At 43.1% G+C, this 144179-nt stretch overlaps 1 protein-coding gene and 1 pseudogene across 1 annotated transcript; both read left to right on the top strand.

Moving 5' to 3' along the window:
• Positions 1-70853: 70853 nt before the first annotated feature.
• On the top strand, positions 70854-140619 carry KDM7A (lysine demethylase 7A). The gene is made up of 20 exons (XM_068973047.1): positions 70854-71047; positions 106218-106303; positions 112295-112412; positions 116391-116551; positions 118378-118519; positions 118810-118996; positions 119951-120113; positions 123764-123851; positions 125027-125133; positions 126383-126474; positions 129728-129817; positions 131533-131742; positions 133248-133372; positions 133586-133740; positions 134983-135080; positions 135586-135734; positions 135904-136112; positions 137463-137548; positions 139392-139665; positions 140256-140619. Exons 1-20 carry the CDS (start codon positions 70854-70856, stop codon positions 140348-140350), a joined length of 2829 nt encoding a protein of 942 aa, XP_068829148.1. The 3' UTR covers positions 140351-140619.
• Positions 96596-97290, top strand: LOC138080172 (large ribosomal subunit protein uL16-like; annotated as a pseudogene).
• Positions 140620-144179: the final 3560 nt, after the last annotated feature.

Genomic DNA, 144179 nt, shown 5'->3' with positions numbered 1-144179 from the left:
GATTGAAGGCAAAAGGAGAAGGGAATGACAGAGGATGAGATGGTTGGATGGCATCACTGACTCAAAGAACATGCGTTTGAACAAACTCCAGGAGTTGGTGATGGACCGGGAGGCCTGGCGTGCTGCAGTTCATGGGGTCGCAGAGTCAGACACGACTGAGCGACTGCACTGAACTGAACTGAGTGTGTATATATCAGAGCTGTTCTCCCAGTTCATCCCACCCTCCCCTCCCACTCTGTGTCCACGTGTCTGTTCTCTACCTCCGTCTCTATTTCTGTTCTGCAAATAACATTTTGGTTTTGATTAGGTTTCATCAGTTCAGTTCAGTCGCTCAGTCGTGTCCAACTGTGTGACCCCATGAACCGCAGCACGCCAGGCTTCCCTGTCCATCACCAACTCCCTGAGTCCACCCAAACCCATGCCCATTGAGTTGGTGATGCCATCCAGCCGTCTCATCCTCTATCGCTCCCTTCTCCTCCTGCCCCCAATCCCTCCCCACATCAGGGTCTTTTCAAATGAGTCAGCTCTTTGCATCAGGTGGCCAAAGTATTGGAGTTTCAGCTTCAACATCAGTCCTTCCAATGAAGACCCAGGATTGATCTCCTTTAGAGTGGACTGGCTGGATCTCCTTGCAGTCCAAGGGACTCTCAAGAGTCTTCTCCAACACCACAGTTCAAAAGCATCAATTCTTTGGTGCTCAGCCTTCTTTATAGTCTAACTCTCACATCCATACATGACAGCTGAGAAAAACCATAGCCTTGACTAGACGGACCTTTGTTGGCAAAGTAATGTCTCTGCTTTTGAATATGCTGTCTAGGTTGGTCATAACTTTCCTTCCAAGGAATAAGCGTCTTTTAATTTCATTGCTTCACCATCTGCAGTGATTTTGGAGCCCAGAAAAATAAAGTCTGACATTGTTTCCACTGTTTCCCTATCTATTTGTCATGAAGTGATGGGACTGGATGCCATGATCTTAGTTTTCTGAATGTTTAGCTTTAAGCCAACTTTTTCACTCCCCCCTTTCACTTTCATCAAGAGGCTCTTTAGTTCTTCACTTTCTGCCATAAGGGTGGTGTCATCTGCATATCTGAGGTTATTGATATTTCTTCCAGCAATCTTGATTCAAGCTTGTGCTTCCTCTAGCCCAGCGTTTCTCATGATGTACTCCGCATATAAGTTAAATGAGCAGGATGGCATACTCCTTTCCCGAGTTGGAACCAGTCTGTTTTTCCATGTCCAGTTCTAACTGTTGCTTCCTGACCTGCATATAGGTTTCTCAAGAGGCAGGTCAGGTGGTCTGGTATTCCCATATCCTTCAAAATTTTCCACAGTTTATTGTGATCCACACAGTCAAAGGCTTTGGCATAGTCAATAAAGCAGAAATAGATGTTTCTCTGGAACTCTCTTGCTTTATCTATGATCCAGCAGATGTTGGCAATCTGATCTCTGGTTCCTCTGCCTTTTCTAAAACCAGCTTGAACCTCTGGAATTTGACGGTTCATGTATTGAAGCCTGGCTTGGAGAATTTTAAGCATTACTTTACTAGTGTGTGAGATGAGTGCAATTGTGTGGTAGTTTGAGCATTTTTTGGCATTGCCTTTCTTTGGGATTGGAATGAAAACTGACCTTTTCCAGTCCTGTGGCCACTGCTGAGTTTTCCACATTTGCTGGCATATTGAGTGCAGCACTTTCACAGCATCATCTTTCAGGATTTGAAATAGCTTAACTGGAATTCCATCACCTCCACTAGCTTTGTTTGTAGTGATGCTTTCTAAGGCCCACTTGACTTCACATTCCAGGATGTCTTGCTCTAGGTGAGTGTGAGTGATTATCTGGGTCGTGAAGATCTTTTTTGTACATTTCTTCTGTGTATTCTTGCCACCTCTTCTTAATATCTTCTGCTTCTGTTAGGTCCTTGCCATTTCTGTCCTTTATTGAGCCCATCTTTGCATGAAATATTCCCTTGGTATCTCTAATTTTCTTGAAGAGATCTCTAGTCTTTCCCATTCTGTTCTTTTCCTCTATTTCTTTGCATTGATTGCTGAGGAAGGTTTTCTTATCTCTCCTTGCTATTCGTTGGAACTGTGTATTCAAATGGGCATATCTTTCCTTTTCTCCTTTGCTTTTCACTTCCCTTCTTTTCACAGCTATTTGTAAGCCTCCTCAGACAGCCATTTTGCTTTTTTGCTTTTCTTTTTCTTGGGATGGTCTCCTGTACAATGTCACGAAATTCCATCCATAGTTCATCAGGCACTCTGTCCATCAGATCTAGTCCCTTAAATCTATTTCTCACTTCCACTGTATAGTCATAAGGGATTTGATTTAGGTCATATCTGAATGGTCTAGTGGTTTTCTCCACTTTCTTCAATTTCATTCTGAATTTGACAATAAGGAGTTCATGATCTGAGCCACAGTCAGCTCCCAGTCTTGTTTTTGCTGACTTTATAGAGCTTCTCCATCTTTGGCTGCAAAGAATATAATCAATCTGATTTCAGTGTTGACCATCTGGTGATGTCCATGTACAGAGTCGTCTCTTGTGTTGTTGGAAGAGGGTGTTTGCAATGACCAGTCCGTTCTCTTGGCAGAACTCTATTAGCCTTTGCCCTGCCTCATTCTGTACTCCAAGGCCAAATTTGCCTGTTATTCCAGGTGTGTCATGACTTCCTACTGTTACATTCCAGTCCCCTATAATGAAAAGGCCATCTTTTTTGGGTGTTAGTTCTAGAAGGTCTTGTAGGTCTTTATAGAACCATTCAACTTCAGCTTCTTCAGTGTTACTGGTCGGGGCATAGACTTGGATTACCGTGATATTGAATGGTTTGCTTTGGAAATGAACAGAGATCATTCTGTCGTTTTTGAGATTGCCTATCTCTAAATCAGTCACTGTGGCCAGGCCTGAGTCAGTGCCTCAGCTCTAGAACCAGGTGTTGAATGCACACAGACTAAGGATGGAGAAGGGGGTTCTCCTCAGGGTAAGCTTGGATTTCTATTACCAGGAAAAGCATGAATAGGTGCTAGGCAGTGAAGTATGTAGCCATCCACTAGAATGTTATTCTCCCCCCATAGTTAAAGAGTTTCTGGAAGATAGCAAGTCTGGTTTTCTTTCCTGTATTCCAGATACCTGGATAGCATCAAGCCTTCAAATAAATATTTCCTGAATTATTTTGAAATTTTAATATGATTTAGTCCCTGAGGACTTTATCCACCATAAAAACTGAGCCCCAGTTCCTGAACCAAGATGTGAAACCATAGCCCATCCAGACATTACTCTTTGTTGAGGTTGTTGTTTTCTGGCCGCATAGCTTGCAAGACCTTGGTTTCCCAACCAGGGATGGAACCCAGGATCAAAACAGTGAAAGCCCCGAGTCCTAACCATTGGATTGTCAGGGAATTCCAGAGATGCTGCTCTTTGTAAAGCCCTATTTAGGTAGACCAGTTTGCCATCTGTTGTGAGCTCTTTCTGAAAAACTTCCATGAAAGGGAACTGAGAAAAAAGGCTCATGTTGGGGTCCACGTGGCAGGAAGGAAAAACTGGGTGAAACTGAGGAACAAAGAAATACATTTCCATTTCCCCACTTTGTCCCAGCACACGGACACAAATCACAATATATCTGCAGGGACAGAGTATCATTACTCTCAAGTGCCCAGGGGCCCTGGTGGAGAAAATAAGATTCTGAGCTTAGGCACGTGTCACCCCGGGGTTTAGGCCTGCAGGGTTGTACCTTAAACACCCGCAGAGGGGCCTTGTATCCCAGACACCAGAAGAGCCAGTGCCCAGAGGGTGAAATCAGACAGCCCTTTAGCCAGATGAAGCTGGACTTGGTAACCACACTGTGGAGTTTAATTTGCTGACCTAGATGTAGTTTGCAGCCCACAAAACCTCATGCCACAGCAAAGCTTTTCTTGTGCTGAGACAGCTGGCAGAGCATGGCGTTGCAGTGACTCAGTTCTCAGTGAAGGGACTGAAGACATTAGAGGCAGAGTTAGAATCCTAAGACCACAGTCCCAAGAGACCTTCCTGTTTATTCCAGGGTGAGAGAAGAGGAACCTTCTGTTTGTGGGCACTCATGTTTCATCAGAAGGGACGAGGCTGGGACTGTGGGGCTGGGCTGTGTGTACCCAGTCCACACATGATGGTCAGACAATTATACTCAGACTGATCATTCAGCCTTAACCACACGGGCCAAAAGCATTTTTGGAAAGTGGGTCTTCCAACTCCGTGAATCAAGTCACATTTCTGTTTGCCTTCCATTTTGGAATTGGGACTAGTTGACATGAGGAAGCTGACATCAATAAAACTGGAGTTGAAAACTGTGGGTTCTGAGGACTTCCCATTAAACAGCAGATTGAACATGTATATAAACTTCAGCCTCCTCTCCAAGCCCCACTAAAATATGAGCAAAGAGACTTGAAAAAAAAAAAAAAAGACATGCATCCATGGGCTTTCCTGAGGCTCAGTGGGTAAAGAATCTGCCTCCAATGCAGGAGACAGAGGAGACGCAGGTTCACTGCCTGCGTCAGGAAGATCCCCTGGAGGAGGAAATGGCAACCCACTCCAGGACGCTTGCCTGGGAAATCCAATGGACAGAAGAGTCTGGGGGGCTACAGTCCAAAGGGTCACGAAGAGCTGGACATGACCAAGCACAAGCACAATCTTAAAAACAAAACCCAAATATATCTGTAGGAGAGATAAGAGTAGAAAGAAGGATCAGAAAAAAAAAAATTCTAGCTGAAGCCTATTGATGTTCTAGAGAAATACATTTACTTCAGAGATATTTCCCTCCTGTGAAACACATATCTAATAATAAGTTGTTAGATATTGTTACATTGATCAGTGACAGAGATGCTCACCATTTTTATGTAACGTGTCTACATGCTGTATTGGTGATTTAACTTTACATAATCTTTGTCCTCAAAAGAATACATCTTAGAGTATATTGATAGAAAGGTGTCAAGGGATTTAAATATATCCATGCGAGTTTTTAATATCAACCAGTACTTTTCAATCCTAGCAGCGCATTAGAATCACTTTTGTGTGCTTATTAACAGTGAGAATCTTTGCTAAAAATATATATTCCTAGGCCCTTCCTCAGGTTTATGAAATAACAGGATTGTGGATGGAGGAATTGCTAAGAATCTATTTTTCCTTCAACTATTTATTTTGAGAATTTCAAACTTAGAGAAAGGTTGAAAGAATATAATGTTCATCCTCTACCTTCTACCTAGATTCTACAATTATTAACATTTCAAGACTTTCTTTTTTTTCCTTTTCTTTGTCTCTCTCTGGCTATAAAATTTTCTGCTGAGACATCTGAAAGTAAATTTCAGACATCTTGACATTTTATTCTCATTGTGGGTCAAATTATGTTTCCCCCAAGGAGAAGTCCTAACCCCTGGTACCAGTGAATGTGACCTTATTATAAGCAGGGTCTTTGCAGATGTAATCAGGTTAAAATGAGAGAATATTGGGTTAGGGTGGGCCCTAAACCCAATAACTGATGTCCTTATAAGGAGAGAGAGATTGAAGTCCCAGAGAAACACACAGGAAAGGACAAGTGACCACAAAGGCAGAGATGGAGTTAGTGCTGTCATAAGCCAAGGAACACCTCAGATTGCCAGCAAACACCAGATGCTAGGAAGAAGCAAGGAAAGATCATCTCCTGGTGCCTTCAGACACAGCATGGTCCAGCTGATACCTGGTTTGAGACCTCTAGCCTTCAGAACAGAAAGAGGATACATTTCTGTTGTTGTAAACCACCTAGCTTGTGATGTTTGATATAGAAGTTTTAGAAAATTAATATAACCTCTACAACCTCTAAACACAGGAATTCCCCAAAGCCAGATATTTCATAGGAGTAAGAACATTCTTTTCATATCAGTGCCACTACCACATCTAAGAAAATTAAGACTCATTCTATAATTTCCAATTCATAATCAAAAGGATCCAATTGCACTCAAAATAACTTTTGCAGACTTTCTTTTTTGGTCAGGATCCAACCAAGGTATCTTATATTCATTTGATTGTTATATTTCTCTAATTTCTTTCATTCTATAGTAATCTACCTTTAAAATAAAAAAAAAGAAAGACATTAATTTTTCAAGTATCCAGGTGATAGAGAAAAAATTATTCTCAAACTATACAGAAAAAAAAAACTATAAAGAAGACTTTATGCACGATTATTACAACAGGGGAGAGAGAAGGAGTTCAACTCTGAATACAGCCTGGTTAGGTGGGGATGTATGGCCGAAAGGCAGGTGAGGGAGTCAGTGTATGGTGATGGAGACAAGATGTGGGGAGGGGGATCTTGCTAAACTGGCTTAACAGGATTCTCGCTAGAGATAGGTGGAGAGCTTAGACCTGATCATGGGTAGAAGAGGAGGAACTTGATCAGATATTAAAGGAGATCAGATAGCGGGGTGGCTTGACTGGTAAAGAACCCACCCACAAAAAACAGGAGACCCAGGAGATGCGGATTTGATCCCTGGGTCGGGAAGATCCCCTGGAGAAGGAAATAGCAACCCACTCTAGTATTCTTGCCTGGAAAATTCCATGGACAGAGGAGCCCGTGGGGTCACAGAGTCGGGCACCACTGAGCACGTATGCACCACCATTACCACCTGCAGAGAGTGGCTGGGGTAGGCCCAAGGTGGGGTGGAGGCCTTGATGAAAGAGGGTGCAGAGGAACCTCACGAAAGTCTGGTTAAAGAGAGAGCCTTTGTCATAGCTTTTAAGTGTCTTATACTGTGTTCCACACTGTGAACTTGTCTTACTGATTTCTCTTGGTATAACTTAACTGTTCCTCTCTCCCCATATTTTCTGTAAACTGGAGTGTAGGTCATGAGGCCTGGTTAGAAGTATGTTCATCACTTCAACAGGAATAATTCATAGGTGGTATTGTGTATTTTGGATTATAGCATATCAGAAGGTGTGTAATTGTTGCACTATTAGTGCTCAGTTTGATTGCTTGGTTAAGATGGTGACTACCAGATCTCTCCAGAGTAAAGAGAAGTTTTCCATTTGTAAGTAATTTGTAAGTCATCTATGGGTGTTACTTTAACCCAATATAAGTATTTTACTGTTTCACCCAGTAGTTCCATTGATGATCTTTGCTTAGATCACTTACTTTATTGCAGGGTGCGAAATAGTGATTTCCAATTCTATCGTTCCTTTCAGTTTTATTGACCGGTATTTCGCTTTTGTTTTGATTATTGCAGTGATCATGTGGATTTTGTTTTATTCATTGTGCTACCAATTGTAGTCATTATTTATTTTGATGCTCTGGTTTCCTCAAATTTGGCCAGTAAGAATCCTTTTCAGCTAGCTCCTATGTTTTTTGAATACTTCTTTGTTTTCTGACACAATTTGATGCCCTAGGCTCACTTTCCCTGCCTGAGATTTGGGATTGGCTATTTGTTCAAGGGATAGAAAACATGGCCATCCTCCTCAATTACTTATAAGTAAGATGTCACTTTCCTTACCACTTAAAATAAGCTTAATACTGGCTCATTGTTTATTATTACTGTGTGCCAGGTACTCTGCAAGTGTTTTCCATGCATTCAGTTCAGTCGTGTCTGACTCTTTGCGACCCCACGAATCACAGCTCGCCAGGCCTCCCTGTCCATCACCAACTCCTGGAGTTTACCCAAGCTCATGTCCATCAAGTCGGTGATGCCATCCAGCCATCTCATCCTCTTTCATCCCCTTCTCCTCCTGTCCCCAATCCCTCCCAGCTTCAGGGTCTTTTCCAATGAGTCAACTCTTCGCATTTAATTCATGTACAAATTCTTTGCGGTAAATACTTTCACGTATCCCCATTTTCAGATGAGGACATCAGGGTGTGAAGTAAAGCAAATTGCACAGGGCCATTCGGCTAGCAAGTGGAGGAGTTAAAATCAGAACTCAGATCATTCTGATTCCAAAATCAAGCTTGGAATCCCCGTGATATATTACCAATTTTGCTACAAAAAGAGAAACTACTTTAAAAGTGCTGAACTTCATAATATAGATAACACAAAACAAAAGCCTCATGCTTTAAAATGATACCTATTACACAAAATGTAAAGAAAGAAATCCTTGAGAAATTTGGTAACGTTCCCATTCATTCCAAAATGCCAATAATCACCGTTTAGGGTAGCCTGGGTGAGGACTGGAATGTGACTGGCAGCTCAACAAGAAGCCTTATCATGGAGTAAATTGGAGCAGGGACTCTGGACCAAGTCATCGTTACAGCCTTCCAAGCGTCTCCCAGTTGCAACATTTTTCTGTTTCTGGGGTGATCTGTTTAGTGCTTCAGGTGTCCAGGTTAAAGAGAGGGATAGCTAGGGGCTGGAGGGAGATCTGTTGTGATTATGTAACTGTGTCCTGGTTCTCAATGTCCTAGGGTGCCAGGAAAGATAGGGGGGACTTGCCCAGTCAAGGGCTGTGACGCCTGGAAGAAGGGGCCCCTTTTTCTAATCTGCACAAAGGTGCCCTGTGGGCTGTAGAGGCTCTACCCAAGTAAAGTCCTCCCAGCTTGAGACTGACTGTTTTGAGTTCAAGGGCAAGAGACTCCCCATTATCTCGTAATGAGAGAAAACTTTCTGCTCCCAACAGGAATTTCCAGTTAGAGTTATTAGCTTAGGTATAACCTGAAATTTAAATGTAATTACATTTCTCTTAGAGCTGAGGTTGCTCCTAGCAACCTGCCAGTTCCCTTCCCAGGAGGAAGGGCGTCAGCCTCTTACTCTTTTCCTTCTTTTCCACCTTGACCTCAGCGTCCAATTAAGCCTGTGTTTAGTGAGGAGCCTTAACCCAGACACCAAGTCTCCGGCCTGTCTGTCCCCATGCTCTCCCTCCCTGGGTCTTTGCCTGGGGGCGGGGAGAGGTACCCGAGTACTGTGGGCAGTGGTGTGGGATATTGCAGGGAGCGATAGGTGGGGGGCCCATTAAGATAAAGAGGAAGAATAAACAGAAGCAGATGTGCCTTTCACCCAGGTCCCCAGCTGACTGATAAGAGCTAGGCTCTGGAGCTGGGCCTGGCCTCCTGGAAGCTGGGAGCTGGGACAGGCCCCTCCATTCTCATCTCTCCATTGGATCCTGTTTCCCTTCCTGGGGGAACGGGCCAGAGGGGCTTTCCCTCCATTGGAATGCAAGCCAGATATATTCACAATCTATTACCAATGCCAGTGACTCCTTCAGATTGAAAAGATGCGTCCAGACACCATTCTCCTGTGAACTATGAAAGTGGAGACTGTGCACACACACATACACACACACACCTCACACACACCCACACTCATACCCATCTAAGATTAAGGCTAAGATTAAGAAGCCTCAGGCTGTCCCCAGTCCCCAGAACGATGGTCCCCCAAAGCTATGGGCCCCTCTCCATGGGATGTGTTGTCTAAGCTTCACTACAGGGCTCTGGGCCTGAGGGAGAATGAGTGAAAGGGGAAATCTCTAGAAATCCTCCTGGCCCTAAAATTTCTCTGACTCTCAGAGCTGTTTAAGGCTGCCCATCCCCAATCCAGAAAGGATCAAACCAATTGAAATTCTGTACCTTTAAGGGTGTGGGCTGGCACTGGGGTTGGGGCTAGCCATGGTCTGCACACCCCCTCCCCGGGACACCCCCTTCCACCCGGCCACCAGCATAGCGTTCTACAGCACTGTTTCCCTGTGAAAAAGAAAAAAATTATCATGGACCCTGAACAGATTTAAAACTTTGAATTTTTAATATTACCCCAATATGTGCACATTTCAACCTCAGTATAAACTCCATATGTGCATAAGTTGTCCATAATCATAAAATTCAAGCTGGAACGAAGGGAGATGCCAGGGTCTCACCCACCCACTCCCACCTTTGGGGGTGTCTCCTATAGGGGCTTCGGTTTCTTCCAGACAGACCCAGTGTGACCAACTGTGCTTCCTGGGTGATCCCTGGGCTCAGGTCTCACTGCCCCGACTCCTGTCCCTCCAGCCTGGGGGAGGTGGGGCCCCCTGCCGTTGTTCATCTCTGGGTCCCCATACCCTCCCCTCAATGGACTCCTGGCAGGCGGGAGGCAGAGAGGCAGCCTATGATAGAGGTGTGTTAGGTAGATGTCTCCAAAGCCTATGCTAAGAGGGGGACTCGCAGGCTGAGCGTTTCCTGGTGACAGCAGCAGCAAGGGCAGCAGGACTGGGCAGAAGGTGTCGAAATGCAGCAGAGATGCCGTAGAAGCCCCTCCTCCCTCCATCCCAGAGTCGTCCCAAACTGAGGCCGGGCTTGTGACCTCACCCCACCCCCACAGCAGTGAGCTGGCCTGGGGACTGTCCCTGTTGGCCAGTAGACGTGGTGGCTCCCTTGAGGAGAGGTCTTTCCTGGGAAGGGACTGGCTGGGAGCTGCCCTCAGTCCCAAAGGGGAACCTGGGCAGAGGCCACAGCATCCACCTCCGGTTCAAAGCCCAGCTCTGCAACTTCTAGTTATGTGACCTTGACCAGCTTCCTTATCCTTATTCAGTCAGCATTTCCTTATCTGTGATGAGGGAAACTGGGAGACCTTGTTCCTGCCATGGGACAGCCTCCACCCGTGTCCTGCCCACTGCCCCCCGACTCCTGGGAGCTGGGTGACCTCGCTCTCCCTGGCTTTTCCAGCTCGGGACAGAATGAGGAAACAACCAAGGTCCTCTGGCAGCCTGGCCTCCTGGTTCCCCCTCAGCTCCTTCCCAGGGTTTGTGTCGGGGGGGCAGGGGAGTCAGAGTTCTGGATCTGGTGTTCCTGCCTTCAGGCAGTGTGTCAGGCTCTGGTCCCTGGAGCCCCACAGGAAGGAAGGGGTGGGTGAACCAGGGCAGAATCCTGTGCCCCATCCCCAAATCCCACCTGCATTCTCAATAGTAGGAAAGATGGAAAGAAAGAAATCGAGTAAAGTGGGGTATGTGGAGGAGTACAGTGGCACCTGACTTCTTTAGGGACCCCTGCTACATACAGGGACTCGAAGTGAATGAGAAAAGGTCCCTCCTCTGGGGGACACAGCCTCATGAGTGCTCAGCACAGTGAACAGTGCCTTTGTGCAGACTAGAAGAATGCCCCCGGTCCTCTCGGCGCATGCGAGGGGCGGTGCAGGACCTGCCCAGCCTGATGGGGTGGCCCTGTAGAAAGGCTTCTGCCGATGCTGCGGACTCCTTGCCCAGCCTCTGCCCTGCCAGCTTTCTCCGCCCACACCACACTGCATAGCCTTGGGCTCTGTGCATTTTGTGTGGTTGATGGCCTTAGGATGGACAGTCAGGTTATACATATATATATGTGCCGCAGAGCCTATCTTTCCAACATCAGACATCTCTCTCTGCCTTAGATGTTGCTTTCTGTGATGACACCCATAGATTCATTGAGCCCTGGAACTGCAAGGGACCCAGAGATTACTAATCACTGCTGACTGATAAGGCCAGCAAGTCTATTCCCTTGGGGACAGACCATAGACACAGAAGCACCCCAACTCAAAGCCTTTGCCCCCCCTCCCCCACCCCAAGCTGGTTCTGTACACATGTCCTGCCTGTCTCCCTTGCTCTGCTTAGAGTCCACATCTAGTGATCCATGTCCTTGGACATGGACCACAGCACCCTCTCCATAAGACAAGTCAGTTGGAGAGGTGGCGTGGGCTGAACAGAAGTCAGAAGCTGGATGAGTTCTGGGGGATTTAGCTGGGTTTATTCAATCCAGAACCCACTGTGGACCCTTATGGCTTTTCTTGAAAGAAAAAAAAGAAAAGGTTACAATGAGTCTGCATTCCTTCTGGGCAGCACCTGGCTAGAGCTGAGAGGTGTACCCCCAGAAGATGTGCAGGAGTGGCCTGAAGCCCAGCGTGGTGGGGTTTGTGTATCCCAGAGTCAGCCAGCCGGAGATTCAGTCCAGGAATGCTTATTAGCTATGAGGCCTTGGGAAGGTTATTTTTCTGTGCCTTCATTTCCCATCTGTCAAATAGTGTCAGTCGCTCAGTCATATCTGACTCTGTGACCCCATGGACTGTAGCTCTCTAGGCTTCTCTGTCCATGGGATTTTCCAGGCAAGAATACCAGAGTGCATTGCCATTCCCTTCTCCAGGGGATCTTCCTGACCCAGGGATCGAACCCAGGTCTCCCACATTGCAGGCAGATTCTTTAGCGTCTGAGCCGCCAGGGAAGATGATGACAATGGGATCCATCTTACAGGGTTGTTAGGAGGATTAAGTCATTACCTACCTATAACAGCACATAGTACATAGTATTTGTTGTATAGGAGGAGAAGAGGGCAACAGAGGATGAGATGGTTGAATGGTGTCACCATCTCAATGGACATGAGTTTGAACAAACTCCGGGAGACAGTGAAGGGCAGGGAAGCCTTGCGTGCTGCAGTCCACAGGATTGCAAAGAGTCTGAGTAACTGAACAATAACAACATAGTATTTGTTAGCTATCATTAATGACAACAGGTGGGTTTCCATTGGGCAGAGTAGACATTAATGTAAGGTTTCCACAAACATTTTATTGCCTCAGTGACCCCTGGATTCTCGGCAATAGATTGTAGCTGGGTAAGGAGATCCAAGCAGGAAAAGTCTTCTATGAGATCCCCTCTCCTCAGCAAAACAGCCCTCCGGACTGCCTAGGGTGTGTGGTAGCAGCCTGGACTCTAGGTCTTGCCCAGTTCAGAACTCTGTGTCCGCCAAGGACACGCTGGGAAGGACTGTGAACAACCAGTTTTTCTTCCCATCTGGGACCTCCAAGAGCATATCTTGGAGACATATCCCAAGGCATCCTCATTCCTCTTCCTAAGACATTACAGTCTGTCAACAACAAAATCTTCCATAGCATACTGGGTATTTTAATTTCCAGTTTGACTCTTGCTTGGGGTAATAAGTTCCATGAACTTACCACCCACCAAGTGAAGTCTGATTTTCTATTATTCCGAAACCACATTCTCTCTAGCTTTATCCAGAGCCCCCTGGTTATAGCTCGGGATTGGGTGAATGAGTTCACTGACCATAAAGTTCATGATCAAACATATTATTCCTTCTTAGCCTTTATCTTTCCAGATAGAAGAACCCTCAATGTATCACTCTATATTTTCGGCAGCTTCCCTATTCCCTTGGCAACTTTGGTTGGTCCTTTTTCTCGTTGCCCACTGTCTTTCCCGAAGCACAGAAATCACACAGGATGGAAATCCCTCCTCAGCCACAATTCCCCCTCTGCTGCATTCTATTATACTGGGATACACTTCCAAGAACCAAATGAGAATTTTCATTTGACACAAAAAAATTGTAGACATTTGATTGAAGAAAACTGGGAAAAGAGGGGATTGGGAGTGGGTAAAGAAAGAGTAAAAGCAGGCAGAGCACCAGCAGAGGGTTTTGCCATTGAATAAAAGGTGAGATCTTTTTTGTGGGAACAACGAAAGGTGAGATCTTAGATGTGCGAGTGGCATCTTACCCAACGATGCCCTCCAAGGGGTTAGGTGGGGGCTACAGCCCAGTCCTCACCCACTCACCGTGGTCCTGGGGTGCTGGGCTGCACCAGCCAGAAGAAACCCCTTGATTTGTGTAAAGACAAAGTAACTATTAGTAGCCCTGCCCATTCCTGCATTGGTCAATATGGGAGCAGCGGTGTCCGCTACAGGGAGGGCAGAAAATCCCAGGTCAGAGCTAGGGCCTGGGTCCTGACATGCTCCACCAGAAACTTTTCTTCGTAATCTATCCAGGGACCCCTTAATGAGCATCTGCTGTGTGCCCAGCACTATTTTTAGGTGTTAAGACAAACATGGTTCCTGCTCTCACAGAGTGTATGTTGTAGTCAGGGGCAGCCAATTAACAAAGTAAATTTAGACACCACAAGCATCATAATAGTCTAGTTCAGGGATTGGCAAACTACGACCCTTGGGCAAAATCCAGCCCGAGGCCTATTTTTGTAAGGTCCATCAGCTGAGAACAATTTTTATATTTTTAAGGGATTATAAAACAAAATAAACCCTTAGGAAATAAAAAAAACTAACGACCTACTCTTCAGCCCTTTACAAAGTTTGCCCAGCCCTAGGTGGTAGGGTGGTCTAGAGCAGCCGCCTCCAATCATTTTGGCACCAGGGACTGATTTCGTGGATCACAATTTTTCCACAGACTGGGGTGGCGTTGTTTCAGGATGATTCAAGCACATTACATTTATATTGAAGTTTATTATTACATCAGTTCCACCTCAGATCATCAGGCATTAGATCCCGGAGGTTGGGGACAGTTGGTCTAGAGAACACTGCTGGAGACCTCTATAGCAACCATCAGCATCTCCCTAGTAGTTGACAGCCTAGACATCTGGGTGGGAGAGGACCTTAGCTGCCTAAGCCTAATTTGGGTCCTTTCAGCAGTGACTGGTTCAGGGATATGCTGATCAGCACATGGGAGTCTCTTAGGTTAATCAGTGGGTTAGGTAAAGTCTAGGACTTTCCTTTGAGTGTTGGAGGATAAGAAACTCTCTTTCTGCATGAGGTGGGACAGAGGTGAAGCCAGGAATTGCTGTAGCCGTTTTGCTAGCATGAGGACAGAGCTGACCCACTTAAGAGGGGAGCATCCAAAGAATCATAGAGACACAGATCCAGGGCCCTGGAGCCTGATTGGCTGCTGGGCATTTTAGGTCCAGAAGCCACTATATTCTGTTCAATGTTTAAGCCAATCTGAGTTTCTTGTTTCTTTTGACCAACAACATTCTAACTGATATAGATGCCCAAGGTAAAAAGGAGGTGATGTTTGAGCTGAGATGTGAATGACTGTAAAGATCTGGAGGGAAATCCTTTTCAAACAGAGGAAGAGGTAAATGGCAATGTGCAGAAGTGGGCATGAGCCAGGCACAGGTGAAAAGCAGGACAGTCAGTGAGTCCTGGGAAGCCCTCATGATATCTGATGAGGTAGAGAAGCAGGCTGGATCTTGATGACCAGGAGAGGATCTTAGATATTGCTTTAAATGCAACAGGAAGCCATTATTTGTTTAATTTTTAAATTTGATTTTCATTTACATACAGCAGTAGAATGCACAAAGCTTAGGGCATGATATGTGCCTAATGTTTTTAGCCCCCACAGGTCATATATGGAATTTCAAATTCTCCAGTAGCCACATTAAAACAAAAACAGAAACCCAGGTGTAATTAATTATAATAATATATTTGATTTACCCCCCCAACAGATCTAACATACTGTTTTAATATGTAATCAGTGTTAAAGGTGTTACTGAGCTATCCATTATCTTCTGGCTAAGCCTTTGAAATCCAGTGTGCATTTTACACTGACAGCACATCTCAGTTTGGACCAGCCACATTTCAAGGGCTCAAGAGCCATACATGACTGGTGGCTACTGTACTGAACAGTGCTGGTCTAGAGGGTAAGCATGATAAAGAACTGAAGTAAACAGTTTCCACTGATCAGAATAGAAGTTATGTAAGATGTGAGTCACTGACCTTATCTCTCTTTAGAGTACATACTGCTACTTCATTGACCACACTAAAGCCTTTGTGTGGATCACAACAAACTGTGGAAAATTCTTAAAGAGATGGGAATACCAGACCACCTAACCTGCCTCCTGAGAAACCTATATGCAGGTCAAGAAGCAACAGTTAGAACTGGACATGAAACAACAGACTCATCCCAAATTGGGAAAGGAGTACATCAAAGTTGTATATTGTCACCCTGCTTATTAACTTTTATGCAGAGTATATCATGAGAAATGCTGGGCTAGAGGAAGCACAAGCTGGAATCAAGACTGCCAGGAGAAATATCAATAACTTCAGATATGCAGATGACACCACCCTTACGGTGGAAAGTGAAGAAGGACTAAAAAGAGCCTCTTGATGAAAGTGAAAGAGGAGAGTGAAAAAGCTGGCTTAAAACTCAACATTCAAAAAACTAAGATCATGGCATCCAGTCCCATCGCTTTATGGCAAATAGGTGGGGAAACAATGGAAACAGTGTCAGACTTTATTTTCTTGGGCTCCAAAATCACTGCAGATGGTGACTGCAGCCATCAAATTAAGAGATGCTTGCTCCTTGGAAGAAAAGCTATGACCAACCTAGATAGTATATTAAAAAGCAGAGACATGACTTTGTCAACAAAGGTCCATCTCGTGAAAGCTATGGTTTTTCCAGTAGTCATGTATGGATGTGAGAGACCATAAAGAAGGCTGAGCACCAAAGAATTGATGCTTTTGAACTGTAGTGTTGGAGAAGACTCTTTAGAGTCCCTTGGACTGCAAGGAGATCCAACTAGTCCATCCTAAAGGAAATCAACCCTGAGTAGTCATTGGAAGGACTGATGCTGAAGCTACAATTCTTTGGCCACCTGATGTGAAGAACTGACGTATTGGAAAAGACCCTGAGGCTGGGAAAGATTGAAGTCAGGAGGAGAAGGGGACAACAGAGAATGAGATGGTTGGATGGCATCACTGACTCAATGGACAGGAGTTCGAGCAAGCTCCGGGAGACGGTAAAGGATAGGGGTGTCTGGTATGCAGCAGTCCATGGGGTCACAAAGAGTCAGACACAACTGAGCGACTGAACAACAACTTTTAGTTAAAGTAAGGTATCACCCATTCTCAGTTCCCTAGCCCTATACTCCTGTGAAGTCTTAGATGACTCAACATAGTATTTTCTTTCTTTGAGGAGTTTTAGTTCCCCTTTAGGCTCTCTAATGAATGGAGTTGTCATTCTGCACATCCTTAGGCAGTATCAACATATGAGTGACAAGTTCCTCGTCTAACCAATCACCTGTCAGTTTCACCCTTGGGATATCTCAAACTTCCTGATCAAAGTCTTTCTACATCTGTGGGTTCCCAACTTGGCTGGTCATCTGAATCATTTCAGAGTATTTAAAAGAAGACAAAACAAATTACACAACTAGGACCTCCTGAAGCACAATCCAGAGTTGTCTTCAGTAATGTGCATTTAAAAAAATGATCAGCAGGGTCTTCCCTGGCAGTCCAGTGGTTAAGACTCTGAGCTTCCACTGCAGGGTATCATGAGTTCCATCCCTGGTCAGAGAACTAAGATCTCTAGGTGAGTCTTGGAACAATAACATAATAAAAAAAAATCTCAGATGACTGATATGGGCATTCAGTCTCCGGCACTATCGATTTTGCTGACCAGGCCAGAGACTTCGTCTGTGGCAGAGACACAGCAAGTTCCAGAGTGACAAATCCTCTGGGAGCAAAATTCCTTTTAATAATGCCATTGTGGGACTTCCCTGGAGTCCCGTGGTTAAGACTCTGCTCTCCCAACGCAGAATGCAGGTTCAATCCCTGCTTGAGGAACTAAGATCCCACATACTTTACAGCCCCAAACGAAAACAGACCTCAAGGTCACTGTGGCCAGGGAAGGGGTGGGGCGGTTTCATTTCCTCAGTGCTGAGGTGATGACGGTGGCTGTGGGGGAGGTCTCACCGGTCCCCTGGAGTATAGCCTATATTAGGCAGGCAAAGCCTGGCCCAAGGAGCAGGAAGCAGTATCTTCAGTTGTGGACCAATAGAAGACAGAGACTGGCCCCGGGGATGTAGGTGAAGAGGAAATCCACAGGTGCTAACCCATCCTCATTCTTCTCATTCTGCTTTCCCCTATGGTATTGACTTTCCCGGTGGTGATCCATGGACACTCCTCTTCACACCCAGGTGTATAACAGCATTGCTAAGCTGCGTTTCAAAGGGCAATTTGAAAGGGCAGTGACTAAGGCTTAAAAAAAAAAAAATTAACCTAGCCCTTCTGGATTTCATTTTAATTGCTGGGTGTGCCCTGGGCACCAGTATCATAGAGCAGAACTGGTTTCCTTCCTTTGATAAATTTAAAGAGCCCTGGATTTGCAGCCTGGACACCTGATTTCTAGTCCCAAAGCTAACAGCTGTGTCACTTTGGGTATATAATTTAATTGATCTGGCGCCCCACTTCTCTCCCTATTAAAACATGAGTAATAATACCCGTCTCTTAGGTAATAATGATTGCCGAATAAGATCACGGTTGTGAGAGCAAGTTGGAAACTGTAAAGCACTACACAAACATTAACGCTAACGTTTATCGTAGGCGAAACAACGCGGCACGTAGAAGAGCCGCGGAAACCCCTTGGCAGCTTCCGCGACGCTCAGGACAGGAAGCGCATTTCCGTCCCTCGGCCCTCCTCCCTTTCTTCCTTTGCCCCCTCCACCCACTACGGCGCGTGCCTTCCAAACAGCAGGCGCTCTAAGCCGAATGACTGAGTAAATGAACTCGCTCTGGGTATTTCGGTCCTTGATACACACAGATCCTAGACTTCTGGGAAAGCAGCCTCCGAGAAAAAGCGCTTGGCCGGGTCTCCATCGGTGTTTCCAGTGGCAATGCCTCGGCAGGCGGCACGTTTCCATTGGCTGGGGAGCCCCCTGCGCGTGTTTTTCATTGGCTGACTGCGGCTGGGATGAGGAGAGACGGCTCCTCTGAGGTTCACCGCCGAGAACCACTCAGGGCCGCTTGCGCCTTCGCCGCCCCCCGGTCCCCATCGACCCCTGGGAGCGCGCTTCTCCGCGCGCTCAGTCTGTCCCGGCTCGCAATTCTAATCCTAGGCCCGCCATCTCCAGTCTCTGCTCAAATCGCCCCCTTTGGGAAAGGCTTCCCAGGTAAACTCAGCCACACCGGCCCCCTGGAAGACGTCTTTCTGGTCCTCTACTCGGAGGCGGAGCGTCACTCTCGGCGCCACGCGAGCTGTGCCTTTGTCACTTTCTCAGGCCCGCACCCGGCGGCGTTAAAACGCTTAGGCGTCTTCCCGACGCTTCCCCTTGCCGGAGAAGTGAAGAATGCTGGGGCGTAAATGCGCTGGGCCCCAGTGCACAACCGAATAAAGTGGAACATTTCTTTCATCACTTACAGAAAGTGTTTTCTCTCGGCAGGAATAGCATCTCCAGCTCCTCAGAGCAAGCTTATTTTAACATCGCCTAGCTAGAAAACATGGGTGAGCTGGGGGCGCTTTCTAGCGGCTTCCCTTCTCCCGCCGCCCCCCGCGCCCCCGCACACGCACTTCCCATCAGCCTGCATTGTTCCCCGAGCGGCGAACCCCGCAGCCCGGCCGGCGCGCCAGGGCAGCCCCCTCGCCCGGAATCAGCGGCTGCGGTTCAGGACACCCCTGAGCGAGCGGCGCGGAGAGCTTGGCGGGGGCGCGGGCGGGGCCAGCGCTGCCAATCACCGCGCGGCGCACGTGCGGCACGTCTGCGCATCCGGCCCCCGCCCGGCGCCGGCTCGGCTGGGGGTGCGGGGGTGGCGGTGGCTAGGGGTGCGCCCTCGGGTGACGTGCGGGGGTCTGGGGATGCGAGCGCTCGGGGGCCGGGGCTGCGTCGTGGTCTCGGGGATGGGAGCGTGCGGGGCGGAGGGTTTCTCAGGGGTCTGGAAGGTGCCGGCAGGAGTGGCAGGGATGGGGTGTGACGGCACTGGGGGCGGGGGTGGTGAAAGGGGAAGCTTCTGAGTTTGGGGGGGGGCGGGGGAGTACGGGCACGCCAAATGAATCTATCGGGGCACCCTGGGGGCTCACATGAGGGTCCTCCGCCGCTCGCCCACCCCCCCAACTCCCCGCGCCGCCGCTCGACCTCCCCCCTCCCCCAGCTGTAATATACAAGGGAGCTCCGGGAAACTGCCCCGACGGCCTCAGCCTGCCTGTCGCTAGAATCTGGGCCACAGATAGGTGGAGAAGGGTGTGATGACCCGCGCATCTTTCTTGCGGTAGCTTAGCCAACGGCCGGAGGGCAGGGAGGCGGGGCTGCAAATGCTGGATCCAAGGCAGGAGAAGGCAGATCTTTTTTTAGGTGCCTCCTTCACCATCGGACTCATACCCCAATCCCGCTCTAAAAAGGAGTGTTTTACTTCTGGCTGTGACTTTTAAACACAGAAGCATAGTCTATATAAGCCAGAGGACGGGAGCCCAGGAATCAGAGCTGTCGGTGTGGACTTGACAGCGGGCAGAAAGGAAGACGGGGCACTGCCGTCACGGCCCACTCTGCGATGGGGCTTTCTGGCTGCAGGGAACTTAGGAAGGCGAAGGACCAACATCCTCAAACATTGGCATCTTCATTCTCAGGTGTCCTCTTTGGGTCCCAGGGAAGTCTGAGTTGGATGCGAGAGGCAACTGGTTGGATGGAGCTGTACCTCGCTGTGAGGCCCCTGAGGTGTATTGCTGTTTACCGTCCTTGTAAGACTCTAACAGCTTCCGGGAGAGGAACTCCCTTTGAAGTGGGGGCCGCATTTCGGCTCTTCTGACTTCGCGTTGTCTCCTTTGATGTGGGGTGACGCCAGGCTTAGCAGAGACTGGCTACCGGGATCAAGAGATCAAACAGCGCTCCAAGTTCACCTCCACCGGGACAGACGTCTTGAGGGGCCGGTTGACATACTCTGGAAAGGATCTCACGTTTTCCCCTTTCTCGTTGGTTTTTAACTAACGCAGTGCATATTTTTCAAATGTTTCGTTCAGTTCTCTATGTCTGTGAAATGGAAATCTTGGGCTAAAGTGCTCTACCTACATGGCTTCATTTAATCCTCATAACAAAGCTATTACATGGGTCTTATCCTCTCTTTATAGAGAGAACTTGAAGGCCTACGGCCAGGCAGCTGTGGGAATGAGCCCTCCTTCCTGAGCACCTCCTCACTAAAAGTTAATTGGGTGAATCAAACGAATCAAGCCTCACAAAACACAACAGTGCCTGGACCACAGTCTGCCCATGATGAAAGGTTAGCTGTTCTTTTCATCACTGTTATTATTACAAAGAAGAAGCATAAGACTTCCCTCTGTTGCGTTGGCAAGTTCTAAAGGAATTGTAGGCAGCAGACCTGGTGAATTATTTTATTTATTAAACTCTTTCTGAGCGGGGCTGTGTAGCATGTGGGGTCTTAGTTCCCTGACCAGAAACTGAACCCACACCGCCCAGCACTGGAAGTGCAGAGTCCCAGCCACCGGACCACCAGCAAAGTTTTTTAAACTTTTTATTTTGTATTGGTGTATAGCCAATCGTGGTAGTTTGACGTGAACTGCAACGGGACTCAGCCATACATATATGCATATCAGTTCTCCCCGAAAGCCCCCTCCCATCCAGGCACCACATAACATTGAGTTCCTTGTGCTATACAATAGGTCCTTATGGGTTATCCATTTTGAATATAGCAGTGTGTACATGATCTTCCCAGACTCCCTAACTATCCCTTCCCCTCCGGCAACCATAAGTTCGTCTTCTGTCTCTTTTTGTTTTGTTTTGTAAGTTCATTTATATAATTTCTTTTTAGATTCCACATACAAGGGATGTCATACAATATTTCTCTTCCTCTGTCTGACTTACTTCACTCTATATAACACTCTCTAGGTCCTGAATGAATTCTTTTAGAAACTGGTAGGGGTTGGCTGTTTTCTACCTTGAGCCATCTCCAAATGGCTCTAGCAGTGGAATTCTTGACCAAGATGCTCCAAGACAACCTATACAGTGTGTTTTCCCGTGGAGACATGCTCCCAGACTTGACCTGTCCTTCCTTCCCCATGGGAGAAAGTTCTCACAAACACGTGGTCAGGCCTCAGCGGCGTGCTTGTAGGCCTAAGAGTGTCAAATGATATGGGTAATGTAACTTAGCTTGGTCTTAAAATTTCATAGAGCAAATCAACTCAACATTATTTACTGAATCATTTACTTTTTAAGACGTGTTTACTCAGCCATATAAAAGGAACGAGTGTGACTCAGTTGAACTGAGATGGGTGAACCTAGATCCTGTTATACAGAGTGAAGTATATCAGAAAGAGAAAAACAAATATCGTGTATTAATGCATATATATGGAATCTAGAAAAACGATACTGATGAACCTATTGGCAGGGCAGGAATAGAAACACATGTAGAGAACGGATTTGTGGACTCAGTGGAGGAAGGTGAGGTTGGGACAGATTGAGAGAGGAGCACTGATATGTATATACCACTACATGTACCATAGATAGCTAGTGGGGAGCTGCCCCATAACACAGGGAGCCCAGCCCAGCGCTCTGTGACAACCTGCAGCAGTGGGATGGGGAATGGGAGGCAGGCTCGTGAGGGAGGGGAGCTTAGATAGATAGATAGATAGATAGATAGATAGATAGATAGATAGATATAGGCTTTCCCGGTGGCACTAGTAGTAAAAGAACCTGCCTGCCAATGCAGGAGATGCAGGAGATACGAGTTCGATTCCTGGGTTGGGAAGATCCCCTGGAGGAGGAAATGGTAACCTGCTCCAGTATTCTTGCCTGGAGAATCCCATGGACAGAGGAGCCTGGCGGGCTACAGTCCATGGGCTCGCAAAGAGTCAGACATGACTTAGCGACTGAGCACGCACGCACTGGACTAGTGAGTGGATGGTAAGGACTCCTGCTTACGACTGTCCGGCTCAGACGCATGGGGATGGGAACGTTCGTTCTTTTGTGCTGCAGATTGAGTACAAGTTCTTGCTGTGGGGAACTAGGGGCCTCCTGGGCTGAGTCCTTGTGAGGGGTAACGGAGCTGGCTGAGTCAGAGGGAAGGGGGGGACAGGTATGGATGGGGGCTGAGCCGGGCAGCTGAGGGAAATGACATGGTGGACGACACAGGGATTGCTGTTGTGTTAGCAGGAAGCGAGAGTGCTTTGCAGAGGTGTGTACTCAGGGGAGCAGAGAGGAGGGATGGGCCCTTGCCGAACTGAATCAGGAGCAGCAGGTGGTGAGCCTGAAGCCTAAAATGTCGCGTGCCTGCACCCTGGCCAATTTGTGTCAGAGCGTAGTGATGACATCTCCCGGTTCCACCACAGTGTCATGGGTTGAGTTGTGTCCCCCCTTCATATATTGAGTCCTGGCCTCCACCGCCTCAGAATGTGACCTTATTTGGAAATAGGTTCATAGCAGCTGTAATGTGCTCGTTTAGAATGAAGTGGGAATTCCCTGGCTGTCCAGTGGTTAGGACTCCGTGCTCTCACGGTTGAGGGCCTGGTTTCAACCCTTGATCAGGGAACTAAAATCCCACAAGCCAGGTGGCACTGCTGAAAACAAAACTTTATGAAAAGGGGAGTTTGGAACACAGATAGGCCCACAGCGGGGCTTCCCTGGTGGCTCAGACGGTGAAGAATCTGTCTGCAATGCAGGAGTCCTGGGTTTGATCCCTGGGTCAGGAAGAGCCTCTGGAGAAGGAAATGGCCACCCACTCCAGTATTCTTGCATGGAAAAATCCCATGGACTTCCATGGCCATGGGATTGCAAAGAGACACGACTGAGCGATTAACACACACACACACACACACATGCACACAGGGAGTGAACATGTGAACACATGCCTTGTGAACATGAAGGCAGAGATGGGGGTGATGTGTCTACAAGTCAAGGAAGGCAAAGGATCACCAGCAAATCATGTGAACTACAAGAGAGGCCCAGAGGAGAGTCTCACTTACCGTCTCAGAAGGCATTACCCCTGCCAACACCTTGATCTCAGCCTCTGCCTCCCGCAGAGTGAGACATTAGTGGCTGTTGGTTACGCTGCTCAGTCTGTAGCACTTGGTTGCTGCAGCCTGGTAAGTAATACACATGGCCACGTATCTGATGACTTCCTGGGTAGAGCAGAGCCCTGAGGTTTTTGAAATCCTGCTTTGTGTTAATAGAAGCCAAGAGGATCTGTTTTATATAAAATTATCTCCCCTCTCTCTTTCTCTAACAGAATCATACATGGACATAGTTTAGAAAATGAAATGAGGGACTTCCTTGGTGGTCCAGCGGTTAAAGACTCCACACTCCCAGTGCAGGGGCATGAGTTTGATCCCTGGTTAGGGAACTAAGATCCTGAACGCTGCACAGTACAGTAAAAAAAAAAAGTGAAATGGAATAAATCTATTAAAATTGTGATGAAAAACAGCCATCACCCTCATTCACTGCCCCCCGGCTCTCTCCAGAGACAGCCAGTCCCGATAGCCTTTATTCTGGTGTTTAACTCTCTTGTTCCAAATAATATGTTTCTGTTACTATTGCTTGATTTGTCAGTTTTGGACACCACCCGGTTACTTCTAACTGTGGTAGCCAAGGAGTCACCTGCTCCCGCATCACAACCTTTGATGAAATGATTAGTTTTCATGTTATTAGGACTGGACAAGTGCTATGGGCTTCTGAGCCAGGCAGTGCTGTAGGCCATTCCCACTTCACCTGCAACCCTTGTCTTCCCCTGGAGTGGTAGCTGCTTTGTGTTTTCATTCACCTGATTTTCTCTGAAACTCCTCCTTCCCCACCTGCTCTCCCATCTCTGCCACACCACTGTCACCATTTCTCTCCAGGTACCACCCCCACTGCCCACCCCGCTCCCACCTAGTCCTTCAATTTTTTCCCAGGTTATGGTCTCTGGCCTCCTACTTCAATGTGATCAGGTGGCTTCGGCCGCAGGGCAGCCCAAGTGCTGGGAGGGAGGAGGTGCTGCCTTTTAAAAGCAGTTGGCAGTTTTCTGGCTTTTTGAAGTGGATGTTTCAGTTCAGCTCTGGGGCAGAGTTTCTATTTCCTGAAGGCCACCCGATGGGCAGGTGTGCCTTGTTGTCCTAGGGGAAGCTGGCAAGATGCTGTTTATGTCGCCCAAGTACAGAGGTTCACAGGTCCAGTTTGAGCCTGTTCTCATTCATCAAGCTGAGCCAGGTCTGAATCTGGGGGGTGCAAATTATTGAGACTTCTGAACTCACTCCTGTGGAAATTGGTGTTTTTCTTAATTGGTTTGTTTTGAGGGGGAAGGGATATGTATTTGCTGGAAGTTGCTTGTAGGAGTGGATGAACGGAAGGTGCATTTTTGCCACCTGTGAATAGAGTCAGCACTGCTGGGTCATCAGGGTGTGAGGCTCTGGGGTGTGGCAGCAGCCCCCCCACCCCACACACAAGCCTGGAGCCAAATAGGCTCCCCAACGTTCGCCCTCGTGGCCCCAAGGCTCCTACAGGTGGTTTGGGGGCTGTGGACCTCAGTCAGAGAAGCCAGGGCAGAGGAGGGGCATGTTAATGACAGGGACTAATTGGGGGACCCTTTTAAGGGCTCCCTGAAAGACCCAGGGGAGACTTTGCAGGGTGGGGCAGTGGGCCTGCATTCAGATTCATCTGGGGCCTCAGAATCATCATGACTTGGAGTCCCAATCTAAAAACTACCTGATTTCTACTCCAGGCTGCTGAAAACTGGGTTTGAAAGTGAAAGTGGCTCAGTCATGTCTGACTCCTTGCGACCCCATGGACAGTCCATGGAATTCTCCAGGCCAGAATACTGGAGTGGGCAGCCTTTCCCTTCTCCAAGGGATCTTCTCCACCCAGGGACTGAACTCAGATCTCCCGCATTGCAGGCGGATTCTTTTACGAGCTGAGCCACCAGGAATGATACTGCATCAGCGGGGTGTTTTTTTACCCCTATTTTATGGATGGAAGATCAAAGTTTTGAAGAGGCTTATATCCTTCAGTGACAGAGAGGGAACTGGACCCCAAGTCCATTGCCTTCCTACTTCCACTGAATATGAAATTCAAGTCACAGGAAAGATTACAGGGGACATAACAGCCTCAGTGAACATGTAACAGGTCTGAGGGACAAAGGTATCACATGAATCTGAGCAAACTCTGGGAGATAGTGAAGGATAGGGAAGCCTGGCACGCTGCAGTCGATGGGGTTGCAAAGAGTCGGACATGACTGAGCGACTGGACAACAACATCAATAAATCACATTTTAAGGGGGACAAGGGTAAACTCAAGCATTTCCTAGATTGAAATAAGCTTCATAAAAACAGATCAGGTGGCTGCTTTTCAACATTGTATCCCAGTGCCTAACAAGATCTGACACAAAGTGGGTGCACTATCATTTATTTATTGGATGTCGTCGTTCAGCTACTAAGCCATGTCCGACTCTTTGTGGCCCCACGAACTGCAACACGCCAGTCTTCCCTGTCCTTCACCATCTCCCTGAATTTGCTCCAACTCATGTCCATTTATTGGATAAAGGAATGAATTGGGGAGATGATGAAAGACCTGGAAGCCAAGTCATTTAGGAAGTAGCTGAAAGAGCTTAAAGCATGTAGGCAGGAGAAATGTCTTCACATCTGAAAAGCCCCCATGTGAGAGAGGGATCAAGCGGATTCGTGTAAGTCCAGAGCAAGGCAGAGAGAGCCCAGGGGCAGGACAAGAGCCCGCGGGCAAAATTAGAGTGAGAGCAATCTTGGCTCAACAAAAAACTTTGCAGCAGTGAAAACTGTCAAAAACAAAAATGGAAGGCTTTGGAATGACTGTCAGCTCTAGCATTTTGTAAAAGCAAAGGGTATGCTGTGGGAAAGATTGGGAGCCACAGTACTTAGGCTGAGTCTACAGAGAAAGCAACTCAGCTAGCAGGTGCCAGAGAAACCAGGCCCGTCTCCCCACTCACTCCCAGGAGACCAGGCTTCTGGGAACTTCTGGGGCCCTTTGTGCACTCCTAGGAGGAACAGAGGGCCTTTGAGCCCCGTGAGCCTGTCTTACTGCAGAGGCGCAGAGATGAAACCTCAGCCATGTCAGTGATACTTGAGCACAGCTCACAGGGCAGATAAGAGGAAGAAAGCGCTGAAGATCACCGACTGGCAGACCTGCCATGTGGGGAATTTCGGGGGAAGGTGTCCCAGCCCGGGTTGTGGCCAAGTATGGAAGGAGAAGTGAAGACATTAAGCACGTCTTCACTTAAGACTCTTTGTGACCCCATGGACTGCAGCGTGCCAGGCTTCCCTATCCTTCACTGTCTCCCAGAGTTTGCTCAGATTCATGTGATACCTTTGTCCCTCAGACCTGTTACATGTTCACTGAGGCTGTTATGTCCCCTGTAATCTTCCTGTGACTTGAATTTCATATTCAATGGAAGTAGAAAAGCACTATACTTGGGGTCCAGTTCCCTCTCTGTCACTGAAGGATATAAGCCTCTTCAAAACTTTGAAAGGAACCACGGGACTTGTTGCCTGATTGAACATGGTGGGGAAACGACGGGAGGCTGAAAATAATTCTGAATGTGAAACTCAAGACTGGTGGTTGTACATTCAGGGAAGAAATTGGGAAGGAGAGACTGTTTCTGATCCAGGTAGGCTGTCAGTGAGATGCTGAGGGTGAGATGCTTTAAGATGAGTCTAGAGCCTGGGTGAGACGGTGGAGCTGTGAACCCAATGAGATAGTAGAAACTCAGTAGAAATTGAGAAGGTGAGGTCTTGTGGACAGAACTGTTCCGAGGGGAAGAGTTGAAGAAAGGGAATGAAGCCCAAAGAGGGTGCACAAGAGTCACATTGTCCCAGAATTCAGGGTCCCTGGCTTTTAGGTATACTCCCAATTACTATAATAGTTTTCCCTTTGATATTTTCTTATACATGAGAGCTATTCCATTCTGACCTCACAAGGCTGGTCATTTCCAGAGGTGGTGTGCCTGTGTTATTCCACATTCTCCTGGCCTGATTCTCCTTGGAATTTAGAGCCTGAGAGGAGGACTGGCTGGCAGGTTACAGGCAGACCTCAGAGATGCTAGAGGTTCCGTTCCAGACCTCTGCAAAAAAAGCGAATTTCACAATAAGGCGACTCACATGAATGTTTTGGCTTCCCAGTGCGTATAAAAGTTTTGCTTACACTATCTTGTAGTTGGTGCAATAGCAAGATATGCATCCCTTAATTTAAAATATTTTATTGCTAGAAAGATACTAACAATCACCTGAGCCTTCAGTGAGTCATAATGTTTTTGCAATAGTAACGTCAAAGAGGACAGAGCACCAAGAAAAAGAGAATAATAATACAAACGTTTGAAATATTGCGCAAATTACCAAAATGTGACACCAAGATACAGACTAGCAAAGGCTGTTGAAATAAAGGGTACCAGTAGACCGGCTCCATGCAGTGTTGCCACAAACCTTCAATTTTTTTTTTTAAAATACAGTCTCTGGGAAGCACAATAAAACAAGACGTGCCTCTCATTTATTTTGCAAAGAGATTCCAAGGAACAAGAGAGAGGACTGGGGAAGTGAAACAGGAAGGGGAAAGGTCCATCCTATTGGCTTTGGGCAACTGGACTTTGGTGGCTCAGTGATAAAGAATCTACCTGCTAATACAGGAGACACAGGAGACAGGGGTTCAGTCCCTGGGTTGGGAAGATTCCCTGGAGAAGGAAATGGCAACCCACTCAGTATTCTTGCCTGGGAAATCCATGGACAGAGGAGCCTGGCATGCTGCAATCCATGGGGTCACAAAGGGTCAGACATGACTGAGTGACTAAGCAACAACAACAGATTGGAGCTTAATCTCCCTGGGGGCTGCATAGCCCACACCTAAGCACTGATGACACCACCCTTATGGTGGAAAGTGAAGAGGAACTAAAGAGCCTCTTGATGAAAGTGAAAGAGGAGAGTGAAAAAAGTTGGCTTAAAGCTTAACATTCAGAAAACGAAGATCATGGCATCTGGTCCCATCACTTCACGGGAAATAGATGGGGAAACAGTGGAAACAGCGTCAGACTTTATTTTGGGGGGCTCCAAAATCACTGCAGATGGTGACTGCAGCCATGAAATTAAAAGACACTTACTCCTTGGAAGGAAAGTTATGACCAACCTAGATAGCATATTCAAAAGCAGAGACATTACTTTGCCAATAAAGGTCTGTCTAGTCAAGGCTATGGTTTTTCCAGTGGTCATATATGGACGTGAAAGTTGGACTGTGAAGAAAGCTGAGTGCCAAAGAATTGATGCTTTTGAACTGTGGTGTTGGAGAAGACTCTTGAGAGTCCCTTGGACTGCAAGGAGATCAGCCCTGGGTGTTCTTTGGAAGGAATGATGCGAAAGCTGAAATTCCAGTACTTTGGCCACCTCATGTGAAGAGTTGACTCATTGGAAAAGACTTTGATCCTGGGAGGGATTAGGGGCAGGAGGAAAAGGGGACGATAGAGGATGAGATGGCTGGATGGCATCACTGACTCGATGGACATGAGTCTGAGTGAACTCCAGGAGTTGGTGATGGACAGGGAGGCCTGGCATGCTGCGATTCATGGGGTCGCAAAGAGTCGGACACGACTGAGCGACTGAACTGAACTGAACTGAAGCGTTGTTCGCTCAAGGGGAGGGGGAGGAGGATGTTCACTGGTTCTTGCTTCCTGAGAGTCACCATTGTCCCATGGTGAGGGGATTCCTGCAGGCTACCAATGACAGACAACAGCAGAGAGACCCTGGGCCAGAAAGCAAGAGATTTGGGGTACAGCTGAGACAAGGCATTGTAGATGACCCTCCCATGCAGCTGACTGTCAAAGCAAGAGCTGGAGCAGAGAGGGTATGAGGCACAATGTCCCATCCGTGCAGGTGTTCAGCATCGCTAGGGGGACTTCCCTCATCAGCGCTAACAGCACCAGGAGGAAGAGTTCTCCTAGGTTCTCCACCTATGGTTCCCACCATAGTGCTCAGCATCACGGGTGAGGTCATCTCTCACCTGCTCCTTGACCGCTTCCACTGTAGCTAATCTCTTCTGTGGGCAGGTACTGCCCTTCTCTTGTCTTCCCCGACAGCTCAGTTGGTAAAGAATCCGCCTGCAATGCAGGAGACCCCAGTTCAATTCCTGGGTCTGGAAGATCTCCTAGAGAAGGGATAGGCTATCCCCTTCAGTTTTCTTGGGCTTCCCTTGTGGCTCAGCTGGCAAAGAATCCACCTGCAATACAGGAGACCTGGGTTTGATTCCGGGGTTGGAAAGATCCCCTGGAGAAGGGAAAGGCTACCCACTCTAGTATTCTGGTCTAGAGAATTCCAAGGACATCCATGGGGTTGCAAAGAATTGGACATGACTTAGTGACTTTCACTTTCACCCTTCTCTTGCAGTTTTTATAATCAAGATGATTGCAAATGTCAGGATTCACCTTGATCAAAAGATAACCTTCTTTTTGCCTCATTTTGTAAGTATGGGAACCAATACAGCACTTTCCATCCCTGTTAGCTGCCCCAACAGTTCGGCTAAGGCATTAACCAGTGCCTGTGTGTCTTCACACTGACTGGTGTTTACCATCTCCCCACTTCACTCCTAGGACTGGGGTCAGAGCTCCAGAGATGCTGTAGTCCTTGCATGACTGTGGAACTGCCAAGTTCAGACAGAGCTGTGTTTCCTAAGCTGTGTCTCATCTGTGGGAAGTAGGTGGAAATTTCCTACATTCTGGTCTCTTCCAGCCAGACTGAATTTGTTGCTTGAATGGAAAACTTTGCTGAAGTTTTCAGGATCCCATTCTAGCTATTTCTATCACTGTTGGATTCTAATCTCCTCATATTTATTCTTTTTGCCTCACTCATAGCTACTAAGTGTATTAATAATTTTACTGAGTTTCTATGGACAAGGTTAAGTAGTCTCTTTTCATGACTTCTTGCAATTTTCACTGACCCCTGTTTGAGTTTCTTAATCACACAACCTCAGGGGTTTTCTGAGGTTAAGGGAATAAGGCAGCTTGAAGGCTCAGGAAGTGGTTGGGCTTTGGGATTTCTGGAAATAGAGCCCATTTGTAGACTTAGACATTCTTGATGAGCCTATATTGGTGACTTAGATGACCTGGTACTCCAAGGACTGAGTAATGCAGCTAGGCTGGGCTTCTGCCTCAGGAAACACGGCACACAGGGGCTCTGAGAGTGAATGGAAGGTTGCTAGTCATACTTCCCAGGCCATAGAGTTGGGAATTATCCTTAGGGCCTAGAGAAAACTTTTGAACCTGCTCCTGATTTGTATCAATTATTTCAGATTAAGCTGCAACAACAGCAACTTAACCAAGATATACTAAATAGTCTAGTTGCTTTATGTCAGCTTCACCATCTTAAGGGACCCAGGCTCCTTCCAGAACTGTCTGCTCTCCCTAGATAGTGTGATACATCCTCATGGTCCAAATTGACTGCTGGAGCTCCAGCTATCACATCTGACTTCCAAGCAGTAGGACAAAGACTTTCTGGAAGAACCATACTATGCTTTTGCTTACAACTCATTGGCTAGAACTTAATGGCCAGATGAAGTTGAAGGAAGACTGGGAAAATTAATCCTTTAGCAGGGTATGGTGTTACTCAGAATAAATTTGGAGTTCTGTTATCCCAAGGGGGAGAAGGAACATTACTGTTGGGTTGGGCAGGCAGCTAGAAGCCTGTATCAGAGAAAGCTGGATTTAGAAGCTGTAAAATTATCATCTTATTACAATTTATAATTCACTTCTTTGTGTGACCATAGACAGATCACTTTACTTCTTCGAGCTTTAGTATCTTCATAAAAAAAGTGAGACTTTATGATCAATAATTGAGGTTGTTAAATGGTTCCATGAAGTCCTGGGGTTTCTTGGAATTGCCTCAGAGGTGAACGGGAGGTACCAGCTGAGGCAGGAGAGGAGCCCATGAACATCTCTCTTATCGGATTTGTTATGTTACCATGGAGCTCAGCAGCTCTAAGTCTCCATGGCCTGGGGGGAGACACTTAGGTGCAGAGTTTCTGGGTTTCAAGAGGAACAGACTGGACAGCTTATGTAGGCTCAGATTTCTTTGGTTTGGGGTACAGAGAGAGGCATTTCTATAATTCTGAAAATCCAGGGAGGCTTCAGAAAAAAAGCCTGGTTATACTTTTATGAATCTGTAGGTAATCAGACATAATTTTCTTGACTCAGGGACTTAGGGTGTATTTCCTAAGGGCTAGAGTGAAGAGAGGAGAAGGCAATGGCACCCCACTCCAGTACTCTTGCCTGGAAAATCCCATGGATGGAGGAGCCTGGTAGGCTGTAGTCCATGGGGTTGCTAAGAGTCAAACATGACTGAGAGACTTCACTTTCACTTTTCACTTTCATGCATTAGAGAAGGAAATGGCAACCCACTCCAGTGTTCTTGCCTGGAGAATCCCAGGGACGGGGGAGCCTGGTGGGCTGCCGTCTATGGGGTCGCACAGAGTTGGACACGACTGAAGCGACTTAGTAGTAGTAGTGGTGAAGAGAAAATGGTCTTCAGAATAAGATCCAGGCTTATTTTCTTCCTCTGCCATTTGCTGCTTATTCTCAATCTCTCTGAGTCTCAGTTTGCTGCTGCTACTGCTAAGTCACTTCAGTTGTGTCCGACTCTGTGCGACCCCATAGACGGCAGCCCACCAGGTTCTCCCGTCCCTGGGATTCTCCAGGCAAGAACACTGGAGTGGGTTGCCATTTCCTTCTCCAATGCATGAAAGTGAAAAGTGAAAGTGAAGTCTCTCAGTCATGTTCGACTCTTAGCAACCCCATGGACTGCAGCCTACCAGGATCCTCCATCCATGGGATTTTCCAGGCAACAGTACTGGAGTGGGGTGCCATTGCCTTCTCTGGAGTCTCAGTTTGCTCATCTATATAATGGGTTTAATAATGCCTGCTGTGAGAATTAAATGTAATCAAGTATGTAATGATTAGTAGGCTGTGCACATTCAGATGAAAAAGAAAGGAAAAGTGTTAGTCACTCAGTTCTGTCCAACTCTTTTCAACCCCAGAATATTCAGTTAGTTTACTTTAACATTACCCCTTCATAAGAGGGTCCCCACCACTTAGGCAGCTAGGGTAGAGCAGAAAGGCCTAGTCTTATGGATTCTGCCAATGAGTTTCAGTTAGCTCAAGATAAAAATGATGACACTGGGGCTTTGAAACATCACTTTGAGCACTGTCTGGGCTGAGCCCCTATCCCATAGGGTTTGTGTAGTGCTCTAGAAGCAAACAAAATGAAAGTGAAAGTGTCAGTTGCTCAGTCACGTCTGACTCTTTGTGACTCCATGGATTGTAGCCCACAAGGCTCCTCTGTCCCTGGAATTCTCCAGGCAAGAATACTGGAGTGGGCAGCCATTTCCTCCTTCAGGGGATCTTCCCAACCTATGGATAGGACCCGTGTCTCTGCATTGCAAGCAGATGCTTTACTGCCTGAGCCCTTATGGAAGCCCAGGCCAGCTGGCCAGTTCAGTCACTCAGTCGTTTTCGACTCTGTGACCCGTGGACTGCAGCACACCATGCCTCCCTGTCTATCACCAATTCCTAGAGTTTACTCAAACTCATGTCCATTGAGTCTGTGATGCCATCCAAACATCTCATCCTCTGTTCTCCCCTTCTCCTCTTGCCTTCAATCTTTCCCAGCATCAGGGTCTCTTCAAATGAGTCATTTTTTTCACATCAGGTGGCCAGAGTATTGGAGTTTCAGCTTCAACATCAGTCCTTACAATGAATGCTCAGGACTGATCTCCTTTAGAATGGACTGGTTGGATCTCCTTGCAGTCCAAGGGACTTTCAAGAGTCTTCTCCAACACCACAGTTCAAAAGCATCGATTCTTTGGTGCTCAGCTTTCTTTATGGTTCAACTCTCACATCCATACATGACTACTGGAAAAACCAGAGCCTTGACTAGATGGATCTTTGTTGTATGTTTTTAAACTCTTGCAACTTTCCTCTCTACTGTTCCTGTCCCCCTTCCCGTGGCTGTCTCAGTTCTGCTCCTGAGGGCTGCCCCAGTTCTCTCTGATTTACGTGATCCCCCAAATTAGAACACATCCCCTCTGTCTTTATACCAAGAACATACCACTCACTCAGTGCAACCAGGTAAAGAGACATTATTCAAGTTTATAGATGCTTTCAGGGAATTACCTCACAGGTGAGAAAGCAGAAAGCATGGAGCACCCTTCCCAGGGACCTGTGACCTGCCGGCCACTGGCCATGTGGAATCTCTTCCCAGCACCTCTCTTCTTGGCCAGTCTCTCTTGCTTTGTGGCTGCAGCCTCCTTGCTTCCCACCTAGAATCTCCTCCCATATTTTAGCTTCTTTTAGTCAAAAGGCCCACCCCAATGTTCTGTTTCTGGGGTCACCAAAGGCCCATGAAAATAACTCTTACTCTTTACGCTGGGCAATTTCAGTTCCGTGTTGACTCAATGTTCTCTTTTTGGCGAGGGCGAGGGTGGGTGCCTGGGGGTGCCCCCCCCGGACTTACCCAGCAGGCCCTTATTCCCCATTCCATCCCGGGGGCTCCATCATTAGCCACAGGAAATACTGGCAGATACTCTGAGTTCAACTCTTCTTTCATGAGTCAGTGATTGAAAGGAATATCCTAGGCTTCCCTCCCCACCGGGAGCACCCGTGGAAGGAGTATGATGTTTTCTAGCGCAAACTCTTGGGGTTGTGGTTTGTTTGTCTTGTTTGTCTCCCCCTTACATTTCTGTGACCTGTCTGCAGAGCTGACCCCTCAGACCACAAGTTCCTGCTCAACATCCTGACCCTCTCCTCCCTGGGCTGTCGTCACCTTACTGTCTCATATTTTCTTGCTTCCTCTGTGCCTATTCTTTCTTGTCTCCTCCCAGGGCACCTCTTCATCTGATTGTTTCTTTTCTTTTTAAATTTTTATTTATTTTTTGGCCACTGCACAACATATAGGATCTTGGTTCCCTGTCCAATGATTGAACCTGTGCCCCCTGCAGTGGAATCTCAGATTGTTAACCACTGAACCACCGGAGAAGCCCCTAAAAAACTTTTATGTAAAAATACTTTCATGCTCTCCACCCCAAACTGTCACAACATTGTTAATCAGTTAGACTCCAATATAAAAGAAAGCTTCTTACTTTTAAAGGTTAAAAAAAAAATACTTTCAGACTTACCAAAAGCTGTTGCATAACAAATATACTTGACACTCTGAACTGTACACTTGAAAAGTGGTTAAGATGGTAAGTTTAGTGTTATACATTTCTTTATTACAATTTAAAATAATAAAAAAAAGAATGCTGTTTGAAGTCTTAGGCTTCCCAGGTCGCTCAGTGGTAAAGAATCTGCCTGCCAATGCAGGAGACACTAGTTTGATCCCATTGAGAAGATCCCCTGGAGAAGGAAATGACAACTCACTCCAGTATTCTTGCCTGGGAAATCCCATGGACAGAGGAGCCTGGCAGGGGTCAAAAAAGAGTCGGACACGACTAAGTGACTAACATTTGAAGTCTTAGTTACATTGCAAAGGAAAGGAAGGGGTAGAAATGAGAGTTGAAATTTTTGGAGAACAACTCACAAGTCAGTTTGACACTACTTAGTAAATGCCTAGCCTTTAATACACACCTCAAAACAATTCGGGATTTACAAAAAGTTGAAAACAATGCCACAAAGAATTCCAGAATATCTGTACCCAGGTTCCCCAAATGTTAACAGCTAACATTTTATCACATTTGCTTTATCCTTATCTGTTTACCTATCTATCTATCTATGTTACTTTTCCCCTGAACTATAGAGAGTAAGCTATAGACATAATTCTCCTTTAGCTCTAAATACTTCTATTGGTATTTCCCAAAAAGGGCTTTATCTTACACAGTACAGTGACAAAAGTCAGATCAAAATTATAAAACCCCTGATTTAGTACTAATGTCTATATTGACTATAAACTTTATCTCAAATTTTGCTAATTATCACAGAGCAATTGTATCAACTGTATCTCGTAGTTCCTGCTACAGGATCTAATCTAGGATCATACACTGAATCCTTTAGTTATTATGTTTGTGACTTAGTCCCCTTTAATCTGGAACAGTTCCTTAGCCTTTTCATGCCTTTCATGATCTTGAAATTTTTGAAGAGCACAGGCCAGTTATTTTGCCCTGTCTTAGTTAAATTTTTGGAGAAGGCAATGGCAACCCACTCCAGTGTTCTTGCCTGGAGAATCGCAGGGACAGGGGAGCCTGGTGGGCTGCTGTCTATGGGGTCGCACAGAGTCGGGCACGACTGAAGTGACTTAGCAGCAGCAGTTAAATTTTTAGGTCTTTGAAATATCTCATCTTGTTTCTGGAGTTCCTCCTGGATGTCCTAGACCAATGAGAGCTGTATGCCAAAAACTGGCCACCCTGCCCCTAGGGATCATTTCTGTGAGTCACCAGAGTCTTGATTACTTTCCTAGCTAAATAAGAATGCTGTAGAATGTCCTTCGATATGGATTTGTCCTATGTTCCCTCATGATTAGACTCAGATTATGAATTTTGGGCAGGAATGTCACAGGAGTGATGTTGTTTCCTTCCCAGTGATTCATATCAGGAGGCCCGCGATGTCTATTGGCCCCATTAGTGGCCATGTTCATTTTGATCATTGGGTGACGGTGGTATCTGGCAGGTGTCTCCACTGTAAAGTTACTTTTGTTAGTAACTTCAATGTTTTTACATTGTAAAGTTACATTCTGGTGATAATAAAGATGTCATGTATGGAAGACACTTTGAGACTATGTATGTTTCTTTTTCAATAATATTTTTCTTCATCATTTCATTTTAATTTACTTACTTTTGGCCATACAGCATGTTGGATCTTTAAGGTTCCCCAACCAAGGATTGAACACACGTTCCTTGCAGTGGAAGCCTGGAGTCTTAACCACTGGACCCCCAGGGAAGTCCCAGGATTATGAAAATGCTTACGTCTTCATGCTCCCCCGTCAGCCTCCAGCTCTTCTCACTCGGCCATGCGCGTGGCTTCGGCTACTCTGGGTGCACCCCTCTCAGACCTCTGTCTTTGGCTGAGATGGCTCCTGCAGACACAACTCCCTCACCCGTGGCCGCCTTAGAGTCAGCACCGCTCTTCCTGTCCAGGGTCTTGTCTCTCATTCCTCCTCTGTCCCTTGATGACAGCTTATGGCACCACCACGTTCCCATCGTCCATCATCCTGGCCTCCAGACCCCTCCCCTTCCCCTCACACTTCACGCCCAGTCAACCACTAAGTCCCATTGATCTTACATTCCCAGTCCTTTTACTACTCCCTTGGTGCAAGCTGTTATCATCACATCCTTGGAATCCTGCCATGGTTGCCCCTTCCTGCCCAGGACCTGCCATCCCTCTCACTCATTCTCCATCAGGTGGCTGAGCAAGCTTCCCAGAGTATAGCCCTTGATCATGAAGAGCAGAGCAGGTGCCGTGGGTACCACTCAGACCCCCCGATGGCTCCCCATCGCCCTCAGGATGCCAACCAGCTTCTCTGTGATTGGGCCCTGCCTCTTCCTCCAAACTGCCCCAGTCACTTTGACCTTTTCAGTTTCCCTGAGGCTTTTCTCATGTGAGATCTGCCATTCCCACTTGAACCCATTCACCAGCTCTTGTTGCCATTCAGGATGCAGCTTAGACTCTCTATCGCTCGCTGAGGAAGACAGTCCCTGCACCCCTGGACATGAATTAGATGCCTTTCTAGTGTTCCCCTAGTACCTTGAACTTGCTCCATCCCACTGTGACACTGATCACATCGGTGAAATGGATTAGATCTGCTTGGATACCTTCCAATGGGCTGGGAGCTCCCCTGGTCCAGGAGGCATGTCTCACCATTTCTTGTTGGGCAACTTGCACATTATCTGGCTCCAAAGCACGTGCTCTGTAAACATTTGCTGCCTGGGTGAATAGATGAATGAGCAGAGGGGCGAGTGAAGGCAGGACTGACACGGCTGCAGGGTGGTGTTGATCTAGGAATGTAACCAAGTCTCTGGCGACTTAGTTTCTAGGGACAGGGGGGCCCGTTCTTGGGGTCCAGCTCTCACAGGTTTAGGGCATCCAGGGGGAACACCAGAAACAGGAAGAGATATTTCAGAGACCTAAAGATTTAATTAAGGCAGAACACTCATCAGATATGCACAGTGCCTGTGATCCAGCAGGACTGGGTTTCCAAGTTGTACATGACTTCAAAGCAACAGGTTTCCAAGGCCTGGGTGACTCAGATAGGGTTGGGCTCCTGAGTTCAGGAAGGTAAAGTGCCAAGTAAGAAAGCAATGAGCAAGCCTTCTGCCCAGGTGGCCAACCACATGGCCAAAACCCTCCATTGACTTGGCAGCCAGTTTAGCCTGTGGTTTCCTAGGGAACTGAGGGCCAATCTGTAGGACAGCTTGGCATGGAGCTGGGGACAGTTTTTGAGGGCCAGATGGCCAGACTCTGGGTGTTGTCAGTGTCACAGGGTGGGTAGCTGAGGGTCTTCAGGTTAGGACTCAGCACTAGGGCTGGGAGGGTCTGAGAAAGGCTAGAAACTCACCAGGTGAGGGGCATGGGAACACATAAGATCTGGAGATGTCCATCACAGTTGGCAGTTAGGAATGCGCAGAGCCAGAGCCTGGTAGGGAGGCGAGGCCCCATGTCCTAAAGTCAAGGTAAGAAAGTGACTTAGAGACTTGGGAGTGACCACATGGTTGGCTTCTGGGTCTAAAATATTATTTGCCCCATGAAAGAAGGAACTTATCTCTCTTTTTCTCTGCTGTAATCTGCACTGCTTAGAACACAGCCTGGAATGAAAGACACACTATCTCATTGAGAGCCAGTTATGGCTCTTGAAGGTCAGGGCTGATGGTGGCCCTTTCAGTCCCGGGAGACAGGGCAGTCTAATGAGAGAACTGACCAGATATTTTTTAAAAGTTTATTTACTAGGATTAATATCTACATGAAGCACTGATGGTAAAAAGTCATGAGGAATAAACTTGTAAACAGTCATGGTCCTGCTTCTTAGGTGGTGCTAGTGGTAAAGAACCCCAGCCGATGCAGGAGGCATAAGAGATGTGGGTTCGATCCCTGGGTTGGGAAGATTCCCTGGAGGAGGGCATGACAACCTACTCCAGTACTCTTGTCTGGAGTATCCCAAGGACAGAGGAGACTGACGGGCTACAGTCCATAGGGTCACAAAGAGTCAGACACGACTGAAGCGACTTAGGTCCCCAGCACCTCAGACACCAAGCCCAGGTGTTAGAGGGTGAGGTTGTTTTGTCAGGGATGCCCCATTGCTAAGGCGACCTTGGAGGAGGGAGGCGGCTTCAGTGGGAAGCTGGTGGGCCAGGAGCGAAACTCTAGACCTGACTTGTCCTGAGAAGGCAGGAAATGACTAAAACTGAACCCAATCACCAGATAGTTTCTATCTGGATCTTACTCAGTGCATATGTAGATTAAAGGAGTTCCGAGCATGCGCACTGGCAGTCTGAAGCAGCCTGAGTTGCGTAACAGCGAGGGGAAACCGTTTGTCATATGCGGTTGGCGATGGGCGCAAAATACTCCATCTGTTGGATTTTTTCCCCAGTGGCAGCAAGAACTGGGAGGTAGGCACATCTGCACAGAGAACCGAGGGGCTGACAGACGAGAGGAAAGGCCTGTATTGCTTACATGAGCTAGCAGTGCAGGGAGGGAGCCCCTGCCGCCAGGAACGAGGGACTCTTGGACTCACAGGCTCCTGGGAGCTCTGGAGAAGAAGCCTCTGACATACAGGGGATGGGGAAGCTCAGGTCGGGACAGGGAGACAAGTTAGAGAACTGGGCAGACTAAAGCCAGGTCTAGGGAGAAGGCTGCATGAGAAGGAGGAAGAAATTGCAGGATCTGTTCCAGCCCAGCTCTGGAATGGGTAGCCCATTCTCTGTAACATAAGTGACCCTCTTAATGCCTTTCAAGGCTTGGTATCACCGCCATCATCTTCATCTTCCTACCCTTCATCATCAAAGTACCATTCATTGAGGACTTCCTTTTTGTTCAGTTACCTCACTTAATTTGCACAAAAGTGCTGAGGCCGGAACTCCTTGAGGAAACAGGCTCAGAGAGGTTCAATGACCTGCCAGAGGTGACTGTTACTAGGTCCTTAGTTGGTGGGTTGCAGAGCCAGACTTTGCATTAAGGTCTGATGGACTCCAAACTCCGTAAGGTAGCTCAGAAGCTGGGGGCATGGACTGTGGAAACAGACTTGCTAGTTATGTGGCCAGGGGCAACTCCCTGACTCAGTTTGCTCATCTGTAAATGGGAATGATGGTGATACTAGAACCAGTTCATAAGGTGCTACTGAAGAGCAAGTGACAAACTGGAAAATATACACAATGGATAATGTTTTAGAACAAAAAGTTTTGGAATATTTGGGACACACTTATACTAAAAATTACTCTTTGCTTTGTCTGAAATTCTAATGGAACCGAACATCTGGTGTTTTATCTAGTCACCCTATGGAAGGGGGCTCCCAGGCAGGCTTGACCCCTTGTCCAGCTCAGAATTCTTGACTTTAGTGGAGCTGGGTCCTCCCTGGCCTCCCAGCCTCCTGGTTTCTGGTCCTTCACTTTCATGCCTCCAGCTCTCTCCCCTCCTGGCCTCCTGGCCTCAGGGCCTTTCCTTCCTTCCAGCCTCTTCCGGGGCGTCTTCCTCCGTCTTCCTGTATCTTCCTCTCACTGATAGAAGCCAGTCCATCAGCTGCTCATTCAGGTGCGTGACTCCTGTCTCTCTTAACTGGGCGCCACGAGCCTGTCACACAAAGCTCTGTCTTTCGTGTTCGGCACACATACAAGTTTCAGTAAATTCTTGCTTCATGAGCAGTTACCGAAATGGAAGCAGCTTCCTCAGGGAGCCACTTCTGTTTTCCTAGAATGGCTGGGGTTGTGCAGGCAGACTAAACGAGAAAGTCTCTGTGTCTCTGGAGGACCCCAGTTGGCCCCCCTCCCTCTGCTCTGCAGCCCCGTTTCACTTCTCCTTCGCACAGAGGGGAGTGGCTTGGGCAGAAGTTTGTTTTTTCCTCCACCAAGAAAGTGGCCCCTCCCTTCCACTGCAGTAAGGAAACACAGCCCAGCCCAGGGACCCTTAGAACACAGCAGGAGGAGGGGCCCTCACAGATGCTCGTCCAGCTTTGTCACACCTCGTCTCAGGTGGCATCAGGCCTGCCTGGCTCCTTCCCCTGTTCCTTAGCCCAGGGTGAGTCCTTGAATGGATACCTTGCCCTTGATACTCTGCCCTTCCATGCTTGCCCTTGTCTTTCCTGGCCAGGTGTGGCCGTTGGAGGCTGCATCACTAAAGCCAACCTTCCAAAGAGTGAGCCTGAGTCACAGGAGGGCATATTAGAACACTTGTAGCTGGCCCTACCCATGGATTTTCGGATTCAGAAGTCTGCACTGTGAGAATTTGCATGTCTATCAAGTTCCCAGGTGATGCTGAGGCTGGACCCAGGGTCATGCTCTGGGACCCACTATGTGTACCAAAGGTTCTGGGTCAGCAGCAGGTTGAGCTTCTGAGAGGTGTTCTTGACTCTTGGCTTCCTGATCAGAAGACGAGGGATCCTGAGTTAGGATGACAGTCTTCCGCAGGCAAGTTTTTTATGGCTGGTGTCCCTGTAGCATGAAGGACTGAGTTCGGTTGTGGCAGAGCCACTTGGTAATCCTGTCTGGGCACACTGTCAGGAACCATGGAGTGGTGATCGAGGGATGCTTAGAGCTGGAAGGGCAAGACTTTCCCACAATGTATTTATCACCCAGTGGAGACACACAATGAGAAGTAGAGGTAATGATTAGTCACTTTCAATGTAATCACATCACTCAGTAGTGGGTTCTGAGGGTGCTGCTGGGAGCAGGTGGACTCAACTCTTGAGCTGAGTCCCTACCAGGAATTGCCCTCCTTGTTCAAGATACCTCCTTTCTCCAGGGACAGGTCACATCCCTTGACTGGTCAGTGCTGGGGTATGGCCTCCTTACCTCAGTTCTGGACACTCTGAGGGGCTATCCCAGCTCCAGAGCTCCCTGTTGGGGAGTGAGGCCTTTTTTAATGACCCCTCACAGCTCAGCTCCTCCCTCTGCCTGAGTCTGCAGCCTTCACTCCTCGCCCATCATTAAACCTGAGAGCCTTCCCAGTAAACCTCCTGCGTGCCAGCATGTGTCCAAGTCTGTGTGCCTGGGAAACTGAGACATCTGTCGTTGTTTGGTCGGTAAGTCATGTCTGACTCTTTGTGACCCCGAGGACTGTTACACGCCAGGCTTCTCTGTCCTTCACCATCTCCTGGAGTTTGCTCAAACTCATGTCCATTGAGTCAGTGATGAATCCAGCCATCTCATCTTCTGTTGCCCCCTTCTCCTCCCACCTTCAATCTTTCCCAGCATCAAGGTCTTCTCCAACGAGTCAGGCTCTTTGCATCAGGTGACCAAAGTATTAGAGCTTCAGCTTCAGCATCAGTCCTTCCACTGAATATTCAGGGTTGATTTCCTTTAGGATTGACTGGTTTGATTTCCTTGCAGTCCAGGGGACTCTCAAGAGTCTCCTCCAGCACCAAAGTTCAGAAGCATCAGTTCTTCAGTGCTCAGCCTTCCTTATGGTCCAATACTCACATTCATACATGACTACTGGGAAAACCATCAGTTCAGTTCAGTTCATTTGCTCAGTCATGTCCGACTCTTTGCGACACCATGGACTGCAGCATGCCAGGCCTCCCTGTCCATCACCAACTCCCAGAGTTTACCCAAACTCATGTCCATTGAGTTGGTGATGCCATCCAGCCATCTCATCCTCTGTCATCTCCTTCTCTTCCTGCCCTCAATCTTTCCCAGCATCAGGGATTTTTTTAAATGAGTCAGTTCTTTGCATCAGGTGGCCAAAGTATTGGAGTTTCAGCTCCAACATCAGTCCTTCCAATGAACACTCAAGACTGACTTCCTTTAGGATGGACTGGTTGGATCTCCTTGCAGTCCAAGGGACTCTCAAAAGTCTTCTCCAACACCACAGTTCAAAAGCATCCATTCTTCAGGGCTCAGCTTTCCTGTTTATCTCTAAATCTGGGGAAGGTAGGCCAGAGAATGAACACTTCTAGAAGTCAGAGGAGGGTTCTGTCTTTAGGACCTGGTATTCATATGAAGAAGATGGGGCAGTGATAGGGTCTGGAAGCATTTTCCTGCCCTCTGCACTGGCTCCTTGCTCCTGAGACCCTGGAAGCCTGAGATTTATAGCTTGCTCCTCTCCTGGGACTTTAACTCAGTCCATCTGCTCACTCCCCTTCCACCCAGACTCTGGTTCCTTTCGCATTCTTCCTTGTACTAAGTCCTAAGGTATTACTACAGAGAAGATACTCATCTGTCAGTCATGACCTTTTATCACCGTAAAAGCCACTTGGGTAGATACCATCATCAGGAAGAGATGTCTGGAAGGAAAACAACACTGAAACTATGCAGGGAATCTTTGAAGGGGTCCCCTGATAAGGCGCTGTGAGCATTTACAAAAAAACAAAGAAGCTCTTGAAACATAAGGTGCCCAAAGGACTTCAAGATGTAAGGATTGCTGTCCTTGATCAGAATGACTTCTGGGCTTCCGTGGTGACTCAGTGGTGAAGAATCCACCTGCCGACATGGAAGACATGGGTTCAATCCCTGGTCCGAGAAGGTCACACATGCCACAGAGCAACTAAGCCTGCGTACCACAACTACTGAGCTTGTGCTTGAAGAGTCAAGGAGCCGAAACTACTGAGCCCATGAGCTCTGCAACAAGAAACAGGAGAAGCCACCGCAATAAGTAGCCCCTACTTGCTGCAACTAGATTATAAAAAAAAAGAGAGAGAGAGAGAATGACTTCTGAGTTGAACTAGGGAAGCTCTGCAAACGCAGACAGGAGGACTAGGCTCTGGGCTTGCAGTAGGCTTTAAATAGACATCGACTGAGTAAGGAAATGTAGGCTGGGTTGATCTCTCTGTCAGATATCTCTTCCTGAGAAACACTGATGATGTCAGCTAATTTTTAAAAATATATTTATTTTAACTAATTAATTTATTTGGCTCTGCTGGGTCTTAGTTGCGGCACTCAGGACCTTTGATCCTTGTTGGGCCATGTGGGCTCTTCAGCTGGGGCATGCGAACTCCTAGTTGCAGCTCATGGGACCTAGCTCCCAGATCAAGGATTGAATCTACATCCCCTGCATTAGGAGTAGGGAGTCGTAGCCACTGGACTATCAAGGCAGTTCCAATGTCAGCTGATTTTGAGACTAAAAATATTCCCACCATGCTTCCATGAGACCTTTGCAAGTAGTGGCCCCCGAAGATTCCAGAGACCCCCAACCCCCACTGAATCCTACAGAATGTGAAAGAGGAAGTCCATTTGGAAAGTGTATCTGAGAAGGAGTCCTCAACTGCCTCTCCCCAAAGCTTTCCTAACCCTCCCACCCATGGGCAGACTCAGCCTGCGCTCCCCTAGAACGGCACCACCCCCCCAGGGCCTCCTCTGAACACCAGGCTCTGCTCACGTAACTCTGCACTGCACTTACTTCTGGACAAGTTTCTCCTCCCCGGCCTGTGAGCTCCAGAGGGGCAGGGGCCATGCCTGCATTTACGTCCATGACCACAGTGCCTGGCACACTAGGTGGAGGGGGAGCATTAATATTTATTGAGTGAACCAACAAATGACATACGTTTCTTCCAGAAATAATCTATGGTGGGAAAGATAGGGCAATTCATTTTGTGTGTCTGTGTTCAGTTCAGTTCAGTTGCTCAGTCATGTCCGACTCTTTGCGACCCCATGAATAGCAGCACGCCAGGCCTCCCTGTCCATCACCATCTCCCGGAGTTTACCCAAACTCAGGTCCATCGAGACGGTGATGCCTTCCAGCCATCTCATCCTCTGTCGTCCCCTTCTCCTCCTGCCCCCAATCCCTCCCAGCATCAGAGTCTTTTCCAATGAGTCAACTCTTTGCATCAGGTGGCCAAAGTATTGAAGTTTCAGCTTTAGCATCAGCCCTTCCAAAGAACACTCAGGACTGATCTCTTTTAGAATGGACTGGTTGGATCTCCTTGCAGTCCAAGGGACTCTCAAGAGTCTTCTCCAACACCACAGTTCAAAAGCATAATTCTTCGGCATTCAGCTTTCTTCACAGTCCAACTCTCACATCCATACATGACCACAGGAAAAACCATAGCCTTGACTAAATGGACCTTTGTTGGTAAAGTAATATCTCTGCTTTTGAATATGCTGTCTAGGTTGGTCGTAACTTTCCTTCTAAGGAGTAAGTGTCTTTTAATTTCATGGCTATAATCACCATCTGCAGTGATTTTGGAGCCCCCTAAAATAAAATCTGACACTGTTTCCCCATCTATTTCCCATGAAGTGATGAGACCAGATGCCGTGATCTTCGTTTTCTGAATGTTGAGCTTTAAGCCAACTTTTCCACTCTCCTCTTTCACTTTCATCAAGAGGCTTTTTAGTTCCTCTTCACTTTCTGCCATAAGGGTGGTGTCATCTGCATATCTGAGGTCATTGATATTTCTCCCAGCAGTCTTGATTTCAGCCTGTGCTTCTTCCAGCCCCATGTTTCTCATGATGCACTCTGCATATAAGTTAAATAAGCAGGGTGACAATATACAGCCTTGAGGTACTTCTTTTCCTATTTGGAAGCAGTCTGTTGTTCCATGTCCAGCTCTAACTGTTGCTTCCTGACCTGCATATAGGTTTCTCAAGAGGCAGGTCAGGTGGTCTGGTATTCCCATCTCTTTCAGAATTTTCCACAGTTTATTGTATGTTAGTCATAGTCATATCCGACTCTTTGCCACCCCATGCTGTAGCCCGCCAGGCTCCTCTGTCCATGGGATTCTCCAGGCAAGAATACTGGAGTGGGTTGCCATGCCCTTCTCCAGGGGATGTTCCTGACCCCAGGGATCAAACCCAGGTCTCCTGCATTGCAGGCGGATTCTTTACCATTTGAACTAGCTGGGAATGGATGAAACTTTATTCTTCCAAAATCCTTGAAGGTGATAAAACGGAAACAAAGAAAAAAGCTGACAATGTAAGCGGGAGCACACAAAACAAGACTGATTAGAAAACTGGGGAGAGAAAAAACAAGATGTTCTCTCTGAATCTGGGTTCGTTTTATTCTCAGCTCCTTTTCTGGAAACCAGGGCTTTCTGTATCTTTTTGACACAGTAGAGGACGCTGAATACAGAGAACATAATGACTTTCTTTGTTTTACTATGAAGCTGACCCCCACCACCCACCTCCAACCCCCAGTTCTTAGATTTTGTCTGATTCTCATAAAACAGGCAAAAACCGACAAGTCAGTTTCCTTTGACATGAGTTTCGTTCACAACAAGAATTCAAAACATATACCAAGAAAGTCAACTGATGAATTTACAGCTAATGCTTAGGTAAGCTGTGCTCTTGCAGTTGCTGTATAAAGCATTCGATGAGAAGTTATGGGCTTCCCTGGTGGCTCAGTGCTAAGAATCCTCCTCTAATGCAAGAGACCCAAGTTCAGTCCCTAGGTTGGGAAGATCCCCTGGAGAAGGAAATGACAACCCATTCCAGTATTCTTCCCTGGAGAATTTCATGGATGGAGGAGCCTGGTGGGCTATATACACAGCACATTTTAATGTTCCTGAATATCAAAGTGATTTCAGCCTGCAAAAGGGCATTTGTATATCTTTCCCATTAAATGTATTTCTCTTTTCCTAAGTGTCCCTGTTTCCTTTTTATTCTCCAGAGACATTTGTCATGTCTTCAGGTTTTTGTATCAATCTGCCACTCAAACAGGACTTCCTTGGTAGTCCAGTGGTTAAGAATCTGTCTGCCGATGAGGGGTGCGTGGGTCTGATCCCTGGTCTGGGAAAATCCCACATACTGTGGGGCAACTAAGTCCTCGTGTTTCAACCACTGAGCCTGCACACCCTAGAGCCCATGCTCTGTGACGTGATAAGCCACCACAACTAGAAAGTATTCTTCGCTCGCTGCAACTACAGAACGCCCAGGCAGCAACGAAGACCTAGCGCAGCCAAATAATAATAATAAATAAAGGAACATGGAAGGAGAGAGTTATGGAAAATAAAAGACTGACAGTTCAGATTTACCGAGATTTGCTATGTCCCAGGGTCTTTCTAAACATGGTATACTGCTACCTCATTGAATCTTCACAGCAACCTCGTGAGGCAGGTTCTGTGAACTCACCGACCACGCACGTGGGAGTTTCGCCCGAGATCACGCTGGTGTTTGTTGATGGTGCTGGAGCGTGAACTCTAGTGGGTGATGCTCTGAGCCTGTGCTCTCCTCTACCGTAACATCCTACCTGCCTTCTGTGATCGAGATGAGGAACAGAGCAAAGGGAGGCTCTTGCTTCAGCCCAGTTAATGAGAACTGATACATGGTTACCTTGCATGGAGGATGTCATTCCCGGGTGCTACTGAAAGGAGATCCAACCAGTCCATTCTAAAGGAGATCAGCCCTGGGTGTTCTTTGGAAGGAATGATGCTAAAGCTGAAGCTCCAGTACTTTGGCCACCTCATGCGAAGAGTTGACTCATTGGAAAAGACTCTGATGCTGGGAGGGATTGGGGGCAGGAGGAGAAGGGGATGACAGAGGATGAGATGGCTGGATGGCATCACTGACTCGATGGATGTCAGTTTGAGTGAACTCCAGGAGTTGGTGATGGATAGGGAGGCCTAGTGTGCTGCAGTTCATGGGGTTGCAAAAAGGTGGACACGACTGAGCGACTGAACTGAACTGAACTGACTGAGCTTGTCTGCTCTGATGCTTCTTGGCTGTCTCCACCCTCAGAGTCACCAGTATTTAACACAGAAAAAAAGATTCTATATCTGGTTCTCACCCTCTCTCCCTTACTCTGTTGCTGTCTATTTCAAGGCTTTCTGTTGGATTCTCATCAAAAGAAAATCTCTTCTACTGATCCTTAGTAGACACTTGAACTTCCTTCTCCCCTCCCCAGCCTCCCTGTTGTTCCCAGACAGAGAACCACTGAAAACAATTGAAAGGTCAGAGGTCAATGACAGGAGTCAAAGGATGCTGGCCTGGCCCCCTAAACAATGGTTGAGGGTCAGACAAATGAAAACAGAAGGGTGGTAAAAACTTCTGCATCTGTGAACCAATTAATTAGACCCCGTGTCCCTGTGGCGTGTGTGCAGGATGCCTCAGGTCCCATGTGGGCAGCGCTAATGAAACAGCGCTAAGGTGAAGGCTTCACGGAGAGACTGAGCTTTCCGGAAAAATGCATGGCCTTTCAGAAACCTATCTTATTTATATATTCCATTCATGATTCCAATCAATATTTGCGGTCTGCCTGGTGTGAGCAGGGCACAAGGAGGAGGTGGTGGTGGTAGCTTAGTCAGTCGTGTCTGACTCTTTGTGACCCCATGGACTGTAGCCTGCCAGGCTCCTCTCTGCACGGGATTCTCCAGGCAAGAATACTGGAGGGGGTTGCCATTCCCTTCTCCAGGGGATCTTCCCGACCCAGGGATTGAACCTGGGTCTCCTGCATTGCATGTGGTCTCTTTAACCAACTGAGCCACCAGGGAAGCCCTAAGGAAGAGGGGATGAGTCTATGCTATCTGTGAAGTCAGGGAACTTCAGGTGACCTGTTCTCCACCAGGGCGTAGAGGGTGTCAGCTCAGCAGGAATGAGCACCTGTGACCTCTCAGATCTATTCTGTGCTCCTTTTATTCACCATCCAGTGTTTCAGGCTAGACTCTCTGGCGTGCACAAGACACCTTCTCTACTTTCCTTTCCAGGAGTGAGGGCATTTTGTTCTGGAAAGAGAGGCTTTGAGGCCTGCCAACCTAGGGCAACTCAGACCTCAAAAGCCAAACAGGTTTGGGCTCTATATTCAAACTCTTGTCCAAACTCTTTAATTTTTTTTGCCACACTCTGTGACATGTGGGATCTTAGTTCCCTGACCAGGGATCCAACCTGTGTCCCCTGCAGTGGGAGCTGGGAGTGTTAAGCACTGGACCACCAGGTAAGCCCCTAGGCTATGGCTTCTGAATCTAGAAAAAGAGGAAGTCTGGGAGAGGGAGTTCAGAGGGTGGATGAGGTATGGCCTCCATCTGCCCTGGGCTGTGAGGATCTCTAGCAAGCCTTTTGCATCCTTCATCCAGGATGTGTTGTTTTCTCCCTGGGAACTGTTTATTGAGTCCAAATAACTGCTGGCTGGATTCCTGGCCATGCTCTGCCCGTTCATTAAACGCTCTGTGTTGTTCTCATGGCAGAGGGTGATTTCTGGTCTTCGAGTAACCAGGGGTGCAAGAAAAAGTCATGTTTGAAGCTGGAAAAAATTCCTCACTCCAAAATTTTCCTTGGGACACGGTATTTAAACTTCTGTCACTGACGAGACTTTGCTCCTCATTTTCCTGAATGACTCAAATGTTTGCTTCAGACAATGGCAGAGTGTATCTTGCTTGAATCATTGGATTTCTGTTATTTTTGTAAGATGTGGGTGGGCAATATGACTCAGTATTTTTCCAAGAGATGTAAAAATTATATTGCCTATTTTGGATCATTTCGTGCTGAGATCTGAAGCCTTTTTCGTGAATTTCAAATCTTGGAGCTTGGGAAATTTTTGTTTTCGTTTTGCTTCTCGATCATTTCAGATCTTTCCCAGATAAAATGTTAAAGGAAAATGACTTTAAATTACTGAGCCATAGTTCTAAGCTGTGAAATATATTTTGAATTATAACCTATCCTACATTTGAAAAATAAAAAATTTGCTGAATCTAGGAGTGTGTTTGCCATCTTGGTTATAAAAAAAAATTGGGGAATGTGGGGTAAGTAGTATTTTGAAGTTCATCTAATTCAAAACCTTATGTGTGGACTTCCCTGGTGATCCAGTGGTTGAGCGTCCACCTGCCCATGCAGGGAACATGGGTTTGATCCCTGGTCTGGGAAGATCCTACATGTCATGGGGTGACTAAACCTCTGAGCAATAATTACTGAGCCCATGGTCTGGAGCTCGTGAGCTGCAGCTACAGAAATCTGCCCACCCTAGAGCCCAGACTTCACAAGTGAAGCCACCAGCCATGAGAAGACCAGTGCAACCACAACCAGGGAGTAGCCTGTGCTCTTTGCAACTAGAGAAAGCCCGTGCCTAGCAATAAAGACCCAGCACAGCCATAAATAAATAAAACCTTATGTGGGCACTTCTCTTTGGTAGCTGAGTTCTCTCTGAATGCATTAGGTGATGGAGAGCTCTTTGGGTACGAGGCAGTACCACTTCTGCACAATACTTTCACACAATACTAAAACCTGCCTCCCTGTGCCTTCCAAACCCTAGTTCTGATTCCTTTTCTTCATGAATCTCTTATTGTAACAGTGTGATAGGTTTTAAAACACTTACTGCTGTATTTTCCTTCTTGATAAGTCAAGTCCTTTAGTGGTCTTTCCAGTATCAATATCAATATTAATGGTAAGATGAGAGTCTGAGGCTTAGTGTCTCCAGGGAGGATAGTGTTATCTGATGAATTGTGACCCCTCTCCCGCCACCCAATTCAGCTGTTGGGGTACTAACCTCCAGTACCTCAGAATGTGACTGTATCTAAAGATAATATCTTCAGAGATGATGAAGTTAAGACAAGGTCTTTAGAGTGGGCCCTGATCTGATCTTACTGGTGTCCTCAGAAGAAGAGGAAAATTTGGACATACAGAGAAGCAGCAGGAGCATGAGAGCACAGAGGGACAGCAGAAGGATGGTGGCCACCAAGCCAAGGAAAGAGGCCTCGGGAGAAAGCACTCCTGCCAACACCTTGATCTTGGACTTTAAACCTCCAGAACCACGAGAAAGTGATTTCTATTGTTTATGGTTCCCAGTCAATGGCATTTTGTTTCAGCGCTCCTAGCAAATGAATATAGATTTGGCAACTAAGAATAAGGAAGCCATGCCACTAGGGCAGTGATGTTCAGATAGGAGGAATGGAGGGGAACACGAAGTGCAGGAGAGCCACTGCGCAGAACTCCAGCGGAGCGTGGAGAATGAGTGTGGCCCCAGGGCTCTCGCTGTCCCCATACTCAGCTTGCCTCCAGCCTAGAGTTGGCCCTGAGGGGAGCCACTAAGGGGCAGCAGAAACATCTCCAAAGCACTGGAGCAGAGGCAAATTTACCATGAAGCTAATGAAGCTTACGTCTCAGGGCCCCTAACTTGTTGGCGCTTCTTCCAATGTCTGAGGAGGTGCCCTAGCAGAGTGTTCACATAGTCGTGTTTTTTAAAATTGGCAAGGAACTTCCCTGGTGGTCCAGCGTTTAAGAATCCATCTTGCCCTTGATTGAGGGAAAGGGATGTGGGTTTGATCCCTGGTCGGGGAACTAAGATCCTGCAAGTTGAGGAGCAGCTAAGCCTGCACGTGGCAACTAAGACCCGATGCAGCTGAATAAATAAAATATATATTTTTAAATTGTCAAAAGACATTTTTACTGCAGTTGGTTAAAACTGCTGCCTCTTTCCGCTAGGACTTTCTCTCCATCACACTTATCCTCCTGTTGAGAATAGCTACAGCTAAGAAAAATTTGAGGTGGAGTTTCATTTTGTTTGCTTTTGTGGAACATATTTGTGTGCGTTGTAGTCGTGTCTGTGTGCAGTTATTTGATGGCTAGCTGTCCTGGGGTAGGAATGGCCACCAGGTTGCGGTGCGCTAGTGAATGTTTAGCAACGGATTTGTGGTGTTGGCTGATTTCCGAAGCAAAGACATCACTAGACGGCAACGGTCCATCTAGTCAAAACTATGGTCTCTCCTGTGGTCATGTATGGATGGGAGAGTTGGACCATAAAGAAGGTTGAGCAACGAAGAATTGATGCTTTTGAACTATGGTGCTGGAGAAGACTCTTGAGAGTCCCTTGGACTGCAAGGAGATCCAACCCATCAACCCTGAGGGAAATCAACCCTGAATATTCATTGGAAGGACTGATGCTGAGGCTGAAGCTCCAACACCTTGGCCATATGATGCGAAGAGCCAGTTCATTGGAAAAGACCCTGATCTGGGATGATGAACGGCAAAAGGAGAAGAAGGGCAGCAGAGGATGAGATGGTTGGATGGCATCACTGACTCGATGGGCATGAGTGTGAGCAAGCTCTAGGAGTTGGTGATGGACAGGAAAGCCTGGCCTGCTGCAGTCCATGGTGTAGCAGAGTTGGACACGACTAAGCGAATGAACAACTATAGCAATGTGGTGTAAATACTCCCACTGGTGCACATTTCAAGCTGTCAATGTGACATCACTGTAAGCAGAGCTGGAAAGAGGACACACCGTTATATAGCATTCACATCCAATAGACTCAATAGATGTAAATAACCTTAACAGCATAGTAATGGTAAAATGCAGTGAGATAATTGGGAGATGATGAATTTTGAGTATTTATTATCTTTTAGTTATTATTTATTTATTTAACTTTTAATAATGTCTCCGTTTAACAACAGACTCCTCAAATTTCTGAAAACCTGACAATGGAGTCCTGTGAGCCAGAAGGAGCTGGCTTCATCACAGGGCTGTGAACCAGCACATGTCTACTGCCCACTTTGTAGATTCACCCTGTTTTATGTCAGGAAGGGGCAGGGCTAGAATCAGGAATTTGCTATGAAACATGTGAATAAGGGAGGAGAAACTAGGTTTTTAAATATCTGGAACCAGAAGCTAGTCTGGAAAATTCTTTCAGTCATCAGGTATATAAATTTGCACATACATGATTTGGTTCTCATCAATGCCTAGTTGAAATGATAGCTCTTGCCTGTCAAGAATATGACTGATAATGCAGTTTGTACACTTATAAATTCTCTGTAGAGTTAAAAGGAAATTTTGATGGTTCTTAGCCCCTATCCACTTTCTTCTTTCATATCTTCTCCGACAACACTCCCTTTTGCTTTTTCTACCCTAGCCACTCTGGCCTCCTTGCTGTTCCTGGAATTTACAGGGTATATTCCTGCTCCAGAGCCTGTGCACTAGCTCTTTTTTCTGGAATACTTGGCCCAGGTAGCAAGACTCCCAGTCCTTCATCATTATCATGTATAAGTCATTCAGTCACTTTCTCATTAGGCCTTCCCTCAGTCTAAAGCTACCATCCATGAGCCCTCACACTCAGTTGTCCCCTTGTCCTTCCCTTTGTTCAGTTGCTAAGTAGTGTCTGACTCTTTGTGACCCTGTGGACTGTAGCATGCCAGGCTCCTCTGTCTTCCATTACCTCCAAGAGGTTTGCTCAAATTCATGTCCACTGAGTTGGTGACACTGTCTAACCATCTCATCCTCTGCTGCCCTCCTTCTCCTTTTGTCATCAATCTTTCCCAACAGTAAGGTCTTTTCCATTGAGTTGCTCTTCACATCAGGTGGCCAAATTATTGGAGCTTCAGCTTCAGCATCAGTCCTTCCAGTGAATATTCAGGGTTGATTTCCCTTAGGATTGACTAGTTTGATCTCCTTGCAGTCCAAGAGACTCTCAAGAGTCTTCTCCAGCAATATAATTTCGAAAGCATCAATTCTTCAGGGCTCAGCCTTCCTTATGGTCCAACTCTCATATTTGTAAATGACTACAGGAAAAGCCCGGAGAAGGCAACAGCACCCCACTCCAGTACTCTTGCCTGGAAAATCCCATGGATGGAGGAGCCTGGAAGGCTGCAGTCCATGGGGTCACTGAGGGTCGGACACGACTGAGCGTCTTCACTTCCACTTTTCACTTTCATGCATTGGAGAAGGAAATGGCAACCCACGTCAGTGTTCTTGCCTGAAGAATCCCAGGGACAGGGGAGTCTGGTGGGCTGCCGTCTATGGGGTTGCAAAGAGTCGGACATGACTGAAGCGACTTAGCAACAGCAGCAGCAGCACAGGAAAAGCCATAGCTTTGGCTATATGGACATTTTCTTGGTTGAAATTTATTTATAAGAGCTTATTGCCTAGGATGTGAGCTTCCTATATTAGGATGCAAGTTCCATGAGGACAGTCAATTTTTTTTTAACTTTTTAAAGTTCACTGCTGCACCCCTGGCTCCAAGAAGAGGGTCTGAGACACAATGGTAATGAATTCTTGTGATCTACTAGTCTAGTAATCAGAAAAGAAAGTCAAATTCAAATCATAACGGCTCCTGCTGATCTCTATCTCCCTCGTTTCCTTTTTTGCTTAACTGCTTTGTAATTTTAGAAATAATGCATGCACATAACAAAATTAGAATGATACAAAAAAGTATAAAATAAAAGTATAAGATGGAAAATAAACTTCACATTCCCTTCCCCGAACTGCTCCCTCAGACTCACTTCTCAGAAGCCCCCACTGTGAAGATTTTCTGCTTTACATTTTATGGTAGTTATGATACACACTGACATAATTTGTTTATGACTGTTTCTTGAATTATCAATGTAGAAAGTATCTACTAATTCCCTGCTATGCAAATAAAGAATTTAACATATCTATAATGCTGCCTACTCTCCCTAATCAGTTTTATTAGATATGTTATTTCAGTTCTTTACATCTTCTATAGGATATCTTATAACCTCACATAAAACACTAAAGCTTTTTTTCTGGGTTTACCAAATTCAGACAGATCCTATTGAATCTCTGCTGACAGATGAAGAAATTTGCACATTTCCTTTCCTTTCTTTTCTTTTCTCATCTGCCTCTCATTTCTTTATTATACATTTTTTTATGTTATCAAGATTTAAAATATACATTCTGTTCTGTAGCCATAAGTCAAGTTTTCCATGTTTTGACTGTAGATTGATTCTAAAAATAAAAATCATGTAAAAAGCCATAACAGTATTATAATTATTTGAATATTATTCAGGGACTTCCCTGGTGGTTCCCTGGTTGGGAATCCACCTGCTGGTTCAGGGGACACGAGTTCCATCCCTGGTCTGGGAAGATCCTACATGCCGTGGAGCAACTAAGCCTGTGCACCACAACCACTGAGCCCGTGCTCCAGAACCTGTGAGACGCAACAGGAGAAACCGCTGCCACGGGAAGCCTTTGCACTGCCACTAGAGAAAAGCCCCTGCTCGAGCCCAGCTAGAGAAAAACCTGCACAGCAATGAAGACCCAGCAGAGCCAAAAATAAATAAACAAATGGTATTCACCATTGAACCAACAGTGATTAGCTCTGTAGGGTAAGAATGTAATCCAATGTTATGAAATCTTTGAAGCCTAAAGAAAAATCACAGATGCATTAATCTTCTTTTACTTCTAGGTCATTGTCAGCTACCATTGCTTCTGATTTTTTAAGTCACTCTATTTCTTGGAGTTCCTGATTTATTTTTCTGGAAGTTCTGGGGTTTTGGGTTTTTTTGTTTGTTTTTGAAAACCACTCATATGATACTTTTTTTTTTCCATGCAGGGTAAGTGTCAAATTTTCTAAGTTCTGACAAGTCCAGAAACATTGGTTTGCACTTCTATTTAATTGACTGTTTGGTTGAGTATAGAATTTTAGGTTCAAAGTCTTTGCTTCTCTAAGCTTGGAAGCAGGGCTGCCTTCACTCCAAGGAAGAGAGCAGCCTGAAATACAACAAGCATTGGTAGCTGAGAGTGACCTGGAAATAACTGAAGTACCATTAAAGAAGCCTTATATTTAGAAGGGCCCTTGTTTGGCTTAAGTCTCTCCTGTCCCAACTTGGAAATCTTGTATCTATTTATTTTTGGCTGCACTGGGTCTTTGTGCTAGGCAGGGTTTTCTCTGGCTTTGGCGAGCAGAGGCTACTCTTTAGTTGTGGCGCTCAGGCTTCTCATTCCAGTGACTTCCCTTTTTGAGGAGCACAGGCTTCTGAAGTTGGGCCTCCCCGGCTCTAGGGCCCAGGCTCAGTAGTTGGTGGCCCATGGGTTTAGTTGCTCTGAGGCATGTAGGATCTTCTCCAACTGGCAACTGAACCCATGTCTCTTGAATTGGCAAGTGGATTCTTTACCCCTGAGCCACCAGAGAAGCCCCAGGGTCTTGAAATTCTTAATGATTTTTTGTGGAGTCCCACCTTTCCATTTTCCCTGAGCCCTGCAAATTATGAAGCTCTCTTCAGAAGACAGTCAAGCATCTAGCCATGTGGACAAGTCTGAAGTCAGACTAATTTTTCTTTTTAATTGAAGGTAATTGCTTTACAGGATTTTGTTGTTTTCAGCCAAATCTCAACATGAATCAGCCATAGGTATACATATAACCCCTCCCTCTTGAACCTGCCTCCCATCTCCCTCCCCATTCCACCCTTCTAGGTTGATACAGAGCGTCTGAGTTTCATGAGACATACAGCAAATTCCCGTTAGCTACAGACTAATTCTTATTCCTTGGCAGGTAATATGCTTTATCTTTCTGGAAACTTTCAATATGCATAAATAATAAATGTTTTAACCTTAATTTTACTCTGGATTTTCACCAAGATGCCCCTTTCTTTGGGTCTCATTATAACTGCTCTGCTTTGGCATTTACTGGGTCCTTTCCATCTGAAATCATTCATTCTTAATTGTAGGGGATTTTCTCCTTATTATTTCTCTGATTTCCCTGCCCCCTCTTTGTTTTCTTTCTTGCAGAACTTCCATTTAATAAATATTGGACTTTCTTCATCCTCTATGATTCAATTTCCTTCACATACCTTCCTTCTATTTGCTTGCCTTTTTGCAGTATGTTTTGGGAGATGTCCTTAGGTTTATCTTCCAGATCACTAATTTGGCCTTTAACTTTGTTCATTCATTATTTCACTCATTCACTTTTTTTCTTTTACTCCAGTAGTCAGATTTTTTAGGTTCCTCAAACTCTGTGAGGAACAAAAAAGGAGACTTCTTAGTAGCAGCTTGCTCTTTTTTCTTGAAATTCACTCTCAGCTTTCTCGAGGCTACTATGCAGATGACACCACTCTTATGGCAGAAAGTGAAGAGGAACTAAAAAGCCTCTTGGCGAAAGTGAAAGAGGAGAGTGGAAAAGTTGGCTTAAAGCTCAACATTCAGAAAACGAAGATCATGGCATCTGGTCCCATCACTTCATGGCAAATAGATGGGGAAACAGTGTCAGATTTTATTTTGGGGGGCTCCAAAATCACTGCAGATGGTGATTGCAGCCATGAAATTAAAAGACACTTACTCCTTAGAAGGAAAGTTACGACCAACCTAGACAGCATATTCAAAAGCAGAGATATTACTTTGCCAACAAAGGTCCGTCTAGTCAAGGCTATGGTTTGTCCAGTGGTCATGTATGGATGTGAGAGTTGGACTGTGAAGAAAACTGAGCGCTGAAGAATTGATTCTTTTGAAGTGTGGTGTTGGAGAAGACTCTTGAGAGTCCCTTGGACTGCAAGGAGATCCAACCAGTCCATTCTGAAGGAGATCAGTCCTGGGTGTTCTTTGGAAGGAATGATGCTAAAGCTGAAACTCCAATACTTTGGCCACATCATGCGAAGAGTTGACTCATTGGAAAAGACTCTGATGCTGGGAGGGATTGGGGGCAGGAGGAGAAGGGGACGACCGAGGATGAGATGGCTGGATGGCATCACCGACTCGATGGACATGAGTCTGAGTGAACTCTGGGAGTTGGTGATGGACAGGGAGGCCTGGAGTGCTGCAATTCATGGGGTCGCAAAGAGTCGGACATGACTGAGCGACTGAACTGAGCTCATCAGAATTAAGAGAAGATGTGTTTCTCTTATGTTCCTGAATTATGCTTCTTCTAGTGAGCTGTTTCTTTTGTGCTTGTTTTCCACATTAGTCCTTCTCTTTTATGCTGTAGATTTTTCTCACGTGCCTTTTTGTCCTTTACGTTTATAATACACAATTCTGTTTATTAGTCTGAGTTGGTTTGGGCTTTTTCTGCAGTTTATCCACATGGTTCTTTCCTCAACAGGAGCCCTGACTGTGTTTTAGGTAGATGGGCGCGGAGTGTTCACTGGCATTCAGATCAGGTCTGTGAACAGCAGCCCAGCAGGTTGGGGAAGCTCTCAATTATCAAACGAAGAAGGGCTTTATTCTGGGGAAATGGCTGCTTAGTGTATTTCTGTCCTTCTCGTCCACTCCGTCTCTTCCCTTTTTTCCTGGTGTCTGTTATGGAGGCCTGGGGTTACCTTGAGCTCTGCTGCGTCTCTCTCCCACCCCTCAGCACCCTGAGTAGGAGCTCTGTAGGCATGCTGCCTGCTTTCTTTGGAGAGCAGTTCTAGCTTTCCTCTAGCTCAGTGGTTCTCAGTGTGGTCCCAGACCAGCAGCGGCCTAGGGATCACCTAGGAACTTGTGACAAATGCAAATTCTCTGCCCCACCCTAGACCTACTGAGACTCTGGGGGTGGGGCTCAGCAATCTGGGTTTCAACAAGCCTGAAAACATGCCCAGTAATCTGACAACTGGACCATAAAAAAGGCTGAGCACCGAAGAATTGATGCTTTCGAACTGTGGCGCTGGAGAAGACTTTTGAGAATCCCTTGGACTGCAAGAAGATCAAGCCAGTCAATCCTAAAGGAAATCAACCCTGAATATTCATTGGAAGGACTGATGCTGAAGCTGAAGCTCCACTATTTTGGCCACCTGATGCGAAGAGCCAATTCATTGGAAAAGACCCTGATGCTGGGAAAGATTGAAGGCAGGAGGAGAAGGGGATGACAGAGGATGAGATGGTTGGATGGCATCACGGACTCAATGGACATGAGTTTGAGTAGTCTCTGGGAGTTGGTGATGGACAGGGAGGCCTGGCATGCTGCAGTTTATAGGGTAACAAAGAGTTGGACACGACTGAGCAATTGAACAACAACAACAAATCTGATAATGGTTATCGGCCTGAGGCAAAGCTGATGCCGCCAGCAACTCTGTTTCTGAGGAGGAGAGGCGAGGATACACCTGTTCCAGGAGGTTGAAGGGTTCTTTAATGAGTTACCCTCATGATTGTCCCATAGTTGACTCTGTCTTTAAATGTATTGACTGGAGTTTGAAGCTTCCCTAAAGCTTTCTTGGGACGATCCACAATTACTTTTGGTGTGTTTTCTTTCTCTTTTTCCAATCCCATCTGTTTTTAAAACGCTCACAATTTTTTCATAATGATATAAGGATATAAGTAATAATAAATCAGATAGTATGGAATTCAGTGAAAAAATGCTGGGAAATATTGAAGGCGGGAGGAGAAGGGGACGACAGAGGATGAGATGGTTGGATGACATCACCGACTCAATGGACATGAGTTTGGGTGGACTCTGGGAGTTGGTGATGGACAGGGAGGCCTGGCATGCTGCAGTCCATGGGGTCGCAAAGAGTTGGAAATGACTGAGTGACTGAACTGAACAGTGAAAAAAGTAGTCCTTTGCTATCATTGCTACACCTTGGCTACCCCAACCTGGCCACATCTGTCCCCATGCCTCCCAGACCCATTCTCCACTGGCAAGTACTTTTAACGCTTTTATCCACTTTTCTGTTATTTCACTTCATATTTCTAAATAAAATACCTATATGGCTATTTCTCAATTTTGGATATTGCCAAATGATTTCCTGTTATTGTTATTGAGGATTTAACTCTTTCAATCCAACCCCTCTTCTAGATTTTCCATCTTCTAAGTACAGTTATATTACCATAAAAAACAAAACGAAACAATAGCCAGAGTTTAAATAGGGTTCACTATAGAACTCCATAGTGTACTCCGATTATTTCCTTTCTCTTACAAATTTAGTGTATCCTAAGATTAAAATCAACTTATTTTTTAACTTGCTTACTTTTCTAAATACTTAATTATTAATTCTCCTCCCTCTGCTACCCCATGCTCCAATATCTGGAGAAGGGCGTGGAAACCCACTCCAGTATTCTTGCCTGGAGAATCTCATAGGTAGAGGAGCCTGGTGGGCTACAGTCCATAGGGTCCCAAAGAGTTGGTCACAACTGAAGTGATTTAGCACACGTGCTCCAATATATGTCATCAGTTTGTTTTTTTATGTTAACAAGATGATTCGAAGCAATTGATCAGTTTCATTATTTTTTGGTCCCTGAAGACCTTTCTCTTGTCCTCCTGTTCTGTCCTCCTCTCTCATGTGACAGATTGCTCTCTAGGCCTTCTGCTCAGTTATAACCCTGGGATTTCCCTCTACCATTCTCCTGGGTTGCGTGAATCTTAGCAGGAAGTACTTAAGCACCTCAGCAGCAAGTCATCTTCCTTGAATTGTATTTCTAACTCCTGGCCTCTGTCCTAGTCCCTGCGACAGGTCATTCTTTTGATATATCCAAGACCACATAGGCCTAGGGCCTAACTTTGTTCCTGCCAGTCCCTTTGCCCAGGGAAGGCCTCCTGCCTCCTAAACTCCAGTTCTAAGACAGGAACCCTCATAGCTGCTGACACACTTCCTTGATGTCAGTGGGTACCTTTGATTCTTTAGTTTATTATTCCTTGGATTCCCTATTACTAGGCCATCTTTGGCACACAGAGGAAAGAGACTGTGAAGTCATATGGACCTGGAGTCATATCTCACGTGTTCCTCTTGCTAGCTGCATAGCCTGAGCAAGTTGTCTTATTTTCTACATCAGAAAAGTCCAAGGATCAAAATACTACTCTCATTAAGATATATATATGTGTGTGTGTGTGTGTGTGTGTGTGTGTGTGTGTGTGTGTGTGTGTGCTCTAAGTAGTTTCAGTTGTGTCCAACTCTTTGCGACCTTATGGACTGTAGCCCTCCAGGCTCCTCTGTCCATGGTATTCTCCAGGCAAGAATACTGGAGTGGGCTGCCATCATATCTTAATATATGTTTATACACACACACACACACACACACATATATATATGATAATGTACACCAAGAATCTAGGGTAGTTTCTGCACATATATATTGGGTTGGCTAAAAAGTTTGTTTGGCTGTAAGTAAAAGAAAAAGACGCATTTTTCATTTTCACCAAGAACTTTATTGAACAACCTATTCACTAACAGAATGACCCTTTTTCGGCCAACCTGATAGTTCTGGATTCCATTCTCTGCCACCTTGTCTCTAGCCCTACCACCAACAGCCTTCTTGGCGCCGTCATCCAGTGTTCATGTTTCCGCTGGATACACTGGTCCTTTGTGCATCTTCGCCTGGATCTCTCTAGGATCACCTGCCTCTGCCTCTCCCATCCTTTGATACTTCCCTTTGGCTCACTCAAGAAGCGAAGTCTAGTATCAAATAGAGCACATTTCTAGTCTTCCCAGTGCTGCTACAAATAAGTAGGTCAAATCCATACTTAGTCTCACATACCATCTTTTTTTGGCAGAGACTATTTTCTAGCTCAAAAGACATGATAAGAGATGAAGATTAAATAGATGTTGAGAATTTTGCTTTATCATCTGTCAATACTACGCCATCCGCCTCTACCATTATGCCTACACCTTCCTTGTTCTTTTCCCTACTCTAAATATAGATCCAAGAGTCCTTGTACTTGTCCCACATTTATTTTGGCAAGGCCCAGCTCATCCTAGGCTTTGGTCTTCCTCACACCTTTTACAGAAATCTGTGCTGCAATTTTGTATTTGTTTTTGACTGAATGTTCTTTTCACCAAGTTCTTTGAAAATCTTGGATTAAAAGGGCTGCCTGTGTACTAGATGTTTAACTCTTGGTTCACTATTTGTTTAATCATGTAAATTATAAGTTTCTTAAAAGCAGGAACAATTTATACATTTCTTTCATTTTTTTCATGGCATCTAATATACTGCCTTACATGAAACAGGCCTCAATAAAACCTTATTAAGCCAACTTATTTGTTTCTACATGCTAAAGTAATTATTTTTAGTGTTTTTGTTAAAATCATCTTTAAAGCAATTCTTTTCTCAAATGTATGAGACCATAAGCTTCTTTCCCATAACTGGCCCTGAATATTAAGGCTGACTATACATAAATTACTATTTTTAATTACTTAAGCAAAAGATAGCTGGAAATTCTAAACCCTATCTCTAATACTATAGTATTTTATAGTTTCTGTGCAATTAGAAAACAAAACTAAAACTTCAAAGCACTTATTTTTAAAAATTGGAGGATAATTGCTTTACAATGATGTGTTAGTTTCTGCTGTACAACAGCATGAATACGTATAAGTATACATATATCCCTCCCTCTTAAGCCTTCCTCCCACTCCCCCTTTTTGTTTTAATGTTAATTTCTTAATTAGGACTTATAAAATAATAAAGCTGTGATGCAATACAATTAAGAGGCAGGACTCACAATTTAATTAAATCTACAGATGTAATAGGTTGTAAATTAAGTTGTAAGTTATTCTTGTAAATTATCCATAGGCAAAAGGTTTATAAGTCATGAGGAATTCAAAGATGATGAACAATATCCAAACATTACATATAATGTCGCAATTTTCAGGTCACAAAAAGTATTACTTGTCATTTTGGGTTCAATTTGAAAGAGATTCTTTGCATTGTAAAAACATTGTTTACTGATCATTAGGAGTGACTGCTGATTGCCATCAATCAGGAACAAGGAGGACTCACCCCTGAAATAAGAATGCAAACAAAATTTATTAAGAAATTGTCCATAATTTTCTCTTTTTATTTGGCTGTGCTGCATGAGGGATCTTAGTTCCCCAACCAGGGATCAAACCCATGCCCTCTGCATTGGGACTGTGCAATCTTAACCACTGGACCACCAGGGAAATCCCAATAACTTGTCTACAATTTTTATTATCAGTTCAGTTCAGTTCACTTCAGTCGCTCAGTCGTGTCCGACTCTTTGCGACCCCATGAATCGCAGCACTCCAGGCCTCCCTGTCCATTACCAACTCCCAGAGTTCACTCAAACTCATGTCTATCAGTCGGTGATGCCATCCAGCCATCTCGCCCTCCGTCGCCCCCTTCTCCTCCTGCCCCAATCCCTCCCAGCATCAGAGTCTTTTCCAATGAGTCAACTCTTTGCATGAGGTGGCCAAAGTATTGGAGTTTATTATAGTGTTTAGCAAATTTTTCTTAAATCTACAGTACAGCTGAATACACCACCTCGAGTGCTTATAAATTGTTGTTACACGTAAGATTTTTCCGCTGCCACTCATTCAGCGCCCTTTAACGATAGATACCCCAGACTCATTACTAGTAAGTAGTACCTTGATTATTTGGTTTGCTTCTTATAACCTGAAACCCATAAACCAATGTATAAATCCCACCTCTTCTGGAGGTGGGAGTATAACTTCTTTATACTGCTTGAAAAGTAAATGTTTTACTACTTCATAAACAGAGAAGGTGAAGGAAATATAATTTTTCAATATTTTTCTGTCCTTTCAGACCAAACATTCCCTGAGTAACTCCATCAGATTAGATGTCCTTCCTATGTGTGGCCAGAGCTCTTTGTGTTTGTCTTCTATGGTGTGTTATGTTACAATTTTATATTTACTTGTTTATCCCATTCATGGTGAGAGCACACTGAGCACAGGTGATGTGTCTTTTGTTCTTGTGTTCTTGGCAACTACCAGCTGTATGGAGCAGACACTCACTAATGAATTGATGTATGAAGAGGTAGACGGATGAATAAATACTTTTAATTTTTGCCAACCCCTCAGGCTAATGACAGGTACACATGCATACAGAAACGGACATGCAAAATTTTCCAGACTAAATTATTATTAATAAGATGTGGCTTACCCCACCAGGTGTATCTTTTCCAACTGCACTGAAGTACGCCAGAACTCAGAATGGAAAACCATGATCTAATGCCCTGCATAGGTCTTTTAGTAAGTGGATTGGTATCTGAAACATGGGGACTATGTCGGTAACATACCCAAGAGTTTTTTGATAGATCAAAACAATAGCAAATCCAAAGCATTATGATTATGGGCTAACTCTAAGCTCTAGGCCCCTGAAAGAAGAGTTTTAAATTTACAGAAAAATTGAGATGATAGCAGTTGCCAAGTTTCCCCTGTCATTAACATCCTCCACTTGTCCAATACATTGGCTACAATTAACAAACTGACATTGATGCATTATAATTGACTAAAGCTCATGGTTTAACCATATTTCCTTAGTTTTAACCTAACATCCTTTTTCTTTTCCAGAATCCCATCTAGAATACTACATTACACTTGCTTTTATTTTTTAATTTTTTGGTGGAAAGGAAAGTTTGATTTATTTTGGATGTTGGCATTTGGGGGCGGGGAGAGAGGGAGGGCAGGCTCCTGTCCAAAGGCTGACTCCCTACACTGACAATCAGTGGGCAAGAGAGTTCTAGACTGAGGGAGCGGGCTACATACAGAAATAGAACATTCAGCTGTGACAGTCATCTTGAATTTAGTCATGTGGTGCTGTGATCACCATCATCTGGATCATTTTAAAAACAGTTAAACTTCAGTACAGGGTGGATTTGTTCCCATTTCTTCGAGACCAGGTCTCAGAACTGTGGCAGCTTCGGTCATGGCTACAGTCTGGTCATCAAGCAGTTAATTTCTCTGCCTGGTAAGGATTTCAGTGTCTCTAAGACAGTTCACAGGATACAGCTTAGAATATTATCTATAGCCCTTGAAAAGGAACTAAAGTCCTTAACTATGCCTAATGGCTATTTAGTCTTGTTGGACTGTTTCCCTTTGTTTCTGCATTTTCTTGCTTCTCTGATTAAACTTATCTTTTTCTTTATTGGAGTATAGTTGCCATACTGCTGTATTAGTTTCTGCTATCCAGCAAAGTGAATCAGCTATACTTAAACATATAGTCCCCTCTTTTTCGGATTTCCTTCCCACTTAGGTCACCACGGAGCATGGAGTTCCCTGTGCTCTACTATAGGTTCTCATTAGTTCGCATCTCAGCATTAGTTCTCAATAGTTCTCGTCTATTTTATCTTTAGTATCAGTAGTGTATAGAGGTCAATCCCAATCTTCCAATTCATCCCGTCCCCCTTGGCAGGACACTACATGACATTTAACTGTCATGTGTCCTTAGGCTCTTCTTAACTGTGACATATCCTCTGGTTTTTCTTGTTTTCCATGACCTTGACAGTTTTCGGGAGTACTGGTCAGGAACATTGTAGAAGGCCCCTCTAATGGAATTTGTCTGATTTTTTTTCTCATGGTTAGACTGGGGCACAGTTGGAGCTTTTTGTAAGGAGATAGAGTCCAAAACAGTGGTTATCAACATTTTGCTGCATCTTCGCGGTCCACGTGTGGGGCACACGCCCACGAGTAACATCATCTCTCCATTACACAAGGGATGGAGTGGTGGGAGTACTAGGAGCATTTAGGAAACTTTTGTAAAAGATGCCCCTCCCTATTCCTGTTTAGAAGGGTCAGATTTTCCCTCTTATTTCATAACCCTTTGGATTGTAAAGCTTAAACAAAAAAATAGTCCCATAGCGCTTTGATCTCTGAAAGACAGGTGTAACTCTAGAAAGAATTACCCACTGCAAAAATTATCATTTAACTTTTGAAAAGACTCAGGAAAGGTTATATTTTTAAACTTATGAAGACTTATAAAATACAGATAAGTTGAAAGACTAGTACCATGAACATTCATACACACATTACCTAGATTTAACAATTGTTAATATTATCAGATTTGCTTCATTCATCTCCATCTTGCTTTTCCTTTTTTTTTTTTTTTTTTGCTGAACCTTTCAAAGCAAGTGCTGACATCATAACGCTTTACTTTTAAAGCCTTAGCTTTGTTGTTGTTTAGTCGCTAAGTCGTGTCCGACTCTCTGCAACTCTGTGGACTGTAGCATGCCAGGTTTCCCAGTCCTTCACCATCTCCTGGAGTTTGCTCATGTCCACTGAGTGGGTGAAGCTATCCAACCATCTCATCCTCTGCTGCCCCCTTCTCCTTTTGCCTTCAATCCTTTCCAGCATCAGAGTCTTTCCCAGTGAGTCGGCTCTTCCACATCAGGTGGCCAAAGTATTGGAACTTCAGCATCAGTCCTTCCAATGAATATTCAGAGTTGATTTCCTTTAGGACTGAGTGGTTTGATCTCCTTTTACTTCAAAGGACTCTCAAGAGTCTTTGCCAGCATCACAGTTCAAAAGCATCAATACTTTAGCATGTGTCTAAAAATAAGGGTGTTCTTCTATAAAACCACAATATTGTTTGCACCAAAGAAAATGAATGTTGATTTAATGTTATCTACAGGTTGTATTTATTGACTATGCCAAAGCCTTTGACTGTGTGGATCACAATAAACTGTGGAAAATTCTGAAAGAGATGGGAATACCAGACCACCTGATCTGCCTCTTGAGAAACCTATATGCAGGTCAGGAAGCAACAGTTAGAACTGGACAAGGAACAACAGACTGGTTCCAAATAGGAAAAGGAGTACGTCAAGGCTGTATATTGTCACCCTGCTTATTTAACTTATATGCAGAGTACATCATGAGAAACGCTCGGCTGGAAGAAGCACAAGCTGGAATCAAGATTGCCAGGAGAAATAGCAATAACCTCAGATATGCAGAAGACACCACCCTTATGGCAGAAAGTGAAGAGGAACTAAAAAGCCTCTTGATGAGGGTGAAAGAGGAGAGTGAAAAATTTGGCTTAAAGCTCAACATTCAGAAAATGAAGATCATGGCATCTGGTCCCATCACTTCATGACAAATAGATGGGGAAACAGTGGAAACAGGGTCAGACTTCATCTTTTTGGGCTCCAAAATCACTGCAGATGGTGACTGCAGCCATGAAATTAAAAGATGCTTACTCCTTGGAAGAAAAGTTATGACCAACCTAGATAGCATATTGAAAAGCAGAGAAATTACTTTGCCAAAAAAGGTGCATCTGGTCAAGGCTATGGGTTTTCCAGTGGTCATGTATGGATGCAAGAGCTGGACTGTGAAGAAAGCTGAGCACTAAAGAATTGATGCTTTTGAGCTGTGGTGTTGGAGAAGATTCTTGAGGGTCCCTTGGACTGCAAGGAGATCCAACCAGTCCAATCTAAAGGAGATCAGCCCTGGGTGTTCTTTGGAAGGAATGATGCTAAAGCTGAAACTCCAGTACCTTGGCCACCTCATGGGAAGAGTTGACTCACTGGAAAAGACTCTGATGCTGGGAGGGATTGGGGGCAGGAGGAAAAGGGGACGACAGAGAATGAGATGGTTGGATGGCATCACTGACTCGATGGATGTGGGTTTGAATGAACTCTGGGAGATGGTGATGGACAGGGAGGTCTGGCGTGCTGCGATTCATGGGGTTGCAAAGAGTCGGACACGACTGAGCAACTGAACTGAACTGAACTGAACAGGTTGTATTAAGATATCCCCAAATACCTGCAACTGTTGTCTAGATTTTTTTTCAATCAGGATTAAAGTTCATAAATTACAGTTCTTTTCTTCTGAAAAGAATTTACAATGTTTTACAATGTTGTATACTTTCAGGGGTACAGCAAAGTGATTCAGTTTTTCTAATGATTCTGTTTTTTCTTCAAGTATGGATAGCGTTTTGGAAACAACCTCCATCTTTTTCTGAATCTCTAAGAAGAAAATTAAATATCCTCTAGGGAAAAAAATGTATAGGCACTGACTGAAGGGCTGAGGAGCACACTAGTAATATGCAAATTAAATTTTTTGTATAGAAAGGAACATGGAAGAATCAGAGGTCGGAGAAGCTGGGTTTTGAAGGAAAAGGAAGGAGAGGGAATACTGAGGAAGAGACTAGCAGACATGGTCCTGGAGATAGACCAGTACCGGTAGTAGAGGGAAGCAAAGTTGTCAGGCTGGTGCAAACATTTCTTTTCAGAGAAATAAGGGTTTAGAGATAAGTGAAGTATTAAAAAAATCCACAAGTGACTTACACTTGATATCAAACTTAAGTAAGATGTATGTATGGTAGTTACTAAAGTGCAAGTCGCTCAGTTGTGTCCAACTCTTTGTGACTCCATGGATTATACAGTTCATGGTATTCTACAGGCCAAAGTACTGGAGTGGGTAGCCTTTCCCTTCTCCAGGGGATCTTCCACAACCCAGGGATTGAACCCAGATCTCCCGCATTGAGGGCAGACTCTTTACCAGCTGAACCATAAGGGAAGCTGAAGAATACTCGAGTGGGTAGCCTATCCCTTCTCCAGTGGATTTTCTCAACCCAGGAATCAAAGCAGGGTCTCCTGCAATTGCAGGTGGATTATTTACCAACTGAGCTATCAGGAAAACCCATGGTAGTTACCAGAGGACCCGCAAAGGAGAAAGGCTAAGGGAGTCCCATGTCATTGCCAGTCAATGCTGGCATGGAGCTGGGTGTCTCTCCTCAAGATATTTTCTTTCTGAAATTCTCTTCCCCCTTGTTTTTGGGATAATATTTTCCTAATCTTCCCTCCTAAATTTCTAGCTGCTCTTCGGTTCTACTATTTTTAATAAACAAATAAAATAATTACAGATAATTATTGTTGTTTAGTCACTAAGTCGTGTCTGAGTCTTTGTGATGCTATAGATTATAGCCCATCAGGCTCCTCTGTTCATGGGATTTTTTAGGCAAGAATGCTGGAGTGGATTGCCATTTCCTTCTCCAGGGAATCTTTCTGACCTAAGGATTGAACCCGAGTCTCCAGCCTTGGCAGGCAGATTTTTCACCACTGAGCCACACTCATAACTAACAGCTATATGGGTTAGTATGTACCAGGAATTGTGACCTGCATTTTGTTATCTCATTTAATGCACTGAACTGTGTGAAGTAGATATTCTTATCATGCCTTAAAATAAGAAAACTAAAACCCAATAGCTAGTTGCCACAGAGATAGGAGACTGTGGAATTCAAGCACGTGCTCTTAATTATTAGGCATGGAGCTTGTCACTAAAATTTCAGCATCATTCAGAGTTCCAGCCTTCACCCCTTCCTTTTCAAGGTTCAATCTCTGTGTTTAAATTTCTCTAACCTTTCTTTACAGATCTATATGCCTTATAGTATTTATATTCTTGCTGATTTTTTTGATGTGCCTTTGAAACTAGCTGGATTTCCAACTGGAGACTCAACTAAGTAGACCAGGCGAAATCACACAGAAGTGATGCTGATTTCCTCACTGGATCCTCTCAGGTGCGGGTGTCTGATCTGTCCCATTGCTGACGTCCGCTGAAGTCTGACAAGGTGGTGCTTGTCAGACTTCTCCACTGTCAAGTTACTTTAATTCTCTTTGTAGTTAGTAAGAGTTTTGTGAGTAGATACGTGGAAAGTATGTAAATATTCCAATCATTTTCAAACTTTCAATTTATGTTGAATTATATCTGTATGATTTCCTGTGCTATTCAACGGGTTTTAACATTTTTTTTTTTTTTTGGTCCCAGATTTGGGACACAAATTGCCCTGTGTCCTTTTGACATGCCCCATAATTCTTGAACATATGCTTGTTTTCTGGCACAACTAGGGACTCCAGTCTCTTGTTTTACTTCTTTCCTCCAGTCCTGGAATCAGCCATCTGGCCAAGAAGAAAAATGAAGTGGAGAACAGTATTTAGAAACCAAGATCTGGGCTAGATGCCCTCATCATTTTGTTGTGTCCCAGACTTTCTTGGTGGACAGAGTATGCATGGACTTATATAACTATATTTATTTCTATAAATAGAAATAGATTGATACCTCTATTACCAGTTCACTACTACAAGTTTCATTTTAGTTTTCTTTCCATATTTCTCTCTTCCTCAACAGTGAGAAATTAGCTCCCATTTTCCTTAATATATCAATCCTCTTATACATAACCTATCTCTAATCATCACTGCTGCCTCCCCCTCTGCTTGGCTACCCTCTCACTCCATCTATGCTGACATCCCAAGGCCAGGTGGTTCCTCTAGCACCAAGAACACCCCCATACCAGGCCACCTCACTGTCTGAATGCCCTTCTCATCATGACACCCACATGACAGCTTCCACTGCCACCCCTTCTTTAACAACACACACCCTCTACAGTGTACTTTAAAAATACATGGTCTCTTCTGCTTGTGATAAAGTCTCTGTGAGGTATTTAAGTAAGATATCATTATCCATAATTTTTCTTCCAAGAGATCTTCAAAATCTAATTCAAGAGAAACAGAGTAACCTGCTCAAAGTCACACAGCTTCGACAAAACAGGACTTGAATGTAAGGCTCTTCACTACCCCGATCCAGGATGCCTCTAAACTTATGCTGAAATTACAGTAACTTTTCTTTTTTCACTAGCAGAAACAGGTTTCAAACTCATTCACTCTGTGGTCAACTCTGACTTCCAGGTGTTTCTTTTCATGCAAAATATAAGACAAGCAATGGTGTGGTAGAAAAAGGACTGGAATCAAGAAACTTAAAAACTTTAGTTCAAGCCCAGCTCTGAGACTTTAAGCAAGTTAATTGCTTTCCTCAATTATAAAAAGGTTAGACTAGGTATCAGTGATTCTCTGCCTTGGGCTGAGATGGCAGTTACAGGGTTTTTTTTTTTAATCAATGATAGACATGCCTTGGAAATGTAGCTGTGAACATCTGTTCCCATAATTCCTATATATATATATATATACACACATATATATAATTTTTTTGAAGTATAGTTAAATTACAATGTTCCATAATTCTTAACATCCAACTCGCCTAATTATGATACCAAGGCAATCCATTCCTATTGGATGTGTTAGCTGTTTTTATTATCAGTCTCATCATTCAAAATTATTTATTAGTGGCCTATTATCTGCCAAGTCCCGTATTACCGTTTTTCTAATAGTCCCTTTCCGACGTGTCACTGTCACTTAGAACTTTATTCCTGTTTTCCAAACTTGGAACTCATCTAAGTATTCGCATCTAAGTCGTGTTGTTTATAAGCACGCCAGATTCCTCTCCGGTCCTTTCTCCACCCACCACATTTCAAGACTGGCTCCTCTCCGCTGCCAGACATTAAATGAATTCCTCTTGGGAACAACCTCCTTCACCTACCAGTGGCTCCATCAACACTACATTCCTTGCTGGTCGGTGGGAATTCGGGTGGGACGTTTTTGGAAGTTGGAAGCCCCTCAACAGGACTTAAGCAGATCGTTGTGCTGTTAACCCTCGGCTCGGACCTGCGGAGGTTAATTGATTTAAGATACTCCCGGGGTCGGGAGGTGGCCCCGGCGGGGCTTTAATTTCCTCGGGTCCCGGGTCCATGGCACAGACGTAGCGCGCCGCTTTCCACTGCGCAAGAACTTCCCCGGCCTCCGCGGTCACTCAGAAACGCCGGCGCCGGCCGTTCGCACGCACCCGCCGCCCTCCTCCCGGGGCCGCGCGCCCCGCGCCGCCGCGCGTGTCCTCAGGGAGCCTCTGCTTCCCTCCGCCTCCCTCGCCCCGCGTGCCCTTCAGCGAGTCTCCCTCTGCCCGGTCGACGCGAGCGGAGCGGGCGCGCGCGCCGGGCGGCAGAACGACGTGCGCGACACGCGCGGCCTCGCGCGGAGCGCCGGAAGGAGCCGGGCTCGGTCCCCTCGCGGCGTGCGCGCGCCGCCGCCCGCCGCCCGCCCCCTCCGGGCCCGGCTGCGGCCTCGCGCGCGCGCACTGAGACGCCGCCGCCGCCGCCGCCGCCGCGGCTGCTGCTCCGGCTGCTGCAGGAGGCGGCGCTGGCTGGCGGCTGCGCTCGCTCCAGTCTGCAAGCGGAGCAGCGAGCGAGCGTGTGTGTGTGTGTGTGTTTTTTAAAGATGGCCGGAGCGGCGGCGGCGGTGGCCGCGGGAGCAGCAGCTGGAGCCGCCGCGGCAGCCGTGTCGGTGGCGGCTCCGGGCCGGGCCTCGGCAGCCCCGCCGCCCCCGCCGGTGTACTGTGTGTGCCGGCAGCCGTACGACGTGAACCGCTTCATGATCGAGTGCGATATCTGCAAGGACTGGTTCCACGGCAGGTAAATAAACCCCCTCCAGCCCCGCCGCCGCCGCCGCCGCCGCCGGCCACCGGCCAACCGCCGCCGTCGCCGCGCCGGCGGCTCGCGCCGCCGGCCGCCCGGCCGCCGCGCCGCACCGAGCGCCCACGGGCCCGGGTGCCGAGCCCCCCGGCCCGGGCAGCGGGGCGCGCGGGGCCCCGGGCTCGCCGGGCGCCGGGCGGGCTTAGAGGGGGCTGGTGGGATCGCCCGGCCGGCCGAAGAGTCGCCACAACAAACGGGAACAAAGGGGACCGGCCGAGAAGTTGGCAGGGGGGGTACCGGGGCGAGGGGACGCGGCCGGGGCAGGCGCCAGCGGAGGCGGCGGGCGGAGCGCCGGCCCGGCCCGGCCCGCCGTGCCCGCAGCCCGGCCGCCGCCCCGCCCGGCCGGGGCTCCCGGCCCGGAGTCGCCACCCGACCGGCCGCCCTGCCCGACCGGCCGCCGCTCCTTCCTTCCGGGCGGCGAGCGGTCGGCCCCGACCCGGGGGTCTCCAGAAATTGCCTCCTCGCCTCCGCCGCCCGCCCGCCCGCGGGTCGCGGTCGCGCCCCCTTCCCCGGGCTTTTTATCAAACTTCCTCGGCCGTGGGGCGCTGGGACGGGGGCGTCGGCAGCGCCGGCCCGGCGGGGCTCCAGCGGAGTAAACAGAGCAACAGATGAGGAGGCACTTGCGGGGACTCGAGAGAGATGCCAGTCGGAAGTTCGGGCCGGGGGTCCCGGGCGGGACGGCGGGCGGCTCGGGTCTCGGCCCCCAGCCGCCGGAGCGGCTCAGCCCGTCCCGGCGGGGGTGGAGCGGATGGAGTGGGCAGCGGGCCCCGAAGGGACAGCCTCGCGCCCCCAACCCCCAGCGGCCGCCCCCGCGCCGCGGCTCAAACTTTGTTACAAAGAGTGAAACGTCCCCAATCGCCCGAGGGGACGGCGACCGGGGGCCGGCGACTGGGGGGCCAGCGCCCGGGGCGCCTGGTGCGGGCGAACTTTGGCCGGCCGGTGGGGACTTCGGGGCGGGTGGCGGGGGCGGCGAGCGTCGCCCTCTGCCTCGGCCGCCGCCTGTGTCTCGGGTTTGACGTTTGTGAGAGCTCGGGCCGCCCCCGCCGCCGAGCCGCCGACTCGTGTGTTTTGTAATCAAAGTGTGAGGCTAATAAAGGGCGGCGCCACAGCCTCTTGACTCCGGCGTGGGAGGGATTCGCAGGCATTTAAACAAAGAAACTAGTTGAGGTTGGGCTCCCCAAGTCCTTATTTGGGTGTTGTGGCAAGGCCTGCGGTCACTTTTAGGTGAAGCAGGTTTCCCGAGCCCCGTTTCGGGGTGTTTCTGGGCGAGAGTACGCTCGCGGGTAATAGCAGATATGGTGACTGTGATTGTAGGAAGTGTCCTTTGATTGACAGCAGGACATTTAAATGCAGCCTTCGCTCCCTCCCCTCCCCAATTTTGCAGAAACACTACACTACCAGGCCAGATGTCTTGGTCTCCCTCTACTGGCCCTGGGAGAGAAAACCAGTTCACGGACAGCGTTCCTGTCAGTGTTGAGCGCTGGGTACAGTTAGTTTTACTTAATTTTCAAGTACAGCTAGTTTTACTTGATCCGTTTTCAGGTTGCCTAATTCTGACAGCAACAACAGAAAGAGAGTAAAACCAAAAAATTGTCAACGTAAAAGTAAGACAGCGTCCTTGCTTTGTATAGCAGATCCTCTTTTCACAGTCTGGTATATGCTGGAAGTGTTATTACAGCGTAACCGCTTGTAATTAAAAACAAATTCTCTAAAGTTTTTTTTCCTTACTTGGAACCGATGCTTTTCCTATATTTTGGTTGTACGTAAAACTGAAATAGGAAGATACAAGTCTTGCCAGTTCTATCTCTATATCCTCTTTTCCCATCATACGCAACCAGAATAGAGATGATCCAGAAATCTAGGTTCCCTACAGAATAAATCCCGAATCCCTGGTGATTATGCAGATACTTATTTTTTCAAAGAACTGTTTTAGCTGCATAAGAAATTTACCCCGTTGTACAATGTAGAGGTTTGGTAGGTTAATAAATTTTAGACTGGAATTTTATTTATCTTAATTTAGGTAACACTATAACGGTGAAAAGCTGCAGGTAGTTTATGAGGACTCTTGTTAATACATTTAAGTATTAAATTTGTAAACAGAAAAGGTTGAAGGGAAAACAGGGCGTGCATGAAGGAGGGAGAACAGGGGTGTGGGCTGCTTTGTCACATGAATTTCTGTGACTTTGTATTTGTGGAGATGACTTTGAAAAATGTTTTTTTGAACCCAGGGCTTTTTTGACCAGCAATCCTTGAGAACTTAATGTGATTCAGATGTCAAAAGTTAGAAAATTTAGTGATACATAATGCCCTATGGTACAAAAGCAGTATCTCATTAACAAGTTTAACTAAATGAAATATTGGTAATTTGGGGTCCATATGTTTTTCTTGTAATCAATATTTACTGTTTATTGTACCACAAGTGAATGGTTTATTGAACAGAGCAAAATGTTCTTATGTATTAATTATTAAACAGATGTCATTTGCTTATGTGAGAATTGGCCCCTAAAATACCATGGTGTATCTTTAATCCTGGAGAAGGAAATGGCAGCCCACTCCAGTAGTCTTGCCTGGAGAATCCCATGGACAGAGGAGCCTCGTAGGCTACAGTCCATGGGGTCGCAAGAGTGGAACACGACTGAGCAGCTAAGCTTACCTGTCTTTAATCCCCATGCTCAACTTTCCTTTGGTTTCCAGGGATGGTCCATCTGCAGAAGAGAAAGAAAGCATAGGAGAATGGATACAGCGGATTATCTCTACCAGGAAAACTTCTTGATACTTTTATTTTTTCAAGTAGAAAAAATTTTTTAATCTCAAGGAGTCAGTGAATTTTGGTATGAATTTGGGTTTACTCTGTCTGGAGTTCCTGGCATCTGGAAATCCAAAAAGGTTTTGCCCTAAATTATCCTGACTGGGAAGACCTTCCTTGAGGCTTTTTAGTCAGGCATGAGGTCAGATGGAGCCAGCTTCCTCCAAGTTTGAGGCTTTTGAACTTTGATTGCGTCCTTAGTGTTTAGGAATTCCTGTTCCTCAAGTCTACCTAAGCCTTCTCCGAAAATAAGAGGGAAAAAGAATATGGGTCCAGGGAGGAAAAGAATATGGGTCCAGTAAACCAGTAATTGATACCCTGGGGGTGGTGAGCTGAGGAATTAACAGGACTTTCCTGGGCAGGGTTCTTCCAACCTGGAGATGGAGTTCTTCCTCTGAGTCCTTAGTGGAAGTAAGACAATGGAGAACTTTCTTGACAATGCCCTTCCCCCTAATCTCTAAGCTAGATGTCTTTCCATAGTGCTTTTATATCATCCTATGCAGAATTGAGGAAATGGCAACCTACTTGAGTACTCTTGCCCAGAAACTCCCATGGACGGAGGAACCTGGTAGGCTGCAGTCCATGGGGTCACAAAGAGTTGGACACGACTGACTTCACTTTTCACTTATGCAGAATTGCATCGTTGCCCTAATTCAGTTGTATTATAATGTCTTTTCTCTCCCTGTTATAATGTAAATACCTTTATTTGCTAGTCTTGTTAGTCACATACTCATTTTAACATTTAAGTTATAGGTATGAACTTTTAAAAATAAAACTGGAAAAAATAAAACTGGGATTTTATTTTATGCATTCTACTGTTTCCTGTTATTTATCAATGTTTACTTTTTCTATATCTTTAATGTTCTTGAGAAACATTTTCAGTGGCTGCACAGAGCTTAATTTCATGGAAGTACAATGCACTTCAAAATCATTCCCCTCTTACTAGTTTTTTACTTTGTTTACAACTTCTTGTATTTCCTAATGATGGATGGTTGACAGCCTTCTAAACAAACCGATTGTGAACATTTCTAATCATTTCCTTAGAATAAATCAAGTGAGTTTTAACACATGTAAAACACTTAGAAGATGATCTGGGCCATGTAAATACTCAATAGGAAATTTCCTTGAAGTAGCATGATTAGTCACAGGGCATAGATATTTTTAGGCTTCTTGTGCCTATTGCCAGATTGTCTTCCAGAAAGGTTATTTCAGTTTATACTCTTACCCACTGCCCACTTTTCCTGGATTCTCACTAAGGTATTATTATTAACCATTACCACCCCCTCCCCCCAAAAATCCTCAAACAAAAAATGTTGCATTCTTCAGATAATGGAATATTTCCACCAAATGACATACCCATGAACCCAGAAAACCATTCATGGCAGCACTGTTCCTATTATCCTCAAATGGGACCAGCTTAGATATCATCAATACTTGATTATATAAATTGTGGCATAGTCATAAAATGGAATGCTACTTAGCCTTAAAGAAGGACTGTACTCCTGATGTGTGCAGTGACGTGGGTGGATCCAATGGATATAAAGTCGAATAAAGGAAGACAGGTTTGATTCTCCGTCTGTGAAGTTCCAGTGCAGGCATAATTGGGTGATAGAAGTCAGACTGGTACTTACCTCTCCAGGGGTGTTTCCTGAGAGGAGGCAGAAGGGTGCTTCTGAGGTGCAGGAAATGTTCCGTATCTTGGTCATAGTTGTATACAGGTGGAAAAGTTCACTGATCTGCATACGCATTGAAGATTTTTAAAAACTTAATTACATTTCAAATATTAAAATGAAAATATAAAAAAATAAAAATTTGCCAGTTTGCATCTAAGTCACACTGTAACCTTGCTGGATAAGTGTTGTTGTTATCTCCATTTTATAGATGAGGAGTCTGAGGGTTGAGAGGCCAGTAACTTCCCCAGGGTTGCGGAGCTAGAACGTCATAGAGCGAGGTCTGAACTCCGCCTCTGTCCTGGGGTGGTGGATGTGCTGGGGTGGTGGTGTAGGTAAACAGATGTGACATGGTTCCATAGAAGTACATCTGTAAACATCTTCCTTATTTTTCTTTATTACAATTATTTTCTGTGGCGTAAATAGCCAACACATAGTATTTTGTAATTTTACTTCATCTCTTGTTCCTGACACAAGGGATTGCCTCTTGGGTTTTATCAAGTATGCTGTTGGCTTTGGCCCAATTTGCAGTATGCCTGGCGCTGTTCTTGGTGCTAGAAATACAGTGGTGAGTAAAGCAAAGTCCTTGGTCTCCTGTAACATATCCTATGGAAATGGCAACCTGCTCCAATATTCTAGCCTGGGAAATCCCATGGACAGAGGAACCTGGTGGGCTACAGTTTGTGGGGTTGGAGAGAGTCAGGTACAACTGAGCGCACTTGCACAGGGGTGGCGGGGAGGGGGGATCGATGAACAAATACACATGACGAAAGAATGTTTAGTGCTGTGAAGAGAAACTGAGTTAGAAGAGAAAGGACTGGGAGTAGTACAAGTCTGCATTCATATGGTGTGCTTATGGAAGGTTTTGAGAAAGACACTGGAATGCTAAAAAATGCTGGATTTCACTCGGAGCAAATAGTCAAATATTTTGAGTGGAGGAATAAACCGTTTGACTTAACCTTGAAAAGATTCACTCTGGCTGCCGCATGGAGAAAAGACTGGAGAGAGGGGAGGCAAAGGTGACAGGGAGACGAGCAAGAGAGCCACTGTGATCATCCAGGTGAGAGAGGATTTAGGATGTTTGAGTGGGTTTTGGTAATTTACACAGGTCCTATATTAATTTTTATTCCTGAAGTTTGAATGAATGAAGAGCCTGGTTTGTGGGGATAGAAGCATGTTACCAAGAATGATGCTGTTGGATAGGAAGGAGGTTCTCAGCTACTCACTGTGGAGTCCTGGGAACTTACTCAAACACTTAAACTGAATGCTTCACCAGCGCTAGGCGCTGTTGTAACTGCGTTAGCTCTGTCAACTACCTCATCTAACTCTCACTGTAACCTTGCTGGATAAGTGTTGTTGTTATCTCCATTTTACAGATGAGGAGTCTGAGGGTTGAGAGGTCAGTAACTTTCCCAGGGTTGCAGAGCTAGGTCATAGAGTGAGGTCTGAACTCCGCCTCTGTCCTGGGGTGGCGGGTGTGCTGGGTGGTGGTGTAGGTAAACAGATGTGACATGGTTCCATAGAAATACATCTGTAAACATCTTCCCTATTTTTCTTTATTGCAATTAATTTCTGTGGCATACATAGGTTTAAAATAATCGTAACTGCCTTGGGAATAAAAGTTACTTGAAAATTTTTATAATTAATTGTTTCATCCTTCTTGTAATGGACTTCTTATTGGAGTGTATTTTGATTTTTCTTAATGTCAAGGTTAAGTTCAGTTCACTCAGTCGTGTCCGACTCTTTGCGACCCCATGAATCGCAGCACGCCAGGCCTCCTTGTCCGTCACCAGCTCCCGGAGTTCACTCAGACTCACGTCCATCGAGTCCGTGATGCCATCCAGCCGTCTCATCCTCAGTCGTCCCCTTATCCTCCTGCCCCCAGTCCCTCCCAGCATCAGAGTTTTTTCCAATGAGTCAACTCTTCGCATGAGGTGGCCAAAGTACTGGAGTTTCAGCTTTAGCATCATTCCTTCCAAAGAATTCCCAGGGCTGATCTCCTTTAGAATGGACGGTTGGGAATTACTTTTAAAATTGGTTTTATATACATTTCTGCTTAATGATCAAGTCTTTTAGTATTAAAAACATACTATGTGAACATGTATCATCTCCCTGTAAGAGACAAAAAGTCTATTTATTGAATTTCTCAATATCGTTTTTTTTTGTTGTTGTGACGGTTTATTGTAGGAGAATATATGAGTATTTGCTTCATATGTTTCACTTACAATAGTAATTATGCATACATGCTCAGTGTTGCTTTTTGAACGAAAATATGTTGTGAAATGGAGTCATATAATGCTTAGTGACACTAACATATAGTTCTTCCATCAAGCTTTAAAAAATTTTAAACCGTTAGTTTGGGGGCAGATTTCTGCTTGGTTTGCTCTCATATCTTGTGTTCTTAGGCATGAAATTGAGTTTACTGATCACCAAGGGGAAGAATGCCTTTATATTTGATGGTCTGATGTGGTGGAGCTCAAGAATAAGAATAGAACAGGTGTAAAGGAATTTGATTATAAAGTGAGCTTTGGCTGGTTTGAGCAGTTGAAACACCACGATAACTTGCACAGCTTTTGAGCAGTAGGTCAGTTCTGATGTTGCAGCTGCTACCAAGTGTCTAATTATTTTTGGAAGTTACGTTTTATTGTTGTAGTGATTGCTTACTTACTTTTATATTAATTACAGTGTGAGTTAGTGGTAACTTCTATGATTTTTGTATGTATTTGTGTGAGCCCTGGTTTCTTTTATTGGAGAATGGTTGTTAGAAACCAAGGTCTGGCACTTTGTGGACTCATTATTTCTAGGCCTTCTCAGTGGACAGAGCTAGGAAATACTCTGGTCATACATGTGCACACACATATGTGTGTTTGCGTCTGTCTGTATTAAGACTCTAAAATTTTATAATATCTTTGATTCTAATCTAACATCACAGAGTTCATTTTAACCTTCCCCTTTCCTTACTTATAACTTTGTTGACTAACAGAGATGCAGCTCTCGTTATCTACAATATGTAATTTACTTATTTCTTCAGTCCTAGTGTATACATAAAGTATGGCAACCCACTCCAGTACTCTTGCCTGGAGAATCCCATGGAGGGAAGAGCCTGGTGGGCTACAGTCCATGGGGCCGCAAAGAGTCTGACACGACTGAGCGACTTCACTTTCACTTTCAATCCTAGTGTATACATAAAGTACATAAAACAGTGCTGAAATGGCTGACCTATACACTTCTGAGAAATGCAATTTGCTAAGTAGATTCTAGTATCTGTGTAGTGTTTGGTTTTTTTGTCTTTAGCTTTATAGCCTTATATCTAGGCAGAACACCGTTTTCCAAAGTTACCTTAGTTCTTTTCTTTTACTGCCGTTTCCTTCTCCAGAGGATCTTCCCGACCCAGTGATCGAACCCGGGTCTCCCGCGTTGCAGGCAGATACTTTAGCCTCTGAGCCACCAGGGAAGCCGCCTTTTACTTTAGTGTGTTATTTGTTTGTAACATGGTTAGGTTTATTTGTCAGGCTTCCCTTGAGGCTCAGCTGGTGAAGAATCTGCCTGCAATGCGGGACACCTGGGTTCGATCCTTGGGTTGGGAAGATCCCCTGGAGAAGGGAAGGGCTACCGACGCCAGTTTTCTGCCCTGGAGAATTCCATGGACTGTATAGTCCATGTAGTCGCAAAGAGTCGATGTGACTGAGCTGAGCGACTTTCACTTAGGTTTATTTGTTACTGTTTATATTGCATTCTGGATTCCTCCTCTGTCCTTGTTGGTTTTGATTGTTGGTGTGTATTTTGAGAATGCCAGAAGTTATTTGAAAAGGTATACTCAGAAGTGTCAGTGCCCCCTCCACTCCTCCTGCCCCTCCCCGTCCCCCGTCTCCCCTGTCCCCATGAATAATCAGTCTCTTTCGGTGTGAAGTTTTTGTTTGTTTTCTCACAAAACAAGCAGATCCATGTGTATTTTCTCACATCTGCTTTTTTTTTTTTACACAAAGTGTATCATACAATAAATACTCTTTTGCCTTTTTTTTTACTTTGACAGTGTATACTGAAGATCACTCATGTCATTTTGTGGAGCTCTTTATTCTTTTTAACAGCTGTGTGGTACTCCTTTGTGTGGATACACCCTGATCTATTTATCCATTTTCTTGTGTATGGGCATGTAGGTTGTTTTTATGATTACAGTAATGAGTAACGTTGTGCATATGTATTTTCATTTTAGTGGAAGTATATCTCCAGGTTAGAATGAGTGCATTGTTTTGTCAGGTTCCCCAGATTCCTCTCCTGAATGGTTGGACCACTTTTTGTTCCCACCATCAGTGTAGGAGAGTTCCACTTTCTCCACATTCTTGGCATCAGGACCTGTTGTCATATTTTTAATGTTTGCCAATCTAAGAGGTGAAAAATGGTGTCCATGTTTTTATTTGCATATCTCTAAAAATTACAGATGAATTTGAACAATTTTTCATGGGACTCAGGGCCATTTTCTTTTTCCCTTTTTTTTTTTTTTTAAGAATCATCTGTTTATATATTGTGAGAGCTCCAAGCATGGTTAATGGAAACTAGTTGAATGTTAAGATTCTTTCAGTGGGTTGGTTTGTCATTCAGTTGGATGTTGCTAGCCACCACGATAGTCTTGGCTTTGATTTTAATTTTTGTGTGTTGTTTTTTTTTTTTTTTTTAAGAAAATTTCAGATGTAAACAGAAATAAACAGAACAGTATAATGGGCTCCCAGATAGCATCACTCTACTTTCAGTTCAGTTCAGTCGCTCAGTCGTGTCTGACTCTTTGCGACCCCATGAATTGCAGCACTCCAGGCCTCCCTGTCCATCACCAATTCCCGGAGTTCACTCAAACTCATGTCCATCCACTCCACTTTAATGATTAACAATTAATTCATGACCAATCTTGTTTCATTTAACCCTGCCCTTATTTCCCTTGCACTTGGTGTTATTTTTAAGTCAACTTGGGGTGTATCATTATATCTGTGACTATTTTAGCACATATATCTCTTAAGATAAGGCCTCTTCTAAGGAAAACTACAATGAATGGTAAATCTTGGTACTATATTAATAGTTTGCATTGAAGTCCATGTAAGGTCCACACATTTGATTTGTTGTATCATTGGTTCTCAGCTGGATGGGATGCTGCCTCCCAAGGGACACGAGGCAGTGTCTGGAGACATTTGTTATTTTGGCAGGGGGTGGGTGGAGCTGTTCCAAGCATGTCATAGGAGAGGGCAGGTATGCTGCTGAACATCACGCACAGAGCAGCCCCGTAAGGAAGAGTTCAGTTCAGTTCAGTTCAGTTGCTCAGTCGTGTCCGACTCTTTGCGACCCCATGAATTGCAGCACACCAGGCCTCCCTGTCTATCACCAACTCCTGGAGTTTACTCAAACTCATGTCCATCGAGTTGGTGATGCCATCTAGCCATCTCATCCTCTGTCGTCCCCTTCTCCTCCTGCCCCCAATCCCTCCCAGCATCAGGGTCTTTTCCAGTGAGTCAACTCTTCGCATGAGATGGCCAAAGTACTAGAGCTTCAGCTTTCCCATCAGTCCTTCCAATGAACACCCAGGGCTGATCTCCTTTAGAATGGACTGGTTGGATCTTCTTGCAGTCCAAGGGACTCTCAAGAGTCTTCTCCAACACCACAGTTCAAAAGCATCAATTCATTGGGACTCAGCTTTCTTCACAGTCCAACTCTTGCATCCATACATGACCACTGGAAAAACCATAGCCTTGACTAGACGGACCTTTGTTGGTAAAGTAATGTTTCTGCTTTTCAATATGCTATCTAGGTTGGTCATAACTTTTCTTCCAAGGAGTAAGCGTCTTTTAATTTCATGGCTGTAGTCACCATCTGCAGTGATTTTGGAGCCTCCCAAAATAAAGTCTGACACTGTTTCCTCTGTTTCCCCATCTATTTGCCATGAAGTGATGGGACCAGATGCCATGATCTTCGTTTTCTGAATGTTGAGCTTTAAGCCAACTTCTTCACTCTCCTCTTTCACTCTCATCAAGAGCATTTTTAGTTCCTCTTCACTTTCTGCCATAAGGGTGGTGTCATCTGCATATCTGAGGTCATTGATATTTCTCCCAGCAATCTTGATTCCAGCCTGTGCTTCTTCCAGTCCAGCGTTTCTCATGATGTACTCTGCATATAAGTTAAATAAGCAGGGTGACAATATACAGCCTTGACGTCCTCCTTTTCCTATTTGGAACCAGTCTGTTGTTCCTTGTCCAGTTCTAACTGTTGCTTCCTGACCTGCATATAGGTTTCTCAAGAGGCAGGTCAGGTGGTCTGGTATTCCCATCTCTTTTCAGAATTTTCCACAGTGTATTGTGATCCACACAGTCAGCTAGTCCTAAATGTCAATAGTCCTGCTGTTGGAAAACCCTGATTTGTCGGTTTTGCTCATGTTTCTCTTTTTTCCTTTGCGATTTATTTCTTGCAGAAAGTGGTTGTTTATCCACTTTCTGGAATTTGCTTATCATATCCCTGTAGTATCTCTCAACATGTTCCTCTCTTCCCTGTAAATTGATAGTTGGAGCTAGAAGATCTTGATCTGATTTCAGTTATTTTTTCCCCCCAAGAGTATTTTATGAATGGATGGTATAGTCTTCTATCAGGAGGAATGAAATGTCTGGTGGTTTCTATTTTTGTTATGTTTGCTGCCATTGGTCAATGCCAGTATCCATTCATTTGTTCATTAGCAGTTGCAAAATGATATTTTAATTATAAAGTTTCTTCTTCATTTATTAGCTGGAGTACTTTTATAACGAGAAAACTTACCTTTGTCTACTCCTTTGGTTACCTAGTGGTACCGTTTATATAGGAGAGGCAGATTTACATGCTTGATTCTTTCCCTTAATCACTAGTTTTGAAATTAATTGGCTTATTAGCATCTTCTATTGGTTATTAAAGGAAAAAATTCAATGTAAAGTATGTATTAGTTTTGAGCAATGTGAAGTAAAATGACTCTTAAAAAAGGTCCATATCACCTTTGACCACATAACTTGTAACTAAAAAACAGAAAACTTCCAAAATCTGCTAAGCAATTCAAGCAATATAGAAAGATAGAAAAATGAAAAGTGGAAGTGTCTTGTCTCCTTCCTACAGTCCCCTTTCCCCAGTGGGACATACCATTAACAATTTTGAATTTCTATCCAGATGGAAGGGGTCATATGGTATACATGGTTGTGTACCTTGTTCTTAATTTTTAAAAATATTCCAGTGGTCTAGGAGAGCTTTCCACATCAGCATATACAGATATCTCATGCTGTTTAATGGCTGCATAGAATTCCATTCTGTGGATTTACCATAATTTACCTGGTTCTCTGTTGATGAATTCTTCAGCTGGTTTCTCTCTCTCTCTCTCTCTCTCTTTTTTTTTTTTAGTACTTAACAGTGCTGTGATGTATATGTATACATTTTTGTGTTTATCTTTATTCTTGATAAGCATTTAGGTACATTTTTAAGTTCCTAGCATTATACATCCTGAAATTGTTTTTAGCTGTGAAAGTCGCTCAGTTGTGTCCGACTCTTTGTGACCCCGTGGACTATACAGTCCATGGAATTCTTTAGGCCAGAATACTGCAGTGGGTAGCCTATCCCTTCTCCAGGGGATCTTCCCAACCCAGGAATTGAACTGGAGTTTTCTGCATTGCAGGCAGATTCTTTACCAGCTGAGCTACCACGGAAGCCCACTTATTTAAAGCTGTAACCCTATTTAAAATTTATTTGCTAAAGAGACTTTTGATTAAAGACAGAAAGGGTAAGGAGCACTTGTAGTGAAATACAAGTTTGATAAACATACTAACTATGCAAATGTAAGATACTTCTTTATCAGGGCTATAAGTTGCATTGTTAGAGGAAACACAATGACATATCCAATGTTTATTTTAGGGGTAGGGGGAAGTAAAACTTTCAGAATGCTTTGTGGAGAAGTGTTAAACTTCTCTTCCTTTGTAAAGTGGAAGTATTTTCCTTGAGCTCAAAACACAGGATTTCAAACATAATATCGACTTGTGTTTATCAGTAATTACAGCAGTCTGATATCGTGTGCGAGAAATTATGAAACTGCAGAAGCTGGGGAAAGCTATGCCATTGTAGATAATTTGGTGGTTTTGTATGCACAAAAGCTATTCACAGATGAGTGGTCCTGTTTGACAAAGAAATTGGGACATAGTCCACTGTGGTCCTTTTGATTTATGATACTTAAATATTAATAAATGTAAAAAAGAAAATTAAATGGCCCTGGACATCTGTCTGGAAGTCCTGGAGATATTTATACTGCCCAGGAATCTCTGTGACAAGTATGGGGCAAAAGGCATCTTTTGAAGCAGAGACTTTGTGGATGGTTCCCATCGATGACTTGGGAAGCTTTCTGTGGTGGCCGGCCACATGGGGGCCTTCTCTCCAGAGCCTTGTGGGTTCCTGGGACTTTGCTGTTCTCTGTGGCCTCCCTCAGAGCCTCACGGGTCACACATGCTGCGCCATAGACATGTGGCCAGTCTTTTTCACGTCACTGCCTCATGAAGGAGCCTTGGGATGTAAGCTGTCTGCAGATTAGAGGAATTGGAGCTTTTTTACTTAATTTAACTTGTCATAGATCTGACTCATATTCCTCTTACGTTCTTCCTATTTTAAGGCCGGCTTTCTGTGTGTCTGGTTCTTGAAGTCACTTTCCTTTTTTTTGCTGGCCTGTCCTTATTTTCTGCATATCGGAGGATCAACATTTCCTTTGATGCCATGGTTACGGGGAGAGCAGAGTCCCTTCTATTTGATTCAGGGACTTCTCTCCTCATGCTCACTTTTCCAGCCATCCAGATGCCAAGTAGTCCGCACTGGGCTCTGCTTGCCTTGTTTTCCTCTTCTTTGCTTTCCCCTTGTGGGAGGAGAGCTCAGATTCCCTGCCCTGGGCTTGGGTTCTCGTTCCTTGAAACCCGTGTTGGAAATGATGAGCGTTTGGAAGCTCCACAGCCTTTCACACATCCCTCTCCCCCAGGATTGCCTCGTTGGGGCTGCCTGTGGCTTCAGGAGTGTCACCCAGCGGCTCTCTCCACACCTGCCAGCTGCACAGTGCTTTGTTTTTAGCCTTGTCCTGGCCGGAGGGCCGCTGCACGATGAATTCACTGGTTTCGGTGCTTTGAGAGGTTCTCTGTTTCTTTGGACAGGACAGAGGAAGACTGTGGCACAAGTTTCTTAGAACTTAAGGATCAAGTGATGTTAAGATACGCATGACTTTTCGTCTCTCTTCACCACATCAGTGATTTTTGGTCTCCTTACCACTGTCGCATTGCCAGCTCTCATTGACCACCATCATGGTTTCTGCCGCATTTGCGTAGCACTTGTGCTGTTTACTTAATACTTTTCCTTGAAACCACTTTAAATAGATTTTGTTTTTTTTTAAATTTAATTTTGTCCTAAACAGTGGTATCTGTTAAATCCTGTGTTTGCAGTGCTTGCTACATATTTTAATATTTGTGAGAAAAGATATATTTATTGAGATAAAGAGGCATTATCATCTAAAATGTTTATGTGTAAGATTGTCAGACGGGTGATGGTGATTGCCGAAAGGATAATACAGACACAGGTAAAGGATACAGGTTTTGCTAATGGAAGTAAAGGATTGAAGAATTAACCAAATGAGAATGGCTCTGTAAAGCGGAAGGCTCTGCAGAATTCGTCCCATTGGCAGGACAAGCTAACCTGGTCTTCACTTCTCATACTGATGTCCTGTTGCCAGTGACAGTGCCATCCAGGAACTGGATCCCATCAGGTTCAGCCATTCTCACGGTGTTGACCGTGCTAGGGTCCTCTGGGTTCCTCTCTGTTTTAATGGTGACCTTGCCTGCCCAGCACTGTGAGTAACTACTCACAGCCTCGGCACATTCCTCTGTATTTATGGCAAGACTGGATGACTTGTAGATCAGCTGCTCAGGCGGGCCATCTTTCTAGCAGACTTCAAGCCTGCTTGAAATCTATTCATTCATGTATGCATAAGGGTACACTTTGGTAGACCTTGAAGTAGATTAATAAAACGTAGCTAAAGGGTTTGTACACACCCACAGAAAGAAGGGATCCTTAAATGATGAAAAGTAGTGTATCTGTTTTGTCAAAATAGTATATATTCTTCAAATAAGTGACATTTTCCCCTTGAGACGTTTTTTATTGTAGTCGCTGGTTTTGAAGCGTCAGTGCTACACATGTCACATTCAACCATTTGTATGTGAGCCAACGTTTGCTTTAGTTGGAGAGATCTATTTTCAGAAATAGGAAATTTTCTGGAAATGTAATTTCAGGAAGAAAAGGAAACTGCTAAGTCATTGGAGATTATCTGTAGGTGTATTCATTGTAGAAGATCCCATCTCCTTATTCAAGGACTTGACCCCAGCAGTTACCCACTTCCCCAGTATCATTTTTTCCCCCCTCATTAGTGTGCAAATAATATTTAACTTCATTAAAAAATAAACGATCTGACATTCATCCTTCAGTTGCAGCCTCATTTCTTTTCTCCCTTTGTAGTAAAATTCACCAGAAGAGTTGTCTGTGTTCGCTGCCTCCAGCTGTGGCTTTTCTTCCCATCTTTCCTTATCTAGTTGGGGTCCATTCTCTCTGAACCTAGTCCAGTGGGACGGTCATCTCTGCTGCTCCGTTGGAGTAGTTCTTATCAAAGCCAGCGAGTTACCTGGCTTCTGGAAGATCCCTGTACTGATAGTTCTCGGGCCTCCCCCTTCCTTCCTTCTCCTCATCCTCAGTCCTCATTGCACTTCCTTCTTATCTCCCTGGCCCTTTGTCACTGGAGTGCCACAGGGTTCATTCCTCAGTAGTTCTCTTTTTCTGACATTTATCTGGTCTCACCACTTCAGCTTTCATCTGTGTGTGGGTGATCCCTAAATTTTTATCACCTTTGTAGACCTCTTCCCTGAGGTCTCGTCTTAAATATGTAATCGCCAACTCAGTATCTCTACTTGGATGAATAGTAAGCATCTCATCCTCTAGTGTATCTAAAGTCAAACTCCAGATCTGGCTTCCCAGTCAGCCCTACTCTTTCCACAGTCCTCTTCATCTCAGTTAATGGCCATTCCTTTGGGCCAGAATCTTTGGAGTCATTCTCGCTTCTTCTCTGGAGAAGGGAATGGCAACCACTCCAGTATTCTTGAGAATTCCATGGATAGAGGAGGCTGGCTACAGTCCAAGGGGTCACAGAGTCAGACTTGACTGAGCGACTCGCACTTTCACTTTTCTTCTCGTGTAATCTGCACTAAATTTTCAGCAAAATCCTGTTGGCTCACCTTCAGAATCTCACCGCTTCTCATCATTTCACCGCCCTCTCCTATATAAATTGAGATTGTTCCAGTAGCCTCCTAACTAGTCCTCCTCCTCCCAACACAGGAACCAGAGTAGTACTTTTAAAATGTCAGATCCTGTGACTCTTCTGCTGGAATCCCACTCAGAGCGGAAGCGTTCCTGTGGCCCATAAGACCCAGCAGATTGTCCCCACCTGTCCGGCATCGTCCCCTGCCACTGCTCCTTCGGGCTGTACCAGCCTCATTTCTGTCTCTCTCCTTCCAGTAAAATGTAAGCTTCGAGAGTGTAGCCACTTGGTTTCTTGATTTTATCATTGTTGTGTTTCCAGTGTCCCGGGAATGCTTTGAATGAGTGAATAGTTGCGCCATAGAAGGCATTTGGGTTCATCTTACACGGTGTGTTCCTCGCTTGGTGGAAGGAAAGCAGATAGTGTCAAGTGTCTGTTTTACCCGTGTACCGTACTGCGGCATACAAACGAATAAACTAATACGGCTGGTACCTCCACCTGCAGAAATCCTTCTTCATTTCCTTTTTGTCTCTCGCTGTCCCTGCATGATCTAATCTCTTCTGCCTTATCCTAGCTTTCTTTGTTTTCCTTCCTCGGGCGAGTAGCCCCCGCCCCCCTTTCCTTAGTGTTTACCCTCCCTCTAGCCATCCCCCCACCCCTCAGCCCTCACCACAGATATGTAAGTATAGCACAACACTTTCCTCTTCAGCAGGAAAAAAAAAAAAAATCTCTGGAAATTCCCTGGTCATCACCATAATGTCTTTTCTTCATTCAAAAATAGTTCCTGAAGTGCTACTTTCTCTGTGGAACTTCTCTTAAAATAGCTAAAATATTTTAATCCCTTTTGTCTAAAAGATGATTGCCCTCCTTCCGTCTGCTCCCTGTTTCATTCTTCTGCATCATGTCCTGTCTCACAAGGGATTCATGGTAGTGGGCCCAGAGCTGAGGCTGCTCTCAGAGGTGGGACAGAACAGATCTTTGCAACCCATCAGCTTTATGTGTGTCTCTGGAACTGGTAGGAATGGTTATTTCTCCCTCTGGAATGTTGCTGAGTTCCCACATGCACAAATCAATTTTGGATTTCCTCCTCAAGTTGGACAACTTTGTCTTTAATCTTTGTGCAGAAATTAAGTATTAAATATTACTTATTAATTGGTAACTATTAATATTATTTACTTAGTCTATACCTATTTACGTATAATCACTTTATCATATGTATTTGTGTGTGTGTGTAGTATACGCCTTTATTTATTTTAAAAACTATTTTAATTGGAGGATAATTACAGTATTGTGATGGTTTTTTGCCATACATTGACATGAATCAGCCATGGGTGTACATGTGTCCCCCCATCCTGAACCCCTCCCCGCCTCCCTCCCGACCCCATCCCTCTGGGTTGTTCCAGAGTACTGGCTTTGAGTGCCCTGCTTCATGCATCCAGCTTGCACTGGTCGTCTGTCTCACACATAGTAATGGACATGTTTCAGTGCTGTTCTCTCAAATCCCCCCCTTGCCTTCTCCCACAGGGTCCTAAAGTCTGTTTTTTACATCTGGGTGTCTTTTGCTGCCTTGCATATAGGATTGTCATTACTGTCTTTCTAAATTCCATATATATATGTTAATATACAGTTTTTGTGTTTCTCTTTCTGACTGACTTCACTCTGTATAATAGGCTCCAGTTTCATCCACCTCATCAGAACTGACTGAAATGTGTTCCTTTTTATGGCTGAGTAATATTCCATTGTATATATGTACCACAACTTCTTCATCCATTTGCCTGCTGATGGGCATCTAGGTTGCTTCCATGTCCTGGCTATTATGAACAGTGCTGTGATGAACATTGGGGTACATGTGTCTCTTTCAGTTCTCGTTTCCTCGGTGTGTATGCCCAGCAGTGGGGTGGCTGGGTTATATGGCAGTTCTATTACATTTTTTAAGAAATCTGCACACTGTTCTCCATAGTGGCTGTACTAGTTTGCATTCCACCAACAGTGCAGGAGGGTTCCCTTTTCTCCACACCCATCGTATGTATTTTATGTATGTACTTGTTCATTATTCATCACAGAAAGAATGGAGGAGTAATGGACAGAAGGATGAAGAACACAGGGAATGTTAAGATGAGCATGTGTATATGTACAAAGAGTAACCAAATTCTGTATTGCTGCACATCAGTTTGGCTCGACTACAGTCCACCCGGGTAGCAGGCTCTCCTGAACCCCACCCATCTCCCCTGGCTTCTGTATTTCCATCTCTATCTCTCCCAGAGTTTAGGAGAGAGTAAAGGACAGGGAAGCCTGGTATGCTGCAGTCCATGGGGTTGCAAAGAGTCAGACACAACTGAGCAACTGAATAACATCATCATCTCTCTCTCTGTCTCTGTCCCTGTGTCTGGAATACCTTCTTGTTGAAAGCACTTGAGAATTGACCTGAGGGCTTGTTCTGGCTCCAGGTGCTCAGCAGCTTACCATGTGAAGCAGGCTGGGAATTCTGGGCAGTTAACGCCTCTGGATAGCCCTTAACCTTTGTTGATTGGGAGACACTGGATAAATATCTTAGCTTCCTCTTCCACTGCTGAGACCACCTGAAGCCCCTTCTGCATGGAGTCATCTTCCAGGTGTCCCCAAAGGGGTAAATACTCCTGAAGGTACCTGCTGTGGCCTCCTCCCCTTCTCTGTCCCCCTTTTCCATTCACCTGCCAGTGCTTCCAGAGATGACCTCCCCTATGGGCACCGCACTCAGATTTGTGTGTTAAGATCTGTTTCTGGGACACTCCAACCTCAGTGGGTTGAAAAGTGTTAATTGAAGAGTGGCCAATCATAAGTAAATGATTGAAAGATAATTGGATTCAAAAGTAGAGTTTGGATTCTACTTATTGATAGCATGACTATCATATACATTATATGATAATGTACATTATTATGCCTGTATAATAAGAGTGTTTCCATTTACTCCTGTCTATGTGCAGGTGTTTTGGGACCATGACTCCCAAAGGAGACTGTGAAAGTTGCTTGCTTACTTCCCCGAATAGTTTTCTGGTCCTGCTACCTTAGAAAGATGCCTTGACTTGGAGTTTCTGTGTGATATGATTTTAATTTGAAACTCTTTTATTTCTCCCTTCCTTTATTCCTTTTGAATCCCTACTTTTTAAAATGCTAGAAACATTTCATAGTAATAGGTAACCTTTAACCTGGAAACAACTGCAATGAAGTGTTAACATTTTACAGATTAACGAGCATATAAAAAACTATAGCAATGGCATTGCCATCTTTGGGACGTGTTATAGACTTACACAAGATTTCCCCCAAGGTTCTACTTGTGAAATGTGGCTGAGTATCCTCAGAAAAGTTACTCAGGAGTTAAAATTCTTTATGTGTCAACGATTTTTAGCAGGGTTTTAGCAGTATACTGTCTCTTCTTGATAGAATATCGTACCACTTAATTTTAATGTCTTGATGTCGTGGACCTAAGTTGCTCTCTGTGCTCTGTGAGCTACTGGCATGTGTTGTACAGTTTGTGCGCTGTGTTGCCACAGGTCAAATGGGCATTCATTTAACAGTGTTCATCTCTTTCCTTGATACATGTTTTTCCTGGTATCTCTTATCTTCTTTAACTGGCCCCTATTGCTGCTTCTGATTTTGTTTTCTTACCTAGAGAAAAACTTCAAGATTTTGATGGGGAATTCAGTAAGAGGTCTTCTTAAATTGCCCACTCTCATTCTGATACATTGGTGACAACTGGATGGGCCTAGCCAGGAATGGAGTCTAGCAATGCGAAAGGGACTTTGCAGATATCACTTAAACAGGCTTGGCAGGAAGGGTTATCATTTTAGAGGTCAGAGATCTCACACTGCTGGATGGTAGCTTTAAATTTTTAACCCTTAGAAAGAAGCTCTGTGGAGAAGGGTGGTCCTGGCTGATAGGTAATTTTGCCCAGAAGAAAATCAGACGTCTGGCATAGCGATATGGTGTATCTTGCTTCTTATTGTATATTTTGATAAAATTGTCAGCTCTTTAAGATAAGGGTACAGTTTTTAGGCTTGCACCTAGGAAGTGCCCTATCAGTATTTGTTAATTACATTGTGATGGGGTCACAAAGAGTCTGACACAACTGAGCAACTGAGCACACGCACAATTAGATTGTGTTTTTCCTGTGGTCATGTATGGATGTGAGAGTTGGACTGTGAAGAAGGCAGAGTGCCGAAGAATTGATGCTTTTGAACTGTGGTGTTGGAGAAGACTATTGAGAGTCCCTTGGACTGCAGGGAGATCCAATCAGTCCATCCTAAAGGAGATCAGTCCTGGGTGTTCTTTGGAAGGACTGATGCTAAAGCTGAAACTCCAGTACTTTGGCCACCTCATGAGAAGAGTTGACTCATTGGAAAAGACTCTGATGCTGGGAGGGATTGGGAGCAGGAGAAAAAGGGGATGACAGAGGATGAGATGGCTGGATGGCATCTCCGACTTGATGCACGTGGGTTTGGGTGAACTCCGGAAGTTGGTGATGGACAGGGAGGCCTGGCGTGCTGCGATTCATGGGGTCACAAAGAGTCGGACACTACTGAGTGACTGAACTGAACTGAACTGAAGGGAAATATGAGACAGACATCTCGATAAGTTTCTTTTAAGGTTAAAAGGATAGTTTAGGAACTTCCCTGGCTGTCCAGTGGTTTAGACTCCCAAGTTTCCACTGCAGGGGTCATGGGTTCAAGGATCCCTGATCGGGGACTAGGATCCTCTCTGCGGTGCTGTGCCCAGTCTCTCAGTCATGTCTGACTCTTTGAAACCACAGACGATAGCCTGCCAGGCTCCCCTGTCCATGGGGATTCTCCAGGCAAGAATACTAGAGTGGGTTGCCGGGCCCTCCTCCAGGGGATCGTCCCAACCTAGAGATCGAACCCAGGTCCTCCCACATTGCAGGAGGATTCTTTACCCTCTGAGCCACTATGGAAGCCCTGGATCCCCAGTGCAAAAAAAGAGAGAGGCAGAGAGAGTTTTCAAAAGTTTTAGTGTGTTATTAGTTATTGACTTTTCTTGCTCATATGTTTTCCAATACTGAATGCTGTAAGTGATTGGTAATGCTGTTGCTAATTTGGTATCCTGGGTTAAGGAAGTGGTTTTAGTAAACATTTAATATACCAGTACTTTGTACCAATTGTAAAAATTGTAAATTTTAGAAAATTATAAATTTAAACTATAACAATTATAATTATAAAACATTAAATGTGTAGTAAATATTCACAGCTGGTGAGTCTGAACATTAACTTCTATAACACATTCCTAAGGTGGGAAAAAACACCACCTTGATCCCCATCTGGGAAATGCAGTGTGCACATCAACTGGTTGAGTTCTCCAAGGCGTTTTGCTGGTAAATAAAGTGATTTGATCTCAGCCCAGCACCTCCCTAGTCTTATTTGACTGTGGAATCTTTATGTGTGTAACCTTAACTCCCGTGGGACAGTTTCAGAAATACTGTTTTAGAGACTGCTGTATAAGCAGTCCGTACTTTGTGTGGTTCTGATTTGGACAGATTTCAGTCACCATGCAAAGGAAAACTGTTTCTCTGGTTATAGCACTTCTGACAACAAATGTTTGGGTTTTCTACACTCAGTTCTCTGTAGACACCAACTGGGTGTCGTACAATTTAATTCAACTCTGACAGTGATTACCTGGAGTTAGCGTAGACCCCACAGGTTGACTGTGAAATGTTCTATATTTGGGGGTCTTCCCTGGTGGCTCAGTGGTAAAGAATCTGCCTGCCCATGCAGGAGACACAGGTTTGATCCTTGGGTTGGTAAGATGCCATCTGAGAAGGAAATGGCAGTGCACTCCATTATTCTTGCCTGGACAGTCCCATGGACAGAGCAGCATGGTAGGCTACAGTCCATGGGGTTGCAAAGAGTCAGACGTAACTTAGCCACTATACAACTTCACCACCATAGGTTAAGGGCTCAGTCCAGCTAATCTGCCCCCCTACTTTAGACACCAATCACAAATAGTGAATTCGTGGATTATGTCCATTTCTGTCTGACTTGGCTGCAAATTGGGGGTTTCCACGACTCCCTATTTAGGTTTGATAATTTGCTCTGATGGCTCACAGAACCCAGGGAAGTACTTTCCTTTGTGCTATTTCTTTATATAATTATAAAGGATATTATAAAAGTTATAAATGAATAACCAGATGAAGAGGTACATAGGGCAAGGTCCTAAGGGTCCCACATACTTCTGTCCCTTTGGAATTGGGGATATGACACTCTTCTGGCCCCTGAATGCATTCACCAACCCTGAAGCACTCCAAACCCTTTGGGTAGGGTTTTTAATAGAAGCTTCACTATGTAGACATGATAAATTAAATCATTGGCCATTGGTGATTTTTTTTTTTTTTTAAATTTCCAACTTCTCTCCCTTCCTTAAAGGTTGGACATGGGCTGAAACTCTAAATCTCTAATCACACAGTCGGTTCCGGGGGCAACTTGACCATTGTGAAGCTATCCATGGGCCCGTCCAGGGTCACCGTATTAGCATAAACTCAAGTGTGGTTGAGAGGGGCTTGTTATGAATAACAAAAGACGCTTCTCTGTCACTCCGGAACTTTGCAAAGGTTTTAGGTACTGTTGTGCAAGGAACCAGGAAGGAAGACCAAATATATATTTCTCCTTACATCACTGTATCACCATGGTTTAGTTAATACCAGTCCCCCAATAACACGATTCAAATTTTGGCCACCATGATATATTAACTGTGCAAATAAAGAACAGAGTTTGCTGCTAGCTCTTCAGTGTGCAGGTCAGCAAGTCAGTATGTCAGTGGCAGCTGGGCGTCTGTCCTTCAGGTCACACCCAGGCAGGAAAGGGTGCTGTGCTCCATCCTGCTTTCCCACCGATAAACCCGACATCTTACCCATCTTACATACGAAGCTGGGTGATCAAAAGAGGGAAGTGGTCAGTAAAGACGAAAGTCCAGCAAAGAACAAAAAGCGATGTTTCTGGAAGTGAGATTTAAATTGAGCATAAATGAAATAGTGAAGTGAGTAACTGATGGTAAGAGTGTTGACCCTGCTGCCCCTTGAGAGACTCTGGATGTGCAGCCAGGAGCACTTAGTGAAGGCACACTTAACAGCCTCATATTTTAAATTGCAGTGTACTAAATAAATGTTTCACTAATTTTTCATTCCTCTATACATTACAGTTAACAGTAAGAGAGTTTTAAATGTTTTCACATTTTTGAAGCTCAGGGGACAGTTGTGATTTTCCCAGTGATTACTAAGATAGCTTTGTGTGGTTTCAACTTGTGTAGGTATTTTTATGGTCCCACATTACCATGCAAAGCAAGGACTGCCTGGATTTTTCTTGTATTTGCCAATCATCTATCATCTGACCTCTAGTGGAAATAAAGAAAAACTACAGAATGAACTTTGAGGAACTTATAATAATACATTTTCTTCAGAATGGATCTAATAGGTAAAAATCCCTGCACATTATGCACTTTACACTTTGCCCTTACTGTGTGTTTTGAAACCGTATGGTGCACTGTTTGCTGCTGACTTTTCTGGACAACTCAGCACTACCCATTTTGCTTTTGTTGAATACTTCTGATTTGTAATTTTGTTGAAGTTCTTTGAAATCTTCCTGTAGGAATACTTGTTAAGGATTATGTCAAGGTTTCCATGATCCAAACCTCTACTCTAACTCATCCTTCATTGAGAATGAAAAAACCTGCTAAGGGTGTTGAGTAGACCTCTCAGAAACCTTCGTTTCTGTTCCAACAGGAAGTTCTCTAAGATGAATCCTTTCTCTTGGCTTGGCTCGGCATGTAATCTCTTCCCTTAGGTTTGGGCACTGAAGACTGTTTACAAGAGGAGAAAGGTTACTAGGGCACTGGATCTGCTTGAGTTGATTCCTGTCCTTTGTAGCCGACTCGTCACTGAAGTGTCCTCAATATAAAAGTTTACAACTTGCTGTAGTATTTTATCCCAGGGTGTGATTTTTAGCCCTGTATACATTAAATCTTCTGTCGATGTCATTAGACTAGAAAATATAGCTTTCCTTCCCATACTCACAGTGGACAATAGAACTGTGAGCTGGGCTATTGGTTCATCTTTTAAAAATCTGTTTCAACCTATAATCTGTTTAATCTGTGTATTCTTCTAGTAGTTAACCCCACTTGGAAAATTAAGATAGGAACACTTAGAAGCTACAAGAAAGGAGAACAGAGCAAATGGAGATAATATATAAATCTGTAATGAACAGAGATCCTTTTTTGCACATTATGATTATAAATCAGTTCAGTTCAGTTCAGTCTCTCAGTCGTGTCCAGCTCCTCGCGACCCCATGAATCGCAGCACGCCAGGCCTCCCTGTCCATCACCATCTCCCGGAGTTCACTCAGACTCACGTTCATCGAGTCTGTGATGCCATCCAGCCATCTCATCCTCGGTCGTCCCCTTCTCCTCCTGCCCCCAATCCCTCCCAGCATCAGAGTCTTTTCCAATGAGTCAACTCTTCACATGAGGTGGCCAAAGTACTGGAGCTTCAGCTTTAGCATCATTCCTTCCAAAGAAATCCCAGGGTTGATCTCCTTCAGAATGGACTGGTTGGATCTCCTTGCAGTCCAAGGGACTCTCCAGAGTCTTCTCCAACACGACAGTTCAAAAGCATCAATTCTTTGGCGCTCAGCCTTCTTCACAGTCCAACTCTCACATCCATACATGACCACTGGAAAAACCATAGCCTTGACTAGAGGGACCTTAGTCGGCAAAGTAATGTCACTGCTTTTGAATATGCTATCTAGGTTGGTCATAACTTTTCTTCCAAGGAGTAAGCGTCTTTTAATTTCATGGCTGCAATCACCATCTGTAGTGATTAAATACCTGTGACTAAATTTGAACATTCAACAATACTACATTCTTTTTCATTAACAAAAAGTATGGACATTTCAAAATAAGATCTTGAAAGAAAAAGTCATCTGTTATTTATTTTTTCCCCATCACATCTGTTTTCTACCTCTTTATATCTGCAAAATTCACATTTAATTTGAGTATGGTAGAATATTGGCCAGGATAGTAGCCCAAACTAATGCCTCTCTAATGTGCTCGGAATTTCTGCTTTCTGTCAATCAGTAAATATTCTTTGAGCATCTACTGTATAGTCAGGTTTAGATAGATCAGAGGAGAATAGGAAATTCTAAGTTATTAGTGAAGTGAAGTGAAAGTTGCTCAGTCATGTCTGACTGTTTGTGACCCCATGGACTGACCCCATGGACTATACAGTCCATGGGATTCTCCAGGCCAGAATACTGGAGTGGATAGCCTTTCCCTTCTCCAGAGATTCTTCCCAACCTAGGGATTGAACCCAGGTCTCCCACATTGCAGGTGGATTCTTTACCAGCTGAGCCACAAGGGAAGCAACTATTACTCATATCTTTGAGAAATATGAAGTCTAATTAGAGTGACAAAGTTTTCACAGGAAGCAACTGTGAATAAGGCATTGCCCTAGCCTCTCTGCTAGGGCTTTGATCAATCGTTTCTTAACTGCTGTTTCTCTACTGAGCAAAAGAATTGCCTGGGGAGCTTGTTAAAAATGAAGATTATTAGGTACCACCCATTGACCTTTCCCTGTACATCTAAGGTGGGGCACAAGAATGTATTTTTTTCTTTTAAGAAAAAATAAGCAGCTCTTTTCACCGAAGATCCTGTTGTCACCATGACCACCGCCCCTCCTGGTGTACTGTAAGAACAAGCTCTATTCAAAGTCTGGCTTCGGTTGAGGTGTGTCCGTGATGCTAAGATCCACATCTTTGACATGGGGCAGAAGAGGCCAAAAGAAAGAAGCTGAGTTCCCACTCTGTGACCACAGTTTCACATGCGTAGGAGCCACTCTCCTCTGAAGCCCTGGAGGCTGCCTGTATTTGTGCCAACAAGTACATGGTGAAAAGCAGTGGCAAAGATGGCTTTCTCATCCAAATGTGGCTCCACCCCTTCCACGTTATCCACAGGAACAAGACGCTATGCTGTGCTGGAGCTAATGGGCTCCAGACAGGTATGCACAGTGGCCAGGGTCGACACTGACCAAGTCAGTGTCCATCCGCACCAAGCTGCGGAACAAGGAGCATGTGATTAAGGCCCTCCCTAGGGCCAATTCAAGTTTCATGGATGCCGGAAGATCCACATCTCCAGGAAGTGGAGATTTACTAAGTATAATGCCAATGAATTTGAAAACATGATAGAAAAGCGGCCCATCCAGGGTGGCTGTGAAGTCAGATACATCCCTGATCATGTTCCCCTGGACAAATGGTGGGCCATGAGCTCACGAGAACCTGGCACGGTCCTCTGCTTACACGTGCCCACCAGTATATCCTACTTAAGCGAAACAAAAATAATAATTAAAAAAAAAACACAGTAAAAAGATGTAGACAGTTGCATGGTGAAAGCAATTGTCCCTCCCCTCCATTCTGTATCCATTCAGTTTTCTTTCTCTTACATGTTTTTTGGCAGATGGTTCCACACATTATAGTCTGCATTTGCAGGCATACAGGCATGGGTGGGTGGGGTCGTACTCTTCTGCACCTGGCTTTTGTTGCTTTCCAGCATGTCCTGGAGATCTTTCCATATCCCTTCTTGCAGATCTGCCTCAATCTTTTGAAAGGCTGCCTTACACAGCCTGTAAAAGCTCCACAGGAGATTCTAAAGCATAGACAGGTGTGGAGCCCACAGATAGACTGAGTGTTAAATGGGTTTAGAAAAAGTTTTCTTAGATGTTAACTCCTTAAGTCTTGCGGTTTCTTAGCAAGGAACTGAACTCTGCAAACGTTTCTTATACTTCTAGATTCAAGTTGCTTTAGGACAAATTTTCGTATTTTTACTTTTAGTTATTGGAATGTGAGAGTTGGGCTATAAAGAAAGCTGAGTGCTGAAGAATTGATGCTTTTGAACTGTGGTGTTGGAGAAGACTTTTGAGAGTCCCTTGGACTGCAAGGAGATTAAAGCAGTCAATCCTAAAGGAAATCAGTCCTGAATATTCATTGGAAGGACTGATGCTGAAGCTGAAACTCCAATACTCTGGCCACCTGATGGGAAGAACTGACTCATTTGAAAAGACCTTGATGCTGGAAGGATTGAAGGCGGGAGGAGAAGGGGACGGCAGAGGATGAGCTGGTTGGATGGCATCACTGACTCAATGGACATGAGTTTACTCTGGGAGTTGGTGATGGACAGGGAGGCCTGGTGTGCTGCAGTCCATGGAGTCACAAAGAGTTGGACATGACTGAACTGAACTGAGAAACCATCAGTCAAAAATACACGAAGGCATTTATGAAATCAAGATTTTTTTTAATCCTATAGCTGCAGATGTGGAGTTTAAATTTCTCATTAAATTAATTATTAAAACATACATGAAGGCAGTAATGTATATACTGATGGCATAGTTCTTAATTCTTTCCTTTATTAAGGACATTTCTAAGCATACCTTTATATAATTGTTTCTGTTTATCCTTTATCATCAGGACAAGTTTTTTCTCCCCCAGGATGATTTACAAAGTTCTTACTAAATTCTCAAATAATAATCATTTTGGGATGGCATTTATTTGCTCTTATACTGGTTATAAATAGAAGTATAGTCTATCGCCATGAAATAGCAAATCTGCTGGGCACTGTTTGCATTACAGCTTTCCTTAGCCACTATAGACACACCCCACACATAGCTGGACAAGCCGAAAGTAGATTGCTAAAGAGTAGAACAGCATAGTAAGCCCCATAAATAGGAACAGGTTCCATTCCAAGAGTGGATTCGTAAGTACAATTTGTTTGGAAGTCCGATAAAGTTAGCCTAGGTACCCAGCTAACACAGTTGGCTACACAGCACTGTACTGTAATATGTTTATAATACTTTTCACACAAATAATACATAAAAGCGAAACACAAAAAATAAACATTTTTAATCTTATAGTACCTTGGAAAGTATAGTAGTACTTTTCTTTCTGATAGTTCAGTTGGTAAAGAGTCTGCCTGCAAAGCAGGAGACCCCATTTCGATTCCTGGGTTGGAAAAACCCGCTGGAGATGGTTTAGGCTACCACTGCATATTCTTGGGCTTCCCTTGTGGCTCAGCTGGTAAAGAATCCACCCGCAATGAGGGAGACTCAGGTTCTGTCCCTGGGTTGGGAAGATCCCCTGGAGGAGGAAACAGCTGTCCACTCTAGTATTCTGTCCTGGAGAATTTCATGGACTGTATAGTCCATCAGATCACAAAGAGTCGGACGCGACTGAGCCACTTTCACAAAGATCCTTTATTTACTATTTATATCACCGCCTTTATGTACTCAGGTGTCAGGCAGTGACAAGCAGAACAAGCATGTTTTCTGCACTCTAGGGGTAAATAGTGTAACGTAAATTATATTTGATGTGTACGTTTCACACATTCATCCTGGAACAAGTTTTGTGAGAAGCATACCAACAGGATTTTCAGTTTTTTGAAGGGTGTATTCTGTATCAGTGAGCTCATCTCTTGGTTCTTTAGTCCCTCTTATTTTCCTGTCGTGTTCTTTGTTCAGTTCCTTTTTTTTTTTTTTTTTTAAAAAAAAGCTTTATTTATTTGACTGCACCAGGTCTTAATTGCAGCTCATGGGATCTCGTTCCCTGACCAGGGGTCAAACCCTAGCCCACTGCATTGGGAGCATGAAGTCTTAGCCATTGGACTACCAAGAAATCCCTGTTCAATTCCTTTTTATATTGTCTTCTTCCCTCAGCCTTGGTAACCTGAATGTTCTTAGTTAGCTGGTTGGAAATAACTCAGGAAACCGATAGGACGGTTGGAAGGATGAGCCGACTGTTAAAGGTAGAAAGAGTGTCACATTTTTTCTGAGATTATTATGAACTGAAAGAATTTGGTTCAGTATGCACTTCATTCAAAATCCTTGTTAAATATAGTTAAGCACAAAATATGCCAGTACATAGCTTTGATGTGTCAAAAATAAAATCTTCAATGTCATGCTCAACTTGTAAGGAAAAGCACTTAATTTTATGAACACAGTTTATATGTCAGCAAGAGAATAACAGAAGTTGGTTTTTTCTAAACCAAAGATTTAATTAAAAATTACCAGTTTGATTTTCAGTGAAAATATTTCATACATGCAAATTACACATTTTTGCTTTAGCTGATACCTGATAATAATGTATCTTAGGGTTAAAACTCCGGAGAAGGCGATGGCAACCCACTCCAGTACTCTTGCCTGGAAAATCCCATGGATGGAGGAGCCTGGTGGGCTGCGGTCCACGGGGTCGCGAAGAGTCGGACACGACTGAGCGACTTCACTTTCACTTTTCACTTTCATGCATTGGAGAAGGAAATGGCAACCCACTCCAGTGTTCTTGCCTGGAGAATCCCAGGGACGGGGGAGCCTGGTGGGCCGCCGTTTATGGGGTCACACAGAATCGGACACGACTGAAGCCACTTAGCAGCAGCAGGGTTAAAACACTGCATAAAACGTAATTTAGATGTGAAAATGACTGTTGGCATTTTAGTATAGTTCTAGCAGGAATGTCAACCTATTAAGCCAGTATCAATAAGCAAAATAAGGTTTTTGGACCTGCAAAACAGTTTCATTCTAAATATTCTGTTTATTAACTTAATTAATTTGCTAAACTTTGAGGGAGATACTGTCATCTCCATCCTTAGAGTGAGACAAAGAACACACAAGGAAAGTTACCCAAAGTCTATACATAGTTGTACATAGTTCAGAATTTTAACATAGGTAGACTGACTCCAGAGAACTCAACCATCAAAATGTAATTAAAAATTGAAAAAGAATTATCTTCTTTTTCCTTTTAAGAATGGCCATTTGAGTGTCTAATGTGTACAAAAAATATTAAGCCTAATCATAAGGCCAAGTTTCCTGTGTGGGCTCAGACCTCATAGGTAATAAGCCCAGAGCTGTATGAGCTGTGATTGGTACCTAATAGAAGCATAATAATGTTGTGGTAATGGTTACTATTTATTAATGTATTTACTGTACCATTGCTTATTATATGCTAAGCCATATGCATTGCATATTTACCTGCATTGTCCTGTTTAGTCCTAGGAGAACTCCTGCTCAGAGGAATTGAAAAAGTTGCTCAAAGTCCAAACTACTGGAGCTAGAAATCAAATCGGTTTTCCTGATTCCAAAATCTGTGCATCCTACTCAAGCCAATTGACCCCTGTTTTTCTGATGGCTTGAAACTGGACTGGGTAGTCCTTGCCTGGCTTATAGCTGTCCCAAGGCCTCAGCCGACTCCAGAGTTATATGAAAGGAAATATGAAGAGCAGGTTATAAACCACCCTCTCTATTCCTGGAGTTAATCAATCTCAAAGGCCACTCCCCAGCCCCTTTGGTGATATTACTGTGAGGTTTTCGGGCTTGCACAGTGGATCACTCAGTCCTTTATGGAGAAGCTATAAAAATTACTTTGGGGTAGAAGGGTGAACTTTTGAAACACAGGTGAAAACTTGCAATGAAGCAAAATTTTAAATGAATGAATTTCATTACTGCATGCTCCTACCATCTAAGGAAGGATGAGAAAGCTACTAATTCATACATTGAAAGATCATTCCCCCCCCCCCTTTTTTTTTTAACAGACTGTGTTGCCTTTAGTTCCTGTACCAAATTCTTCAGAAATTCAAGCTGGACATTTTTTTTTTAACTTGCTTGTAACTTTGCCACAATGGATTGATTTTCAGATAAGTTTTCAGCACAGTTAATAATCGTCAAAAATTTACTGGGATCATCATGTTGAGAGGGCACTATAAATGATCCTGGGAGAAGTCTGAGCTCAAGCCAGGAAGTCAGGTGTGTAAAAAAGCTCAGTGTTAGATATCCACGAGTGGAGATGTGTGTGAGTAAAGTGTTGCAGAACTTTCTGTGGGGTGATCAAGTGAAGTTTCACCAAGGAGAGTGCTGTAAGATTGCTTGGTGAGGAATGGGGAGAGGATTTGAAACAAGAGGAATATCTAATGAAGTCTGCTGGCAGGAAGATCTTTAAAAATCTGGCCTCCAACTCTTCTAACATTGAGAGGAAGGAATATAAATGGGAGCATTATCCAGGAGGAAAAAAAAGAATGTTTGGCAGATCCCAGGGAATCCTGGTTAGTCATTAATTCAATTCTGTTCTTGTCAAGTGTCACACACACACACACAAAAAGCCAGCTAAGCAACAATTTCAGAAGGTTAAGACAAGAGAAAGTGCTAAAGTTGTCACTGTCCCACTTACCAAAAGGCATGGAGACTGTTCTATAGATGGAAGCTAGTCAGCAAAGGTCAGGCTGTCACCCCACAGGAAGGCACCCCCCTCCACACACACACTCACAGTAGTCTAAGAAACATTGCATATGTTGCCATTAGGAAAAAATGGAGCAGTTTGTATATGAAAGAAGGTTTTTTAAGAGAAATGGAGTGGGAGACTAAAGGAGATTGAAAGTTAGAAAGTTGGCTTTCAGAGGCTGCATCTTACGTGTCCTACTGCATGTACTCAACACATCTGTTAAAGCTGTAGGGACTTAGAAAAGTGAAAGTGTTAGTCGCTCAGTCATGTCTGACTTCTTTGCGACCCCATGGACTCTATGTAGGCTGCCAGTCTCCTCTGTCCATGGAACTTTCCAGGCAAGAATACTGGTGTGGATAGCCATTCCTTTCTCCAGCGGATCTTCCCGACCCAGGAATCGAACCCTGGTCTCCTGCATTGCAGGCGAGCCACCAGGGAAACCTTTGTGACTAGAATTCTGTTAATGGGGGCTGAGGGGTGGGGGTTATCCTTTCTTCTGAGAGAGGAAACTGAAACGTATGTAATAGTTCCTTTTAGATCTACTTAAAGATCTGAAGTAACGTTCTTGGTTTAGGGATATTTAACTTTAATGTTTAATTTTATTTTTTTAACAAAATTTAATTAATTTATTTGGGAAGTCCCGAAAGTACTTTCATGTTACTTGCTTAGGAGTTTTATAAGAATCCTTTAGTAAGCATTAGTAATATAGATTTAGTAAGTATCTTTGTCTTAATTTTCTAAGGAATTTTGTTTGCATTTTAATCAGAAGTAAATGTCCTGCTCCTTTTTAAACGGTCATGTGGGTTTTTCTTTTAATCTGTTTAATGTGGCAAATTTCAAGATTAAATTTTTTTAGCGTTAAAAGCACCTTGCATTCCTGAGATAGACCAAACTTGATATTTCCAAATGAGAGTGGCTTATAATTTTTCTTTCTTGTATCATCTTTTCTAAGTTTTAATATCAAGGTCATGTTATCATAAAATGAGTTAGAAAGTAAGTCCTTTTTTCTACTTGCTGGTGCAAATTTATAACATTGGAATTATTTATTTCCTTAATACTTAATAGAACTTTCTTGTGAACCCATCTGGGCCTGGGATTTTTTTGAGGGTGGGATAATTTTTAATGTTATAAATAACAACTTTAGGACTATGCAAATATTTTTTTCTTTGTGACTCAGGTTTGCCTGTCTTATATTTTCTAATCTTTTAGCATAAAATCATTCATAATACCCTCTTTTACATTTAGTATCGATAGAATCTATAGTTTTCTCCCTCTTTTCCTTCCTACCACTGGTTATTTATGTTTTATCTCATTTTTCATAAGCTTGCCAGAGGTTGGACAATTTTATAAGTCCTTTCAAAGGATCCATTTTTGGCTACAGTGCTCTATTGTACGTTTGTTTCCTGTGTCATCAATTCTGCCCTTTTAGTTTTCCTTCTGTCTGTGTGTTTAAGGTTTATTTTGCTATTCTTTTTGTTACTATTTGAGGTAGATTTTACTACTTCATTAATTTTAACCTCTTTTTCCCGTAATGCATATATTTAAAGTTATATATTTCTGTTTACAGGTTCTGCATTTGACACATTTTGTTATGTAGCATTTTCATTACTGTTCAGCTCAAAATAATTTTTAGAGTTTTGTTATGATTTATCTTTTTATTTGGCTTATTTATAATATTATTTCTTAATTTCTAAACACATGAAGATTTTCTAGTTGCCTTTTTTGTCATTGCTTTCTCTCTTAACTGAACTGTGGCCAGAGGATTTCTGATTTCACACCTGCAGACCTGACTGTGGCCCAGCGTGTGGCTGCTGTTAAGAATGGCCCGCGTGTGCTTGAGAGGGAGGCTGTGTTCTACGGATGTTGGGTGTAGGGTTCTATAAATGTTCATTAGGCCATGTTTTTTTTAATTCTGCAGTTCAAACCTTGTATGTTTCATAGATTGTGTTTTGCCTATGTATTCTATCAGAAATACTGCTCTACTTTTCTTGGCTTTTCCATTTTTCTTGCATCTCAGAGTTGTCTGTGACCATCTTCCTTCTGCCATTTTCTTTACTGTGGGTTGGATGGAGGTGAACTCTGTTTTGGTTGTACAACTTTTTTCCTCCCCCCTCCTTCTTGAAACACATTTTAACTGAGTATTGAATGCTCAGTTAATAGCCGTTATAGGTTAGCAGATAGTTTCTTTAAGCACATGTAAGGTATTGTAATGTGTTCCAATTTTCATTATTTCTTTGAGAAGTCTCTCATCTTTGCACATAATCTATGAAATTTCCCAACTTTTGTTTTCTGCAGATTTACTGTGATGTGAGTTGACTTTTTATTCATCCTGCTTGGGATGTGTTGGGTTTCTTAAATCTGGAGATGAGTGTCTCATTATTTCTGCAAATTTGTAGCTGTTAGCTCATGATATTGCTTCTGCCCCTGTTCTCTCTATTTTACCTTCTGAGGCTCTGGTTAAATGTATGTTACATTTTCATTTTATCCTTCATGGTTCTCACACTCTTGTTTGTATTTCCTGTCATCTCATTCTCTTTGCTGCATTCTGAATAATGTGACCGCCATCCATTTCACTGATTTTCTCTTTCACTGTATCACCTATCAACCGATACCCCCAAATTCTGTGTTAGTACTGCTTTGGCTCTTTCAGGTACTAGTTGTGGTTGTGTTTTTGTTCTGAAACTTTTGGGGAATACAAACATGTAAAATTTTACCCTAATAAAGTACTTAGAAAGTGAGCAAAGGTGCTGTGGTCTTTCATTGATGAACCACTCCTGTGCTCAAGATGTCACGATACAGTTTTTCGAGTTCCTAGTTCCCTCAATCTTTATTTAAATGCTGCTGCTGTATACTCCATGGAATAGAGTATTCCAGATACAACACCTCACACTAATTTAACTGGTTAATTAGGGGTATGAGACCTAATGCAGAATTGTTAGGACTCAGTGCGCTCACCATGTCAGTGATGTTACCCAAATTTGCTAGCCACTCTGGCTGATGACGACCATATTTTACAGTTAGGTGTTTTAATCTACCCAGGAAAGGGAGGCAGAGAGAAGAGATCCGAGAGAGAGAGGGTTTGTGAGCTCTCTGGTGTTACTTCTTAAAAAGACAGTAATCCTGTTGGATTAAGGCCCCCTCCTTATGACCTCACTGAACCCTTATTACTTCCTTAGAGGCCCTATCTCCAAAACATAGTCACACCGGGGTTTACAGCTTCAGCATGTGAATTTTGGGAGGACACAAACACATTGAGTCCATAGCAGGTAGCATTTACATAATGGTTGAGGGTCTTACGGTTTATGTTATAATTACTTATAACATTATACATAAAATATATATTTATAAAATAAAATATACTTATTATGTTATAAATATGTTATACTTCTGATGTCTCTACTGCTGCTAATAGTGAATTTGGGTATAGTCTCAAATATACCCAAATAGTGGTATATTTGGGTATATTCTCCCCCACAGTTATTCAGCAAATATGCAGAGAAAGGAGGCTTCCCTGGTAGCTCAGCTGGCAAAGAATCTACCTGCAATGCAGGAGACCCCAGTTTTATTCCTGGGTGGGGAAGATCCGCTAGAGAAGGGATCGGCTACCCACTCCAATATTCTTGGGTTTCTGTGGTGGCTGAGCTGGTTAAGAATCGGCCTTCACTGCGGGAGAGTTGGGTTCGATCCCTGGGTTGGGAAGATCCCCTGGCGAATGGAAAGGCTACCCACTCCAGTATGCAGAAGTGAAATGAAGAGAAGTCGCTCAGTCCTGTCCGACTCTTTGCGACCCTGTGGACTCTAGCCTACCAGCCTCCTCTGTCCATGGGATTTTCCAGGCAAGAGTACTGGAGTGGGTTGCCATTTCTCCAGTATGCAGAGAAGAGAATAAAATTTATTCTTACACGAGTTTCTGTACTCTTCAAAATGCGTTGGTGAGATTGTTGTACGTTTCTTAGCTAAGTTCTAACCGATCTATTATAGTTAAGTAAAGATTTTTACCTTATTTATATACTGGCCTTATATTTCTTTCCCTTAGCTGTGTTGGAGTAGAAGAACATCATGCCGTTGACATTGACCTATATCACTGTCCCAACTGTGCACTTCTACATGGTTCCTCCTTGAGTAAGTACTAGAAGCTTAAATCAAAATTGGAGTTTAGAACTTAATATATACATGACAATACTTAATGATACTCTGACTAGTTATGTTATACCCACCAAGAACTATAAGAAAGATTTTTCTGAAGATATTGGGAGTGCAGTTTTTGTTTGAATTATTAACTTATTTAACAAGTCAAAGCATTAAGTGAAAAAAACCACTATTGTTCTTAATTGCCAGTGCAAAGCGCCATACTCAAAATACATATTTTTCAAAGCTTTCAACTTGAGAAGTGAAATAAAGTAAACTTTTTCTGATTCTGGCTGTTTTTATCTCTCAATGTTTTTTTAAAAAGGATTGTAACTAGACTTACTGTGGTGATCATTCTGAAATGTGTAGAAATACTGAATCACTATGTTGTGTACAAGAAACTAACACAGTGTTGTTGGCCATTTATGTTTCAAAGACAAAGGCTCATAAAAAAAGAGAACAGATTCGTGGTTACCAGGGGCAGGGGTCGGGGGTGGGGGGCAAGATTGGATCAAGGTGATCAAAAAGTACAAACTTGCAGCTATATGATAAATAAGTACTAGGGCTGTACAACATATAAATACGATTCAGCACTGCTGTATGTTCTTTGTGAAAGTTGTTAAGAAAGTGGATCCTAAGAGTTCTCATCACAGGAAAAAAATTTTTTTCTGTTTATTTTCTGTCTACATGAGATGATGGATAGTCATTAAACTTACTGTGGTCATCATGAAATAAGGTATGTCAGTCAGACCATTATGTTGTATAACTTAAACTTATTCATTGCTGTATGTAAGTTATATCCCAATAAAACTGAAAGAAGAAAAAATCAGTACTATTTGGGACAGTGTATAGGATAAGACTTTAATGCACACGTGCAGTACACTTGGAGGAAAAAATTAGGGCACTGACATGCTAAGGTATTACTTCTGTTGTCCGAATTAGGTCCTGCTGTTGAGTATGGCCTAGAGTCCTATCCCGCTGTCCTCTGTGATGAAAGCAACCTTCCAACAGTCCTTGTCCTGTCCCAAGGACAGAGGCCAGACCAGCTCTCTGCCCGCACTGTCCTTTCTGAGGGCTGAGGGCTTGGGCAGGGAAGCCTCACGTCTTCTGGAGCGCACCAGCAGCACATAGGAAAGGAGGCGGCGGCTGTTCAGTCGCTTAGTCGTGTCTGGCTCTCTGTGACCCCATGCACTGTTGCATGCCAGGTTTCCCATCCTTCACTATCTTCTGGAGCTTGCTCAAACTCATGTCCATTGAGTCGATGGTGCCTTCCAACCATCTCATCCTCTGTCGTCCCCTTTGTTGTTAGCCTCTTACAAATGCTTCAGAATATATTGGAGCATTAGTTATCGTACAAATGTGAGAGCAGAGAAGTGATTTTAAAAAGGCTTTGGGATATATTATAACTATTCTCCTAAAAATTTAGACTGCATACTAGCATTTTTGTGTTACTAAAACTAAAGGGGAAAACTGTAGACTTAATCATTTTAGAATTGTACACACTTGGGTCAGACGTGGGTAACATAGACAATCTCTTTTTTTGAATTCAGTTTTTCCATAGTACTTTTTTAAAATAGAGATTGTGTTCTCTGGTTATAGGCAAGTGATTTTTCAAAAGCAATTTAGTAGCAACTGACTGCTTATCTGTCTTGTTAGAAATATTAACACTTTACCTAGTTTCTAAGAGATTTAGCAATTTAAGCTGTATAAATGTATTGAATCTTTTTTTTGTAAAATACAGATTATCCTTTTTGTTGTTTCTGCAGTATAAAATTTGAGGTTAGCAAATTGGTTGAACATGTATAATCAGTTGTTACATGTATAATTGACTAATTTATTGTCACAAATTAAAAGATATTTACTCATCTGTTTGGCTGCAGCGGGTCTTAGTTGCAGCCTGCATGCTCTCTTTGTGGCGTAGGCTCAGTAACTGCAGCGCAGGCTCTCTAGTTGTGACATGTGGGCTTGGTTGCCCCACACATGTGGGATCTTGATTCCCCAACCAGGGATTGCACCCATGTTCCCAGTAATGGAAGGCTGGTTCTTAACCACTGGATCACCAGGGAAGTCCCATAAATATTTATAAAGTTTCATATTATGTAGTGCTGAAGTATGTAGTATATAACTTGAAGTAATTATTGACCAAGTGTAATTCTTGGAGGAAATAAATAATACTGGCTTGTTATATCAAGAAGAGAAACAGAACTGAAATGTAAGTTTCAATTTGGAATTTTAGTAAATAACCCCCAAATGAAATAATTTGAATTTAATTTCTATGAAATGTTATATGGGTTACTATGAATCAGAATAATGTAGTATTTAAAACACTGCTCCATGTAATACACTCTTATTTTCTTTTTTCCTGTGTGATTTAATTTTTTTAAAAGCTTGTCATGCTCACTAAATTGATTTCACAATCCATAATGGATCCTGAAGCTACACTTTGAATAACAATGCTTCAAAGGGGAGCTCATTGACTATTACCTGCCCCTTCATATTCTTCTCATCCTTGAATAACATAAGATGAGGCATGGACTGTCTTCTGGGCAAAAAGTCTGACTCTAAGTAGCCATAAGGAAAATGGTCCAGATCCAGCAGTCTGTTTTATCCCGTTTTAAGGTTCCATCGCCCCACCCCGCACCCTCACACCTAGTTTGGGTAATCCCTTTTGGACATTTTCTGTCTTGCTCTTAAGCCTCTCTTACTTGCTACCAAAGATTTCCTATTTCTTTCAGAGTTCCCCAGGAATCCTTAATACAGATTCCATTTAGACAGTAAAATATTCATTAATATGGTGAATTTAGACTTTACCTTCTTAATGGGAATTAAGAACTGTGTTAGAAGACCAGTCTCAAAAAACCCAGCCCAATACTTAAACACATATTCTCAGTGCTCCTCAGGCACATGCAATCCAAATGCAAAATTTTCTCTCCTTTCCCTATGACCACTATTAAAATATTCTTTCGCTGGCCTCTTTCCTTTAAGAAATTCAGTCAGCTCTGGCAGTGACTGATTTGATGTGTTGAGGATGTTGGTCCAACAGGACATTGTAGCCTTCTGTTAACATCCTGCAAGTCAACACATTTAAAAGGAAAGAAAAGTAGTTGGCAGCTGATTGATTGCCCCAGACACTGTGCTGAGAAGTACTGCTAATAGATTTGTTATCTGCTTTGATATTTGTAACACCTTGATGTGAGAAAAATGATATTACTAGGTCTTTGATGTAGCTGTTTGGCAGAGCTGGAGTTTGAATCCGTACCTGTCCAATCCCAATCTGTTTTAATTTTAATCTGTTATGCCAAAATGAAAATTAAAACAATGTAACATCATTATTAACTTTCAAATGGGCAGTTTGTTCTGTTTCTTTTTTCCCTTCCTCCCTCTTTCCCACTGTTGGCCAGGTTGCTTATATATATTGGTGAGAATGGGTTACCTACCACTTTTTGGGAGGCAGTTTTGTAGTATGTAGCCAGAAACAGGTTTATGTATATAAATATTAATTTCATCTTTGTTTAAAGATGCATCTTCATTTACATCTTAAAATTCTAGGCTGCCTTTAAATTGTTTTTGAACATTTAATAAGGAGAAAATGCCCATGATAGTAAAGATAAGCATAAACATTATGATCCCAGCTGAAAAAAAAATGGGGTTATATATCTGTTTATATGTAAGCAAAAAGCCTGGAATGAAATACCTTTGAATCATGTACCTTTGATTTGTTTGTTTGTTTGTTTTGTTTTTTGACTGTGTAGCGAGGCTTGTGGGATCTTAGTTCCCCAACCAGGGACCGAATTACGGCCCACAGCAGTGAAAGCACAGAGTCCTAACCACTGGATCGCCAGGGAATTCCCTAGAAGTGATTTTAAGTGAGGAAAAAAGAACACACACACACACACACACACACACACACACACACACACACACACTCACGAAGGTTGCCTTAATGGTCTTTTCTAGGAAGGTTGCTTAATGATTGTCAGTTTTTTTCCACGAGGTTTTTTTAAAAAATGGGACTTACTGTCTTCCATTTGAGGATCTGACTGCCATAAATTACTTGGGAATCTTGTTTGAGACTTAGATATGAAGGAACCTGATTTCTGCCCCTATTGATTATTTATGTGTGGCTTGTCCTTATCCTTATGAGGATCCAGCAGTATTTTATTATTATGATCTTTGTAAGGTGAAGGGTTTGAAATAACTTAGACTCATAGAGTTGTCACCCCTGCCAAGGTTTTATTATGAAAATGTTCAAATATCCAGGAAAAGTTGAAAGAATATTACCTCTAAACCCACCATCTAGATTCCACTATCAACATTTCACGTTACTTGTTTATCTCATATCTGTCCACTAACTATCCCACTGTACACTGCCCATCTTATTTTTTTATTCCATCTAAGTAAATTTTAGACATCAATACATTTCCCGGGCTTCCCTGGTGGCTCAGATGGTAAAGAATCCACCTGCAGTGAGGGCTGCTGCTGCTGCTAAGTCGCTTCAGTCGTGTCCAACTCTGTGCAATGAGGGAGACCTGGGTTTAATCCCTGGATTGGGAAGATCCCCTGGAGAAGGGAACGGCTACCCACTCCAGTATTCTGAGCTGGAGAATTCCATGGACTGTAGAGACCATGGGCTCTCAAAGAGTCAGACATAACTGAACGACTTTCACTTACATACATTTCCCAGAATTATGGAAGTTTTAGGCTAAAAAGTGATTTTCAAAAAAAAAAAAAAGATGTAAAACTGAAATCTTACCTTGATGCCACACAAAAGATGTGCAAGTGGTTCCACCCTGATGAAAAGAGGAATGAATGAGATCCAGAACTCCAGCCTCAGTCTCTTCTCCATCTTCCCTTTTATTAAGGGTTCTGCAGCACAGTCTGAAAAATAGAACATTTCCCTTTCATTTCCACATCGAGGACACTGCACCCAGACATGTTGCAGAGTAAGTTGGGGCTTCCCAGCTGGTACCAGTGGTAAAGAGTCTGCCTGCCAGTGAAGGGGCTGCAGGTTCAGTCCCTGAGTCGGGAAGATGTCCTATCGGAGGATATGGCATCCCACTCCAGTGTTCTTGCCCGGAATGTTCCATGGACAGAGGAGCCTAGTGGGCTCCAGTTCATGGGGTTGCAAAAGAATCAGACACAGCTAAGTAACTGAGCATGCACACACATGTGCAGAGTAAGTTGTGACTAAACTAGAAGTCAAAGCCAAGTGTCCTGATTTCGTTTGCTGTGCCTACTCAAGTTTTAGCCTCCCAGAGCTGTCGACTCACAGGATCTGAGTGTTAGAATGAGCCCTCCGGTACTGATTTGTCATCTCACTTGTCCTCCTTATATTATGATGCTGTTCCTGTGTCAGTGTAACCATGCTTATTTTGGGAATAAATCTTGACATAAAAGACAAGTGACTGTGCTGTTAAAATAAATTTCTGACGTGAGATCAAAGGCCCTGTCCTGAGAGACTGATTTGGATGATCTATAAAAATCATGTTATGACCTAATGTTCTAGTGACAGTCAAGATTTTAAATAGTAGTGAGGTTTAGAGTCTGTATAAATATGGGTATTATAAAAGGCTCAATCTGCTAATTTGAGTTCCTTGGTTTAATTTTAAAATAATTTTTGAAGTAGAAAGATTTAAGGGACTTCCTTGGTGGTCCATTGGTTAAGATTCCGAGGTTCCATTGCAGGGGGTGTGGGTTCGAATCCTGGTCGGGGAATTAATATCCCGCATGCTGTGGGGCGTAGCCAAAATAATGATAATGATAGTAGTAGTAGTAGAAGGATTTTTAAAACCCCACAGTTAACTGCCTATAGTTGCAGCATGGCATAAAGTAAATTTTGCTTCTTCAACCTTAGAAATACATTTTAAAATGTGAGTATTATTGTACTTCACAATTGCTTCTGATTGTGTAGACTATAATGATAGAAAGTATGTGGTACCACCAGTTACAGAGATGTTTTCTTCTTTTAATCTTCTCAAAATCCAGTGAAAAAGAGGAGGAACTGGCACAGGCATGACTACACAGAAATTGATGATGGTTCCAAACCAGTGCAGGCTGGAACTAGAACTTTCGTGAAGGAACTACGTTCTCGAGTCTTCCCAAGGTACGGAAACCTGTTATGACCAAAAACACTTAAGAACGTTACCTAGCTTGGTCCTTGCGTTGTCTGCCGGCTGCTTCTCTCTCTCCTTTGCCTCACCTCCTCCTCTTTTCACGCTGTTTTCCGTTATGTTGTTTTCCGATCTGTCTCCACCCTACTTCTGCCAGAAATCCCCACAGCCATTGCTCAGCCTCTGGTGGCAGCAAGACTAGGTTTGTTTTTATTTTTTTTATTTTTTTAAGATAATGTATTTAAGTTATATGGCTCAAGAGAAGAGCGTCAAAAGCATTATGCAGCATTTAACCATGCTAATTTAGATCATTTCCTACTCACTGCCTGACATCTATTTAAAGTGATAATGCTTAATAGGCTTTTTACATGGGATCACATCCAGGCTTGTTAAAAAGGGGAAGTACAATTTAAATTTCAATCACAATATCACCTGCAGCCTATTATGGAATTATTTCAGATCCTGTAAGTATAAAACCCTACTCTTTCTTTGTAATCTTGAGGATTCCTGGCCATTCCCCTTCCTTAAACAGAAGCATAAATGATAAGTGGCTTCTGTTGGCTCCCACAGGTAACAGAGAGAGAAAAAAATATGAAACACAGTGATTTCCATGTGCTTTTTGTGATATTAAAGGCCCTGTTCTCAAATATTCTCTTTTATCAGTATCAAAGTCATTGGAGAAATGTCTATTTTCATTGATTGATTTGGAGCCCAAGTTTTCAGCCAGTGTCTCTCGGCTGGCTTCAGAGACTTGTCAGTTCCCTAAAACTGTATAAACTATTTATTGTTGATGTATGAATGTGAATTTTTCAGGGAGAGGGGGCATAGCTTGCATTTTTTTAAATAGGTTTATAACCCAAAAGAGTAGTGTCAAAAATCCTGGCCCAGTGATTCCTGTGGCTTCTCTGCCAAAGTGTTAAACACAACGAGTTAAATACAGATTACAGAGATGGTCACAAATGTCCACACTGTACTTATCATTAATTAAAGGTCTTGGTTTTATTTTGTGTAACTCCATAAACCTCCACAGGCAGAGTGACAATAGTTAACTAAATCACACATATTCGATGGGATTAGCATAGAAATGTGTAAAATAAAGTGAATGGGCTATCTTCTCCACCCTTATTTTAAGACTGAAAGTTTTTTTGGATCCTTTTTTATGTAAATGATAATTTTTGAAAACAATTATGTGTACAGATGTGTGATGTATATACACTTCTAATTTTAAAAGATAACATGGGGTTATGTTACACATATGTTGTGCAACTTGCTTTTTTTTTTTTTACTGTTATATATAATAGATACCCTTCCATATATATACATACCCTTCCATATATATACATAAGTTTATCTCTTTAACTGCTGTGTAGTGTGCAATAGTGTGTGTATGTGTGTCTGTACCATATATACGTACCATAGTTTACTTAACTAGCCCACTATGGTATAGTGTCCAGTTTTTTTCCTCTTGTAAGTAGTGATGTACCTGTGTTTTTAAGAACTTGAACCTAAATATTTTTGATCACTTTGGTGGAGTAAAACACCAAACATTTAAGATGAAGGAGTACAAGAGATTTAAGATTTTCCTGTAGATTAGAGTTTAAGGAATTGTTAAATTCTCAGAGGCTGAGGAAGAAGGAACACTTGGGAATATTTATAGGGAAAATAAAAGGCAGTACAGAACTCAGTGAGTCAGGTAAAGAAGCTCTAAGCCTTCTATTTACATGACTGTCCAAGAAAAGTCTGTCTGGATTTTTTTAAGGCCTTAAACTGACCTACTATTACTGAGAAGGTGGGATGATCTGAGCTCAATAATTCAGAGACCTAGTTTCTCCTGTTATCTCCTTGACAGCTAGGCTACAGATGACATCAAGATAGCTAAGATCTGATTGTAAAAAAGGAAACTGTTGTGTTTAACCTATGATGCAAATGTTGCCCTTAACTTTCAGTGTATAGCAGCTGCAATTCTGTGAACATTTGAAATATAAAATTGAGACTATCCATTTTTAGAGATCTCTGATTTATGGTTAGGGAACAGTCTACAAACTGGAAAATTCTTAAAGAGATGGGAATACCAGACCACGTGACCTGCCTCCTGAGAAATCTGTATGCAGGTCAAGAAGCAACAGTTAGAACCAGACATGGAAAAATGGACTGGTCCCAAATTGGGAAAGGAGTGCGCCAAGGCAGACTGTTGTCACCCTGCTTATTTAACTTCAGTGCAGAGTACATCATGCGAAATGCCGGGCTGGATGAAGCACAAGCTGGAATCAAGATTGCAGGGAGAAATATCAATAACTTCACATATGCAGATGACAGCACCCTTATGGCAGAAAACTAAGAGGAACTAAAGGGCCTCTTGATGAAAGTGAAAGAGGAGAGTGAAAAAAACTGGCTTAAAACTCAACATTAAAAAAACAAAGATCATGGCATCCAGTCCTATCACTTCATGGCATAGATGGGAAAACAGTGGAAACAGTGAGAGACTATTATCTTGGGCTCCAAAATCACAGCAGGTGGTGACTGCAGCCATGAGATTAAAAGACACTTGCTCCTTGGAAGAAAACTTTGACCAACCTAGACAGCATATTAAAAAGCAGAGACATTAATTTGCTGACAGAGGTCCATCTAGTCAAGGCTATGGTTTTTCCAGTAGTCATGAATGAATGTGAGAGCTGGACCATAAAGAAGGCTGAATGCCAAAGAATTGATGCTTTTGAACTGTGGTGTTGGAGAAGACCCTTGAGAGTCCCTTGGAGAGCATGGAGATCAAATCAGTCAATCCTAAAGGAAATCAATCCTGAATATTCATTGGAAGGACTGATGTTGAAGCTGAAGCTCCAATACTTTGGGCTTCTGATGCAAAGAACTAACTCATTGGAAAAGACCCTGATGCTGGGAAAGACTGAAGGCAGGAAGAGAAGGGGACGACAGAGGATGAGCTGGTTGGATGGCATCACTGACTCAGTGGACATGAGTTTGAGCAAGCTCCGGGAGTTGTTGATGGACAGGGAAGCCTGGCATGCTGCAGTTCATGGAGTAGCAAAGAGTTGGACACAACTGAGTGACTGAACTGAGCTAAACTGAGGGGACAGTGAAAAGGGACAGACAGACCACACTTGAGTGTAATGCCTAGAACAGGTTAGTCACTAAAGAATGCGGCCAGAGGTGCAGCAACCCGTTTTTAGTGGCTTAAGGTGACTAACGTATTAAAACTTATTAAATACTGAGGATAATGACCTTTTAAATCAGGAATTCTCAACTGGGGCATTTGGACGTTGTCTCAATGAGTAGGGAGTCTGGATGGTAGTCATCCTCCAGTGCGCAGGAAAACATGAATTGTTCTATGTCCCGGGAGACTTTATGATGTCTAATAAATGTTTGTGTAGAATTTTATAGCAAGATAAAACATGATCTGTTTTTACTTATCCTAACCAGCTCCTATTGTATTGTACCCCCTCCCTTTTGCTCTTCTGGTTTTCTGTGCAGCATGTGTTGAGTTACTTCTAACGTGTTTGTTACTTCTTTTAAATCCAACCATTCATTATGACTATTTGTAGGCGTCCCATTATTCTGTTATTCTATTAGGGAAGCCTGGCCTGCTGCAGTCCATGGGGTGGCAAAGAGTAGGACATGACTGAGTGACTGAACTGAACTGTTATTGTTATCTTTTCTAGTGTTGTTTACCTGAATATTTACATATTGAAATCCGTATTTTGCTATAATTTGTTTTTTCTCTTGTTATAGTTAAGGCATTTTATATAATTCACATATATTTTTCCAATTGTATGTAGGATACCAAAAGGAGCTTTATAAAACATGAGTTATAAAAAGGGAAATTAGGTATGAGATAGGTTGAGAACCACTGATTCAGGTAATAATAGAGCATATGAATTAATCCATTACCAGATTTTTTTTTTTTTTTAGCTGAACTGATCAGCAAAGATGACATTTTACTCTTATATTTTCTTTAGTGCCGATGAAATCATTGTAAAGATGCATGGCAGCCAGCTGACACAAAGGTACCTGGAGAAACACGGATTTGAAGTCCCTATAATGGTCCCCAAATTAGATGATCTGGGACTCAGGCTCCCGCCACCAACTTTTTCTGTTATGGATGTGGAACGTTATGTAGGTACGAACTGGATTCCTTTAATTGCTTGGGAAAACACGGTAAAAAATAAAGTTGATATTATCCTAAAATACTAAAAATTGAATGAAGAGATGTTAGTTTAGTTCAGTTTCTGGGTCAGGAAAAGTGAAATGCCATGTCATGTACGTTGAAAACTTTTTTCTCAGTAGACCTACTTTCAGAAAGACAGAAGGAAGCATTCTGTACAGGCTCCTCCTGTTGCTTTGTTTTTTGCCATCAAACTTGCTAATACTTGCTGGGAAAAATTATTACAGCGGGGTAGCCACCGATATGAAAAAGAAGTCTTTGGGAAACTGGTTGAGTTCTAGACCTTGGTAGCAGCATTCAGGTGCAAGATTTCTGGATCCTGCTTTAGTAACCTCCTGCTGCCTAGAAAAAGAGAAGCTTATTTTCAAACCTAGTTTTACTTCAATGACTTGATGATACTGCCTTTTAATGATGTCTGGACTTAATGTTTGATATTGAGTCCCAGAAAGGTCTAAGAAACAAGGTAGAAGACCCTTTATCTGTTGCATTATTGTTGACATTTTCAGGCACTTCTTTCATTCTCATAAGGGTATTGAGAGAGAAAGCTGACTCTATGTAGATCTCATTCCTTGTCAGCAAAGTAGATAAAGATTATTTGAGGATTAGATCTCAAGTCTGTCTTGACTCAAACTGTCTATTCTTTATGTTATCTTCTGAGCCTGAAATAATCTGAGAATTTATCCCTTTATCTATCCATTGGTTGACATTGCCAGTTGTTTCACTGAGGAAATCCGGTTAAATTGCCTCACTTCACATTCAGCTCAGTTTTGAACTATTTGATAAATTAGAAGATGAGGCTAAGGTTTCACGTAAACCTGTTTGTATAGATAACATTGTAAAATAAATGGCTAGTGTAATAAAAGTGTAGGTAAAATGTTCACACTACTTGATAGCTAACTTTTTAAATACTGTAAAATGCTTCAATTAACAGAATTGTTTTGCCTCCTAAATATAAATAGTCTGTTTGACTTTCTTAGCTTGTTTAAAGTTACATTCAGGTAAGAAACAGGTACTTGTTTCCTGTTTCAGATTAAGTATTGCTGTATTTTGAATTTCACCTTATCCTGTCAGACATTGGAAAACTAACTGGTTTTTAGGGTGATTCAGTGTTGTGCCTGTAGTACCTCATGGTTTTATTGGAAAATTGTAAATTAATCCCAATTCAAAACTCATCTCACAGACAATAATGTGCACTGATTTTTGCTTCATTTTTTTCTTGAAGCAGAATATTAGGAGAGAGGACACTACCAGGCAAGCAGAAATTGTTTGTCCTGGTTAATTTGTTCACTAATTCCCCAATGACTGATTGGTTTCTCAAAATGATGGACTCAGAATCTTAAGTGTTAACGAAGTAAAAGGGAAAAGTCTGTGTCCACATTTTGTGTAAAATTATTAATTATAATTTTGATCACCAGGAATTAACAGCCAGAACAGGTGACTCAGTTTTTACCTACCAGTGTAATATGCACTTTTGTCATAGGATGCACAAGAAATCATTGTTGTATGGAAAGCTTTGTAAACACATAAATTTTTACACTCAGTGTTAATTATGCAGCTCTGTCTTAATTGCTTTATTCTTTCAAAAATTGTTCGTTTGTTCAGAAGTTCCAGTTGGACTTAAAAAGTAAGGATATAGGAAGAGTCTTTGTCTAGGCTATGTAGTTCTTATAGATGGCTTAATTATCACGTGCAGTAAATATGGTCTTTAAAAAATTTTTGTTTAGGGCATCTATTGGTGAAACTCTTAAGCACAATAATAAGGCTATGATTGTTCTCTGCAGGTGGTGACAAAGTAATAGATGTCATTGATGTGGCAAGGCAGGCAGACAGCAAAATGACACTTCACAATTATGTGAAATACTTCACGAATCCCAGCAGACCAAAAGTGTTAAACGTGATCAGCCTTGAATTTTCAGATACAAAGTGAGTAGTTCTGGGCGTTTTGATTCAGCTCTGTGAGTGTTAGCTCAATGTAGTTAAATGATGCATTTACTTTAGTAAGAAACATAATTGTGACTCCTAAAGTGGTCCAGAGATACAGCTATGTTGTACATTTTGCTTTGGCATGCTCAAACTTGAAGTATTCTTGTTAGCCTTGAGTTGCAGTTAATTTCTTGGTTGGGGTTGAGATGGGAGATGCAGTTTTAAGAAGTTTTAATTTGCATGATGTGGGTGTATGTGTTTGTGTGTGTCTGTTGTTTTTTTTTTTAAAGGATGTCTGAATTGGTGGAGGTTCCTGATATAGCCAGAAAACTTTCCTGGGTGGAAAATTATTGGCCAGATGATTCAGTCTTTCCCAAGCCATTTGTTCAGAAATACTGCTTAATGGGAGTTCAAGACAGCTACACAGATTTCCACATTGATTTTGGTGGGACTTCAGTTTGGTACCATGTCCTCTGGGTAAGCTTGGCTTGTTTCTTTTTTCACTTAACCGCAAAAACATATAGTCTTCTTCCCTCTAGTCAACCCGTAAATCAGATACCTGAGAAGGAGCAAAATTATAGTAATAATTGCTTCTGATCTTAAGGTCAGGCTAAAGACAGCTAGTTGGATAAGTCAGGAATGCCCATAAAATTATGAATTCTCCTTGAGAGCATATATTCACCTTGCTTTAACTAGAACTGTGCAGTAGCCATTCAGCACATGGGGCTAAATTTAAATCATGAAACATCATGTCAGATTCAGCTCGTCATTTGTACTAACCACATCTCAAGTGCTCAGTAGCCACTTAGGGCTTTACGTCTACTGTATCGCGTAGCACAGATAGGAAACATTTCCATCGTCACAGAAAGTTCTTTTGGACAGGGTTGCTCTAGAACCAGATCTTCGTCTAAATCACGTGCCTGTGCATCAGCAACGCTCTGGACTCTGATGCTGTGCCTCGAGCTCCTCTTCCTTTGCTTCATGAGAAAGCAGAGGGTCAGTTCACTAAAGAAAGTCTGTTCATAAGTCTTTAAAAACAGCTGTAGTGTTATAGGTCTTAGGAGAAAGGGCAGAGTTTGCAGAGATGACTCTCTGTAACCTGGGGCCCGTTAACATGTATTTACTTCTACACCTTGAACATGAGATCAGTAGGATGCTTGTGATTCTTTACCCTCCTTTCCTGTAACTGTTTCTCCATCACGACTTTACTGACTCCTTGTCTTATTGGGAGGGGGAGCGTTAGTACCTGTGGAGATGCTTATTAAAGGCAGTAGCTATTGGTCGGGCATGTGAAATATGTCTTTCTGAGCCTAAGAAATCTGATAATTATCTAATTTAATTTAGAACATTGTATTGGGAAATTGCATCAATATAGGCCACCCTGAGAATGGCATTTCCTTTTTCAAAAATAGTGTGATTACTTCCTCCTAGGGCGAGAAGGTTTTTTATTTGATAAAGCCAACAGATGACAATTTGGCCCTCTATGAATCTTGGAGTTCATCTGTGACCCAGAGTGAAGTGTTCTTTGGAGATAAGGTGGATAAATGCTACAAATGTGTGGTAAAGCAGGGACATACCTTATTTGTTCCTACAGGTAAGGTTTTAATCCCATCCCTACTCCCCATAGCAATTGCTCATCACAGAGTCAGCTTTTGATTGGAACCTCTGAGTTTAACAGAGTTTAACCTCTGAGTTTAACTGAGTTTAACCTCTGAGTTTGGAAAGTGGCTTTGCATAACCTGAGAGATGATTCTTATGTTGAACTTTTCACGTCCTTGTCCCTTGGAGGGTTTCTCTTGTGGTTCAGCTTGTTTTGGCATTGTGTTTTGTGTCATTTGCCTTCATTTTTATTTTGAAAAATTCACATACCTTAATACACACCCTTTAAAAGTGTGCAATTCAGTGATTTTTAGTAGATTAACAGAACTGTGCAACCCTCTCCCTAATTCCAGAACATTTCATCACCTCAAAAAGAAACCCTGTACCAGTTAGCAGACACTCCCCATTCCCCCTCCTCTCAGCCCCTAGTAACCTCTAATTTTCTTTTGGCTCTGGATTTGCCTGTTTTGGACATTTCATATATAATAGGTGACCTTTTGTATCCAGCTTCTTTTAGTTAGCATCATGTTTACTAGACTTAACCATGTTGTATCTCTTATCAGTGTTTCATTGCTTTTTATGGCCAAGTAATATTCCGCTGCATGGATGTTTCACATTTCGTTTATCCCCTCATCAGTTGATGGACATTTTGGTTGGCTCCACTTTTTGGCTGTTATGAATAGTGCTGCTTTGAACATTTGTGTGATAGTTTTTGTGTGGAGGTTTGTTTTCATTTCCCTTGGGTTTATACCTAGTAGTGGAATTGCTGGGTCATACGGTTTAATGATGTTTAACTTTTTGAGGAACTGCCAAACTGTTTTCCTAACGGCTGTACCATTTTATGTTCCTGCCAACAATGTACAGGTATTTCAATTTCTCCACATCTTCACCACCACTGTGCTCATCTTTATTTTTGACATTCTAGTAGGTGTGAAGTACTAGTATCTCATTGTGGTTTTAATTTGTGTTTCCTTAGTGAGTAACGATGCTAAGCATTTTTCATACTGGCTGTTTGTATGTCTTCTTTGGAGAAATGTCTGTTAAATCCTTTGCCCATTTTTAAGTTGGGCTGTCTTTTTATTGCTGAGTGGTAAGAATTCTTTATATATTCTGAATAGACCCTTTTCAGATATATGATTTGCAATGTTTTCTCTCATTCTGTGGGTTATCTTTTCACTTTCTTGATAATGTCCTTTGCACAAAATTTTAAAATTTTGATGAAATTCCCTTCAGTTTTTAATTGGTCAGCTCTGCGCTGATGTTGAAGGCCAAGTCTGCTGTAGGAGTCTGGGCTGCTATCCTGGGATAATTAGGAGGCAAATGAGTATGTTCTGAGGGAGCTTAGGAAGGGATTGAGTATCAGCCTTAGTTATAGCCTCAAGAATAGGCATTAGGTGTATCATCTTGAGAGGTGACTGAATGCAGGGCATGGATTCTGCAGGCCAGTGGTTCTGAGAGTTGTGTTCTTCTGATTTGGGTGACCTTAATGGCTGCAGAGTTTGCAAGGATCTGTTACAGGCCCTGCTTTCTTACTTTGGCTATGGAGTATATAATAAGTATGTGTTGAATAAATGAATGAGTAAATGCCTAGAACTACCAGAATTGATAAAATCTAGTTACCTATCAATATTTTCACTGTGAATGGACCAAGCCCCTCCCTTAAGGACCCCCAAAGCTCCTTTTTGTAGTAAATAGTTTGTTATATCTGTTTTAAAATCTTAAACTCAAATTTATCATCAGTATAACCTCCAACACCAATAATTCCCTCCCCCCAATTGATGTAATAATCTAATTAGATTATAAAGAAATTAGAAGTAATTTATAATAAAATATTATTTTGCAATGTCCCTGCTCAGGCACAGCAACATTGGAAGTAGGGTGATGCACAGGCCAGCTAAGCAGTACAGGTCTATAGCATTGGTGTGGATTAATGGTTCTCAAACTCCACAGACCCTCAGAGTCACCTGGAGGGCTTATTAAAACACAGAGCATGTGTGCCTGCTCAGTCCTGTCCAACACTTTGCGACCGTGTGGCCTGTAGCCCACTGGGCTCCTTTGACCATGGGATTCTCCAGGCAAGAATACTGGAGTGGGTTGCCAGGCCCTCCTCCAGGGGATCTTCCCACCCCTGGGATCAAACTCGCATCTCTTGCATCTCCTGCATTGGGAGGTGGGTTCTTTACCACTAGCGCCACCTGGGAAGCCCAAAACATAGAGCGCTGGGCCTTAACCCAGTGGTTCTGATTCAGCACCTCTGGGGTGGGCCTGAAAATTTGCATTTCTAATAAGTTTGCCGCTGAGGCTGATGCTGCTGGTCTGGGGACCACATTTGAAGAACCACTGCTATAGATAGTGTGGGTTTTTTTTCCCCCAAGGTATTTGGCAACTGATAAATTTTCTTCAGTGTACAGGCTACCTGGTTGTGTTCCTAGAAAATCGTGCTGAAACCTTGCAAAAGATGCTCTGTTTCATATTAATGGAGCCATCGTTTCTGGGCTCAGTCAGTGACAGATTCTGTACCTGTCTGAATGCCCAGCAGATATTTGAAAGTCCTGGCTCAGGCAGGACAGTTTCTTGCTGTGTGGCACTGTCCTGCCTGTTGCACCCTGCCTCCCGCTCGCAAGATGACAGTGGTGTTTCCTGATCCTTGTGACAGCCCCACCCACCCTGCCCCGAACTCTCCAGACCGCGCTCTGCTGGCAGCGCTTCCTCCACTGAGAACCACTGATCTACAGAATTTGAAGCCGACACAGACTTCAAATTTGTGATTTCAGGGTCAAGCTCAAGACTTTGTGCCTTTGAGCACACAAATGGCCACCACTTGAAATCCAGTCTTCTTGGCCTTTTTAGATACGATATCACAGAACAATGACGAATCAAATTATGAAAAGTATAAAGAAAATGGAATCCGTCTATTTTAACAGTCAATTTTTCCATGCAAATGTATGTGAATATATTTATTTACATCTGTATAGCATCTTTATGTTTGGTCTACAAGACCTTTCTTTCAAAAGTTAGACATCATCTCTTAGAAATGAGCCTCACTTTGGAAACATGTTGGCTTTATGGGAAGATAACATTCTGATTGCCAACATTTATATTTGTAGGGCCATAACCCTGCCTCATAAAATACGGGGTATCTACCTTTTCTTTCTTAGAGGCAGGTCTTGGGTGGAGTCCCACCGATCCTCCTCTGCTTGGTCCCTACCGGCACTCATTTCAGAATGACACTAGGAAGGCCAGGGGCTCAGCCAGTTCCAATTATTCATTTAATGAAAACATGCTTGCCTCACTGTAACCAGATTTGACTTGTCTCAGAGTAAAATCTTTAACATAAAGTTATATGTGTTTTTAAACTAAAAAATGAAAACAGTAACAATTACCAAAAGCTCCTTCTGTCCTGCACCATAATTTTGTCTAGTCGGGTCAATGCATTAATCTGAAACACAGCACAGAGGTGGCATAGAATAGGCATTTAATAAATACTTGAATCATTGTATCTTTAGATCATAATAGACATTAGCTTCTCTGGCACTGAAGTATGAGCTAAACTGATTTTTTGTGTGTTTCTTAAAACAGGTAGATATCACATTTGTGTTGTTTAAATGTTGAAAAGTCACTGACATGTCCTTTTAACCGTTTCAGGGTGGATTCATGCTGTGCTCACTTCTCAGGACTGTATGGCTTTTGGGGGGAACTTTCTGCACAACCTTAACATTGGCATGCAGCTCAGGTTTGTGTTATCAGCACTTAAAGGATCTTTTTCAGCAACATATTTGATTGTGATCTCATGGAAATAGGCCCTGATAACTTACTAGAAACTTAAAAAAAAAAAAATTGTCTTTAAATTTTGTCAAGAGGATACCTTGATGAATCTAAAACAAAAAGAATCATTTATTCAAGTTGAGACTAAATACTTTCCCACATTTCAGAATTTTATAGAGATGGATAGGCTCTCCTTTGGTTCTCTTTACAGTGAGAGAATTGAACTAAATCAGGTCAGACTCAGGTGTAACATACGGGGCTGGGACAGGACAATTCGAAGTTAGGAAACACCTGTTTTAATTTTGCTGTGGTGAAGGATTACCAACTATTTCCCCTTCTGCATGACAATCTGACTTTTGGGCAAAAACTTCGCCTGGTAGCTTAATAAGAGAAGAATGTTATTAGGCAACATTACTTATGGTAAAATGATTCCTCATTGATAAAACTGCACAGGACTGGGAGAACTGGAAATACCTGGTAGGGAGCCATGTCTTTTGACTTTCCTGACTTGTAACTGGGCATGCCCATGGGGAACCCTGGAAGCCATGCATCGATGGAGTTATTACAAGAGATTCTGGCTCTTATGGGGCACGAAGCTTTAAGCCAAACTCCCACACTTGCCAAGTGAATCTTGCTTATACCTGAGCTGTCCCTGGGGAAGGACGGCTCCTGGCTATATGGACTGCTGCAAGGACTCTTGCAGAAAAGCTCACCGTATGGTTTCTGCCTTCTCACCTTGACCCCACCCAAGTTTGGTCCTGAGCTGGAATGCTTAGTGGGACCTAAAGGAAACTCCACGAGTGGATGTTGGAGTGCTGTCTAACACAGGGAGCTAGTTTCTAAACACATTATATTTATTACAGTGGAACCCTTGTAAAATTCCTTCTGTTAAAACTAGGCTACAGATCCCTAGGGGTGATCTTTTAGAAGCCCTGTGTAAATTCTTCAGTATACTGTCAGATCGGATAAGGGCAGACCTGAGTCAGATCATGACTCAGTCCTACTCACGTGTGTGGTGTTGAGCAGTGTGTAGGACCCCATTGGTCTTCTGTGTCATGGGCTGCCTTATTTCAGTTAAGTTGGTTGCGTCCATTTAACTTTGGAAATGCTAATGTTGAATTTCTTCAACTTTTCTTTATTTAGGTGTTACGAGATGGAAAAAAGACTTAAAACACCAGATCTTTTCAAATTCCCTTTCTTTGAAGCCATATGTTGGTTTGTAGCCAAAAACTTGCTGGAAACCCTAAAAGGTAATAATCTGAACATTTTGTTGTTTCATGTGATGCATGATATTTGTAAATTCACTTAAAGTCACTGATAGAGAGGTCCTTTTAAAAATATGGTGGCTGTTGTCCCTGTTTTGTTTTTTAAATGCATGATTTCCCCCTGTTCAGAACCTTTTTAACAAATTAGGGGAGCTCTAGTCCATAGTCATAAAAACACACGAACTACTGCATTGGAACCACACAGGGAATCCTGAAAAGTGTTGCTTTCTCCCGGGACTCTAGTCACCTGCACAGATTTTCAGGCATGTAAAAGTGCTTCCCTAGCAAAAAACGCAGTTGAAGCCAAGGCACTGTTACTTAATGTTTGTCCCCAGGCATTTGCTTTAAAAGCCTTTGAGGGAGCACTTCTCTTGTCCTGAGAGAGTCAGGTGGTGCCTGTGCTGTTACTGCTGTGACCATTATGTGGCCAGCATAAGGCACCTGTTAGCGCACACCAGCTAGTGTCGGGCTGTGGTCTGTGCCTGAAGAAACATGGTTTTGGGTGGTGGGTGGGTGGGGGAATATCCCTTTAAACGTGAAAGCCACCTTTTTATGTGGCTTTTCAGATTTAAGTGTTTTATTATTGGTTTAATGATTTTTGAGCAGTCAAGTTGGAGACTCAGGGTCACTTCTCACTTTTATCTAGTTTTGCTTTACACTTGTGCCCGTGAGAATACAGTCGATCTAGTTTCTGTGTTGTCTTAACATTTCTAGTCAGTTTGCAAATAGTGCTACTGTTATCATTAACTTCCAGAAGAAGAGATATAAACAGATTAAACAGCAAAGTCTGTTCTAAACATTGGGGGTTTTCTCATTTAAAAGTTGCACAAGAAGAAAGGGTACAGTGAAAAGAAGCAAATCAATGACTCTTTTCCCAGGATAGCATGCACAGAATTAAATGATAGGACTCATTCATGGTTTCTTTCCTTAAAAGGGGTGAGGTGGGGCTCACTTTCTTTGGAAGGAACGAGTAGGAAGAACCCCATCTCACACCGTGTAGCACTGTGTGGAGGTGGGTGTCTTGAGAGAGGTGCTGCTGTAGAAGATTTAGGCAGTAGTATCGAGTATGGTTCTGTTTCTTTTTCTTTCTCATCTTGTCAATTGATTGTTTCTTATTTCACTTTTTTTTTTCCTCTCTGTTAACTTGTTTGATATTTGGTGGTTACTCAAAACCTAAAGTTAATCACTTTGCCACAGAACCTAACTCCTTTCCCCCTTAACTTCGTTCCCACAGAACTGAGAGAAGATGGTTTTCAGCCTCAGACTTACCTAGTACAGGGAGTGAAAGCGCTGCATACTGCTTTAAAATTATGGATGAAAAAAGAAGTAAGTAGTTGTCTTTGGTGAAATAACTTAATTTTTATATGGCAAGGTCAGAAAAGTGAAAAGTGTGAGACTGTTAGTCTCTCAGTCATGTCCACGACTCTTTGCAAGCCCATGAACTGTAGCCCCTCCAGGCTCCTCTATCCATGGAGTCCTCCAGCCAAGAATACTGGAGTGGGTAGTCATTCCCTTCTCCAGGGGATCTTCCCAACGCAGGGATTGAACCTGGGTCTCCTGCGCTGCAGGCAAATTCTTTACCATCTGAGCCATCAGGGAAACTGTTAATTTTTGTATGGCAGGGTCAGGAAAACAGAGCCTTATGCTGTTCTGTCAGTAAGTGGGAGTGCTAGAAGGAATGGGAATCATGCTTTAACTGAGAAGTACAACCTGTGTTTTATTAGTATATACAGATACGCTGGTTTTTGTTTATATTTTTGAGAATGGAGTACCTAAGTACTTTAATCTTGAAAGTAAATTTGAGGCTATCTGGGATATTGACTAAGAAATTAACAGGTAGATATAGAATAATAGTATATAACTTTGTGCTCACATCGTGTGCTAACCACTGTGTTTAGTCTTTATATCCATAAATGCATTTACTAACTCATTTACTCTTCAGAGCAACTAAATGAGTTTGTGGTGCTGTTGTTGTCCCCATTTTAAATACGGAGAAGTTGAGGTTCAGAGTGTAAGTGCTTGCTCAAGACAACTGGTGGAGCTAAGATGAAGCTCGGTCTCTGCAAAGCCTATGCTGTTATCCCTCTGCTGGTCTTATGTAAGAACAAAGGAAAAGAGAGGTCCGGGTTCAGGCAGGAGCTTTCCATTTTCCCTGAACTGTGGTCTAGTTTGGATTCGAATCCTACCACCTCTAAGATGTCATCTCAGATCTCTCCATTTGGAATTCATAGGTCCTTTCCTTATACGTCCATAGCATATCTCGAGCCAGTGGACTTAAAAGTAATGTCCATAAAGTAATGTGTCCATTTCTTATTGTCTACATTTATGAGCTCTTAAAAAACAGGGACTTTCTCATCTTTATTTCCTTCCTGGAACTTTGCACACAATGCTTTAATAAGTGATAAATATTTTATCTGATGAAAATACATTTCCATGCTGATTTCTTAAATGTCCACTTGAAGTAAAAATCCTGCTCTTAAAAGATACTTTCTGTGTGCTTGTGCTCAGCCGCTCAGTTGTGCCTGTCTGTGACCCCAGGGATTGTAGCCCACCAGGCTCCTCTGTCCTTGGAATATTCCAGGCAGGAATATTAGACTGGGTTGCAATTTCCTACTCCAGGGGATTTTCCCGACCCAGGGATTAAACCTGCATCACCTGCATTGACTGGCGGATTCTTTACCACTGAGCCACCTAAAAGATACTGGGAAAGCGTCAGTCTGTCAGTTGAGTCCGACTCTGCGACCCCATGGACTGTAGCCTGCCAGGCTCCTCTGTCCATGGGATTGTCCAGGCAACCATACTGGAGTAGGCTGGCATACCCTTCTCTGGGGGATCTTCCCCATCCAGGGATCGAACCTGGTCTCCTGCATTGCCTGCAGATTCTTTACCCTCTGAGGGTAATAGATTACCCTCCCAATAATTTTATGCTTCTTTTCATTTTTTTAAAAAAATCATTGCTGTATACACATTAGAGCAGGGGCGCTGTGGAAGCATATAGGAAAATAAAATCAGCATCAAAGACATCATGATCTAATTGACAAGTAAAGGCAAAAACGGATTACAAAAGTATATCATATATTAACAGGATAAAAACAAAGAGTATCTTGCAAAAACTGTGTAATTCCTCTTCTTCTGAAAGCTTTAGACAAGTTGTTCTCAAGCTTATGTGTTTATCAGAATTGCCTTTAGAGATTTTTAGAAATAACTTTTTTCCCCTAGAGATTTTGGTATAATAGATCTGTAGTAGGCTATGAACCTCTAAACTTGTGGGTGATTTTGATGTACAATGAAGACAGAGGAGCCTGGCATGCTGCAGTCCATGGGGTTGAAAGGAGTCGGACACAGCTGAGCAACTGAACAACAACAAGAAAATTCATCAGTAATAGATACTGTTAATTGATTACATCTAGAGTACACTTTGAGAGGCAGCTTACTAGCCTAGTGGTTCAGGGTGTGGACTCCAGAGTCAGAGGCTTGTATTCAAGTCTTGGCCGTGCTGCTAATAAAGCGTGAACCTGTGCTTCTATTTCCTCGACGTACAATGAGAGTCCTAGGAGAACCTCTGTCTAGTGTTGAAATGATTTATGAGGTGACATTTGTAAAGCACTCAACTGTATCTTGCCTGGCACATTTGCTGTTGTTCAGTCGCTCAGTTATTTTTTTGTTGTTGTTATTTAATTTGTTGTTGCTCAGCCTGGCACATAGTTTGCACTTAGTGTTACTGTTACCATTGGTTTGTTTTAACAAATTATGCTAAAACCAGGGAGAGGATATAGAGCAGGAGTAGCAATCAGTATGTTAAGGGCATCTAAAAGGTCAGATGTTCTTAGATTTTTGTTTAGTCGCTAAGTTGTGTTCAGTGCAACCTCATGGACTGTAGCCCACCAGGCTCCTCTGTCTGTGGGATTTCCCAGGTAAGAAAACTGGAGTGGGTGGCCATCTCCTTCTCCAGGGGATCTTCCTGACCCAAGGATTGAACCTGCATCTCCTGCAATGCGGGTGCATTCTTTACCACTGAGCCACCTGGGAAGCCTGTTCTTAGATAAACAGATTAATGTTTGGAATTAGACGTAATAAACAATGAGAGCAGTTTGCACTTCAGTAGATACGGTAACTCGCCAATTAATTCCTCTTTCCTATTGATGGAATCTTTTTCCTATTTTACTTTTGAAAAGCAAAAAATAAAAGACTTTATGAATTAGATTTACCATGAGAAACTAGGATTATTTTAGTGCCAGTGTTTCCCCTTACAAATCCTTTTGTATTATGAATTAAAGGCTTCATTAGTTTCTTTACTAATTATAGTAGTATTTAGAATTACAGTAGGCTTTGAGGTGTAGAGTCCATTTTGAGCAGAATTCACAGTAAGACAAGTTCATGTTTAACTCAGAGTAAAAGGATTTCATAAGTTAATAAGGATCTCCTTAGAAGATATGAAACCAGCTCCTTGAGTTCTGAGACCTGGCTTGTTGGTATTTGACTTTGTCTATAAAATCTAGAGAACTTAAAAATTTATTAGTTTTTACATCTTAAAATGTAAATAACTTTGGTTGTCTTATCTTTGTTAATCCAAATACAGCTTGTATCTGAACATGCCTTTGAAATTCCAGACAATGTTAGACCTGGACATCTTATTAAAGAACTTTCTAAAGTAATTCGAGCAATAGAGGTAAGAGTAGAAACCATCATCTAAATGCTTGGTTCCTATATACTTTGAGAAGCAGTTGGATCTACCACCTCACTACAAATACTGGAAAGCCTCGACATTCTTAGAAGAACTAGAATGAGCTGTATCTTGAAAGGAGTCTCAGGGTTTCAAAGCTCTATGGAGAAATCTGGAATATTGTATCATCATGAAGTAATAAGGATGTAGTTACCAAGTTACTTCAGGTTCTCCAGGTTACTCCAAAAATGAAAAAAATACAGAATAAACAAAACTTTCAGATCTCATTCATTTCTGCAATGCAAAGATGAATACATGTTAAGATGTGTAAGATGAGTAAGAACCGGTGAAGTTGGATTGGAAAGAGGGTTGGGGCAAGGAGACCCACTCAACTGAAAATATTATGACACCTGGTTTAGGTATATGCCCCTTGATAAAAGCCCATGAAGTCTGACATTAGGTATTTTATTAATTAGAAGATATTCTAGGTGTTAAAGATAGGGGATTTTAATTAAAGTAATTCTTCAGGAAGGTGGTTCTGTTAGTGTCTAGCTTGAACTGAAAGGAAATTAAGTGGAGGAATGGATGCTGATAATTTAATGGCTCAGATCAGGGCTGTATTTGGGAAACAAAAAAAAGGTATTAAAATGTTGGGTTTAATATCCTTGGATAGAGTATTTCATATAATTCTCAACATGTTCAGATATAGTAGGGAATTATTTTATGTTTTTGAAGAGCTGCATATACATGAATTTTTAAAGTCAAAAGTCATATATTTAATCTTAATATATATAAATGTATAAATATATATCACAACAATAACCAAAACTAAGAATACACTCAATAAAAAAGTATAGGTCTATATGAAAAAACTATAAATCTTTACTAAGAAAAATAAAACTCTAGTTTAATAAATGGGAGTGTCATTTCTAAAATATAATTGCAAATTAGTATTACAAATTGAAAATGGTGAAATATTCTTGGAAGAATAATTGGACAAAAATAGTCACCAAAGTGTTTTGTTTTTTTTTAATTGGAGGGTAGGGAGTCCAGAAGGCAGCAAAATGGCTGTAGAAAAATGTACAAAGAAAATATAAACAGGAATTTCATTAAAGAAGAGATGGAAATGGCCAATTCAATAAAAATATGAAAAATATTCTCAATATGTGAAAAAGTATTCAACCACATATTACCACATAATTTATGATTTCAAATGATGGTTTATCACATTGGCAAAGATAAAATTCTGTATTTTTGCTCTGCTGATAGGAAGTATAAATTAGTGTATGATTTCTAACTGGCATATACCTTGACTTAGCATTACTTTAATAAAGTAAATAAGACAATTCCAGTTAAACTTGATATATGACCATACCTGCTTACCACTATCACCTCTTGGAACCAAAATGATAGTAAAAAAATGAAAACAATATCTATCCCTAAGTATTAGGTCAATAAATTATGCTATATCTCTACAGTAGAATATGACACAGCCTTTAAAATGATGTTGAAAATCAAGGATATGTGTTCACAGTATTTTATGTGGGAGAGAGAAGGGGAAAAGATCTCAGTAGAGCTGTTCAGGTTTTATAATTTGGTGTTTTTTGTTTTTATGATGAAAAGGAATGTTTTTTGTTTTCTAAAATATTTTTATAGATGATTATTTAGTCACTTATGTTTGTGGCCTTGTCATAAAAATACCCCAAATTTTGTTCTTAAAGGAGGAAAACGGCAAACCAGTTAAATCTCAGGGAATCCCTTCTGTGTGTCCAGTTTCACGGTCCTCAAGTGAAGCAGCTTCCCCATACCATTCCCGACGAAGGATGCGGAAACTTCGAGACCACAGTGTCCGAACTCCTTCCAACCTCGACATCCTGGAGCTCCACACGAGGGAGGTGCTCAGAAGACTGGAGATGTGTCCCTGGGAAGAGGCAAGCTTCTGTTCCGTGGTCACATGAGAGACTCAGTCATTTCTGAAAGGCCTTCAGAAGGATGATAGAAAGAGACCAGGCTGGCCATTCTTGTTGTCTGAGCTTTGCTTAGCACCCTAGGGGTCAGCAGCACTTCTGCTTGTGATGGGGGCATGCTTCGGTGTAGAAGTAGGACGAACAGGTCCCATCGGTTTGCTGACATGTGTATCGAGTGTTTACTGAGTGCCAGGTACTCTTCTAGGCTCTGGGGAAGGTACCAGAGTGGGCAAAACCCAAGCCCCTGCCCTCATGGAGCTTCCATCCTAGTTCAAGTTGGAAGGATCGAAGTCAGAGACAGGTATTAAAGTCGTATAATTTCAGATAAAAAGGTCATGAATAGAGCAGTAGAATAAAGGGGCTGGTGGTTGGCTGCTTCTGCTAAGGTGATTGGAGAACCTCTCAGGTGGGTGCATTTGACAGACACTTACATAGAAGAAGTCAGGTGGATACACAGACTTGAGGAGGAGTATTGAAGGCAGAGGAAAGTGCAGGTGCTGTAGGCCTTTCCCTGGCCCAGCGGCAGCAGCATGCATCACTGTTAGGCTGGGAGACTATTAAACTCATTACAGTTTGAGAAGTGCTGGCCTAACAGAGTGATGAGCTCAGTGTGGGGCCTTTGGAAAACATGCTACTGACCTGTGATGAGATCCATGTCATCCATGATTGTACATCTTAAGGAGAGGACAGTTTAAAATGAGTAAGATAGCAGTATCTCTGAATTAACATATTTACAGATGTTATATAGAAATTAAAGCTTCCTTAAATATTTTAAATTTTATATAATTATATTTATACTGTTGTAAGCTTTTGTTGTTCTAAACCTCCTTCAACCCATAGCCATCTGGTAGAAGATTCATCCATAGCTATGTGGGAGAAGATTCAGGTTATTATAAGAAGCTCTATATATTATTAAAGAAAAATATTAAAGGAAATATTCTTTATGTTTTAAAAACCAGCCACTGTTGTGCCTTTATGTCACTCGGTGGCCTTTGTTCCTGGTGATAGCATGATGGTGACCTGTAAATCGCTGAGAGTACCTGGGGGGAAGACTAGAGATTAGGTCAGAGATGGGGGGACCGGAAGGGACCCAGCAGTTAGGGAGAAACAAGGGAAAGAGAACTCAAAATACACAAAGGCAGTACTTCTCCAGTTTTCCAGCTTTCTACAAGAGTGAAATGTCTGAATTCACGTGAGGCAGATTTTATATTCTGCTTTGTAGAACGTATTTTACTGTTACTGGCCCTACAGAAAGATGAACCACATTCATGCTGGTTTTAGGAGCCATTTAGCTTCCATGCTGCATCACTGCAAATGCCCTAGCCTTGGAGGCTGCCCAGCACTCTTAGGATGCAGGGCCGTGGGGACCGGGGCAGGGGGAGGTGGTGGTACACTCTCCTGCTCCTTTACCTGTCAAGCAGGTATTTTTGAGGGTGGAGGTTAAGTAAGTTCTGTTTTTATACTTTAAGGACATCCTGAGCTCAAAACTGAATGGAAAATTCAACAAACATCTCCAGCCATCTTCCACAGTACCTGAATGGAGAGCGAAAGATAATGATCTTCGATTACTGCTGACAAATGGAAGGATAATTAAGTACGTGAAGTAGATGAAAGTCTCAGAGAGTTTAGTTTTCCATGGGTTCCCTCTGTTCATTTTATTCTGGGTCCAGACCATTGCACACCTGCCTGAAAAATGGGGAAAGGGTCTCAATTCTCAGTTTTCTCTGCAAAGTAAGGAGAGTGTAATACTGTTTGGCTGCATAGTTGCACTATTTTCTGAGTTGATTATTTTTCCCTCTATGTACAGGGATGAGAGACAACCCTTCACAGATCAGAGTCTTTATACAGCAGATAGTGAAAATGAAGAGGATAAGAGAAGGACAAAAAAGGCAAAAGTGAAGATGGAAGAGAGTTCAGGAATAGAGGGAGTGGAGAATGAAGAGTCTCAAAAACCACTTAACAGTATGTTTGTTTTAATGGTCATTTTAAAGGTCTGTTCATTATTAATATGCTAATAGTATGTCAGGTAACTCACTAATTTTAAAGTGCTTAAATTAGTAGTAGGATTAAAATTTCTTGTGTCCCTAATACTCTTTTGAGAAATCTGGAGCATTTCTGAGTCCTCTCTCCATCAGGGAAATGCTGAATGTGACCTCCCAATGAGGGGTGGCAGCCGGGGAAAGTGGTATTAGTGGCAAGGATGTCATTGGCCAGTGACACCCTCATCTAATGACAGTTTTTTCAAGAGTCACATAAAAGCTCATGCATTTTATGGGCCTCTACTCTGAATTATGAAGCAGTTGAAAATGTAGTGCAATTTCCAAGATAATTTTAGCTAACATACATATGGTTTTCAGAATTAGGAGACATATATAACTGGCTGATCTGAAGCTATTAGTAACCCAAGTATTATTTTATTTGATTGCATATTGACAAGAAGGCTCTACTTGGTTATTAATTGGTTACCATCAATGCAATGAATAGTAACACCTCCTCCTCCTTGAGATCTTCTTTGAATGAAGTCTTTCATTTTCTCAACAGTTTTCAGGGCCTCCGTATACCCTTCTATCTTAGAAAGTAGTTAAACATTTTAGTACTTGATAAGTGAATATTCTAGATAATTAACATTATTAAATCCATGTCGAATACCTCAGTTCCTGGTAATTCCAGATAAGTTTGTTATTGTTTTAGTCGGTGACTCTACATTTGTTCACATGCCGGGGGAGACACAACTGATCAGTGGACTTTATCCAGCAGTTGCTAGCCGAAAGTGCTGTGGGGAAAGAGAGGCAAGGGTGAAGCTTGGTCTATAAGCTTGTTGAATTCACTGTCTACTTGAATGTGTCTTAGGCTCAGGAGAGTTTTTTTGTTTTGTTTTCTGTTGAGACAAATAAAGCATAACAGAAAGTGAAAAGCATTGTAGCTAATTTTAGAGTTGAGGTTTTTTTCTGGGAAGAAATAAAATAGTCAACCCACCCATGCAAGGATTGTAAACCGTATTTGATAAATACCACAGAAGTTTTAAGAATACACTTCAATCTGTATCTTGGTTAATTAGGGGAAAAATCCTTGGGGGAAGAACGAAATGAAGACAATGAAAGCAATGAGAAAGGACAGAGCCGGCGCAGTTGAGTTGGACGGGCTTTGGATGGCACTTTGTTCCAGTTCTGATGGCTCTTTTTCTCTGATCACTTTCCTTCTCAGGGTTTTTAACAAGTGTGAAATCAGAACTCAGGAATCGATCATCTGAATATTCTGATATTTCTGATTCAGAAGACTCTGGACCTGATTGCACTGCACTGGTACGCCTGGGACCCTGTAACTTACAGTTATGTGGTGGAAAGATGAACACCCACTTTCCTTTACATGGGAGGAAAGTGGATGACAGCTTTCCCAAAGCCTGTCTGTCTGACCTTTGTGGCACAGAGCCTTCTCTTCAGTGGTAATTACACACACACACACACACACCCCATCACGTGACTACTTACATCTGATCAACAAAGCTTCTGTCTGATTTTGGAAAGGGTGGAGGGAGATACAGCTCTCATTTCTCATATTTCCTCATAGGTTATATTTCATTTTGCCTTAAAGAAAGCCTGTACTGTGTGTTTTTTTTTTTTTTAAACTAAGGAATTATGTTACTGCAGTAACTAGAGATTTATTTCCACTTTTTCATATGAAACACAGAAATAATTCCATGATAATGAAGTTCTCACTTTCCCTTTAGATGGATAAACTGTTTTTGGTTAGTTTGTATAAACGTGTTCTGATTTCTTATATAGACTTCCTTCTATTTAATTATCTCAGAAAAATAATTTTACCACTGAAGAGTCTGAAAGTTCAGGTGATGAAAAGAAACAAGAGATAACATCAAACTTTAAGGAAGAATCTAATGTGATGAGGAACTTCCTTCAAAAGAGCCAAAAGCCATCTCGAAGCGAAATTCCAATTAAAAGGTAGGCATGCTGATGATGGTCTTATTACAATGTTATATAAATTATAGGAAAACATTTGTTATTTTTTGTTTGTTTTATTTGTGTGTGTGTGTGTTTTGGTTTTAAAATTTACCAAATATTTCCTTAAGAGTAAAAAAGTTCTTGTCTTTTCTGCTGATCTGCCCTTCAGGGAATGTCCTACCTCGACGAGCACAGAGGAAGAAGCTATTCAGGGCATGCTGTCTATGGCAGGGTTGCACTATTCCACGTGTTTACAAAGGCAGATTCAAAGCACAGACTGTGGTGGTGAAAGACCCTCTCTCCAGGACCCCAGCAGCTGCCACAGCAGTAACCATGAGGTCAGGCAGTTGTATCGCTGTGATAAGCCAGTGGAAAGTGGTAAGAAACATAAATTGTAATTTTCTGAAAAATAACATAGAACCCTCACCTTAATAGCCCTGTAATCCTAGCTTGAGGTTAAAGATTATGAACAAGAAATGTTTATTAAACATCTTTAGTTGGAGATGGTGTTAGACATATTGGCAGATATATATATATATATATATATATATATATATATATATGATGTTGACAAATGTTAGCTGCAAATAGAATAACTCAGAATGTAAATTAACGGATTAGGGGTTGTATTCACTGACTTGCAAGATGTGTTGTTTCCCTTTTATAAGCTGATCAGAATGGAGGGCATGTTTGTGTCTTAATTGATGTGCTTAGTTTGAACAATCCACTCTTTTTCCTTTTATGGAAGGGAAGGCGAGCTTTCAGCTGTTTCTGCTGGAGGGTATCCTTTTCTACTTAACAGGAGACATTGGGAAAGAGAGGAGACTTGCTGGCGGTATCAGTGGTGCCCGGAGTGTTTGCTTCTGTCTGCCTTTAGGGAGAAGTTTTGTTTCCCAAAAATCTGAGGAGGATTAGGGAAAAGATGGTACTACATTAAAACTGAAGTCTATTATAGGAATTAGGTTCATTCCCACCTAGCTGCGTCGATTATGTGCCAGGAGCTTGGCATTCATTTCACTTAATTCTTGAAATGACATGTTGGGTGTGTGTAATGTAGCTTTAATAGGTAAAGGAAAAAAGATTTAGTGGAATTAACTTGCCCACACTTACATGGCTACTCAGTGACTGGAATTTGAATCCAAGACTAGATCATGTGATCTCAAAATCTTTGCTTATTGTATAAGAGGAAACTCAGGTTTAAAGAGGTTATATAACTTGGCTAAAGATGTATTGGTAATGAAAGATCTCAAGTTCAAATCTGGATTTTTCTGTCTTTCCACTTATCATTCTGTCTTCCTATAATCTCTTTGGCCCCTTGAAAAGAAAGCTTCTCTGGAAATGCTGCCAGATTCAGGCAAACATATGCCTTTATTCTGTATGGGAAAATATACTATTTTTAGAGAAACTGTATTGCACTTGGTTTTACATCTACAACAGATGGCCACAGAATTTGATCTAGGTCCTCCAGCATCTGGCCCAAAACCTGCCGTAGAAAGAAAGACAGTCTTTGAGAGAACTGAAATAATTAACATGTTGGATTGCAAGCTGGTGACTGTTTTGTTTTTGAGAGGGAAAGGAGTATGGTGAAAGTATATGAATAAAGAGTTAGCATGCTCATTTTTTGAATAAAATGTCAACATAAATTTACTTTCAGTTTTAAGCAGCAGGCTAACTTTGTTCTTTAAGATCCAGTTTGTGAGAAGATTTTTAATTAAAATTTCTCTTTAGGATATCATGTCAAGACTGAAGATCAAGAGTTGAGGAGTTCTTCCTGGATTAAACAATTTGATACAACTTCCAGATTTAATCTTCAGGTATATTCAAGGTTTGAAATATTGAAATAGGATTGCCATTAGCTCTGTTTTTGCTTTTGTTTTTAAAACTGCAATCAGTAATCAACCCCCAGATGTAGAAAGCTTAACAATTGTCATTAAATGTACCTTTGAACAGCTGTCCAGTTTTAGGGATTCTGATGTACTAACCAATGAAAGGCTTATGGATAGAATGTTATCTGGAAAAAAGCAACTTATTTAAGAAAGCAGTTAAAAACTCCTGGCTGCCAACACCTTTAGGTTATGTCTGCCTAGAATGAAACATGAAAGGAAAAAAGTACCACAATACCACAAGGATCCTTTTAATCTCTGCTGTTGTTTATTGAGCATTTTTAGATACCAAATTTCTTTGAGAATTTGATGACAGTTACAGGAAAATGTTTTCTTTCCAAAAAATGTTCTCCATGAATATGACTTGTGCTTACATTTTTCTCATGGTTTGTACCCCACCCTCACCCCAAACCATTCATTAAGTCCAGATTGAGAGTCACTGCTCTAAGAGAAGACACTTGATGTCTGAGGATTCTCATGTATGAATGCTTATACCAAACAAAATGAACCCCCAAAATACCTTTTTTTAAAAACGTTGCCAGTAGCACCAAAAAAGGAAGGCTGTATGACCTTTTGTGGAGAAGGAAATGGCAACCCACTCCAGTATTCTTGCCTGGAGAATCCCAGGGACAGGGGAGCCAGGTGGGCTGCTGTCTGTGGGATCGCACAGAGTTGGACACGACAGAAGCGACTTAGCAGTAGCAGCAGCATAACCTTTTGCTGCAGACCTTGGAAAATGACAACCAAAGAATCAGAACTCTTAAGTGACACAGTGGAGTCTCCAAGCCTCCCCAACCCCATTTGCTCTCTCAGTAACAGAAATATGGGTGGTTTTAACGTTCTTCATTTGGCTTATCTATATTTTCTAAATACTTGTCAATTACTTTTATAATAAGAGAAAGAACCAAGTTATTTTTTAAAGGCAAGTACAAGTTCTTTTAATGGGAGGATATGCTCCAGAGACAAAGGTCAGGTAAGATATTCCTTAACTATTAAGAATTCACTTACTAATGTATGATTCTATAGTGCCTCACTGGTTATAAAATTTATAACTCAGTAGCATTATTGGATTTAGTATTAAAAGGTAAGCTGTTATTTAAATTTAGCTGTTGCTTTTATAATTGTCTTTGAAAATGAAGAAGCAGAAGACAAATGATCAGCAAGATCACCTTAGAGAAAATAGAATTTCTGTTTCTTGTAATCTAGAGAGGTATTAGAATAGTGTATCAAATTGAAAAGCTGTTTCTTCCTACTCAAGCGTATTTGTAAGACTGTTTTAATGCTCAAGCATATTTGTAAGACTGTTTTAAAGCAAGTCTGTGTTTAATGCTGTTTTTAAAACTTACTTGACCATTACAGAATCAGAAATTCACTATCATACACACACACACAGACACACACTTAAAACTAGTTTCATGAAACATTATATCTACAGTATGCTCTTTTCAGGTTTATCTTTTCCTTTTCTCTCTTTAATTCTGGTTGGGACCCTCTCTGTTTTGATTTCAAGACCTACCAGTCATCTATCTTATCTATCTATAATGTTTTCTTCTCGACTTGAAGATGTCTCAAGTTACGAGGCATCTTTAAAACCTGAATCCTTCAGAGCTACTAGGTTTTAGAATGAGATGACCATCAGGAGGGATCATCTATGGCCACTTCATGTTAAAAAAACATAAGTTCAGTAATCTATTTCTTCTCTCTCTTAAATTGTTAATACATTACTTCTCGTAAAGAAACCCTAAAAATTCGGCCTTATTTCCTTCTTTCTTAGGATCTAAATAGAGGCCAGAAATGCATCAAGAAGGAAGTTTCATCAGAAATCAGTCAGAAAGTACAAAGTAGGAATTCTGTGGACAGCAGTGGCTCAAGCCTTCAGAACGCAAAGTATACGCAGAGTTCAAGCTTGATATCAGGGGCGTGCCAGCTAAGTAACGGCAGTATAAGCCCAGAAAGGCCTGTTGGTGAAACTTCCTTTTCAGTGCCCCTTCACCCCACCAAGAGACCTGCGTCGAATCCACCACCTATCAGCAACCAGGCAACAAAAGGTAACGTTACACGTGTGTAGGTTAAGTTAAATAGACATGTCTCTGCACTCACATTGCTTACAGCCTGCTGGGTATGGACACTGCATTGATAGGTGCTCAGATTACTGTGGGGACAGAGAAGGTATCTCAGTCAGCCCTGAGGAGCAGGAGGGGTTTCCTGGAGGGGGAGGTGGATCCTGGAAAGGCTGTGATGGGTTAGCCGTTGTGAGGCAGGGGAAGGGATAGGGTCGACAGCACTGACAGCAGAGGAGACAGCGTGGCCCAGGACAGGGGAGGGGCAGCAGGGGATGAGGACGGAACAGGGGCATCGCTGGAGCGGTTTGAGGCAGGATGGTAAGAGCTGGTGCTGAAGAGACAGGCAGGGCTTAGGCCCGGGGAGTGTCCTGTAAGTCTTAGGAAGGAGGCTGGCCCTTATCTCGTGGGCGAGCTGGAAGGGTTTGAAGCAGTGGACTTCCAGGCGTGTGACTCGACCCATTCAGGACACCTAAAAGCCTTCGCCTGCCGTGTCGCTCTGCTTTAAGTCTTCCAGGTGCTATCAACTGTGATTTTCACTGTTACTTACACTGCTGTTGGTGTGCTGTATTTTGTAGGTAAACGTCCAAAAAAAGGAATGGCAACAGCCAAACAGCGTCTCGGGAAGATCCTTAAACTGAACAGAAATGGCCACGCACGTTTCTTTGTGTGATGGAGCTGCGGCCGTGGCCACTATTCCCTTCGGAGACTGGTCTTGGGGTGCGGGAGCCTGGAGCTTCCACGCACCCCACTGAAGCAGTTTGCATGTACAGTAGGGAACACTGCCTGAAGAACAAAATGAACCTGATGCTGCATTTTCACTGTGCCACACCCACTCAGCAATAACCATTTTGGACCTGGTGGGGAGAGGAAGAAGGAGGGTAGAACCTTAAAAAGAGACCTTGAACTGGAAAGGGTCTCTTGTCAGGGCTTGAATTTCATTTTGTTGTTGGTAGTGTTTTGATTTATTTTCAGTGATAGGGTAAAGAATTATCAGTAATTTATTTAACAGATTTTTTTTTTTAAAGTTAACAGCTTTTAAATTCTTTCTTTTTTAAAGCTATTTATTTGGAAGATTTCTGGAGAAATATCTCACTAATTTAGATTTAAGAATGTGAAGGTTTTTAAATTATTTTTGATAGTGTGTATGTTACACGTGGGGAAGAGCCACGGTAACAGTAACTAGTCTGGACTCTTAAATTTGCTATTCAGGTTAAAGTCTTAAACAGGGATTTGATGCATTAATTATTTTAAATTAAGATGTATATGAAAATCATTTTATTTTATATATTTCATGTGTTTTTTATAAGCTATTAGCTTCGCTTTTGCTAACATCCAAGGTGCATACTGTTATCCAGGTCGATTACCTACGTCCCACCTTCCCTCTGCACTCCCCCTCATTTCGTGACGACACAGACTCTTCTCTTTGCAGGGAAACACTTTCGTAGCCAGTGTGTAAGAACTACATTCAAGACCCCACATTTCTCATTTCGTTTGACATTGCAGTTTTCTTCTAAATAGAAAAATAGGCTTCTTGCATTTTCACTTTTGCTGATGATATCTGGGTCCCAAAGAGTACAGCTTTAATATCTTTTCCCTACTTGTGGGAAAAGTATTATAAGTTTGATTAAATTGTCATGTTTGTAGTTTTCCAAATACATTTGTAACTCCAGAGGGCCTTCTTCATACTGCTGGTGTTGGAGGGCAGGGCCAGCACCTGCCACAGAGGTTATATTTTATGATGCTTTTATTCTGTATACCTAATCTGTTGGAAAATATGAAATATGGTTTGACTTAGAATATTCAAATCTGCATAATAAGCCGTAATATAATGACTATACTATATTAAGTTGTATAGAAGCAAGCATGTTGGAGTAGATGAATTGGGTGTGTGTGTGTGTGTGTGTGTGTGTGTGTGTGTAGTTTTTTATTTCTTAACCTTCTAATGAGTTATTTAAGATGTGGATTTGGAGTAAAATGGGTGGTTTTTGCAGTTTCTTCCATCTGTCCTAACTTAACCAGTGCATAGTGAGGTTAAGTATCCGGTTGAGCTTTAAGGAATCATTTATCTCCTTTGTGCACAATTTTTACTAAATGCCAGTTTTCAGCTGCTTGCAGTAGCTTATGTTTTCCTCTCCGCCTGTGACATAAAAACAAGTAATTTCTTGTTTCTTGGGGGGTGGGGTGGAGATATTTCCAGTTCTGACAGTAGAGCATTTTATAAGTTCCCACAAAAAATACAGGCAAATTGGATAAAATTTATTTTTACGGAAAAGAAATATGGCCATATTATGGATTTGTCTTTTTTTTTTTTTCCACTCAGCAAGGTAGCAGGACTTTCCCTTTTAAGTATCACTTGAAGAGCTAAGAAAAAAGAAGTCTATACCATTGTCTTTCATGGTTACATTCAAATGTATTTTCAAAGAGAAATATTTCTTACTCTGTTTCCATTCCAATATTTCATGGAATATATATATATCTTATGAATTAGCCTTTTTGGTTTAATGATTGGACCACTGTCTGGGTCTTATCTGGGTTTCAGGAAGAATATTTTTGGAAGTACTAAATGTCTATAATAGGCTGACTCAAAACTCTGTCTACACTATGCCAAAACTAGGTAAGAAGTAGGTACAGTCAGTCATTTGGTTGGTCATCAGATCTCAAGATATGAAAAATGTGGGTTTGCATGATTCTCCCACCTTCCCACCATCACAATATAGTACTGTGATGTTTTGGTTTTCTGTAGATAAACCATTTTAGTGTTATAGTACACATGTTTTGGTTTTAGTTTAGAAATAAGAATTATAATTTCTTTTTCCAGCTACATTATGATCTGGGTTCTTTTGTTGTCTTTACATTTTTCACAGCTTTAAGTATTTTTAATTACCTTTTTTTTCCTTTAGCCATAAAAATCAAAATAAATTAATTTATTTTTATGAATTAAAATTGTGGCCAGTATCTGCCCTGTGTACTTAAGCCAATAAATACTAATTTAAAGTAGCCAGTATATGGAACTTCTCAGTGAAGGTACTGTGGATTCATTTTTGGCAGTGTTAATTAGCCCATTAACTGGCTAAGTTTTAAGTAAGATGAAATAACCACTAAAATAGAATACATGTAAACTTTTTGTGAATTGGTAAAAATTCAGCCACTGAATCCAGTGAGCTCCATAGTCAAAGCTCTTATAAAATCACTGACTGTGCTGCATCCCTGCATCTCGTGGAAATGACTGAAGTGACTGCCGCCAGCATCCGGACTTGACTGTAATACCCTTTCGTCTTTCCCTCAGTCTCACTTATAAATAATACCACCCTACAGACACTGCAACTTAGGAAGACAGCAGTGGTGGCATTTAGTTAGTTATAAGCAAATACAAATAATAACCAACAATTATCATTTAACATATGCAATTTTAATTGTAGTAGCAGGTAATCATTTTCCTTTATTGATTCAAATAAGTGACTTCTGTTAACCTGGGATCCACTGTACTCTAATTCATAATATCACATAATACTAAGCTCTCCAGTATTGATTAATGATGTAAACTCTGCAACACTGGCAGTTCATAATAGTCCAATATCCTAGAAATACTTTGAACTTAATGAGCATCAGTTGATTTTTAAAGCATACAGAATTGAAAATTCTAACCAAAACCATCTTATAAACTCAGAAAACAAGCTCATCTGTATCACTACTTAAATACTCAGCACTGAATACTGCTCTATTTTTTAATCCAATTATTGCCTTTTTAATGAACTCTACTGTATTTATTCATATGAGATCAGATGCATCTACTAGGTGCCCAGCACTACTTAGTACTGTGGGAGTGGGGGGATATAAAGTTGGAGTTGTGATCTCTGCTCTTGAAGGTATTCTTCTCTAGGAAATAAGCAGTATTATTTTCACTTCTAAGGAAACTTAAAAGAGGGCCCATTCATAGAAAAAACAAGACATAACTTTATTAGTTTCAGTGGAGATACACTCTACAACTATAGAAGTAAAAAAAAATTTTTTCAAAATTTAAAAGACATTTCAAAAATCAATAATTTAATGTTCATAATCACAGGGGCATGTTATAGCATGAAAGGAGCAGAAGACCGGGTGTTCGTCCAAGTTCTGCCCTTTATATTTTAGTTGTGTGACCTTGAATAAGTCACTTATTCTTTCTGAGTCTTAGTTTTCTCATTTGTAAATTTGGATCAAAACTCAAGAAAAACATAGAAAAGTGTTATCTATTTACACTTCATATTTGCAGAGAATTTATGATAAGTACAACTGACAATGAATGTACATTTATGTGCATTTTTAAATGAAAACTGCTGTTACTCATAAAATTTGCTTCACATCAAATATATGCCCAGAGCATGCTACCTAAAAAAAACCCTGAAGAATCTCTAACAAGGTGCTGAATTAGAATCAGTGTGTGAAGTGAAAGAAAAAGGAATGAGATAGTTTGTGGAGAAGAGTGAGAATGTTTATCCTCAAGTAATCATTAAGATGAT

Source organism: Capricornis sumatraensis, chromosome 5, assembly GCF_032405125.1.
Source record: "Capricornis sumatraensis isolate serow.1 chromosome 5, serow.2, whole genome shotgun sequence".
Taxonomy (NCBI): domain Eukaryota; kingdom Metazoa; phylum Chordata; class Mammalia; order Artiodactyla; family Bovidae; genus Capricornis; species Capricornis sumatraensis.
This window is presented reverse-complemented; position numbering and strand designations above follow the sequence as displayed.

Excerpts from the sequence above, each read along its gene's own strand:
- KDM7A (XM_068973047.1), top strand. The coding sequence starts at position 70,854 with ATGGCCGGAGCGGCGGCGGCGGTGGCCGCGGGAGCAGCAGCTGGAGCC. Across the intron at positions 118,520-118,809 it reads CTTGAATTTTCAGATACAAA|GATGTCTGAATTGGTGGAGG; the intron begins GTGAGTAGTTCT and ends TTTTTTTTAAAG. Across the intron at positions 139,666-140,255 it reads CAGCAACCAGGCAACAAAAG|GTAAACGTCCAAAAAAAGGA; the intron begins GTAACGTTACAC and ends TGTATTTTGTAG.